The 119,671-nt window shown below is 37.8% G+C and overlaps 1 protein-coding gene and 1 non-coding gene across 4 annotated transcripts; one reads left to right on the top strand and one right to left on the bottom strand.

Annotated features, from left to right (window-relative positions):
• Positions 1–8,746: 8,746 nt before the first annotated feature.
• TBC1D12 (TBC1 domain family member 12) lies at positions 8,747–103,937 on the bottom strand. 3 transcript variants are annotated; one of them, XM_027112098.1, is made up of 13 exons: positions 102,823–103,921; positions 55,491–55,614; positions 34,200–34,315; positions 28,979–29,061; positions 28,515–28,632; positions 27,194–27,300; positions 20,997–21,077; positions 18,291–18,379; positions 17,321–17,392; positions 14,150–14,278; positions 13,781–13,890; positions 11,401–11,659; positions 8,747–10,637 (listed from the first exon to the last, which is right to left on the bottom strand). In XM_027112098.1, exons 1-13 carry the CDS (start codon positions 103,761–103,763, stop codon positions 10,569–10,571), a joined length of 2,298 nt encoding a protein of 765 aa, XP_026967899.1. In that variant the 5' UTR covers positions 103,764–103,921; the 3' UTR covers positions 8,747–10,568. The 3 variants fall into 3 exon arrangements, with proteins under 3 accessions (XP_026967899.1, XP_026967901.1, XP_026967900.1); XM_027112100.1 differs by lacking the exons at positions 55,491–55,614; positions 102,823–103,921 and adding an exon at positions 49,565–49,616; XM_027112099.1 differs by lacking the exons at positions 8,747–10,637; positions 13,781–13,890 and having other exon boundaries at positions 11,525–11,659; positions 102,823–103,937.
• An 8,102-nt stretch (positions 103,938–112,039) lies between these two features.
• Positions 112,040–112,146, top strand: LOC113623713 (U6 spliceosomal RNA). Its single transcript, XR_003434029.1, has one exon. It is a non-coding gene; the product is annotated as a U6 spliceosomal RNA (small nuclear RNA).
• Positions 112,147–119,671: the final 7,525 nt, after the last annotated feature.

The raw sequence follows: 119,671 nt of genomic DNA, 5'->3' as shown, positions 1-119,671 counted from the left end.
AATTCAATAGACCAGTTATTAGAGAAGGCACCTGAAGGGAGGAGCTGGGCTTTTCTTGTCCCTTGGTTTTCACTTCAGCCTGCAGTCCCTCCCTTTCTTACCTGCAATCCCTTTTAACAAGTTCTTTTGCCACCCCTCGCCCCAACCTCAGAATTTATGGTATACCTGCCATGTAACCACCTGTTTCCTCCATTTCTGACTCCAACAACTTTAATTATTTGTAATTGTACAAAATTTAAGGGTTTACAATGCACGTCACGTCCCTCATAACCATCTTCAGCAACCTTCATAACACTGAGATTAGCAGATTGTTTTTATCCCTACGTTATAGGTGAGAAAACTGATGCTCACAGAGGATAAATTAACTTTCCCAGAAGCCTACAGTCACTTTGTGATACAACAGTAGCCAAACCCAGGTCTTTGGAAAACTAGTTCAGTATTAAGATAAATTATAACCTCCATTAGTAATTATTCTTAAATCATACCTCTTTCTTATCAAAGACAATAGCTATCAGTCAGTCTCACACTACTAAGATTTCTGACCTTCACCAAACTAACTCCGAAATTTCTTGCCCCGACTTCTGAAATACTGCTTTTTACAGGGGTTTCCCCTAAGGTACTGAAAATCTTTTCTTGTTCCCTCTTTTGAACTCAATTGTGGCCCACCTCCCCAGTCTTTCCTCTGTCTGTTTTTTCTCTGTTGTTCCTTGCAGTATCTGCTCTACAGACTTCGATGATCAACTCAAGGCCAACAACTTCCCTTCTGATTCCTCAGAGATCAAATGGGGAAGATTTATCCAAACACACGTGGGATGGAATTCAAGGCAATTTCATCTCATTCTCAAAGGACAGGAATCTCATCTAATATCTTAGCCCCACACTTGACACGAGTTGCACTGGGTGTTTCCGGACATGTTTGCCACTGTGCAGACCTCAAGAGTGGCTATGAAAAGTTTTGTTCATTCACTTTAAGGGTATACATTTAAATGTCATCTGGGTACCTGTAACTTTTCTAGGTGCTGTACAGCAGTGAACCAGGCAAACAGGATTCCTGTTGATATGGAACTCACCTTCCAGGAGTTGAGACAACTACGTATATGTGAGAAATTCTCTGCAAAATATTAGAATAGAGTGGTGTGAGAGTAACTGGGTAGTTAGTTTAGACTGGGTAATCAGGTATCTGAGGAAGTGACAGACTTTTAAGCTGAGAACCAAATGTCAAGCAGCCAGCTAGTCCAGGGGAAGAATGGGCCAAGCAGAAGCTACAGCTAGGGCAAAGAGAATAAGGCAGGAATAAGCTTGGGTATGTTTTGAGTATCAGAAGAAGACCAGTATGATTGAAGCAGAGTTGACAAGAGGGTGTGGCACAAAAAATCAGAGGTAGACTGTCCAGATGAGCCACAAAATGCCTCTTCTTCTAGATTTCTTAATGGCTTCACCATCCACCCAATCAAAGAAGTGAAACAAAACAGTCAGAAAACAAAACCACTGCTCCCTCTTGCTTATATGGCCCCACTTCCTGCCTACCTCACAAAGTAAACAATGGCTACGAGACAGAACTCCCCTTCCAGATTCCCAACACCAAACTTACAAACCTACCTGCATCTGACACCTTTTCCACTTTCTCTCATGATATGATCTGGATCCATCTCCCTGCAGCCTATTCAGGAACCTTAGATTATACATTACCCCATTCACTCTTTATTTCTTAAACCTCTACTGAATATTTTCCATTAGTAACTTAAATACTTGAACACACACCAAAGTAACAAAGGAAATCAATGACTATGCATGGTCAAATTTAATGGACATCTCTCAGTCCTCATCTCAACCTCATTGACACCTGACACTATTGATCACTTCTTTATGGAAACACATTTGGCCCTTGTTTTTTCTGACCCCCACACTCTCCTGATATTCCTATTTCTGACGTCTACTAGTTCATTCTCCTCTAGCCAATCTCTAAGTGTTGAACTTCTGAGTGAACCAGAAATGATCTGAGTTTCTAACTAATTGTATAAGCTAATGAAAATATTTTAAATGAAAGGTAAGTTCACTAGGAATGGTCCAAAATAAAAACAATCTGTTCATCCATATCTATCATGTGTAGTGCCAAGCGCTATTTTGGGCACTAGCAATTCGGAGGTAATAAAAGACAAGACATCTCTCTGAACTCAGAGTTTACATTGTAGTGGAAACAATAGACAACTATATAAAATAATGTTAGCTAGTGGTAAGTAATAGATAACTATAAAGAAATATGAAGTACGGTAAGGTCATGATACTGACAGAGGATGGGTAGAGAACAGTCTGACTCTGAGTAAACAGACATTAAGTAGAGACCTAAATGAGAAGATAATATAAACCATACGAAGACTTAGGCAAAGAATATTTCCAAAGGAAAAGTAAGAGTAAAAGCCCTTAGTTAGATACGAAATTGGGAGATTGAGAAATCAGATCCACAGTGAAGTTAATAAGGTTGAGTGGCAGTTGAAATTGTAGAGATAGAGACTAGAATAAATAGGAACTTGTAATAAAAATTTGGATTTTTATTATGAGGAATGTCACTAGAGGGTCCTGACTAAGGAATAATAGGATTTGATTCACATGTTTAAAAGATCATAAAACATGCAGTCTAATTAAAAGTGTGATGAGAATTGTTTACTTTTTCAACGGCTCACGTAAGTGGCTTTAAAAATCAACTCAGAACTATTACCACTAAGTTATGACAAATTTACTGCATACACAATTTATTTAAAATCACTTGGTATAAATTAAGAATAAAACAAACCCTATCACTCAAACACTTTCCAATTTATTTTCACACTTTAAAGCCCAAACACAGGCATTCAAAGCATTTTACAATCTACAAAAGTTTTAATCAAGTTAATACTTCCCTTTCAAAGTTTTTTAAGAATATAGAAGCTAAAATTAAAAGCCTTGGGATTTATTTGATAATCAGAATACATCATGTACTTACAATATTGATTATCAATACTGCTTAGACCAAAGACATTTGAGGCTTCACTTTCTGCTTTTATACCATTTTGTATAGTGTTGTACATGAAGATGAAAAATGAGAACAAACGTATATACCCCATTGTTATCAATTTTATATACCCCTTCACGTCTATATTAATCATTTACACTTTTATTACAAAAATGATTTTTTCAAATATATTGCAATAGTACATGTCATTTTTACCTTAAATAAAATAATGGCAGTACTGTTTACTTAAACGTTCAAAAAATGAAGCACTTTAAAAATTTATTTATTTATTAATTTTGGCTGCGTTGGGTCTTCGTTGAGCACATGGGCTTTCTCTAGTTGCGGCGAGCGGGGGCTACTCTTCGTTGTGGTGTGCGGGCTTCTCTTGTTGCGGAGCACAGGCTCTAGGCGCGCAGGCTTCGGTAGTTGTGGCACATGGGCTCAGTAGTTGTGGCTCGCAGGCTCTAGAGCACAGGCTCAGTAGTTGTGGCACACGGGCTTAGTTGCTCCGTGGCATGTGGGATCTTCCCAGACCAGGGCTCGAACCTGTGTCCCCTGCATTAGCAGGCGGATTCCTAACCACTGTGCCACCAGGGAAGCCCGCAATGCAATTTTCGTAAAGTCAAATTTCCTTCTTGGAGTATTTTAGAAAATAAACCCAACTCACATAATAAAATGTACAAAATAAAACCTCAATTGGAACCAAGAGAAGATCAATATGAATGGTAGAATGTTTATAAAGAAATGCAGTTTTGCTAACTTCCCAAGCCTTGTAACTTTATGTAGCCTATCAAAATATTGAGGCAGTGCTTGGCACATAATCAGGGCTTACCGAGTGTTCCTGCATTCATTCAAAGTACGAAGTAGCTCACTTCTGCAATTACACTCTTAGTAAATAAGCAATATGTTTTTTATTGAAGCATAGTTGATTTACAGTGTTGTGTTAGTTTCAGATGTACAACAAAATGATTCAGTTATACATATATATGTATATATATATATTCTTTTTCAGATTCTTTTCCATTATAGATTATTATAAGATATTCACTATAGTTCCCCATGCTATACAGTAGGTCCTTGTTGTTTATCCATTTTACATATAGTAGTGTATATCTGTTAATCCCAAACTCCTAATTTATCCTCCTCCCTTCCCCCTTTGGTAACCATAAGTTTGTTTTCTATGTCTGTGAGTCTATTTCTGTTTTGTAAATAAGTTAATTTGTATCACTTTTTTTAGATTCCACATATAAGTGATATTATATGTTTTTGTCTTTCTCCTTCTGATTTATTTCACTTAGTATGACAATCTCTAGGTCCATCCATGTTGCTACAAATGGCATTATTTCATTCTTTTTTATGGCTGAGTAATATTCCATTGTATACATATTCCACATCTTCTTTATCCATTCATCTGTCGATGGACATTTAGGTTGCTTCCATGTCTTGGCCATTGTAAATAGTGCTGCTATGAACATTGGAGTGCATGTATCTTTTCAAATTGAAGTTTTCATCTTTTCTGAATATATGCCCAGGAGTGGGATTGCTGGATCACATGGTAATTCTATTTTTAGTTTTTTAAGGAACCTCCATACTGTTCTCCATAGCAGTTATATCAATTTACATTCCCACCAACAGTGTAGGAGGGTTCCCTCTTCTCCACACCTTCTCCAGTATTTATTATTTGTAGACTTTTTGATGATGGCCATTCACACCTCATTGTAGTTTTGATTTGCATTTCTAGCAAACAATATTTTTAAAGGGCAAGGCTATCTTCTCTCTCTGAAGTAGCTAATTTCCCCGAAATAAAAAAAAAAAATTATTTTTAAATCTTTTAAAAAATTATTTAATTTTCATTTTTACATGTTGTAAAACAGTGAAGTCCAAATTAATGGTCTTACCACTGTAGGGAAGTAGAATTTGTCACCCCAAAATGTATCTCTTTGGCATGAGGATTAATTTAGCCTGATTATTTTTAAGAAACAGAAGACTCAGGAAGCTTTTCTTGTTACTGACCCCTTTACTGCCAAAAAGAATTTTGACATAGGGCCTGTTCTGGAATAGAGCTAAGAATGAGGCTAGATGAGGTGGGGAACACTCGGCAGGGCCTAGAGATCAGAGTCCACTCAGTGTACTGCAAGGCCCAGCAAACATCTGTGTACCAAACATTTGCTTTTCATCTCCACATGCATTGCCTCCCCCTTTGAAGTCTCAAACCACTACCCCCCACATCCCCTTTTGTTTTCAAATGAAGACAGTATTTAAGGTGAGGGTTTCAGTCATTTTGGTGAGTTACTCAGTTTTCCTGGTTCTCTCCCACAATACATGTTATTAAACTCTTGTCTTCTCCTGTTAATCTGTTAATGTGTCTCACATCAATTTAATTCTTAAACCTGCCAGAAAAACTTAGAAGGGTAGAGGAAAATTTCTTCCTCCCTGACACTACATTTGGAAATTCGTATTTCGGACACTGCTTCGACAAAATCAAAATAATATGAATTCAATACAAAAATCACTTCCCCCCCCAGAGGTAAGACTTTGTTTTCTGACACTATATTATGTCAGATAAACTATAAAACAATCGTGGCAAATTAAAATCTGATTTTCCATTGCTACCTCACATGATTTTTGCCTTTTATACCAATCTCTGCTGTCTGAATATGCTCATGAAATACAAAATAATTTTACCTTATCCAAACAAAAATAGGAAATGAAAAATCATAATAAACCATATGGCATTTTAAGACAAATTATTCCATGATTATATGCTTTAGTATTATACCCTCCAACAATGTATACTCTAAAAAGTTGACTGTTCTAGATAAAAATAGCCTTAGTTCCTAAGCTACAATGAAAGCTGTTATCCTAAAGTCAGAGGCTTTGAAAATCTCAATGCCCTTTGCCAATGCTACCTAACTTTTGTAGAGTCAAAAAATATACTAAAACCAAATCTGTTGCCTTTCTTTACAATAACAATGAAATATCAGAAAGAGAAAAGTAAACAAAAAATCCCTTTTAAAATCTCATCAAATAAATAAAATAAAATACTTAGGAATAAACCTGACCAAGGAGGTAAAAGACATATGCTGAGAACTATAAAACATTGATAAAGGAAACTGAAGATGATCAAAGAAATGGAAAGATATCCCATGCTCTTGGATTGGAAGAATTCATATGGTTAAAATGGCCATACTACCCAAAGCAATCTACAGTTTTAATGAGATCCCTATCAAATTACCCATGACATTTTTCACAGACCAAGAACAAATAATCCTAAAATTTATATGGAACCATAAAAGACACAGAATTGCCAAAGCAATCCTGAGGAAAAAGAACAAAGCTGCAGGCAAAGTCCCAGACTTCAGACAATACTACTAAGCTACAGTAATCAAAACAGCATGGTATTGGCACAAAAACATACACATGGATCAGTGGAACAGAATAGAGAGCCCAGAAATAAACCCATACAACTATGGTCAATTAATCTTTGACAAAGGAAGCAAGAATATACGATGGAGAAAAGACAGTCTCTTCTTCAACAAGTGGCATTGGGAAAATTGGACAGCTGCATGCAAATCAATGAAGTTAGAACACACCCTCACACCATACACAAAAATAAACTCAAAATAGCTTGAATACTTAAATATAAGACATGATACCATAAAACTCCTAGAAGAGAACATAGGCAAAACATTCTCTGACATAAATGGTACCAATGTTTTCTTAGGTCTCCCAAGGCACTAGAAATAAAAGCAAAAATAAACAAGTGGGACCTAATCAAAACTTATAAGCTTTAGCACAGCAAAGGAAACCATTACCAAAAGAAAAAGACAACCTACAGACTGGGAGAAGATATTTGCAAATGATTCGACCTACAAGGGCTTAATTTCCAAAATATACAAACATCTCATACAACTCAATAACAAAAAAACAAGCAACCAAACCAAAAAATGGGAAGAAGATCTAAAGAGACATTTCTCCAAAGAAGACATACAGATGGCCAAAAGGCACATGAAAAGATGCTCAACATCACTAATCATTAGAGAAATGCAAATCAAAACTACAATGAGGTATCACGTCACACCAGTCAGAATGGCCATCATCATCAAAAAGTCTACAAATAGGGGACTTCCCTGGCAGTCCAGTGGTTAAGAATCTGCACTTCCACTGCAGGGGAAACAGGTTTGATCCCTGGTTGGGGAACTAAGATCCCACATGCCACACGGTGTGGCCAAAAAAAAAAAAAAAGTCTACAAATTATAAAGGCTGGAGAGGGTGTGGAGAAAAGGGAACCCTCCTACACTGTTGGTGGGAATGTAAATTGGTACAGCCACTATGGAGAACAGTATGGAGGTTCCTTAAAAAACTAAAAAGAGTTACCACATGATCCAGCAATCCCACTCCTGGACACAGATCTGGAGAAAACTCTAATTTGAAAAGATACATGCACCTCGATGTTCATAGCAGCACTATTCACAATAGCCAAGACATGGAAGCAACCTAAATGTCCATCAACATGTGAGTGGATAAAGATGTGGTATATATACACAGTGGCATAGTACTCAGACATAAAAAAGAATGAAATAATGCCATGTGCAGCAACATGGATGGACCTAGAAATTATACTAAGTGAAGTAAGTCAGAAGAAGAAAGACAAATACTATATGATACCACTTATATGTGGAATCTAAAATATGACACAAATGAACTTATTTACAAAATAGAAACAGACTCACAGACATAGAGAACAGACTTGTGGTTACCAAAGAGGAAAAGCCAGGGGGTGGTGGGTGGGAATAAATTAGGAGTTTGGGATTAGCAGATATAAACTATATATAAAACAGATAAACAACAAGGACCTGCTGTATAGCACAGGGAACTATATTCAGTATCTTGTAACAAGCCATAATGGAAAAGAATATGAAAAAAAAATATATATGTGTATGTATGTATAGCTGAATTGAATCACCTTGTTGTACACCAGAAACTAACAAACATTGTAAATCAACTATACTTCAATTAAAAAAATATATATGGAGCTTCCCTGGTGGCACAGTGGTTGAGAGTCTGCCTGCCAATGCAGGGGACGTGGGTGCGTGCCCCAGTCCGGGAAGATCCCACATGCCGCGGAGCGACTGGGCCCGTGAGCCATGGCCGCTGAGCCTGCGCGTCCGGAGCCCGTGCTCCGCAACGGGAGAGGCCACAACAGTGAGAGGCCTGCGTACCGCAAAAAAAAATAAAAATAAAAAAATAAAAAATATATATATGTATATACTCAAACCAACAACATTATATGAAGGTCATCACTGCAAAAGAAATCAACAAAAACTATGACTATGTTCTCTGACTTTAGAAAACTATGCTAGTTGCTGAAGTCTTCCAGTAGCATTTAAATAATACGATGTAGACCTGTGCTAAAAGGACAATGAAGTGAGAAATACTGATTAAATAGACAAACAAATACAACACCATATTAAATTTCACATTATCTTGAGGCTTTTAGGAAAGTTATTTTTTAATTGAAAATATACTTTAACCAAAAAAACTGTCATACAACTGACCATGTGAATAATGAGTAACTCCATACTGCATGTATAAGAGGTTCAAGGGAAAAGACAGTAAAAATATTTTAGCTGCCAGTACTGTCAGTCTCAAGAGGCTAAAGGCCCAGTGCATCCCAGGAAGAGAAATTTGGCAAAAAAGTTTATCCCCTTTTTATCTCCACATGTAGTTAAATATCCCCAAAATAATGAAGACTCATTTCAAGTAATTACTCTGCTTACGAGTTTTATTTACACAGTAACTGTTAATAGTGGTTTTTAATAAATTCCTTGTATTTACATTTTATATACACATTTATATTTGAAAGGTAAAGAAACTGTACAATAATAAAAATGAGAAAAAGAAATACAGTAACTTAGGTCCAACTCTGAAAACAAATACACAAAAGTAAGATTAAGTTTAGGCAGGGAGTATAACCTCAATGAGATTACTGCCAGGGGTTACATTCCCTCTATCAGGGCCACCAATACCAAGGAAGTAGTTACCAGAGTTAAAATGTCATTCTAAAACCTATTAAGACCCTGGGTACTCCCTCAATATTTTACTACACTACTCGTTTCCACTAAGCAAGCTCCTAGGAGAGGAGTTAACTTCTGAGAGTTCCATTAGTGGTCCCTAGGCTAGAATGACCCATGGGGTAAAAATACATAGGTACCGTCTGGTCCCATACTCCTAAAGAGGCAGGTGCTACACTAACAAGGTTCTCAGGCTTGTTAGTTTGAAGACTATATACCACTAACAGAAATAGTGTGCTTAAGTGTTGTTTCAAACAAAATTGCAACATAACAGCACACTATAAATCTAATTATTAACCAAATACCATTTTATATAGATATCACTCATGATATTCAAGTGATTTATTTTAAGTTTAAGAATTAAACATATTATAATAAATTTAATGTCAATTTACCGATAGTTAATCATTCCTTTATCCTAATATCATCAAAGTTACTCATTAGAAAAAAATTAATTTTACCTTTTACTCTTATTTCCTTTGATTAGAAAATTATACACAGTGTTTTACAAGTCACGGACTTGGCTACATATTAAGATTTCCAATTTCAAACTGGAATTAACAGATTTTGTTTCTACAGTGAAAGAATCTTAACTAACAAATTTAAAGTCTTGCCAAGTAGCATTCTAATTAAGAACTCTCAAAATTCATGACTTTTTACTCTTACCAGTGAAAAACCTCATTTATATTTATGGACTTACTCCCCCCAAAAAGCCTTCAGTCCATTAAAGTGCAAAGAAATTTCTTCTACCAGTTAGCTTTCTTAAATTACTAGATGAACAATTTCTTAGACTAGAAACAGAGAGGCTAAAATGCTCTGAGTGATAGGAATTCCTTGAGGAAATGAAACAATTTCCTTTCAAAAACAAATAGACATGGTACTGTGGAAAAACACCTACACAAATGCTAAACAATCTCCTACCAATATTTCTAGTTCCCAGATAACCTAAATTTGCCCCAACCTGTGAGTGAAGATAAACAACTTCAGTGACGTAAATAATTTACAATCAACGTTGCTTATTCTTGGTCTATAATATCTTCAAATGTGTGGAACTGGAGATAATATCTGTACTAAGGTGTTTATTTCAAATAGTATTTTGGAAGTTAAAGTAGTATTTAACAATCCTGTTCTGACCTCCAAAGTGCTAATTGTTATGCTCCTCCTTTATGCTAATTGTTAAAAAAGAAAAGATGTAAAAATTTGAACTATCTCCAAAGCTGTTAAAAAAATTTATTGCATTAAACTGTTCACTCCAAATTACGGAGTATGAACTAGCCATTTAAACTTTTTTCTTTGTAAAATGGCTCTCCCTATAAAATACTTTTTTATTAATACTGTCAATAGGTACTCATTTACTTCAGCCATGGAATTCAAAATCAGCGGTTTTCCAAGTCTTGATTCTTAGCTTTCTTCAACATTTTCTTCCATGCTGTTTACATAGGAAACAAAATACTTTTATCAAAAACATTTTTTTAATATTGCAATTAGTCTGTTAATTTTGAAGATTAGCTTTTCAGAGCTGGACTATTATTCTTGTCTCCTTCTTTAATATCCTTCATCACAGATGCAAAGACCTGGAAATTATACAAAGTAAACATTAATCCTCAAAAAAACTACCATGCAGATTAAAGAGATTTTAAAAACTATAGTTTATTAACATGAAACAGCTTTAGTATACATAACTCTGTCCCCTGAAAGACTGCCATTCTCAAATCCTCTTGTTTGTTTCAACCCAATTTTATGATATATAGTTAGATTCCAGTTTTCATCACTTGCCAAATATTATAAAATTACTGTTAGGTAACAAAACATCCTCTGGACCAATATTCTTATATTTTCATTTTCATAAGCAATAAAACTTGAGAGCTTATAATGCCTACTGGCTATCATTCCTGGAGCAAGTGTTAACACTATTTTTTATGTCATTTAACTTTCGACTGCCAATATATTTGGTTCCCTCCAATATATTTGCTTCCCTAACAAGATTAAGCATCTAAAAAGTCAGGATTATACATTACATTCTTTTTATTGCAAACCCTTAGTACACATCAGGTATTTAAAACAACTGTTGTCTATCTGAAATACCAAGGTAATTATACAATTGCCCTGGCAAATACATGACTATTGTAGGCTGTACTTCACTAAACTCATAAAATATTACTGGATTTACATAAAAATAAAGCCGTAAGTCTGGAGAGGTGAAAGCAGAGCAATTCGTTTTTTTTTTTCAAAGTCAAAAATTTAAGCACTAATATTTGAGAAATACATGACTTTTTGTTTTTACAAGAAATAGACTGTTTTTATACATCTATTACAAGTAGGAAAATGCCACTCTACCTGAGTCCATTTTTTGGTACTATTCTGCATCTGGATGGCTGCAATACAGGTGAACAGCTTTTCTGATGTGATATCTTCTGGCAATTTAGTTAGAAACTGTGCTATATGAATAAAGTCCATCTGTAGGAGAATATCTTCATATAGTCGGAGGATTCCTAATCCAGTCCTAAATAAAAATTCCTCCCCATCTCTGCAAAATACATCCCAGACTCGACAGGCCAGATCAAGTGGTAGTGATTTGCTATATAGTGTGAAGATCCTAAAATTAGGGGGAAAAAGTCATTGGAATTTTTCATTCATTTATTCATTCACTCATTAAGTATCTCTATATAAAAAGAACAGTGCTTAATTAGGGTGAAAAAGGCAAATAAGATATGGCTCCTTCGCTCAAAGAACATGAGTAGTTGGAAATGAAGTATGTGAATTTACAACCTTACGTCGAGATATGGCCTAATACAAACTAGAGTGGCAGAATAACCTCATGGTTAAGGGTATGGGCTCTGAAATCAGAATACCTGAGTTTGAATCTTAGATTTGCAACTTATTGGTTGTGTTACCTTGAGTAAGATACTCATCCTTGCTGTGCCTCAGTTTCCTCATTAGTAAACAAAATAAAATTACCTACTCTCAGAATTGTTTTGAAAATTAAAGGAGTTAATAAATGTAAAGTATTTAGAATAGTGCCAGGCACATAAGAAATGCTCAATACAAGTTACTTCTTACTACTGTATGAGGAAACCAAGTACCATCTTTTAGTAACCTAATACAAAACCATAAAGTCTGACTTTCCTCTTTTCTCTTTCCACAAACATCCACTGTTTTGTTTTCCCTTCACCAAACTTTACTTACTACTTCTTTTGGAGCATGTATACCCTCCAATAGAATCACCAAAATGGTTTTTCACATCCTTTCTGATAATGTTTGATCATGTAAGTCTTTATCCAGTGGTACTCTGGGGTAGCACTCTGGTTGAGGAAGTAGGGAGAGTAGGTGCTAGAGAACTTCTCTTGATGTTGCCTTGGCAAAGAAGGTACACATTTTTACACAGACTGTGTTTATCTGAGGTACTGCTGATGAAACGTGCGTGAACAAGGAAACTAAAGGCTCTCCCACTAAAAAATGAAAAAAAATCCTTTTAGCACTGCCACTCATTTATTCCTCTTTTTTCTTGCACCACTGATCCTGGGATTCATATGTTATAAGCTCAACAGAGGCAGTGAAACAAAAATCCGTGTCTACTTCTTAAGTTATAAACACATTTAATTGCATAACAAAAAAGATACTCTTGGTAGTACAGAGAATACTAATTCACTGTTCAAAATAAGAAAGGGTACCAGTACTGCCTAGGGAGTTTCTAGTATACAGTACTCACTCAGTATTAATTCCATCCTGCTCCCTTTTATCAATTGTGATCCTGCTTTGCCTCATGTTCACAGTCCTTAAGAGGGACAGTTGAGGAGTTTTTTCCCCCCTTCTTTTACAGATTTACATATATTTGATCTTGGTCCCTTGGGTCCCATATTATAAAACCCTCTCCCCATGATCTTGGGTCCTATTCAACAGAATTCTAATGTTCCTAATGGGAATGGAAGAGAATACACTGAAAAATAACTTAGTTTTTTTTTAAAGCCTAAATAAAAGAAACCTCAAACAACTGGAAAGATACTTGATCAATGCCATTATTAATTTATTTTTCCATGCTAAAACAATATCATTTATATGAAACCCACTGACGTTTAATGATTAGGATTTAAGGTTTAAATATTTCACATGTACTCCTAACAGTCTATCTTACGATCAACTGCTCCATCTCTTGGGCAAAGTTCACCCGCCCTCTCTATAATCGATTTTACTGCTCACCAGAGTCCTAAGCAAAATTTCCAAGTTAAAACAGAAGAGCTAGAATTGTAAAGTTGAAAAAAGACATTAGCACCTAAATAAGGCATCATTACTTGGTCAGAAAGCTGGATAAGGCCTTGGAAAAAAACAAAGCCCTCGATAAAGAAACACTATCATAACTATCATAAGCCCTTGGTGTTAAGAATATTAAAGGAACAGCAAGTAACTCTTTCTGAGAGCTTACTATGTACCAGGCATTGAATGAGATAATCCATGCAAAACACTCTCACTACAACTCAAGATATAGATATTATTATTCCCATTTTATAGTTAGGAAACTGAAACACAAACTGAGGGATTCTGATTTCAACCCAGAGTCCATGCTCTTAATCACATGCCTCTCCACAAAAATATGAGAGTTTCTCTACATGTAAGCGAAGAGCTTTTTATATGTATGGTACTGTGCATGAAATTTACTCTAGGCAAAAAGTTACACTTTGTTTCCTTTTAATAGTTATATTTTACATATGTTATGACTTACCAGTCTATCAAGTATATGTCTGGTGTAAGACTGTAAGATTTGAAATGAAGAAACAGTTTGGAGAGATTTTCTTCAAAAAATACTTCAAACGTTGCAAAATATCTCAACATCTAAAGATAGAAATTTCAACAAAATTATTTAAGCGTACACTCTAGAAATAGAGAAAATAAATCCTTAATAGTAATAGAAAATCTTGCTTAACATCTCTGAGTCTTTTCATCAAGCATTCATAAAACTATAATAATTCAATGAAAAGCTTATTTTAGATCAGATTATCTTAGTCTTCTAATTACTGTTTTTCACTCTAAAAGGGCATTCAGACTATAGAAACTGTCAAAGAAAAACACAATTCATTCCAAATGTCCATACCATGCTGTGATCCACACGAAAAAAGGCTAACTGGCATGGCTTATTCAGGAGATTTGCAAATGCAATGAAGGCATCTGCCTCTTCCAAGTTGAGAATGAGAACTGCTGCTATGAAGGACATCCCTTGGACCTTCAAAGGGAAAAGAAATTAATCAAAATGTGCTTACAATAATAATTCTATACAGTTTATTTTATTGTATTCCTGAAAAATTACGAAGTGACATTACAAAGTAGAATTAACCAAGTTTTTAAATTTCTTTTTATTTTCCAACAAAGGTAAATATAGAGAACCATTAAAAATTATGAAATCTCCCTGAATTTTACTTTTCTTTCTTGCTCATGTGGTTTAAAAAGTATTAGGGAAAATTTTGGAAAAAAGAAAAAAGTATCAGCTTTTACTTGCTACAAAAGTCTATCTCAGTATTCTACCTAGTTTTCATTTTCTCTCAGTTTGAAGTATTTCAGAGTATAAACTCACAAAATTTAATGAAAATTAGGTGACTGTCTCCATTGTTATAACACATCTGTCTGAGGTAGAAAGTGAAGAACTAGGAACAAAAGAGATCTATGAGGGGCTTCCCTGGTGGCGCAGTGGTTGAGAGTCCGCCTGCCGATGCAGGGTTCGTGCCCCGGTCCAGGAAGATCCCACATGCCGCGGAGCGGCTGGGCCTGTGAGCCATGGCCGCTGGGCCTGTGTGTCCGTAGCCTGTGCTCCACAACGGGAGAGGCCACAACAGTGAGAGGCCCGCGTACCGCAAAAAAAAAAAAAAAAGATCTATGAGAAGTGCCGCTGAAATTCCGAGAAAGAAGAGGCTGTGGGGGTTAGGATAGTGAGGCTGGATTCCCGGAAGAGCAGCTGGAAAAATGAGGAAAAAACATTCTAAGATGGAAAAGACACGTCAGCAGAGACATACAGGGCCAGCACAGTTGGAACAAACGATTTATAATGGGATTAATGGGAAAAATTAGAAAAAGTAGGATGCATTTACAAATTATGAAAGGTCTTCAGTAAAAGGCTAAGCTATACAGATGTTTGCTTGTGAGTTACGAGCAGCTATTGCACATTTTTTAGCAGATAAGTAATTGGGAACTGCTGTTGTAAAAATATTCATTCTTTCATTAAAAAAACAGTTTACAGAGCACTTCTGGTAGAGATTTGTATAACAGACTTACACAGAGAGACCAGGAGAACAAATAAAAGAGCAATACAGATTGGTGTCCTTGGTTATTTTAAATATAACTGGAATGTGAACCATTACCAAATTTTTACAAGATATACTGAAGAAATTCCACAGATAAAACTTCTGTGTGATTTACTTATAGATTAAGTATGTATTATTCATTAATGCAGTTAAAAACCTATTTTATCAAACCACATCATGAAATATGTATTCCAGTATAGTTTATACTACTCTTATCATATATTATAAAACAAGTCTGATTTGACTGACTGGCTTGCCAGTGAGGCTTGCCATCACCAATTAGGTTCTAAGGTGGTCATTTTACATAAATCCAATGAGCCAATAAATCTGTGTATTCTGTAGAGTATTAATGAAGAACTCGTTCATATATTTTTCTTTAAATGGATGATGACATATATAAACTCATTATAGTGTTAAAATTCTACTGGCTACACTTTTTAAAAGAAGTATGAGTTTTATTTTAGAATATCAATATTTAACAAGTGCTAAAAATTAAATCCTTTACAATTAAACTTATAATGAAAAAATTTAAATGAATGTCAACTTTAAAATGTGAAGGGGTTACATAATGTCTTTACAGTTCTATTACAGAACACATGAGCAAGAGGGATTCTTTGTTCAAATTTTACTTCCTTCATAAGGACATATCCTTTAATACTACAAGCTGTTCCATACCCAAACCTTCACTTCCCCTCAACCCGTGCCATACTTTTTCCATAGCACTTATCACCTTTTAATATAACACACGATTTACTTATTTGTTGTTATTTATTGTCTGTCTCCTCCTTCTAAATTATAAGCATCAAAAAGGGGGCTTCCCTGGTGGCGTGGTGGTTGAGAGTCCGCCTGCCGATGCAGGGGACACGGGTTCGTGCCCCGGTCCGGGAAGATCCCACATGCCGCGGAACGGCTGGGCCCGTGAGCCATGGCCACTGAGCCTGCGCATCCAGAGCCTGTGCTCCGCAACGGGAGAGGCCACAACAATGAGAGGCCCGCGTACCGCAAAAAAAAAAAAAAAAAAAAAAAAAGGGGAAGAATCTTTCTTTTGTTCACTAAGGTGAACAAAATGCCTAGAACAAAGCCTGGCATATAGCAATAAGCACACAATAAATATTTGTTAAGTGGATCAATAAACAAATATACAAATGAACATGCAACAAAATAGGATAAATTGTACCACACAGCCACCCTATTGTGAGATCTCTAAAATTCTTCTATTTTAAGACAAAGGCAAGAAGATGAAGGTTTAATGATTTCTAGTTAAACATGACAAATTGAACATACAGTTTTCTTTGTTCCCTCCCAAATCCAACTAAAATAACAGTAAATAAAAAGATAAGTATTAACTTAGGATGAAAAGAATGGAAAATAATATAAACAGTAGATAAAAGATGTCAACAGCATTTTAGAAATTTTAATTTAACTAAATGGAGAATGTTGAAACTAAAATATGTGCAGAGGAGGAAGCCAATAAGCAGCAAGCCAATTCAGCCACAAAATCTGGAAAGCTCAGGAAGTGAAGTTATCAGGTTCCTCTAAAATTGAAAGGTAGGGCTAAAACTAGGATTGGTTGAAAATCTGTGAAAGGAGCAAATCCCCTCCTCTATCCTGTATGGACAGGTATCCATCTACCTTTTCCTCAACCCAGCAGAACATAAGAGGTTTATCTCTGAAGGGACAGTCAGGAAAAGGAGAGTTAGGGAGAAGGAGAGAAGGCACCACACCAGGAACAATAAATAAAAGTTTACAAATTGAATGGTAAAATCCCCAGCTGCTCTCCGAGAAAGCTGGCTATCAGTCTCATAAGCCTCTGGTAGGAGATGGGAAGATTCCTCTCCGGGTAAGTTAATATGACCAAGAAAAAAAAACATAAAGATACAGACATTTGGGAGCTAATACAACATAAGATATTATGAGATAAGAGAGATAAAATGTTTATATTCAAAAAGCAGACTAAAACAAATACTTACATAACCAACATCAGGTCTGTAACATGTATATGCCCCTAATATACTATGTAAGACATCATGATATGGGCCACCCTTAGAGGAGAGAAAAATGAAATGTCAAGCTATACAAATAACTGTCTCTAAGTTAATTCTCAAAAAACATGTTAATAAACTTTACATTTCCTAAATGACTAGTTTTAGTCAGTATACTTTATCACGCTGCAAAGATGTTTTCTAAAGTATGAATAAAAAATATTTAATTATGGAAAACCAAAAAAGCCAAATAAACTCACTTGATGGATGGATACAAGTTACGTAGTTTGTGTGCTATTTTAAAGATGTCTAAATTTGGTACAATAAAATTATAATGGAAATAGATTCTTTCATTTGCTATAATACAGTTTCAGCAAGAGAAAACCATCAAGCTACACAAAATTAAGTTTATTAATAATTTTAATCTTAATGGTAAAATTTTTAATCTCATTTTATCAATATAAAGATAGAAGAATTCCATGAATAAAGACTTGAGTCATATAGACATATAAAATGTAATCATTTCTCTCCTCATAAAATATAAACAACTTCATAACAGCCTCTGCACAAAAAATAAACTGTTTCTTCCTATTTCAATAGTGTTATAATTATGAAAAATTTTAAAGTTTTGGAACAAACTTCTTTATATTTTAACAATATACTAGGCAAAAATGTTAAAATTTAAATATTTTACAGAATAGAAAGTGAAACAAAGAAATTCACTTCAGTGAAAACTCATCAAGTACCTTTATGTGCTATGTTAACTGCAATGCATTCAAACAGTGGAATAAAATAACAGAAATGCCTTTACTCTTTTCCTACTAGTTTTACATTTTTTATATAAAGGTCTACAATTTTTACAGTTTTGCCTTTTAAAAAATAAGAGCTATGCATTTAGAGAATTTGTTCCCTTGGATTAAAAAAAAAATTAGTTGTTACAAGCTGGTTAGCTTCTTACCTTCTGAAAGATGTAGAGAGATGGGAATGTACGGGATATGTCCAACTTAATTAATTCCAGACTGGCCTCCCGATCAGCAACAGATACACCTGCATTTGCCAGTTAGATAAAATTGAAATGATTACTTGACTATACCAAGTTCAATCTTACCAACACAGAATGATCACACAGCATATATGTTACTTAAGGAAAGTTAAAAGCTGAATAATTAAGAAATTTAAAGAAATGCCATACAGCTTTTACTGGAACTTAGAGCCTCTAATATGAAGAAAGTATCTATACATTTATCAGAAAGTTTTATGGTGCAAGATTTCTGCTTCTGGGTTTCATAGAAGGTAGGGGAAGGCTACTGCTGCCACAATAACAACTAGGAAAAAGAATGAATTTCAAATACCACTTGTTTTAAAAAAGGCATAAGAGGGAATTCCCGGGCGGTCCAGTGGTTAGGACTCCATGTTCTCACTGCTGAGGGCCAGAAAAACGGTCTAAAGGATATAAATCCCAGAAAGAGAAGAGCCTTCCCTTTCCTAGGTGAGTGGATACCAGTGGCCACTTTTCTTTCTAGGGGCATCTGCCAAGTCTCAGAATGGGCTCAGGATTGAGCCTCCATAGACAAAGGTACTCTGCTTAGGGAAAGAGAAACCAGAAGAGCTTTTCATGGCCACAAGACTGATGTGACAGGAAGGATCTGGAGGAGCCTGAATGTATATCTGGTTTTACCCTGTGGGACTTTTGCTGAGTGCTAGTGTAGTGCAGAAGGCCAAACTGGAAAGACATAATGAAATAACTCATAAGCACATGGCCCTTGGGAGAATGTCTCATTGAAGAGGGGAGCCTGTAGTCAAAATAGGACAGTTCGTCCTATCAACAAATTTGAAACCCAAGATTAACTAAGTCTATCTAAAGCTGTAATCTTGCCCAACCTAGCTCAGTTACTGACTGAATTGAGGTGATAACCCAATGGCCTAACAGAAAAGAGCATAATTCCTCTGAGGGGAAACACCAGCTTCAATTTATACCTTTTTTATTTATAATAACTAACATACAATTTAAACTTTTAAGATATGCAAAGAATCAGGAAAATATGACGTATAATCAAGGGAAAAACCAGTCAATAGAAGCAGACCTGCAGATGATCCAGGAATGGAATTAAACAAGGATATTAACTGCTATAAATATGTTAAAGAAAATAGAGAAAATGAGTGAGGAAATATGTGGGATGTAAAGATAATTTCCACAGAAAAATAGAATCTATAAAAAGAACCAGGTAGACATTATAGAATTATAAAGTATAATTTCTGAAATTAAAGATATATATTGGATAAATAGGACATATTTAATAGACTGGATATAAAAGAAGAGAGGATTCATGAACCTGATTACAAAAATCATCTAAACTGAAGCACAGAAAGAAAAAGAATTTTAATAAATAGTATAAGAGACTTATGGGACACTGTTAAATGGTCTAACATACATGTAATTGAAGTCCTAGAAGGAGAGGAAAGATGAGGCAGAAGTAATATTTGAAAAGATAATGGCTAAAAAAGTTTAATGACAACTACAAATTATAAACACCCAGGAAATAAGAAATCAGTAATTTAAACAGAACAGTTTTTCTGATTGAAACAATTCTTCATTTACATTTAATTTCTACTAAAATATAACTTTTACCATTTATTAATCATGACAAAATGTCTCTGAAGTAAATGCTCATAATTTTAATTCTTACGCTTCCAATATTTCATAAAAGTGAGTTTAAAACTCAGGCTGAGGCCCTGCCAATTAAAACTTCTTACATCTTCTTCCTTGAACTTTTAGTTTCCCACAAATAGCTGACATAGCTAACAGGTCTTGGGATGATACTTACATGAACCTTTCTGCCAATCAAATCTTCTTTCTAACCTTGTTTAGTCAATTTTCCCCACCATACTGTTCACTTTTCTAAATTAGAAAAAAGAGTATTCAAGGAATTTAACAGAGTTGTTTACATACTCATAGAAAACCACTATGAGATATGCACCATTTCTCTACCCTAAACCATGCTCATTTTTAGAGTTTTACTTATAGGGAAGAGAAAAATTTGCCTTCTATGAAGTAGAAAGAAAAGTGACTGGCAGATAAACAGCTCCCCATTATTCAAGGACAAGAAATATTTAAATAAATTTACCTAAATTTAATAAATGATGATGACAGGAAAAAAGAGTGTTCCTGTTTTCGCCAAAATGATTAGGAAAAAAAATCTGATGACAGTGGAGGGAAAGATGAAGTCTATGCGTGAATTAAATGAACAAAGGTTAAGGCACAATAAGAATTATAAATAATACATTAGGGAGTGAATGAAAGTCAGTGAGAGTCAGGGGAGACAACAGGTCACAAGTGAGGTGTGCAGATCATTTATCTTTAAGTTAAGAGTTGGCCTAAAAATACTGTATCCCATTAGTCTTACTGTTGTGATTAAAACCTGGACTCTGGGGTTCAACAACCTGGGTTTACATTACAGCTTCACTGTTCCCAAGTTAAATACTCTGATCCTCAGTTTCCTCTTATATCATTCAGTATAATACCATCTACTTAAAGGGTTATAACATTAAAGGAGATAATGTATGTGAAGAATTACTAGTTCCTGATACACTGTAAAAATCACACTAGTATCTCAGCAACTGGATTTTGAGAAATTTTTATTAACCACAACAAAAAAAATCACACCTTCTACATCATTCTCTGAATTTGTTTCACTGAAGCTTTTCCACCGTTCCTTTGCTCTTGAGAGGAAGATTTCATAAAGTTCTGGGGGAAAAAAAGAACAAAAATTCATAAATAATAGGAAAGAAATTTATTCTCATATTTTCTATTTTTACTTACTTAAAAATAAAGAGAAAAAATCCTATTATAAGGTCAGATTTTTCTTATGTAGCCGGCATCAAAAATGTGGCAAATTGAAGTACTTGATTCTACCAAAACTATTCATTACTCAACCAGAAAGATAGCAAAGAAAATACTGCAGAGTGGTCATCCAAATAGCTACAATATAGAATGAATGTTAAGAGGCAGGAAGAGATGCTTCTGCAGAAGAAGTATCACTGTAGAATAGCAGAGACATGATTTTCTTGGAGTCAGTCAGATCTAGATTCAAATTCCAGCTCTGCCACTTACTACCTGTGGGACTTCAAGAAAGGTACTTGATCACTCTGGAACTTGGCTTTCTTCATCTGTAAACCGGAGAAAAACACCACCTACTCATGGGGTTACTGATGCTTAAATAAGATAATTTACATATACCTCCTGACACCTTATAGACCCTCAATAAATGCAAATGCTACTTCTTGCTTTCCTTCTCTCTTGAAACTGGTTTCTCCATTATGATATTGCTATCTAAGGCTACCTAAGCTATCCAAAGCTACTAAACTTCACAAATTTCTCCAGAAGGCCTACATACAAAAATCTCAAGCCCTATCTTTTTACTTTAATTGCCAAATCACTTTTTGAGACTACCACTCTGTGCTTCCATATACAGCATCTCATTAAAACTTCAAGAATAAAAGAAATTGAAAAATTTTCTCAATTCTCAAATTTTAATTGTTTCTACTTTCTATTATAGATATTTAAAAATACATAAAAATTGTAAATTTCCATGACAAAACAGCAAAAAGTACTTCTTGCCCAAATACCAACGTTTATATATTGCCCAAAATACCAAGAACATTTTTTACTTTAATTAATCTTTTTTTAAAAATGTATTTAGGGAATTCCCTGGTGGTCCATTGGTTAGAACTTGGCACTTTCACTGCTGAGGGTGTGGGTTCGATCCCTTGTTGGGGAACTAAGATACCACAAGCTGCAGAGCACGGCCAAAATTTTTTTTTAAATTAAAATATAAAACTAAAAAATGTATTTGTTTTTAAAGGTAATATATGAATGTGATTTTCTAAAATATTCAAACAGTACAAAACAGTATAGAGTGAGAAATAAATTTCCTTCCCTCCAATGCACTTTCTGCTTACCAATTCTCTAAAGATAAAAATATGCAAACACATGCATATACATATATATTTTCCTTTGAAATAAAGTGGCAACATATTACATGCATTGATTTGCATCTTGCTTTATCACACTGGAAGTTGGTCCACATTAGTAGAATAAATCTACTTTAGGTTTGTGGGTTTTTTTTTAACAACTGCACAGTATCCCAATGTATGACTGTACCATATTAAGTATACATAATACTGGGTTGGCCAAAAAGTGCCTTTGGTTTTTAAGTAAAAATAAAAGACACAGTTTTCATTTTCATCAAGAACTCTATTGAACAATGTATTCACCCTTTTGTTCCATTACCTTTTGCCATTTTTCAGGCAACTTCATAATTCCATCTTCCCAAAACTTTTTATCTTTTTGAGCAAAGAACTGTTCCAGGTGCCTTTAACAGTCTTCCAGGGAATTGAAATTTTTTCCATTAAGAGAATTTTGTAAAGACCTAAATGGAAATCCGAAGGTACAATGTCTGGTGAATATGGAAGATGAATCAGAACTTCCCAGCCAAGCTGTAACAGTTTTTGCCTGGTCATCAAAGAAACATGCGGTCTTGCGTTAGCCTGATGGAAGACTATGCGTTTTCTGTTGACTAATTCTGGACGCTTTTTGTTGAGTACCACTTTCACTTGGTCTAATTGGGAGCAGTACTTGTTGGAGTTAATCATTTCGTTTTCCAGAAGAAGCACATGATGGAGGACTCCCTTCCAATCCCACCATATACACAACATCACCTTCTTTGGATGAAGACCGGCCTTTGGTGTGGTTGGTGATAGTTCATTTCACTTGCCCCATGATCTCTTCTGTTCTACATTATTGTATGGTATCCACTTTTCATCGCCTGTCCCAATTTGTTTTAAAGGGAACTTTATTATGTATGTATGTATGTATGTATGTATGGCTGGGTCTTCGTTGCTGTGTGGGCTTTCTTTAGTTGTGGAGAGTGGGGGCTACTCTTCGTCGCGGTGCACGGGCTTCTCATTGCGGTGGCTTCTCTTGTTGCAGAGCATGGGCTTTAGTAGTTGTAGCTCTCAGGCTCTAGGGCCCAGGCTCAGTAGTTGTGGTGTACGGGCTTAGTTGCTCTGCAGCCTGTGGGATCTACCCGGACCAGGGCACAAACTTGTGTCCCATGCATTGGCAGGTGGATTCTTAACCACTGCGCCACCAGGGAAGCCCCACAATTTGTTTTAAAAACATAACATTTTCATTACGTTTCAGTAGAGAATCGCATGTGGAAATATGGTCAAGGTTTTTTTTTTTAGCTTAACGTATGTGGAAACCAAACATCAAAGTGATTCACATAACCAAACTGGTGCAAATGATTTTCAACGCTTGATTTGGATTTTTTGAGTATGTTGGCTATCTTCCTTGTGGTATAACATTCAATTGTTCTCAATTAATGTCTCAATTTGATCGCTATCAACTTCAACTGGTCTACCTGACCGTGGAGCATCATCCAGCGAGAAATCTCCAGCACGAAACTTCACAAACCACTTTTGACACGTTCGATCAATCAAAGCACCTTCTCCATACACTGCACACATCTTTTTTTGCCATTTCAGCTGCATTTTTACCTTTCTTGAAATAATAAAGCATAATATGCCGAAAATGTTGGGATTTTTCTTCCATCTTCAATATTAAAATGGCTGCACAAAAATTCACCAATTTTGATGTCTTTTTAAAATTCACGCTGATATGACAGCTGTCACATACAATCTAACAAAAGTGTTTTGAATGAAGTTAAAGACAACTAAGTGCTACGAGCCATCTTACAGATAAAAACAAAATAATCTTTTGGCCAACCCAATATATATACTAACAAGAACCAGATCATTATAAAATTGCTGACTTTTACATTTCAAATAGACTATTACTATTCTGACCCTTTCTCCCTTCTGTTCACTTCTTGTTACTACTCATGGTTTGGAAAGAAGAACTTTAAAAAGAACAAAAAACTTAAAAATTCTATTATTTGTGCCCATCTCCATCAATGTTTTGATATAAGATGTAGATATAATCTTAAAATTTAGATATATAATTTTTTTGCAGTTCTTAGACTGAGGTTTGCACTTTTTCATTTCAAACTGATTCCAAGCTAGGAATTCCAGTTTCACTGTTCTACTCAAACTTCAAAACTGTCTTGGAAAAAAAAGGCTCATGAAATAAATACATCACTTTTGGAAGTCACAAAATTGATCCAATAATAAAAATGTAGCAATGCATTTCCAAACATCAAAGGATATCTCTTCACGGAAGAGTTACAGTGCTCATCTATTATAAGATGACCTGCATCTCAGTTCAATTTCATGCTTGACTGGGCATGTCACACATTTTATTCTGTATGTACAAATGTAGAGCTTGAAGCAGACTAAAGAAGTATCTTGGATTTGAGCAGAGAATATTTTGAGATCAGTGTATGTTTCACTTTCTTGTTTTCTGACAGTAATTATACTGTATGCATTCTCAGTAAACTTCACTTTCACTATAATTTGATATTCATCATCACAAATCACTGTTAGAACACTCCTTTGAGATAGCTAATTATCTTATCCCCATTTACAGATGAAGAAAACTAAGACCTCTAGATGTTAAGTAATTTGCCCAAGGTCACAAACCTAATACAGAGTGGAACCAAGATTTGAACCACATTTGACTGACTTTAGAACCCCTATTCTTAGTTACTATTCTCTAATGGTTATAAATTTCATGATTAAGACAAATACAACAGGAAAAGAGTCAAACTATTAGAGCCCCTAAAATAAACAAAGTTATCAAAACTAAATTTACTTCCACTGAAATTTAGCTTTCTTCCCACCACTAATGAAGAAGAGAATGAGTACCCATTTCACTCCTGAACACATAACTGTTTAGTAGAGAGAAGCTAAAATGACTGAAAATAAATGACCCAGTTATTTTACAAACCTTGCAAATTTCAAGCTTAAAAAATAACTTTCTGATTAGAGAATCACAAAAGATTAATACCAACTTAACCAATGTTTTAATGCCTAAGTTGTCAGGATACCTAAAAGTGTAAAGCCAAAGTTCTCAAAAAAAAAACAAAACTGCAAACAAAACTTCAAATAGCCACCCATACTTCTTCATCTCACCTATATGCAAAACTGATTCCTAAAACTTTAACCAATACAATACCTTTTCTAGGCTTAATTTAAAACTCAATTCTTGCCCTAAATTCTAATTTTTTTTTTAAATTCTAATTTTTTAATTAAAGAAAATGTCAAGTTAAAATGACATGTTCATTATAGGATTTTTGTGAAAATCAATTTTATAAACTATACATGATCATGCTATTCAAAGTTGGCATCACTTTTAAGACTAAAGATAAACATTTAGATTTTTGTTATAAATTCTGTACAACTATATATAATGCTGATTGCTGTAATGAATATCCTTGTAGAAAAGCTTTTGAAACCAGTCCTGATTATTTATTTACTTAAAGTGTTAGAACTGGAATAAATCCATCAAAGGTTATATTTTTTGATGCTTTTGGTAAATATTTCTAAATTATTTTCAGTCATCCTCCATGTGGGTAATTTTCATTAATTTTAATCACTTTTGAGGAGTAAAAAAAGACAGGTACCTTGATGTTGTTTTTTTTTGTTTTTATTTTTTGGCTGCACTGCATGCATGTGGGATTTTAGTTCCCTGACCAGGGATTGAACCTGCACCCCATACACTGGAACCTTGGAGCCTTAACCACTGGACCGAAGTCCTGATGTTGTTTTAACATATATGTCTTTGATTTAGCAATCACTAGGAAAATGGTTAAATAAATTATACTATAGCCAAACCGTGGAATACAGTTCAGCTACAGTACATATAAGTGCCCCTTTTATGCACTGATATCGAGGGATGTTCAGATGGTTTGTGGGAAAAAATAAAAGGAAGAAAAAGAGAAGGCTTAAAAATTATCATATGTAGATGTACACTTTTTTATGTGCATAGAAAAAAGATCTGGAAGAACATACACCAAATTGCTAAATGGTACCTAGAGTAGGATCAAGAGCAGAATTTTGGGTGGAAGAGGGGGACGAAACATGCAGTTTGTACTTTACTATTGCTTGACTGTTTTTCAATAAATATGTAAATAAAAAATTTTAAGTAACAATGTATTATTTAATTATATTAGAGTCCCTAAGTCTTTCTGTGGTACCTTTATCTGGCATTATCATTATCACTCAGACCATTAGTATCTTTTATTACTAATTATTTTACCCTACTGATAATATCCTTATTGTATGTAATTTTTTTTAGTTCATCAAAACTACACTACATTTTACTCCTATCTACATTTTACTCCTATGCGTAAAGGTTTTAAGAAACTTAAGAAAATAAAAACAATGAGAATCTTACTTCTTTTTGTTTTTTAAACTTTAAAATTTTTAAATAAAAAAATTCAAAATGACTGGTTTGGGTAGAAAGATAGGAAAAGAAATTCCTAGCTTTCCCTCAATATTTATGGTTTTGAAAAAAGAGGAAACTTTTCCACAACTATTTTATTTTTCCTTGTATATGTTTATTCACCTATTGTTACCTAGACCCAGAAGTTTGTCTTTTATTGACCCAGAAGTTTTTGAAGTTACCCACAGTTAAGATATTTAGATGTCAAGATTATTATTGATGGCTGTAAACTAAAGGAAAACCCACAAACCTTATTTATATAATATGAAATATAGTAACTTACTTATTAAATCTTACCAGGTTTTAGAAGGGGGTAGGGAATGAAGCATGTTCTTAAAATGACACGTATGGTATATGGCCATATATGGCCTTTTCAAATGACCAATCTACTAATCTGCTTTGGAACGCTGAAGATGGCTGTTTGCATGTGTGGGAGTAACTGAATATAGAATACAAACCAGGAGTGATATTTAGTTCATTTCCTACAGCTAGACTCCAAACTTTCCCACGGACACTAGGGGGCAATCCCTGCCACCACAATTCTCGAACTCTTCTTGTACTACGCCTAGAATTAAAGGGGGAGAAAAAAGGAGAAAGTTACTTTTTATACCAAAAACACTAGTTGCATGATGGTTTATCTAGTCTATGACCAAGTGACTACAGAACACAGAGAGTTAAGTATGTGATGCACTCTTTTCTTGGGCTCATGTATGTAGGCAAAAAAAGCCAAAAAATATATAGTAATTTAAAGGGAACTGCCTTCTACAACTGCCACTTATACTAAGGATACAATGAGAGAATCAGAAATATGGGGACAATTATGAAAAAAGAAGATAAAAGGAACATAAAAACGCATTGCCAATTCAGTACCAAAAACAAAATCACAACATATTTACTATGGGTAAAGCCCTAGTCTTTGAGAGGCAGCACAGTCTACTGAAAGAAGTATGCGCTTTAAAATCAGATAGACTTGAGTTCAAATCTGGTTAACCATTAATTGTACAACCCTGGGCAAATCACTTAACCTCTCTGACTTTGAGCTTCCCTATAAGATAAATGGGAGTAAAGGTTATAAGAATCAAATGTGATTACTTGTATAAAGAGCCTAATATAGTATCTGTCACACTGTGACAATATTCAACAAATTCCCAATGCACATCCTATACTAGGCATTGCAGAAGACATCTCCTACCATCCAGTCTAGAGGAAAAATAAGGTATGTGTAAAAATACTGTCAAAAAATAAAAGGCAAAGTAAGGCAAGAAGTGTATTAGTCTCCAAGTATAATGAGACATCACAGAAGGGAAAGATCATCTATATCTTACTATCTTGATTATGAGAGAAGCATGTTAGAAGCTACTTTAATAGTTAACATTTAATAAATGCATATTACAATGAAGGTACACATTTAACATTTTCTTTGCCAAAAAACCTGCTATTACATCAATAGTGCATCTTGCAATAGACGGTATGTTAGAATTAAGAAAATACGGTAACTGAGGAAATTAGAAGTTTCATGGATCAACTAACATTTCAGATGGGACTCAAATGATAGGTAAAATTCTGACAGGCACAGAGGGTGGTCAGTAAGGGAAGTAGGCATTAGAGACAGGGATATACGAAAGCAAAGCACAGAGATAACCATGAAAGTTTTCAAACATTGGTTAATAGTATAATTTAGCTAAAACATAAGATACATGCTGGAAGTCATAAAAATACAAAATTGGAAATGAGACCTTTGGAGACAGACTGAAATTCAGGAAAAGTCTGCTTACTTACATTACTTCCCAATTGGGTAGTATTTCATTGATCCAAATTACCATTGCACTTGCAATGTTTTCTTCCTGTTTAAATCGTTCTTTCATTATTTTTTTTCTTTTATGTGCTTCTTTAATTTCTGTTTTAAACAAGTAAAAATTATTTCAGGAATAGATTCATGAATAATATCTTCATTTATAAATTAAGATACTAGTAGTCCCAGGTTTATGACACAATTACAGAGTCTCTCATAGATAGTCTGCTGCCTTTCTCCTCATAATAGTTTTGTAAAAGTACTTACAGAAAAACTGTGATTCTAGAATGACATTTTATTTCTCTTTAAGAACAAATTTAGTTAGAAAAATAAGAAATCAGCATCATCTTAAAGACAGGCTTGGTCAATTTCACCATGTTCCATCCTACTGAAATTCATTTCCTTTTGATACCAATAAATTAAATATACCAATTGGAGTTAAATTTTATACCTCGTTTTTTAGCCTCAGCCACCATCTCATCATATTCTTGTCGGTGACGTAAAGCTTCTTCCACAGATTTGGCAGGAAGATTTCTGAGGAAAAACAAATTTTACGTCAACTTTTAAAAGACTAACTTAAGTTTATTGACTTCTTTTCTTTTTATAGCTGGATACAAAGAATTTCTAACCCAACCTTCACATTTCATACATTAAGAAAGTATAAAGGGCTTCCCTGGTGGCGCAGTGCTTGAGAGTCCGCCTGCCGATGCAGGGGACACGGGTTCGTGCCCCGGTCCGGGAAGATCCCACATGCCGCGGAGAGGCTGGGCCCGTGAGCCATGGCCGCTGAGCCTGCGCGTCCGGAGCCTGTGCTCCGCAACGGGAGAGGCCACAACAGTGAGAGGCCCAAGTACCGCAAAAAAAAAAAAAAGAAAGAAAGTATAAGGTTGAAAAGAACTCTGCATCTTAGAAAAGAATCAGAATACAGGTTGCTAATATTTGTTATACATTTGTGTGTATATAAATTTATATATCATATATATTTGTTTATATATCATTTAAACATGTCCAATTTTAGCCAATAATCCTAGGTTATTTGTTAAACCCACTTACTATAGTTTTTTTTTTTTAGTCAACTTTTTTTTTTTTTAAATATTTATTTATTTATTTGGCTGGGTCAGGTCTTAGTTGCAGCCTGAGGGATCTATTTCCCTGACCAGGGATCGAACCCAGGCCCCCTGCATTGGGAGTGTGGAGTCTTAACCACTGGACCACCAGGGAAATCCCTAGTCAACTTTTTTGAGGTATAATTTCACACAACAAAACGGACAAACATGTTTTAAGAGTACTGTTTGTTGAGTTTTGACAAATTTATATACCTGTGCAAACAACAGACCAATCAAGATATAGAATGTTCCTATCATTCCAGAAAGTTTCTTTTTGACCCCTTTACACTTAATACTTACCTACCTCCTACCTTAAGCAATCACATATCTGATTTCTATCAATACAGATTAGTCACTTGCCTTTAAAGAATTTTGTATAGATTCTTTTGTGCCTGGCTTCTTTTGCTCAGCATACACACACACACACACACATATATATATATAGTTTTATGTTTTTATTGGAGTATAATTGCTTTACAATGGTATGTTAGTTTCTGCTTTATAACAAAGCGAATCAGTTATACATATACATATATCCCCATATCTCTTCCCTCTTGCGTCTCCCTCCCTCCCACCCTCCTTATCCCACCCTTCTAGCTGGTCACAAAGCACCGAGTTGATCTCCCTGTGCTATGCAACTGCTTCCCACTAGCTATCTATTTTACATTTGGTAGTGTATATATGTCCATATATACACTCTACCACTCTCTCACTTTGTCCCAGCTTACCCTTCCCCCTCCCCGTGTCCTTAAGTCCATTCTCTAGTAGGTCTGCATCTTTATTCCTTTCTTGCCCCTAGGTTCTTCATGACTTTTTTTTTTTTTTTCAGATTCCATATATACGTGTTAGCATATGGTATTTGTTTTTCTCTTTCTAACTTACTTCACTCTGTATGACAGAGTCTAGGTCCATCCACCTCACTACAAATAACTCAATTTCGTTTCTTTTTATGGCTCAGCATATTTTTGATATTCATCCACGCTGTTCTGTGTATTAGTACTGTATTCCTTTTAATTGGTGAATAATGTTCCATTTATCTATGTGGATGGACATTTAGATTGTTTCCAGTTAGGTGCTACTATGAATAAAAACTACTATAAATATTCATTTCAAGTGTGGCTATCTGCATTCATTTCTCTTGGTAAATACCTAAGAGCAGAATTCCTAGATCATAATGTAAGTGCAGGTATATTTTTATAACAAAATGCTTTCCACTTTACTAGAGATTTAAGATACCATTCTGAATAAAAATTTGATAATCAGTTACTTGCATATACCATATTTTGGTTTATAAACTAAATCACAGAGGCAGTGATTTAGATACATGACTATGCAAGAAGAAACACATTTGAATATTACCATATCCAAATATGTCATAATAAGGTCCAGTTTTTGGAATTAGATTTTTTAATTATTTTCAACAGGCTAGGTGGAAAAGGTATGTGACAAACTTTCAAATTATACATTCTACTTCTTCTCTTCTGGAGTTAGATTCCTCAGGTATGTTGTAGCAGGGAGGAATAAAGGTTAAGATGTCTGTTTCAGGCCATAATGGAATAAGAGAGATCAGGTTTATCCTCTTGTCTTAATTAATTAGAAAAATTAGTTAAATATATTAAACAACAGTTTTAAAGATAATTGGACAACAGGCAGCACAAGACAGTGGTCCTTATGAGAAAGGAAATAAACAAGGAAACCCTGCAAATGCCTGACCTAACAGCCTGTTTCCAGGTCTCAGTGGTAGGAGAGAGTGCCAAAACAGAGCCCACCAGTCTTGCTGAGTTGAGGAAATAGAGTTTGAAGTTGGGGAGCCCAGGACAGCCAGAATTTGCATAACAGAGTACCAGAGAGAAGGGAGCTGCAGAGGCTTTGCCTGAACCCTGACCTATGCACGTGTGTAATTAAACTATGGTGGCCAGGGAAAGAAACACAAGAAATAGGCAGAACAATCTCAAAATCACACTGGACTGACCCGTCAAAGTAGAAAGACCTCCTAATAGACAGGGTATCAGATAGAGTCCTTAGGGTATTGCCTCAGTAGTAAGGATAAATTAGTCCTAAACTAAAGGCTGTTCTGGAAGCACCCTAACAATGCTTATATCAAAAGGATCAAACCAATTCCAAATAACTTAATTGCATACCAAACCAAAAAAATATTTAAAGGAATAAAAGAAAGTCCAATATCCAACCATGTAAAAATACAATAGCTGGTATCCAATAAAAATTACAAGGGATGCAAAGAAACAGGAAAATACAAACCATAATGAGAAAAAAAATCAATCAGCAGAAATGTCAGACAACAGGATTATAAATCAAGGACGATAAAACTGCTGCTATAAATATACTCAAGAAGGTAGAAGAAAGCAGGAGCATGATAAGAGAAACTCAAGATCCAAATCAAATGTCTACAGATGAAAATTTCTAAAATGATAAATTCCAAAGATGGGACTGACAGCAAACTACATACTGCAGAAGAAAAAAATATAAGTGAACTTTAAGATATAATATAAAACTATACAAAATGAAATAGAGAGAAAGAATTCCCCCCCAAAAAACACAAATGAGCTATGGGACATGGAAAAATATCAAGTAACACGTTTAATGGACATCTCAGAAGAAAGGAGGGAGGGCAGAACAAAAAACTGTTGAAGAAACGAAGGCTAAAATTTTTCCAAAATCGAAGCAAAACTATAAATGCACAGACACATTAAGCTCAATGACCCCAAACAGATGGAACATGAGAAAACCATACCAAAGCAACCATAATCTAATTTATGAAAATCACATAAAGGAAAGTCTTAAAAGCATTCAGAAAGTAAAAGAATTCACTGAAGGCTGAAGAAGTCAACAAAGACATGAAAGAAAGGAAAAAGCCTTACTCTTAAAGGATTATGTAGGTGAGGGACGTCCCTGGTGGTCCAGTGGTAAAGAATCCGCCTTCCAGGAACTTCCCTGGTGGCGCAGTGGTTAAGAATCTGCCTGCCAACGCAGGGGACACGGGTTCGATCCCTGGTCTGGGAAGATCCCACAGACTGCGGAGCAACTAAGCCTGTGTGCCACAACTATTCAAGCTCCCGTGCCTAGAGCCCATACTCCGCAACAAGAGAAGCCACTGCAATGAGAAACCCGCACACCACAATGAAGAGCAGCCCCGGCTCGCCTCAACTAGAGAAAGCTGGCACGCAGCAACAAAGACCCGATGCAGCCAATAAATATATATATATATATATATATATATATATATATATAAAAAAGAATCCACCTTCCAATGCAGGGGATACAGGTTCGATCCCTGGTCAGGGAATTAAGATTCCACATGCCACAGGGCAAGTAAGCCCGTGCACCACAACTAGAGAGCCCGCGTACTGCAACTACCAAGCCCGTGCTCTCTGGAGCTTGCATGCCACAATGAAGAACCTGCGTACTGCGACAAAAGATCACACGTGCCGCAACTAAGGCCCGACGTAGCTAAATAAATAAATATTTTTAAAAAGAATATATTCTTAATAACAGTAAACCAACTGGTTGACAGTCAGTAGTTGCATGGCATAAAAGGCAAAAATGACAGGGCTTCCCTGGTGGCGCAGTGGTTGAGAGTCCGCTGCCGATGCAGGGGACACGGGTTCCTGCCCCGGTCCCGGAAGATCCCACATGCCGCGGAGTAGCTGGGCCCGTGAGCCATGGTCGCTGAGCCTGTGCATCTGGAGCCTGTACTCCGCAACGGGAGAGGCCACAGCAGTGACAGGCCCGCGTACCGCAAAAAAAAAAAAAAAAAAGAAAAAAGAAAAAGGCAAAAAGGACAAATACATCATAAGTGCATATTAAATGTCAAGAAAAGAAAAATAACTGCTCTATCACGTGACGATAAGGCGGGGGAGTGTATTGGCAAAATAAGTGAAAAGGATTAAGCAGTACAAACCTTCAGTTATATAATAAATAAGCCACAACGATGTAATAAACAGCATAAGGAATATGGTCAATAATATTGCAATAACTTTATATTGGGAGGGTTGGTTACTAGATTTATTGTGATCATTTCACAATGTATGTAAATGTCAAATAATTATGTAGTAGTATAAGTAGACAAAAATATACTTATGCAGCGACTTTTCCAATTTTCAGTTTGTATTATTAAATCTGTATCGTTAAAGATATTATGCTATAATACAGAATATATACAATTCATACATTAATTTGGTAAAAAGATGAGGTAGACAAAAAAGTCACTTTTTTTTCCCCTGAAACATAATACTGTACATCAACTATGTTTCAATTAAAAAAAAAAAGATAAGGCAGAGGAAGGTTGAAATAGGAACAGATATAAAAAGCCAAGATTTTATGTTTCATACACTGGGTCATAGAGATTTCTAGAAAATATGCATAAAGCTTGGAGATCAACAATTTTTCCCTATTAGTGTTAGGATTCATCTCTGGGATTAAAAATAATTTTCCCTAACAAACCCATTTCTTTATCTAATTTCTTGGTATCTTTTAAATGAAATAATAATAAGAAAAATTAAAGTTTAAAATTCAAACAGTGTGCCTGATGATCACTAAAATACTTACGACGGTCGATCCTCAAGAATCAGGGCAGTGGTAGAGAGTGGCTCAAATTCAAAATTCTTTCGTCTTGAAGACTGAGGTGGTGGTTTACAGGTTCTCCCTGTTCGTGCTTCATATTCCTAGAGTAGACAAAAATATACATATGCAGCAACTAACTTTTCCAATTTGCAGTTTGCATTATTAAATCTGTATCATTAAAGATATTATGCTATAATAAGGTATACAATTCATACATTAATTTGGTAAAAAGATCAGGTAGACAAAAAAAGTCACTTTTCTCCCCCTGAAGCAATATAAACTATGAATTTATATTATATGTAAAGTATGAAAGTATGTTCAAAGAGGAGAAGATATAAATGTACTAGATTAATTAGGTAAGGTTTTAGAAAGATATTCCTGCTTACTTTCTATGATATCAGTTATCCAAGTCCAGCTTTTAATAATCTACAGCAGATAAGCCTACTTTCTAAACGTTCAGCCAAGATCAATGATGGAAATGTTGACACAAGAAATAGGTAATCCTGCTGTAATGCTCTGAAGATCTCTCTCAAGGGTGACACTGAACCTCTAATCAAACACCGGTTTTTGATTTCAACCTACTCTGAATCTAACTACTATAAATCTACCTACTTACTCTAAATTGAAACAATAATTCACCAACATATCTTATCCAAAAATATAGCCAAAGACTGTCAAATACTTCACTAAAATTAAAAGATTATTACTACAGTATTTTTCTCATTCAATTGAATTGATAATTCTCTTAAAAGAAGTGACGTTAATTTAACATGATATGTTTTTGGTGAACACATTTAAATTTCCACATTTGAGCATATTTTTCATAAATGTTCATAAGCTTCTGCTGAAATTTATTTCTAGAAATTTGCAAAAGATCAGTAACAAGATTATCGCTTGTAATTTCCAGAACCCACATTTTCCCTTTTCTAAAAAAAAAAAAAAGTCAAGCTAGTGTGTGATCATCTCCAGATAACAAATATATTTGCCATGACATTCTCAAAGATTACTCAGTGATTTCATGAGTAGATATGCGAGCCCACTGGCTTCTAGAGAAGACATTAATTTAAATGAAGAAAATTAAATGCACTTAAAGTGGTCAAATGTTTCACTTACTAACTAGCAGCTTTCCTACCATGGCCTATAATTCTTTTATTATTATTATCTCTTCTAACTCAAAGACTGTTTCTCCCTACCGAATCTGACAGTTAAAAATATGAACTGATGATTCCATCCCTCTTAAAAATCTGATAATCTTGTTGAAGATTCATCTTATTGATATCACATTTAAAAAGTTTATGTTGTCTTAGTCATTTTCTATAAACTTCAAGCTTACTTTATGGTTCCTGCCACTGTTTATAATGGTTTGTACTATTGTTTTATAACTGTCTTTAGTTTTACATCTCCCTTTCCATCTAATAAATCTATGCTGTTAATCTGAGAGTTCCTTTGCATGACTGCATTGGATTTTTAGAGACTTCTTTCTCAAATTATTTAGAACTGTGTATGTTCATTTTTATTAATTCCCATTTCAAAGAACTGCATAGCCTTTCAGTGTCAAAAGCCATGGGGTCACTCATTCCTTTTTCTCTTTCGAAATTTTCTTTCCTAATATCTAGGATATACATGTAATTATGATCAATGTTTCTTTTCTTCATTACAAACTCAAGTATAACAAATCCCCGTTCCCGCTAATGTTTTTCTTATTAAAAACCATAGAAGCTAAATACATATGAGGTTTGTTATCACTTAAACAGCACTTTGTTTTCCTACAATGTGACCAGGTCTCACTGCCAGACAGAATGCGATGAATACTATCCAATAAAGCATGTTCCATGCAAACAAATGCCAGCACATAGACAGCAAAATAAAACTTCTTTTTCTTTTTGAATTTTATTTATTTTTTTATACAACAGGTTCTTATTAGTTATCTATTTTATACATATTAGTGTATATATGTCAATCCCAATCTCCCAATTCATCCCACCCCCCAAAAAACTTCTAAATCAATATATTAATAATAGCTAGCATTTACTGTCACAATGTACCATGCACTGTTTTAAACACTTAACACATTTAATCCTTGAAACAACCTTGTGAGGCACCTAACTCACAGTAGAGGAAACTGAGGCACAAAGATGTGCAGTCACTTGCCAAAGGTCATAAATTGCAGGCAGGGTAGGCTCCAGAGCTTGGCCTTTTAATGATCTATTATCTTACTATGTATTAGCAGACAGTCAAGTAACCATCTATGACAATTTAAAATAATGAGATAGATGAAATCATTCAGTGAGAGGCTGATAGGGATCTTTAAAATGGGAAGATCGAGCTAACAATACCTCAATCACTGATCCATCTAAACATTATTTTAAAAGACCAGCACATAGTATGTGTTTCCTGATGCAATATGAAGTACATAGCATCATTCTTGAAGCATTCTTGCCAAAAGAAGAATCAAACAAATATGATTAAGCCTATAGAACTGTACTTGGGCTTCCCTGGTGGCACAGTGGTTGAGAGTCCGCCTGCCGATGCAGGGGATGCAGGTTTGTGCCCCGGTCCGGGAGGATCCCACATTGCTGCAGAGCGGCTGGGCCCGTGAGCCATGGCCGCTGGGCCTGCGCGTCTGGAGCCTGTGCTCCACAGCGGGAGAGGCCACAGCAGTGGGAGGCCCGCGTACCGCAAAAAAAAAAAAAAAAGAAGTGATAACCAAATAAGTCATATATGCTCAAGTTTACATAGAAAAATATTAAGGAATTTGAACTATAAGGGGTTTTCCTCTGGAGGCTTAGACTAGAAATGAAGTGCATTTGTCTTACTTTAAATTATTCAGTACTGTTTGACTTTTCTTGCAAGAAATAAAATAGCTTGTTTGTAAGAGAGATCATTTTATAGTCACGGTGGATAACTCACAAAGATTTTACTGAGGAGTTGGGATCAGAACTGGGGCAAAAATGATAGGTATTAATTACACAGACAGAAAGGATTGGAAAGAACATGCCAGGGGGAGCAAGTGAAGGCATGGATTAGGGAAACACATTAATCTCACTGAATATGAAAAAAGGATGAGAAATAAAGTACAGGCTAAATTATGGGGCCTTTCACTGGCAAAAATATTTGGAATTCATGATGAACAAAATGGAGAGCCACTGAAAGTCTGAACAAAAAATGAAAAGTCTTCTATTAAAAATTAACTAAATAAGTACACGTTTAATAAGAAAGGCAAGACAAAAGTACAAAAATATCATTTATTTATGTATCTACCTTACAAATGAGCTTTATACAGAATTGTCACTCAAATATTCTTCACATGAGAGAGGAAAGAAGCTGTATTCTAGTATTTTCTATCACAGATGCTTAGCATAAAAATGCTTTAAATTTCTAGAGAATAATTATTTTAAAAGCTTAAAACATGATATCAATCCATACTTATCTGAAAGTAGGATAGATTCATACATCTTTAATGACTTAAATATTTGCCAAATAACTTAAGGTGCTCTTCTAACATGATTAAAATTACAAATTATATTAGAAGTAGTAAAATATTAAATATCAGTATTTTCAAAATTTATCACAAAGTGATATCAAATACATTTAGGCAAATGTATCAGACTACAGGACTAATATTCCATATATTTAGCTAACTGTGGTCTCTGTTTGACCAAGAGGCTCACAGCACCAATCAGAGACTCCACTTCTCTACTACTCTCTCAGCTATGCCCTCCTCCATGTGTGGGCTTCATCTGGAGGTTGGCTTGCTGCTCAGAGAAATGACTGTAGCAAAGCCAGTTGTCACATCCTCATAGCATAACTTTCAAAGATCCTCTAGTTGCTCTTCCAATAATAACTCTCACAAAATACAAAGAAAGCATCCTTCCTGGAAGGTCCCAGGAAACACCCCATTCAACACGCAATCACAATGACCTGAAAAATAAGCTTTATCAATGAGTTAAAGTTAATTAGGGCCTATCCCTATAGGTGAGGAAAATCACATAATTCTTAGATGAGTCGAAGGCAATAGAGAGAGAAAATAGTGTTCAAGTTATTGATAAGTAGTTGATATATATAATAAGACTTCATTTAAAAATACAACCAAATAATATCTCATGGGAGAAATTCCTGAAGTCATTTTCACTTTAAATCCGTGTGGGTCATGTCATAAAAATCCCCTGTATATTCCTTCCATAGAAGTTTAATAAGGAACAAAAAATTGATAATTTTATAAGTTATAAAGAAACTTTACAATATTAAAAAGCAATTGGAAATATCATAGTCCAAGAAAATCAGTAAATAATGCTAGCTATAGCAAATCACTGTTTGAAAATATCACATCGATCTACCTCATTTCCTGCCAACAAAGGTCAGTTGTTGTTGTTTGGTTGGTTTATTTTTTGGCCATGTCGCGCGGCACGTGTGGTCTTAGTTTCCCAACCAGAGATTGAACCCAGGCCCTCGGCAGTGAAAGCGCATAGTACTAACCTCTGGACCGCCAGGGAATTCCAAAGGTCAGTTTTAACTGACTTATTTTCATGAGTTGTTGGGAGCTACCTACCAAAGGTTAAGAGGCATTTAGTTTTTCTTTTAACTTAGGGAACGTATTTTTATGGGGTATTGTAATGAAGCCTGTTTCTTTTTTTAATTTAACTTATTCTTCATCTTCCACTCAAAATATTGTTCTATGGAATGTTTACTTTAACTGGGGTAACTAGAACAGAAGGTGAAACCAGCGCTAGGGGCAGGCTGGCAAATATCTGTAGGATAATTTATTCTAGCTACTGTAAGAAAATTTGAGTCAAACAGGCAATTAACTCTAAGTCTGATCAAAAAGATGGTTGGCAATTGCTGTCATCTCCACAAGCATAAAGTAGAAAAAATTACTTGCAATTCCAAGGCAAAGAAATACTGGATTCACATAAACGAAAAAGATGTTTTTCCTGAAAATAATATCTTAGAAAAGAGAAAGCACATTTGCTTAACAACATCTCATTTTATGGGTGCTTTTTCTCTATTAATTTGAACAGCAAAGCACTATTTGGAGAAGGTGCATTACCCTGAAACTATCTCAGTCAACACTAGTTTGGAAGGTGACTTTTTTAAAAATAATTTTTAAAAATAAATTTATTTTATTTATTTATTTTTGGCTGCATTGGGTCTTCGTTGCTGCGCACAGGCTTTCTCTAGTTGCAGCAAGTGGGGGCTACTCTTCGTTGTGCTGCGCGGGCTTCTCACTGCTATGACTTCTTGTTGCAGAGCATGGGCTCTAGGCGCATCAGCTTCAGTAGTTGTGGCACGCGGGCTCACTAGTTGTGGCTTGCGGGCTCTAGAGCACAGGCTCAGTAGTGTGGTGCACGGGCTTGGTTGCTCCGTGGCATGTGGGATCTTCCTGGACCAGGGCTCGAACCCATGTCTCCTGTATTGGCAGGCAGATTCTTAACCACTGCGCCACCAGGGAAGCCCCTGGAAGGTGATTTTTTTTTTTTAATAGGTTTTTTTGTTGTGGCTTTGTTAAATTGGAGAAGGAAAGGAAGAAAATGGACATAAAGTAATGAAGGATTCCCGGAGGTATAACCATTCAGTTGCAAACTATCATAAAGAGCCTTTTAAACATTACCTTAAAGAACAATACAGGAAGAGATTAGGTTGTAGAGATCATAATTTTATACTTATAGAGCAAATAAAAGAAAAAATGTAATGCATCTGGAAACCTGTGGCTTGAGACAAAATTTTAGTAACAAGATAATACACTTAAAAAGCACTGTATCTCCTACAACTTTGACGAAAGTGAAGATGATGTGCTCTGGGGTTAAAGACCACAAAAGTGGTCTGAACATACCACTGAACATACTGACATCAAAGATGTATGCAAACAGATTCAAATAAAAAGGCACTATTTCTTAATATATTATTATATATGTGAATTGAATATGTAATTAGAAACAAGTAAGTATTTGGTTTTCATCTACATTCCTAAAACTAATACATACGTGTTGGACAAAAAAATTCTTCAGAAAGATAGGTAGATTCCCACTTCGTGGACTGGGTAATTCATACCAACTTCCTTGCTGAAAACAACCTCTGGGATCCCAAAGGGGTAACAAACAAGGTGAGCCTACCGATCATTCCATTATTATGCATGGGGGCAGTTCTGGACATCCAGTGCAGGAAGGGAAAACTTGAAGAAAGCCTGGCTGTTAGTTGGAATGGTCAATGGGGGCCAGAATTTGTGGGCCAGAGTAGCAGAAAAGCACTCCATTGAGAAAGAGCTCCAGAAATCTGCACAGGAGTCCTCTTGAGTCTTTAGCTGAATACCAAACTGCACATGTGTAAGGCGAAACACTACAAGGCTGGGCAAAAAACAACTTCTGGGGAAAGAACAATTACTGTGGATGGTAAGCAAAACATTTTCCAGAGCTCACCCATGGCTGAGAAGTATTCATATTCCCACCAACCAGAATGGAAAGTCTTCACTGAATACATAGGATATTCAGGAGAGACCTGAATGCTCAGACTCAACCGAAACTATGCAAGTCAGAAGACAATGGAAAAACCTTTAAATTGCTGGAAGAAAAAAAATAATAAAATAATGGGGGAAAAAGCCTGTTGATTTAGGATCCTATACCAAAAAAATATATCTATCTTTGAAAAATAAAAGCACAATAAAAATGTTTTCAGACAAACAAAACCTGAGAGAATCTGTTGTCCGTGGACCTGCTCTATATCTTAAAGGAAATCTTTCAGGCAGAAAGAATACATCATATGAAAACATGAATCTACACAAAGAAATAAAAAGCACCAAATATAGTAAATATGGGAAACATTTTAGAAAAGACATAAATAAGAGACAAAAATATAAAAGTCATTTTTAAAAGGATATCTGACTACTTAAAGCAAAAATAATACCAGTGTATTGAGGGGCTTACAGCACAAAATCAGAAGGGAGAGAAAGGCAGTATACTGTTGTAATGTTATTACATTATGCTCAAAGTGGTATAACATTATTTGAGCATAGATTGTGATAAAGATGAATATCATAAGCCCTACTGCAGCAGTTCTCAACAGTGTCCCAGAGATGGTTTCATGAGGTTTGCGAAGTCAAAACTATAGTCCTAATAGTGCTAATAGTTTGTCAATGTGTTGACATTAGCACTAATTTTGCTAAAGCAATATATATATTTTTTTGCGGTACGCGGGCCTCTCACTGTTGTGGCCTCTCCCGCTGCGGAGCACAGGCTCCGGACGCGCAGGCTCAGCGGCCATGGCTCATGGGCCCAGCCGCTCTGCGGCATGTGGGATCTTCCCGAACCGGGGCACGAACCTGTGTCCCCTGCATCGGCAGGCGGACTCTCAACCACTGCACCACCAGGGAAGCCCCTAAAGCAATATTGAATAAAACTGTTGATGCCCTAGCACAAATCAAGGCAGAGACACCAAACTGTACTACTAATCACTGTGTTCTTCATGACATGCACTCACAGTTTAAAAAAAAAAGGGGGGGGGAGGGGGGAAGGGATGGCCAATTTCACTTTTTAAGTGAATTAATAAATACTTCATCCTTTCAGTTTTAATTCTGGGTACAGTAGTAATTGACAAACAATCCCCATAAACAAGAACTCTTTGAGATCCTTCATACCCAGAATCCAAAGCAGTTGTAAAAATAAAACGTTTGAGAACTGTTGGCCAAGAGCAACCACTGAAAAACTAAAACAAAGGTATACTGAATAAGCTAACAGTGGAGATAAAATGGAGTACTAAAAAACTCATTTAATCCAAAAGAGGGCAGGAAATGAGATAAAAAGAAACAAAGACCAGATGGGACAATTTGAAAAGAAGTAGCAAGATAGTAAATTTAAAACAAGTCATACCAATAAATGACACTCCATTTAAAAAGAAGAGAGTATTAGACTGCCTACATAGACCCAAATATAAGCTACATACAAAAAAAACCACTTTAAATATGAAGATGGATAAAAAGTAAATGGATAGAAGAATAAATACCATGTAAACACTAAGTGAAAGCAAGCTTCAGTGGCTAAATTAAAGTTAGACAAAAACTTCATAATAAGAACCATTACCAGGGCAAAAAAGACATTACATTAATGGTAAAAAAGTCAATTCATTTAGAAGACATAAATACGAAGCTTCAAAACAAAAAGAGAAAAAAAAAAGCAAAAGGAGAAATAGCCAAGTAGATTATGGTGGACACTTTATTACTCCTCTCTCAGTAATTCACAGAACAAATAGAAAATCAGCAAAAGTATACAAGACTTGAACAACACTATCATCTAACATGACCTAATTGACATTTACACAACACTAACCCAACATCAGCAGAATATACACATTCTTTTCAAGGACACAAGGAACATTCCCTAAGACAAGCTATATCTAGGACATAAAATAAGTCTCAATATATTGAAAAAGACTAAAATTTCATAATGTATACTGTATGAGCATAATGGACTTAAATTAGAAATTATTTACAGAAACATCTAGGAAAATTCTAAAATATTTGAAAATTAAAACAACACACTTCCAAAGAATCATGACAAAAGAAATAAGAGAGAAAATATTTTGAATCAAATGAAAATGAAAATTCTGAAACTTGTAAAATGCAGCTAAAGCATAGAGGGAAATGTATAGCTTAATCCACATATTAAGAAGATAAAAGGTCTAAAATCAATGATCCACCTTAAAAAACTAGAAAAAACAAATTTGAACCAAGAGGAAAGTAAATAATAAAGACCAAAAATAAATGAGATAGAAACAGAGAAAGAGGTAAAAATCAGTGAAACAAAAGAGGTATACGGTTTTTTTTTTTTGTTTTTTTTTTTGTGGTATGCAGGCCTCTCACTGTTGTGGCCTCTCCCGTTGCGGAGCACAGGCTCCGGACGCGCAGGCTCAGTGGCCATGGCTCACGGGCCCAGCCGCTCCACAGCATGTGGGATCTTCCCGGACCGGGGCACAAACCCATGTCCCCTGCATCAGCAGGCGGACTCTCAACTACTGCGCCACCAGGGAAGCCCCCCGAGGTATACGTTTTTAAAGATCAGTAAAACTGATAACTTCTGGCAAAACTGATCAAGAAAAAAGAAGATACCATTTCTAAAATCAGGAATGTATTGAGAGACAATCTGTATCCATATCACATCACCAGTAGACATTAAAAGGATAAAAACAGAATATTAACAATTTTTTCCCAATAAATCCAACAACAGAGGTGAAATGTAAAAATCTCTTAAAAGATGTAAGTTAACCAAGTCTGACTCAAGAAAAAATAGAAAAAAAATAAACTCAAAATGGGTTAAAGACCTAAATGTAAGGCCAGACACTATAAAACTCTTGGAGGAAAACATAGGCAGAACACTCTATGACATAAATCACAGCAAGATCCTTTTTGACCCACCTCCTAGAGATATGGAAATAAAAACAAAAATAAACAAATGGGACCTAATGAAACTTAAAAGCTTTTGCACAGGAAGGAAAAGGAAACCATAAACAAGACAAAAAGACTAACCTCAGAATGGGAGAAAATATTTGCAAACGAAGCAACTGACAAAGGATTAATCTCCAAAATATACAAGCAGCCCATGCAGTTCAATATCAAAAAAACAAACAACCCAATCCAAAAATGGGCAGAAGCCCTAAATAGACATTTCTCCAAAGACATACAGATGGTCAACAAACACATGAAAAGATGCTCAACATCACTAAACATTAGAGAAATGCAAATCAAAACCACAATGAGGTATCACCTCACACGGGTCAGAATGGCCATCATCAACAAATCTAGAAACAATAAATGCTGGAGAGGGTGTAGAGAAAAGGGAACCCTCCTGCACTGTTGGTGGGAATGTAAATTGACAGCCACTATGGAGGTTCCTTAAAAAACTAAAAATAGAACTACCATATGACCAAGCAATCGCACTCCTGGGCATATACCCTAAGAAAACCATAATTCAAAAAGATACATGTACCACAATGTTCATTGTAGCACAGTTTACAATAGCCAGGATATGGAAACAACCTAAATGTCCATCGACAGATGAATGGATAAAGAAGATGTGGCACATATACAATGGAATATTACTCAGCCATAAAAAGGAACGAAATTGAGTTACTTGTAGTGAGGTGGATGGACCTAGAGTCTGTCATACAGAGTGAAGTAAATCAGAAAGAGAAAAACAAATACCGTATGCTAACGCAGATATATGGAATCTTAAAAAAACAGTACGGATGAACCTAGTGGCAGGGCAGGAATAAAGACGCAGATGTAGAGAACAGACTTGAGGATGCAGGGGGGGAATGGGAAGCTGGGACGAAGTGAGAGAGCAGCACTGACATATATACACTACCAAATGTGAAATGGATGGCTAGTGGGCAGATCAACTCGACACTTTGTGATGACCTAGAGGGCTGGGATAGGGAGGGTGGGAAGGAGGCTCAAGAGGGAGGGGATATGGGGATATATGTATACATACAGCTGATTCACTTTGTTCTATAGCAGAAACTAACACAACATTGTAAAGTAATTATACTCCAATCAAGATGTGGGGAAAAAAAGAAAAAATAGAAAATGTCATACCCCTATATCAATTAAATTTATAACTAAAAAGCTATTCAACAATAACAACGAAAGCCCCTGCATACTCGGTTTTTTAGGTGCAGCACGCGGGATCTTCAGGATTTTCATTGCAGCATGCGGGATCTACTTCCCTGATCAGGGATCGAAATTGGGCCCCCTGCATTAGGAGCGTGGAGTCTTAACCACTGGACCACCAGGGAAGTCTCCCCTGCATACCTGGTTTATGTCAGTAATTCTCAATTGGCGTAGACTTTGGCCCCAGGGAATATGTGGCAACATCTAGAGACATTTTTGGTTGCCACAACTGTGAGGGGATGCTACTGGCATCTACTGGGCAGAGGCCAGGGATGCTGCTAAATCCTTCACTGCACAGGAAAGGCCCCCAAGAACAAAAATTACAAGACCTAAAATATCAATAGCACTGAGGTTGAGAAATCTTGGCTTAGATAATTTCACTGTCAAGTTTCATCAAACATTTAAGGAAGAAAAAATACTAACTCTACACAAATTCTTTTAGAATGGAGACGAAGAAAAAAACTCTCAATTCATTCAATGATTTCAGCATTATCCCAATACCAAAATCAGACAAAGATATTAAAAGAAAATTACAGACCATTATCTCAAATGAAAATGGAAGCAAAAATCCTTAACAAAGTATTAGCATTTCAACTTCTGTTTTCTGCTCCAGCACGTAAGAAGCTTAAAAGCTGCCAACCCACTCCAATAAGTAAAAAGCTGAACAAACTAAAAAAATCAACAACTCTTCTTAGATTCCTCAGAGAAATGAGGTCACAGGGCAAACTGCTGCCCCAAAATTAGAGAAATAGGTGGATGTAGAGAATCACAACTTACCAGAGCAGAAACCTATGAAGAAACCTCTGTGGGAATCAATGCCAGGGTAGGAAAACCTGAACTGTAACTGACAAATTGCTAGAGGCTCAATGTCGACAGCTCTGAGCGCTAAGACTCCAAGAGATCCCAGACCCACATACTTTTTGCAAGTTTTACCTCCAGGAACTCTATCAGGTACTCACAGTGTATGTCAGAGAAAAATCTCCTTGTGCTTCCAGCAGTAGGAGGGGAAAAGGAACTTTTTTAAAAAAAGATTTAATTTTATTTATTTTTGGCTGTGTTGGGTCTTCATTGCTGCGTGTGGGCTTTCTCTAGTTGCAGCAAGCAACTAGAGAGAAAATGGAGTAGAAACATATTTGAAGGAATGATAACCAGGAATTTCTATACATTAATGTCAACACCAAACCACAGATCATGAAGTTCAGAACACAAAATTTGGCAGGAAACATGCCCAAATAACTATATGTAGGCATAACATATTTAAACTGCAGAAAATCAAAGATTGAAAAAAAAATCTTGAAAGAAGCCAGAGGTGAAAAAAATTCCTTCCCTATACAAAAGCAAAGATAACAATTACATTCAACTTCTCAGAAACCATACAAGCAAGGAGAGAGTACAGAGAAATATTTAAAGTGTTGAAAGAAAAAATGCAAAACCCTCAAATTCTGTACCCTATGAAATTATCCTTCAAAAAAAAAGAAGAAAAAAAGACTTTTCTAAACAAACAAAATATTGAGAGAATTTGTTGCCAACAGATCTGCCTTGCAAGATCTATTAAAAGAAGCTCTTCAGAGAGAGGGAAAATGACACGTCAGAAACTTTTACCTACATCTAGAAAGAAAGAGCATCAGAAAGAAATACATGAAGGTAAAATAAAAATTTTATTTTTATTATTCTTAACTGATCCAACAGATAACAGTTTGTTCAAAATAATAATGATATATTCAGTTACATATGTGTGTGTGTGTGTGTGTGTGTGTGTGTGTGTGAGAGCATGCTCATGTATAAGTGAAATGAATGACAGCAAAGACACAAGGGATGGAAGGAAGGAATTAGGAATATTTTGTTATTATAAAGTACTTACATTACACATGAAGTGGTAAATGTTATTTTAAAGTGGGCTTAGATTAGCTGTAAATGCATATTACAAACTCTAGGATGGAGGGAGGAAGGGAAAGGAGAGAGGGAGAGGGAAAGCAGACACAAACTACAAATATCATAAATGAAAGAGGGGACCTCACTACAGATCTGATGTACGTTAAAGTAATATTATGAACAATCAGATGCCCATAAATTTGATAACTTAGAGGAAATGGATAAATTCCTTAAAGACACAATCTGTTAAAACTCAGAGAAGAAAGAGACAATCTGAACAGTCCTGTTATCTATTTAAAAAATTGAATCAACAATTATACCCCCAATAAAGCTGGAAAAAATGAAAGGAAGAAGGGAGAAAGGAGGGAGAGAAGGAGGGAAGGAAGAAGGGAAAGAAGGAAGGAGGAAAGGAATTGTGTTGATGATTAATTACCTTCCAAAAGAGAAAGCAGTTTGGCTCAGATGGCTTCACCAGCAAATTTTAAGAAACATTTAAGGAAGAAATTATACCAATTCCCTATGATCTCTTCCAGAAGACAGAAGCAGAGGAATACTTCCTAATTCAATCAATGAAGCCAGCATTACCCTAATATTAAAACAGGCAAAGACATTAAAAGAAAACTACAGAACAAAACCTCTCAGAAACATAGCTGCTAACATCCTCAATGAAATATTTGCAAATCGAATGGATTATAAACCATGAACAAGTGGGATTTATCCCATGTCTGCAAGGCTGGCTCAACATCTGACAATTAATTAATGTAATCCATCACATCAATAAGCTAAGAAAGAAAAATCACAAGACCATATCAATACAGAAAAAGCATTTGACAAAATTCAACTCATTCATGACAAAAACCCTCATTAAAGAAGGAATATAGGGGTACTTCTCAACTTGATAAAGAACATCTACAAAAAACCTATAGCTAATATTATATCTAATGGTGAGAAACTCTAAGTTTTCTAAGATCAGGAACAAGGCAAGGATGTCCCCTCCCACCACTGCTTGTCAACATTGTATGGGAAGTCCTAGCTAATGCAACAAGACAAGGAAACACAAGGTATACTGATTGGAAAAGAAAACAATAAAACTGTTTTTGTTTTCAGATGCCATGGCTTGTCTGTGTAGAAAATCTGAAAGAACAGTCAAAAAAACTCCTGTAACTAATAAGCAATTACAGCAACGTTGCAGGATATTAGGAAAGTCAATTGCTTTCCTATATACCAGCTATAAAAAATGGAATTTGAAATTTAAAACACATTAATATTTCCATTAGCATCCCCCAAAATGAAATACTTAGATACAAATCTGACAAAATATATACAATATCTACATGAGGAAAATTACAAAACTCAGATAAAAGATACCAAAGAAGAACTAACTAAAGGAAGAGACAGTCCATGTTCATGGATAGGAAGAGTCAGTATTACCAAGATGTCAGTTCTTCCAAACTTGATCTACAAATTTAACACAATCCCAATCAAAATCCCAGCAAGTAACTTTGTGGATATTGACAAAGTGATCCTAAAGTTTATATGTAGAGGCAAAAGACCCAGAATAGCAAACTCAGTATTGAAGAAGAAGAATAAAGTTGGAGGACTGACACTACCCGACTTCAAGACTTACTGTAAAGCTACAGTAATCAATACAGGGCAGTGTTGACAAAATACTAGACAAAGAAGTCAGTGGAACAGAACAGACAGCCCAGAAACAGTTCCACATAAACACAGTTAACTGATCTTTGACAAAGGAGCAGAGGCAATAAAATGGAGCAAAGGTAGTCATTTCAACAAATGGCGTGGAGCAAGTGGACATCCACATGCAAAAAAATGGATCGAGACATAGAACTTACACTCTTCACAGATATTAACTCAAAATGGATTATAGACCTAAATGTAAAACAAAAAAAGTATAAAACTATAGAAGACAGGAGAAAACCTAGATTACTTTTGGTATGGTGATGACTTTATTTAGATACAACACCAAAGGCACAATCCATGAAAGAAATAATTGAGAAGCAGGGCTTGATAAAAATTAAAAACCTCTACTCTGTGAAAGACACTGTCAAGAGAATGAGAAGACCAGATATGGACTGGGAGGAAATACTTGCAAAAGATACATCTGATAAAGGACTGTTATACTAAATATACAAAGAACTCTTAAAACTCTATTGAGTTCTGTTTTTATTATTATAAGAAAATGAACGATCCAATTAAAAATGGCAAAAGGTCAGAAAAGACACCTCAGTAAATAACATACACAGATGACAAGTAAACATATGAAAATATGTTCTAATTCATGTTCATTCAGAATTGCAAATTAAAACAATCAGATATGACTACACACCTATTAAAATGGTCAAAATTCAAAACACTGACAGCACCAAATACTGGTGAAGATATGGAACAACAGGAATGCTCATTCATCGCTGGTGGGAATGCAAAATGGTACAGTCACTTTGGAAGACAGTTTGGCTGTTTCTTACAAAATTAAAATACCATATGATTCAGCAACCAGCCTCCTTGGTATTTACCCAAAAGAAATGAAAACTTACACCCACAAAAATACTTACACACAGATGTTTATAGGAGCTTTATTCACTGTTGATAAAACTTGGAAGTAACCAAGATGTACTTCAAATTGTTTTCTACATATGATGTTTCAAATATACATCCAGCACCCAAGCAAAGGTAACCAGGCACACACAGAGATAAAATAGCATCTGCTAACAAAAACTAGCAGAATCAATATTCAATATAAACAGACCTATAGAATTTCCAGACATTGGAATTATCAGACACAGGCTATAAAAACTATACTTACTATGTTTAAGGAGATAAAGGCCAAGCTTGAAATTTCAGCAGGGAACTGTAAACTGCAAAAAGTGATATAGCAGATTTGAAAAAGAAACAACCAGAAACACAAGAATTGAAAAACACAAAACTGACATTAAGAACTCAAGGTAAAGAGCTGAGGGATCTGTATTTTTAACACATTCCCTACATAATCCACTATGTTTGAGAACCAGAATCATAGACTACTACAATAAATCTTAATGTCCTTGTTTGCAAACCCACTCTTTTCTAATTTAACTTCTACAATGCCTCCAGAATTTTTCCAGTATATGAATTTGATGCCTCAGTGCCTTATTTAAAAGTATTTTGGTTAAAACCCAACTTTCTAACCTTGTGGCTAAGGACCTTCACCATCTACCCTACTTCCCTGAAATACTGACCTAAAATTGAGCTAAACAAGTCTGGTGCATTCCTGCTTGTTCATTCAATTTTCTCTATCTGGAATGTCTTTCCCCATCTTGTCTACCTGGTGAACTCCTACTAGTATACTTCATAACACAGAAACTGCATGTCATCCTGAGCAGAATTAATCACTCTTTCATCTCTACTCTCATACTTTGGTTCACAACTGTATTACAGCACTCACTACACTATATTAAAACCATATATGAACCTTCCCCCTCCTTCCTACAGTTATGCTAGAATAACTGAAAGGCTAGGACTTATATTTATCTATTTCCCAAGAACCTGAACCATGCTTATGGTATTATACACAGTCAATGTATGTTGCATAAATTACACATTCATTGAAATGAAAGCCAGACAATCTTCGAGAAGAATCTAGGATCAATTAAAGAATTTTGTCCTTCAAGTTCTACTAGAGAAAAGGTTTAGAGCTTGCTAACACGAGGTCACAGAGTAAGTTGGTCACAGAATGGTATCCTACCACATTCTGATGGCTTGGGCTCTGTATCTAAAGGGATTCACCAGAAAGAAGGTGTACTAGGAGGGAATATGAGAAAAGATCAGTCTATCGGTTCAAACGGAGGGTGGCAGGAGTCTTTGAACAGCTTCTTGAAGTAAAATATGGAGTCTTGGGAGAAGAAAGAATAGAATAGGAGCTTCTCTTTTAAAGACAATGTAAAAGCCAAAATAGCCTGATGTGTATACAGAGTGACTCAACTTTTGAGTTTCGGTGGACAGTGAGAACACTCTTCCTAAAGGGGTTAGTGCTTTATTCTTTTTGTTTTCTTTACCTAATTTAACCTTCTTTCTTAAGGCTCACACTTCTCCCCTCTCCCCGAAGCACAGGCCCAGAGCTGTTATAAAGTCCTCTCTCAATCTCCAGACCACACAAATTAACATTTATGAAATAAATTTATTCATACATAGGAAAGACATAATTTATCATTAACTATAAATAAGGAACACACATGCGGCTAGAAAGGTAATTATTCACTACCTTTTCAAGGTGACAATACCTTAGGTAAATAAAGGTGAAAAAACATGCAAGTGTGTTAACAGTTTTAAGGACTTATCAAAAACAAATTCTGAACATAGTCCAGCCCCTCCACAATTTAACAATGAAGGAAGTAGCTCATTTATTGCAGTGCTCACTCAAATTTTACACCAAAGGTATCCATATTTAAGCATAACTAAAACCAACAAACTGTTTTCAAGTATCCTAATGCTACATACACCAATAAAGTTAGTAACCAGAAAATTAAGCTCTACACTTGCAAAGTGTTATATATTTACTGCTCACAAAGCACGTGTATTCTAGTCCTTTCCACAGCGCTATTGTTCCTGAAGTTAACAATTCAAAATCAAAGGCTTAATTGAGCAGTGTGACCTATCCTACTTCTGGACAATTTGAAATACTCAGATTAAGAAATCAGTTAGTGCCTTAAAACTTTTTTCCTTGCCTGCCAAAAGATATCTGAAAGTGATTCAACCACGCAACTAAAACATCACTCAGAAAGACGAGTGATGAAAAACATGAAATATCATCTAAGTACTCCAATCTAATTTCCTCATAATGAAAAAGATGCCAATATAAAAACAGTGCCAAACAAAAAAATCACTTTCTACTGAAAGACTGTCAGTTTGACATAAATAGAGTATACTCAATCTAGTATGCAATCATGTTACAATTATACATAACATGGTGCATTTGAAATAATTCTCACTTGCAGTTTGGAGGTCATAAGACAAACTATGTAGCTGTATTCCAACTTCAGCCTATTAATTTAGAAAAACCAAAAACTTAGGTCAATTGAACTACCATATAACTGAAATACTATTTATAATTAATAGATGCAATTTTTAACATGGCTCACCAACTGGTTCAAATGGCCACAAGCAGGAATTTCACACCTGCAAGAGAACACATGTGATAATCCTCATAAAATAATATTATGAATATTCATGTGATTTGGGAATTTACTGTCAAGTTAAATGCCAAACTTGAGTCGGTCTGACTTTGTTATTACCCTAAAATGATGTTTATGTTTCTTTACTGTTAACATGGAAAGCACTAAAACTGATCAGACCTTTAATAAAATTTACAAGAATAAAACTTTAAAAAATATTTAACCTACAAGTATCTTTCACTTTTGGACTTCATATATCTCTGAAAAATCTATAGGTACAAAACACATAAAGTAAGGCAAAAAAAATTTATATATAGTAATATTTTGTTCGTGAAAAAAAAAACACCATATATGTAAAAATATAATACACACGTGAAAATAATTGTGTTTTCCATACAAAAATTGAATTTTAAAAGGCCTAAAAATATGAAGGCAAAGTAAAATGAGACATATCGCCCTATAATGTTTTATATTTTATAGAGAACATAATCGTGTTATTTGTGCAATTAACAATAGAGGAAAAAGATGGTAAGTCAAACACTACTTTACTCTATAGTTTGGTTTATAATCTTATAGGTGTCTCTCTACTAGAAAAAAATTCTGGCTCCCAAACATATACTCATCCTTAAGAATATGGCAACTGCTTTCTGAATATTTGCTTAATAAAATAATTATCCTATAAAATACTACTACTACTCTAATATTCTAACAAATTTTACTGTTTTGTTATTCAATAAGCAAGTGAGGCATCTTTAGGAAGGTCAAAGGAATCTATTTTTTCCTTAGTACTTCTAGCACTGCCTTACTGTTTCAGGCAGTTTTACACTGGAATACTAGCTATCTTCATTTTCTATAGGCTTAACAGCTTAAGACCTTATCCTAAAACATGACAGATGTGTCTTAACACTCTTCACGGCTTTACTCTTAACATCATTTTAAATTTCTCATTCCAAACATATAACACACATTTGAAAGGGGTAGATAGATGGTCAAGGATCTCAAATGTAGTTTTATATTGATAATATTTTACAGAGTTTAGAAATCAGGGCTGTAAAAAAATGTTTTCAAGTGGGAACAGAGACAGAAAGTTATAACTTTACCATTACCAATAAAAGAAAATCATGCCCACTTTTTTTTTTTTGCGGTACGTGGGCCTCTCACTGTTGTAGCCTCTCCCTTTGCGGAGCTCAGGCTCCAGACGCGCAGGCTCAGTGGCCATGGCTCACAGACCCAGCCGCTCCGCGGCATGTGGGATCTTCCCAGACTGGGGCACGAACCTGTGTCCCCTGCATCGGCAGGCGGACTCTCAACCACTGCACCACCAGGGAAGCCCAATCATGCCCACTTTTAAAATGACAATTGCAGTGAAGAGAACAGCAAAGTGAGACAAATGTGGAGTAGAGGACACAAACAGTAGGGAAAGAGAAAGCAGAAAAGGAGAGGCAGAAACATATTCCATCACATGGTGAAAGAGATACATATTTTTGAACGTGGAAAACGGTCAGAGGAACAAGGACTTCGCTATCCATCACAGCCCCCCCAAAACAAACAGAACCATGAAAAAGGCACCAAAATACACATTAGCACCTACACACAAATGGAAAACTCAAAAATTAAAAGCAGCAGCTGGGAGAAATCATCATGTGTAAAAGGCCAGAAAAGGGACAGAGGATAGAAACTGCATTTCAATTCACTCCTTCTTCCCATATGAAAATAAGAGTTGTTTTTTCCTGACCACTAATCAAATTTTCAAACAACATATATATAAAAAGGAGAGAGGAGGTGAGGCCTTGGCTTTCCAAAATGAAAACAGCACATTAAAGGCACAGACATATTGGTAAACAGATAATTATCCACTAGTAACTTATTTAGAGATCTATGGTAAGAAAATATCACAGAATATTAGTTTACATAAAGATATTAAAGTATATGCACAAGCATATTTCAGGTAAACTATCATAAAGTCAAGAATACAAACCTTCAATAGCAAGACCACTGTTTTTGCCTCTAGAGGGCAAACTTGGTCTTCTGAAAGACTTCACGAAAAAAGAGTTAATGTCCAGATAGCAAAGATTCCCAAACTTTCTTGGATTAACAGTAACCTTAGTGTCTCAGTAATTTTTTCTTGGTGCCCCCTAAACCAACAGAAATCCTTAAACATTCTGTTTAATAAGTATTTATGTCCAACAATTAAGTAAAGATTTATGTCCTAGCACTTAGTAACCACTTGAAAAAATAGTACACATAAATTAAAAGAAAAACATTTTATTGCATTCTTAAATAACCACAATTAATTACTAATTGGGCATGTGTGCCTTTTGTGCACTGTACAATTTCACAAACCTTGAAATCAGATTGGACACCATCACCTTCATTTCCTGTTCCACACTGATTTTTGCACAGTATCTGATTTTTATCATAGCAAACTAGGAAAAACCAGATTCACAAGAATACGATGCCACAGAAAATAATACATTGCCATTTAATGTTGAAATTGTGTACTACCTCAAGCTATCAGTCTGCACCATATCCAGCAGATGTGTAGCATCACTGAGTCTGCCATGGTTCCCCCCTGCGTTAGCTGCAGCACATGGGGTGCCCTAGGCACACAGCTTGGGAATCACAGCACTACAGTTTTAAGTCTCAGCAACATATAAACTGGTCACTATTTTAATTACTTGTAAATAAAATTAACTATAACAAATGCTTTTAAAGATCTAAAAATTATGTTCTCATTTACTTGGGAAACCTGTTTTTCTTTTGAGCAATAAAAAGAACACTAGTAAATACTTAAAGGAAGGTATTTTTTCTAGTTTGAATGATGATTATTGCTTTAATGTGATTATTTTTATAAATGCTGGATGTGCTAAATTTGATAAATTACAACTGGAAGGAGAGAAATAGGAAATTTATTATAATATCTCCTGAGAAACAGCTTCTCTAAAATTAAAAATGCTACAAATTGATACAGTCTCACTGCATTCCAGTCTCACTTATCTCCTAGTACTGAGAAGCACAAGCTCAGGAGTCAAACAAGATCTGAAATTCTTAAGAACTCAAGAATATGGATATTAAAACAGATAACAGAAGAAATGGCTCCTAAATTACTAGAAACAGACTATACACCCGCCCTCTCACAAAGTCCTTGATTAAGACAGAAAACCAGAAAAGTGACCAAGGAAAGAGTTCGACCTCAAAATCTACTCGGTTTTCACTTTATGCTGCTTTATCAGTTCACAACTACCCATTATCCATAAAATCTGTGCCGCTGGCAAATGCTACCATGTTCGGCTAGAAGTCAAAGTCTGTGGTGACAATGGTTTGCTAAGGAAAAAAAAAAGCCATCCAAGGAATAACTAGGAAACAAAATCAATGTTCTATGACTGTAAAGAATTTTCACAACCATAAAAGATAACTGAAAATATGTCATGCTTTAAAAAAAAGTTAAAGTTACTACAAATATCTATAATCCCAAAATTTTACATGTTAAAAAGAAAAAGGAATGAAAATAGAATATGGTTAATTATCTAGAAAAGAATATCTGAAAAGCAAGACAAACCACATGGCTACATTAGTACTTACCTGCTGAATGATTTTGGAAGTTTTCTGAAGATTCTCTCTGGGAGGGACTTTACCAAATAATTTCCAACCAGGAGCACTATGTACAACTGACTTGAGTTCCTTTGTCCTTTTCGGAAAAAGGTTTCTGAAACACAGAAAAGTTACATGAATTGTGTTTCTGGTAACCAGGGAACTACTTAATAATAATTTTTAAAGTACGCTTATCCTCAAGACAAATACAAAATACTTTTAAATAAAATTATTTCTACTACTTATACTACTGACTATTAGACTAACAAGACTCACTTAAGACTACCTGGCTTATAAAGAAATATTAGAAGAATCATCAACAGAGATATTAGAGAGATAAACAAATTGGGAGAAAAATGACAGCTGTAAATAAAATGTAAATATTTGCTTTGAGTTAGCTACAAAGTGTACTAGAATTGACTATATGTATACTTGACAATAAAAGCCAAGAATCTGAGAACAAAAAAGTTAAAGAGAACTTATATAAAACAGGTAAAGGATTAAGTAATACCATCTTTGGGGAAAATACTATTTAATTATTCTCAGCAATAATTTGTTATTGCTTGAAATAAAAGGGTATCTACTGAGCCTCTATTCCTATAATATATGTATATGCAAGTTGTTTTTCCTAGGACAGGTATGCACAAGAAAAGCTTACTGCAAAAGCGTCAATATGTAACCTAGTAAGAAACTATCTCTCACTGAAAATCTAAAAAAAGAATCTGCACAAGGATCAAGGATTTTACCTATTATCTCCATTCCCTTACCAACCAAATTAAGTATCTATTGCACATGTAAGCAGGAATGATATTCAAAATATGTATACATCAATACAGCATGCCAGGGCACCATGAACCAATCAGAAAGGTACAATGAATCCAACTGAATATAAAGCCTTCATATAAGGTGTGATATAAATATTCATTAAGAAAATTTAAAATTTTCACATACAGTTACAAACAGTCACAAAGTATTTGAAAGCCCAAATAACTCAGGCTTTCAAAATATCATATAAATATATCTGTTCTTAAAAGTACATTATTGTGATAAGAAGGGGGTAAGTTTTTAATGCATAACGTTAAGGCTGTTCTTCAAGTTTAGAAAGGTATCAACAGACTCCTACAAAAGAATATGGGTTAATCAATAATAAGTTAAAGAAACACTCTCACTTCCTTGGGTGTGCAATGGAAGTGAACTGATGACAATTCAGAGTAATTTCTGCTTAGGATACTCTAGAGGTTTCATCTCTGAGACCACATATAGCGACTCAATTCTCTATTTTATAAGATCTCTAAGTTGGAGGTTTTCAATAATGATTATACTGAGGACTGGTATATTTATAGTAAAATTTCAAGCCTCAAATGATGGCCTATTAATTTAAACACTATTTGATATCTTATGTGCTGCTCATCAATTTATTGCCTTATAGCTCTATATTCACCTTGCAATATATGCTCTGTGACAACATGGAATTCCTTTGAGCACTTCTCCTTTCAAAATAAACATGAGGCTGTTAAGCTTACTCGATAGAGGGCACTGAAGGGACACCACAGAAGAAAGGGGCTCTGCTCTCCTGTGGCTTCCAGCTGATGCAGAGTGGGTCAGTGGTTTGGGTATGAGGATATCCAGTAGAACTCTGCTCAGTCACATGCCCAGAACATTAAGTGCCTGAGCAAACTTACAGCCTCAGCAACTCAACCTGCAGATGGCTTTCCTGAAGTCTTATTAACATGTAAACTGGCACCCAAAGGCTTCCTGCCAGCACTGATGCACCAATTCCCTCTGTAGGCCCCACACAGCTCACTTGTACTCCCCAGACAGTTCTCATCAAGCCATGCTTCCTCCACAAGCCTCTATATGGCCTGCCTACACACCAAAGCTTTGCCATCCAACCATGCTAAACACAGGAGAAAAACTTTGTCACCATGGTTTATGCAAAGGATTCTTGAATGTGACATTGAGCTTAAATCTAAACATCTGCACTTCAAAAGACATCACTGATGCAAAATAAAGCAGTAGAAAGATCTAGAATTCAATCCCTCCACCAAAGTAAAAACTGAGACAGAAAGAGCAATTGGAATCAACCATTTTAGAGCTACAGAACCTTATCAGACACTTAAAACAACCAAGAGAGTGTGTGAAAGGAGAGGCTGTTGATCTTTCTTAAGTTAACAGCATGTGTGAACCAACTACCATCCCCCATTCCTCAGCTCCTCCCTCCTGTAGTTGTGGGGATAGCAGCCCACTGGCTCCAGGAGCAATAGTTTCTGGAACAGGCAGCAGCAGCTTCCATTGGTGGTATCTATCAGAATATTAAAAGAGAACTCTTTTTGTCCCTTTTTTTGATCCAGACATTTAAGGAAATCTTTGTCAGGTCACCAGCTAACTGCAGCAATAAGAGAACAGAAACTTGCAACCACACACAAAAAGGATTACACACTTTGCAAAAACAGTTTGGAAATAACACAAACAGATGACTCCAGCCCTTAATGAGCAAAAATCAGCAATCACTAAGAAGTGAGAGAACAGATTTACATAGTTACCACATTATAATACTTAGAATGTCTAGGTCTCAACAAAAAAATTACAATACATAGTAAGAAAGAGCAAAGTATGGACAATTCACAGGAAGAAGAATTTGGCAAAAACCATTCCTGAGGAAGCTGAGACAATGAGATTACTAGTCTAAGATGTTAAATCAACTGTCATAAATATTCTTGATGAGCTGAAGGAAACCATGGACAAAGAACTAAAGGAAATCAAGGGGGGAAATGTAGAACAAAATGAGAATATCATTAAAGAGACAGAATTATAGAAAGGAACCAAACAGAAATTCTGGAGCTGAAAAGTAGAATAAAATTAAAAATTCACTATAGCAAACATGAAGGTAAGACAACTGAACTTACTGAACTTATCAATTATTCCTAATTGAATTCAGGAGCACAAAGAAAAAAGAATGAATAAAAATGAGCAGAGTCATGTACTATAAGAGTGCCAGAAGCAGAAGAGAAAAACAAAGGGGCAGAAAACATTTTGAAGAAATAATGGCTAAAAACTTCTCAAATATGATGAAAGATACAAATCTACACAACCAAGAAGCTCAACAAACTCCAAGCAGAATAAACTCAAGGAGCTATACTCTGAGACACATTATGGTCAAACTGTCAAAAGACAAAGGGAGAATTCTGAAAGCATCAAGAGAGAAGCGACTATCAAAAACAAGGTATCCTCAATAAGATTAACACCCGATTTCTTATCAGACACCATGGGAGTCAGAAGGTGTCAGGCTGACATAATTTAAAGTTCTGAAAGGAAAGAAAACTATCAACTGAGAATTCTATATGCAGCAAATCTATCCTTCAAGAATGAAGGAGAGGGTTTCCCTGGTGGCGCAGTGGTTGAGAGTCCGCCTGCTGATGCGGGGGACGCGGGTTCGTGCCCCAGTCTGGGAGGATCCCACATGCCGCGGAGCAGCTGGGCCCGTGGGCCATGGCCACTGAGCCTGCGTGTCTGGAGCCTGTGCTCCGCAACGGGAGAGGCCACAGCAGTGAGAAGCCCGCGCACCACAAAAAAAAAAAAAAAAAAAAGAATGAAGGAGAATAAAGATATTTCTAGATAAACAAAAGTTAAGGGAGTTCATTCTTAACAGATCTGCCCTACAAGAAATGTTAGGAGTTCTTCAGAGTGAAATGAAAAGTCAAAGCCATAAGAAGAAATAACATTGGTAAAATTAACTACATAGGTAAATGTCAAAGCCAGTATTATTGTACTTTTTTGTCTGTAACTCCACATTTTTCCTATGTGATTTAAGAGGTAAATGAATAAAATAACCTTTACAAATTTATGTTGTTGGGCACACAATGTATAAACATGTAATCTCTGACAATAACAATATAAAGGAGAAGGAACAGAGATGTACAGTAGCATAGTGTTTGTACACTAATGAAACTAGCTTATATGCTAATGAAATGAATTTGGTATCATTCAAACTAGGTTGTCTTAAGTTTAAGATGCTAATTGTAATCCCTAAAGTTACCACTAATAACTTCAAAATATACATAAAAGAAGGGAATCAAAATGGTATACTAAAAAGACTCAACTAGGGCTTCCCTGGTGGGCGCAGTGGTTAAGAATCTGCCTGCCAATGCAGGGGACATGGGTTTGAGCTCTGGTCCGGGAAGATCCCACATGCTGTGGAGCAACTAAGCCCCTGTGCCACAACTACTGAGCCTGTGTTCTAGAGCCCGTGATTCACAACTACTGAAGCCCACATGCCTAGAGCCTGTGCTCTGCAACAAGAGAAGCTACTGCAATGAGAAGCCTGTGCACCACAACAAAAAGTAGTCCCCAATCACTGCAACTAGAGAAAGCCTGAGCGCAGCAATGAAGACCCAACACAGCCAAAAATAAATAAATAAATTTATTAAAAAAATTAAAAAGTCAACTAAATACAAAAAGTGATAATGGAGAAACTGAGGAACATAAAACCATATAAGACATACAGAAAATAAAAAGCTAAATGGCAGAAGTAAATCCTTTCTCATCAACAATGAATTTAAATATAAATTGATTATACTCTCCTATTAAAAGGAGAGTGACTGGCAGACTGGATTAAAAACACTATATGGTGTCTACAAGAGATTCATTTTAGATAAAAAAATACAAAGAGGTTGAAAGTAAAAGGATGGAAAATTATATTGAAAGCAAACAGTAACCAAAAGAGAGCTGGAGTGGCTATATTATTGTCATACAAAATAGATGTTAAGTCAAAAAGGCTACAAGAGGCAAAAGAGAACATTATATGTTGGAGGAAGAAAAGTTTAATCCAGTAAGAAGATGCAGCTATTATAAATATATGCACACCTAACAACAGAGCTCCAAAATATATGAAGAAAAATTGATATTGAAGGAAGAAACAGACAGTTCTACAATAATAACTGGAGACTTCAGCACCCTACTTTTTTTTTTTTTTTTTTTTTTGCAGTACGCAGGCCTCTCACTGTTGTGGCCTTTCCCGTTGCGGAGCACAGGCTCCGGACGTGCAGGCCCAGCGGCCATGGCTCACGGGCCCAACCGCTCCGCGGCATGTGGGATCTTCCCGGACCAGGGCATGAACCTACATCCCCTGCATCAGCAGGCCACTGCGCCACCAGGGAAGCCCTATAGTACCCTACTTTTAATAATAAAACAACCAGATAGATCAAAAAGGAAATAGAAGACTTAAACATTATAAGTCAATTAGGCCTAACAGGCATACACAGGGCATCCCACTCAACAACAATAAAATACAAATTCTCAAGGACACATGGAATATTTTCCACGATGAACTATATGTTAATGCAGAAATATTATAGTAAGTTTTAAAAAATTAAAATCACACAAAGTATCTTTTCCAACCAGAATAAAATGAAACTATAAATCAATAACAGGAAGAAAACTGGAAAATTCACAAATATGTGGAAATTAAACAACACAGTCTTTTTTTTTTTTTTTCAGATTTTGGCCACACCCTGCAGCATGTGGGATCTTAGCTCCCTGACCAGGGATCAAACCCACACCTCCTGCATTGGAAGGCAGAGTCTTAACCAGTGGACTGCCGGGGAAGTCCCTAAACAACACAGTCTTAAATAACCAATAGGTCAATGAAGAAATCATAAATTAGAAAACACCTGGGATGAACTGAAATGGAAATACAACATAGCAAAACTTGCGAGATACAGCAAAGGCAATGTTAAGAGGAAATTTTATAGTTGTGAACACCTACATTTAAAAAGAGCCATACCTCATATCAATAATCTAACTGCAGCCCTGAAAAAAACTAGAAAAAGAAAAACAAACTAAACTTAAAGCTAGCAGAAGGAAGGAAATAATAAGGATCAGAGTGGACAAAATGAAACAGAGAATTGAAAAACAATAGGAAAAAATTTTAAGCAAGTTCTTCGCAAAGATCAACAAAGTTGACAAACTTAGCTAAACTGACTAAGAAAAAAAGGGAAGATTCAAATTGCTAAAAGCGGAAATGAAAGTGGGAGATTACTACGAGTAAGAAGTATATGGGGGCTTCCCTGGTGGCACAGTGGTTGAGAGTCTGCCTGCCGATGTAGGGAACACGGGTTCGTGCCCCGGTCTGGGAAGATCCCACATACCGCAGAGCGGCTGGGCCCGTGAGCCATGGCCACTGAGCCTGCGTGTCTGGAGCCTGTGCTCTGCAACGGGATAGGCCACAACAGTGAGAGGCCCACATACCACAAAAAAAAAAGAAAAAAAAAGAAAAAAAGAAGTATATGAATACTATGAACAACTGTTCACAAACAAATCAAATAACTTAGTTGAAATGGAAAAATTCCTAGATATATACACATAATACCAAAACTGACTCAAGAAACAGAAAATCTAAACAGACTTATAAGTAAGGATATTGACTCAACATCAAAAACCTCCTAACCAAGAAAAGCTGAGGACCAGATGGCTTCACTGGTGAAATCTAACAAACACTGAAAGAAGAATACCAATTTTTCTCAAACTCTTCTGAAAAACTGAAGAGGAGAGGAGTTACATAGTTTTCCTGGGTCTCTCCCATGTATACATGTTATTAAATTTTTGTTTGATTTTCTGTTAATCTCTCATGTCAATTTAATTCTTAGATCAGCCAGAGAAACTCAGAAAGGTAGAGGAAAATTTATTCTTCCCCCACAGCTCCTTCAAGATTGTTTTAATGTTTTTCCCACTCATCTTTTGTATATTCATTTTTTAAAAAATTTATTTAATTTATTTATTTTGGCTGCATTGGATCTTCGTTGCTGCCCACGGGCTTTCTATAGCTGCGGGAGCAGGGGCTACTCTTCATTGTGATGTGCAGGCTTCTCAATGCGGTGGCTTCTCTTGTTGTGGAGCACGGGCTCTAGGCACAAGGGCTCAGTAGTTGTGGCTTGCGGGTTCTAGAGCACAGGCTCAGTAGTTGTGGCTCACGGGCTTAGTTGCTCTGTGGCATGTGGGATCTTCCCGGATCAGGGCTTGAACCCATGTCCCCTGCATTGGCAGGCAGATTCTTAACCACTGCGCCACCAGGGAAGCCCTGTATATTCTTGCTATGTTTATTTCTAGTATTTTATTTCTATTGATATTGAAAAATAGTACTTTCTCTTCCATATATCTACTAATGGTTTTTGTACATATAATAGCTATTAACTTTTGTATTTTAGCTTTATATCCTATTACTTTATTGAATTATCTTACTTTCCATTTATTCTCATGGATTATATGGGAACATATTCATATTACCTGAAAATAAAAGGTTTTACTCTTTACAAGTCTTTCAATCTAATGTTGTCATTGTGCTAGCTAATACCTTCAATACAATCTGAAAACAGTATGGTGAAAGTGGATTCATTTTCTTGTTAACTTTAAGGGATCCCTCCAAAAAAAACAAAAACAGAAACAAAAAACCCCCAAAAACAAAAAACTAAAGAGCAGAGAACACTTCCTAACTCATTCTATGAGGTCAGCATCACCCTGATACAAAGCCATACAAAGACTCTAGGAAAAAGAAAACTACAGACCAAATTCCTCAAAAATCCTCACCAAATACCAACATACGGAACTCAGCAGCTATTATAAGGATTATACACCATGACCAAGTGGCACTTATCCCCAGAATGCAAGGGTAGCTCAACATATTAAAATTAATCAAGGTAATTCATCATAGTAATAGAATAATGGGTAAAACCATATGATCATCTCCATTGACGTAGAAAAAACATTTGACAAAATCTGACACTCTTTCATGACAAAAACACTCAATAAACCAGGAATAGAAGGGAACTTCCTCAACATGCCAAAGACCATATATGAAAAATCCACAGTTATCATCATACACAGTGATGAAGGACTGAAAGCTTTTCCCCTAAGATCAAGAACAAGGCAGGGATGTCCACTTTTGCCAATTCTACTCAACATAGTAATAGAGCAATCAGGCAAAAAAAGAATAAAAGGCAACCGAATTGGAAAGGAAGATGTAAAGTTATCTCTTTTCACAGATGACATGATCTTATATGTAGAAAATCTTAAAGAATTCACATCAAAAAACTGTTAAGAGCTAATTTGTGAATTCAGCAAAGTTACAGAAACACACAAAATAGGGTTGTGTTTCTATACACTAGCATGAACAACCCAAAAAAGAAATTAAGAAAACAATTCCTTTTACAATAGCATCAAAAAGAATAAAATACTTAGTATTAAATTTAACCAAGGAAGTGAAAGATTTCTACACTAGAAACTATAAAACCCTGCAAAAATAAATTGAACAAGACCTAAAAAAAATGGAAAGCATCCCATGTTCATAGACTGGAAGACTTTATATTGTTAAGCTGACACTACCACTCAAAGCAATATACAGATTCAGTAAAATACCAATCAAAATCCCAATAGCATTTTTTGCAAACACAGAAAAACCCATCCTAAAATTTATAAAGAATATCAACGTATCTCAAATAGTCAAAACAATCTTTAAAAGGAACACAAATTTGGAGTACTCACATTTCTTGGTTTCAAAACTTACTACAAAGCTACAGTAATCAAAACCTTGTGGTACTGGCAAAAGGACAGACATACAGACTAACAGAATAAAATAGCACAGAAATAAACTCTCACAAATGTGGTCAACTGATTGTCAACAAGTGTGCCAAGGCAATTTAATGGGGAAAGGACAGTCTTCAAAGAAATGGTGCTGAGAAAACTGAATATCCACATGCAAAAGAATGAAGTTGGATCCTTACCTTATAAACAAAAATTATCTCGAAATGTATCAAAGAACTAAATTTAAGTGCCAAAACTGTACAATTCTTAGAAGAAAATGTATAGGCAACTCCTCATTATCTTGGATTCAGCAATGATTTCTTATTTAAGCATGGTACCAAAAGCACAGGCAACAAAAGAAAAAAATAAATTGGACTTCATTAAAAATTTTGTGCATCAGAGGACACCGTAAGAGAGTGAAAAGACAACTCACAGGAGAAAATAATTGCAAATCATATACTGGATAAGGGTCTAGTATCCAGAATATCCAAAGAGCTCTTACAACTTAAAAAAAGAAAATCCAATTAAAAAATGGGCAAAGGACTTGAATAGACGTTTCTCCAAAGAAAATCTATAAATGGCCATTAAACACACTTGAAAAAATACTCTATTGAGTGTATTCATCAGTCATTAGGAAAATGCAAATCAAAACCACAATTAGGGACTTCCCTGACGGTCCAGTGGTTAAGACTCCACTGGAGGGGGCATGGGTTCAATCCCTGATTGGGGAACTAAGATCCCCCATGCCGCGTGGAGCAGCCAAAAAAAAAAAAAAGGTGCTGCAAGGATTCAGGAAAACAGAACCCCTGGTGCGCACATGAAATGGTGCAACCACTATGGAAAACATTTCCGCAGTTGCTCAAAATGTTAAACACAGAATTTCTATGTGACCCAGCATTTCTACTACTAGGTATAGACCCAAAAGAACTGAAAACAGGTGTTCAAACAAAAATATGTACACCCATGTCCATTGCTGCATTATTCACAGTAGACAAAAGGTGAAAATAACCCAAGTGTCCATCAACAGATAACTGAATAAACAAAATGTGGCATATACTTATGTTATGGACTGAATTCTGTCTCCTCCAAATTCGTATGTTGAAACTCTTAACTCTCAGTCCCTCAGAAGGTGACTGCATTTTGAGATAGGGCCTTTAAAGAAGTAATTAAGTTTTATTTTATTATTATTTTTAAAATTATTTTATTTATTTTTGGCTGCATTGGGTCTTCGTTGCTGTGCGTCGGTTTTCTCTAGTTGCGGCGAGCGGGGGCGACTCTTTGTTGCGGTGCATGGGCTTCTCATTGCAGTGGCTTCTCTTCTTGCAGAGCACGGGCTCTAGGCGCACGTGCTTCAGTAAGTTGTGGCTCGTGAGTTCTAGAGCACAGGCTCAGTAGTTGTGGCCCACGGGCTTAGCTGCTCTGCTGCATGTGGGATCTTCCTGGACCAGTGCTTGAACCCGTGTCTCCTGCATTGGCAGGTGGATTCTTAACCATTGCCACCACCAGGGGAGCCCAGTAATTAAGTTTTAATGAGATCATATGGGTAGGCTCTTCCAATCTGATTGGTGTATTTAAAAAAGAGGAAGAAACACCAGGGAGGTACAGCAAACAAAACAAGGTCATGTGAGGACACAGAGAGAAGGCAGCCATTCACAACCTAGTGGAAAGGCCTCAGAGAAAACTAAACCTTCAAACAATTTGATCTTAGACTTTCAGCCTCCAGAACTATAAGAAATAAAATTTCTGTTGTTTAAACCACCCAATCTCTGTATGTTTTTATGGCAGTCCCAGCAAAATAATACAGCATACAACAGAATATTATTCAGCCATAAAAAGAAATGAAGTTCTGATACATGTATGAATGAACCTTGAAAACATTGCACTAAATGAAATAAGCCAGATAAAAAGGAACTAATATAATTCCACTTATGTAGTATATCTAGAATAGGCAAATTCAGAGAAAAAGAAAGTAGAATAGAAGTTACCAGGGGCTGGGACAAAAGGGAGAATGAGGAGTTCTTGCTTAATGGGTATCTGTGTAGGATGATGAATAGTTCTGGAAATGGATAATGGTCATAGATGTACACACTCTGAGTGTACTCAATGCCACTGAACTGCACAGTTGTACATTAAAATATGGTTAAAATGATAAGTTGTATATTTTACAATTAAAAAAGACATCGTTAAGAAAGTAACAACATAAGCCAAAGATTGAGAGAAAATATTTGCACCACATACATCTGAGAAAAAACTTCTGTCCAGACAGTATAAAGAACTCTTACAGCTCCATAAGACAAACACCTCAGTTAAAAAATGGAAAGAGATCTGAATAGACAGTTTACCAAAGAAGATAAATTAAAAACTAGTAAGTCACATGAAAAGTTGTTCAACATCATTAGTCATCAGGGAAATGCAAATCAAAACCACGAGATACCACCTCACACCTCAAAAATAGCTATAATAAAAAAACACAGACAATATGAAGTATGAAGAAAAACAACCTTATACTCTGCTGGTGAGAATGTTAAATGGTGCAGCCATTTTGGAAAACAATTTGGCAGGGTTTTTTTTTTTTAAGTTAAACATAAATTTACCATACAACCAAACAATTCCACTCCTAGGTATCTACCTAAGAGAAATGAAAACATAAACCTGCGCAAAGGCTTGCACAGGAATGTTAACTGCAGCATTATTCATAATAGCCAAAATGTAAACACAAGCTAATATCCATTAACTACTGAATGTATAAACAAAATGTGGTATATCCATGTAATGAAACACTATTAGGCAATAAAAAGGAATGGGACCACTGGTACATGCTACAACGTGGATGAACTCAAAAATATTGTGCTCAATGAAAGAAGTTAGATGTATAAGACTGTATGCTGTATAATTCTATTTATATAAACTGTGGAAATGGCTAATCTATAGAGACAGAAAGTAGATCAGTGGGGATGAGAATGGGAATTGACTGCAAATGGACACAAAGGATCTCTTTGGTGTGATGGAAATGTTCTACAACTACACTGTTGTACGGTGGTGATAGTTGCATGACTGTATAAATTCAATGATAAATATTGAATCCTACACTTAATGGGTGAATTTTATGGTGTATAAACTATACCCCTACAAAGCTACTAATTAAAAAACTATTAGACTAATAATCAAACCGAGTATTAACACTGCCAAAAGTTGGTCTTCTGCCAAGTTTAGTAAAAAAGACAAAATTTCCAGGAGATTTAGCCCAAAAAAGACAACAGAAATAAATTAGGAACAAAGAAAAAGGTATAAAATCAGATACAGTAAAAAAAAAAAAAAAAAAAATTTTTTTTTTTTTGGCTGTGTTGGGTCTTCACTGCTGTGCACGGGATTTCTCTAGTTGTGGTGAGCGGGGGCTACTCTTCGTTGCGGTGCATAGGCTTCTCATTGTGGTGGCTTCTCTTGTTGCAGAGCACGGGTTCTAGGCGCGCGGGCTTCAGCAGCTGCAGCATGCAGGCTCATTAGTTGTGGCTCACAGGCTCTAGAGTGCAGGCTCAGTAGTTGTGGTGCACGGGCTTAGTTGCTCTGCAGCATGTGGGATCTTCCCGGACCAGGGCTTGAACCCGTGTTCCCTGCATTGGCAGGCGGATTCCCAACCCCTGCGCCACAAGGGAAGCCCTACAGTAAAAATTTTAAAGGCAAGAGAATACTGTGAACAACTCTTTGACAATAATTTAGAACATTCTGACAAAATGGGCAGGTTTATGGAAAAATATGACTTACCAAAACAGACTCAGAAGAAATAGAAAATATCAGTAGTCCCAAACTATTTGAAAAACTGAAACAATAGTTAAAACCACCCACCTCCCCCCAAAAAAATCAGGCATGGGCTTCCCTGGTGGCGCAGTGGTTGAGAGTCCGCCTGCCGATGCAGGGGACACGGGTTCGTGCCCTGGTCTGGGAGGATCCCACATGCCGCGGAGCGGCTGGGCCCGTGAGCCATGGCTGCTGAGCCTGCGCGTCCGGAGCCTGTGCTCCGCAACGGGAGAGGCCACAACAGTGAGAGGCCTGCGTAACGCAAAAAAAAAAAAAAACAAAAAAAAAAAAAAAAATCAGGCATGAAAAGCTTTACATGAAAGTTCTACCAAATTTTTAAGATAGATATTGCACCAATATTGTATAAAATATTTTAGTGAATAAAAGAGAGAACAATCCTTAATTAAGTTTGTAAAGCCAATGGCAAACACAGACAAGAACAGCTTAGGAGAGTAAAATTACAGAATAATCTAACTCATGAACATAGAAACAAAATATTGGCAAACTAAATATAATCTTGAATAACATAGATAAATACATCATGACTAGGTTGGATTTACCTCAGGAATGCAAAGGTAGTCAAACATTACAAGGTCTTAAATGTTCTTCAATACATGAACAGAAAAAAAGGGAAAAATTGTATGGTAACTTCAATAAATGCAGCTGAAAAAAGATGGTAAAATTAAATATTTCATTTACGATAGAAACTTTTGTAAAAGACCTAGAACTCCTTAACTTAATAAATGACACCTACTAAAAATCTACAGTAAATGTCATTCTTAATAAAATTCCAGGAACATATTCTTTTGAAATCAGGAATAAGACAAGGATGCCACTATCCCCACTTCTACTCAACACTGTCCTGAAAATCTTAGTGCAATAAGCAAGAAAGAGAAATAAAAGGTATAAGGATTGGAAAAGAAGAGCAAAACTCATCATTCACGAAAACATGAAAGTTTGTATTAAAGACTCAAGAATCTACCATCAAATTAGTTTAGCAAATGGTTAGCTGTAAGATCAAAAAACAAAACCCAATGGACACAACTAGAGATTATCATACTGAATGAAGTCAGTCAGAAAGAGAAAGACAAATACTATATGATGTTACTTAAGTGTGGAATCTAAAATATGGCACAAATGAACCTATCTATGAAACAGACTCACAGACACGGAGAACTGACTTGCGGTTGCCAAAGGGGAGGAGGGGAGGGAGAGGGATGGACTGGGAATTTGGTGTTGGTAGATGCAAACTATTACATTTAGAATGGATAAACAACAAGGTCCTACTGTATAGCACAGGGAACTATATCTAATCTCCTGGGATAAACCATAATGGAAAAGAATGTTAAAAATAAGAATGTCTCTATGTGTACAACTGAGTTACTGTGCTGTACAGCAGAGATTGGCACAGCACTGTAAATCAACCAAACTTCAATTTAAAAAAAAAAAACAATTTTGACTTTGTATCCATCAACAATAGCTAGGAATGAAAAAGTCCAAGGAGATATAATAGCAACAAAATATAAAGTATCTGGGAATAAGTCTAACTGAAGTTTTCTAAGACCTTTACGGAGAAAAGATACAATCATCCTGAAACACATTTTTAAAAGACCTAATCAAATAGACAGCTTATATTTATAGAAAGGAAGATGCTATCATAAAACTATCAATTCTCCCCAAATTTATCTATAGATTCCATGCAATCTCCATCATAAGTCCAACAAGGTATTTGAAGAACTTGAAAAAACAACTTTAAAATTTATATTAAAGACTAAAAGGCCAAAAATAGCCAAGACACTTTGAAGAAGAAAAGGGTAAGGCTGACTTACCCTACCAGATATTCAAATTTATTAAGACTATCATTTTTAAGATAGCATGGTATTGGCCCAGGGATAAAGAAACTGATCAATGGAATAAAGAATACACAACTCAGAAACACACCCAAGCATAAATGGAAACAGGCAGTAATGCAGATCAGTAAGCAAAGGATAGATCATCTAATAAGTGGTGCTGGGACCTTTGGCTATCAATGTGGGGAAAAGGAAATTGGATCCCTACCACCTACCACACATAAGAGTCAGTTTTCAATAGATTAAATAGTTATAGCAAACTTCTAAAAGTTTTAGAAATACAGGAGGATATTTTTATAATCTTACAGTAGAGAAGAATCTAAAAGCAAGACCCAAAAGCACTAATCATTTTAAAAAACTGGATAAAAATTACCAACATTAAAATTAAGAACTTCTGTTCAAAGGCACTATAGAGAAAGTATACAAATTTGGAGGAGAAACTCCAAAACACATAATGACAAACAACTGGTATACAGAAAATATAAAGAACTCCAACTAATCATTTTCATAAAAGACAAACTAATAGAAAAACAGATAAAAGCTATTGCACAAAGAGGGAAAACAAACAACAAATAAAGAAACCTATCGAAAGATATTTAGCCTCATTGGTAATAAATGAGCTCACAAACTAAAACCAGAATAACATTTTATGTACACTGGACTGGCAAAAACTAAGAAATCTGATACCAAATTTAGATGGAAAGGAACACTGAGAGGAATTTACGTTGATGTAATCACACTTGTCCCAGTTGCATACACTACACTACCATCTAGGATTATACTTCTAGCTACAGACTCTAGAGAAAGTTCTGGACATGTGCACTAGAAGACATATAAAAGAACAGTCAAGGCAACACTGTTCAAAAGAGCAAAAACCTTTTAACAATTCTAAGACCCACTGACAGAAGAATAGAAAACTTAAATTGTGCTGTATTAGTAAATGTAATATTATTCCACAGTGAAAATGAACCAAAGCTAAATCCATCAACATAGACAAAGCTTAAAAACAATGCTGAGTTTAAAAACAAGGGCTGGGCGGCGGGGGGCGGGGGGGGGGGAAGGGGGATGGGACAAGATGCAGAGTTCACACAGTATATCATTTTTATAAAGCTCAAAAACAATACAATAATAACAAAAATAATGTGGCAAAAATTATTCCTTAAAACATCAAGGGAATTCAGGACAGTTGCTACATAGTAGCAGTGAGCAGGATAGTAAGACACTCACAGGTAGTATATTTTCAACAGTAGTGTTGATAATGTTCTATTTCTGAGATTGGGCAAAGGGTTCACTAATGCATACTGTGTATCACAATTCACATGTCTGTTTCATATTTTCTTTTGTATGTGTCAAAAAAAAAACCCCACCAGTTTTTATTAAGTTATATAAACCTAATGTCCCAAGTGGAACTCCCTTGTAACTGAAGAGCACTAACTAAAACAATTAAAAGATCTCATATTCTTAACCTTCCACTGAGGAGCTATAAAGTTAGCCTTTTCCTACAGTGTGAGGCATCCACTTTTGCCACAAGCTTAGGTATACTTATTTGGGCCAAAGTTAATAAACGTTTCAGATTTTAACCACTCCTCTTAGAGTCAATTCACATTTATATATAAATTTGTCTTCATCATATTGAGGTATTTAGTCAGAAGCCTCACACTAACAATTTAGCTCTTGGAGGCTGGGTGGGGGGAGTCTACAATGAACAACCAGTTTTGTTTGTTTTTCACAGCTACCACCAACTCCAATCATTGATGAGAATCAGATCTCTAATTACAATTTTAACTGTTTCAGATATAAAGACCTATAAATTAGTCTACAGCCATACCACCATGAACGCACCCGATCTCGTCTAAAAACCTATAAATTGCTTGTCTCCTCACAACAATGCATGAACAAGGTAGTGCTTGTCAGGTGAAAAAAACAGCATTTCATTCTCTAGAATTGAGGGGGTACATGTATAATTAATTAAAGCAGGGTAACCATAAAGTAAAAGAACATAAGCATTTTTTTTCAAATCCAGGGAAGCACAACTTCAAAGAATGTGACCTGGCTGGGAACACAGACAAAGCAACAGAATGAGGAGACCACAAATGTAAGATGCAATTATACCAAAGGACAGTGATAACCACAGATCAGAAAACTCATGTGCAGAGTTTTACAAGGAGGCTTTGGGGGTGGTTATGTCTATACCTTTACTTACATTTAGATACTGTAATCACTACCAAACATATTCTCATTTGAAAAACTAGAAGCTATACATATCAATACTGTACATTATACCTCTATGAGTTACAAAACAGAACTCTTTAAAAATCACAGCCAAGGGGCTTCCGTGGTTAAGAATCTGCCTGGCAATGCAGGGGACACGGGTTCGAGCCCTGGTCCGGGAAGATCCCACATGCCGCGGAGCAACTAAGCCCGTGCGCCACAACTACTGAGCCTGTGCTCTAGAGCCTGCAAGCCACAACTACTGAGCCCACACGCCACAATTACTGAAGCCCAAGCGCCTAGAGCCCGTGCTCCACAACAAGAGAAGCCACCGCAAAGAGTAGCCCCCGCTCACTGCAACTAGAGAAAGACCGCACACAGCAACGAAGACCCAATGCAGCCATAAATAAATAAAGTCACAGCCAAAATGCCAAATATACACCAATTTTTGAGTAAAGACTCTTAGAAATTATTCTGCATCATTAAAAAAAAGTTATGCATGTATGTGTTTATGTGCAATATTAATTTACAAGAATATTTTGGACTTCCAAAGTTAAAATCAAGGAATACTAACTACTTAAATCAAACAACAGTAGGTCTTTCAATGGATGTAGTTTCCGAAGAATTTTGCTATGACTGGCAGAGATACAAAGGAAAAAAGCAAAAAACAAATAGATGGCCTCCACAATAAAAAGTGTGGCTCCAATATGTATTATAGCACAATATTACAACGATGAGAAGTTCAGAATGAAGTTTAAATTCTCATTAAGTCATAAAAGCAAACCAAAGCTAAATACCTTATATTTACATGTCCAGTAACCTTGGTTATTATAAGAGATTTCCTTAAAGGAAATACGAACCCACAGGTATCCAATTGCAAAGAAAGGCCACCAGATAATGTTTCACATTAATTTCTTATGCCACTAAGAAATTTTGGATTGGGTTTTCAGGTTACCCCTTGCCACAAAAACTATTTATAATGTAGCTAAATGGCATATACATCTGCAATGAAAATTTTTAAATATTGTTGCAAATACACAGAATTATATTAAAACAGCATTACAGATCAAATGGGCTTCTACTCGTTAGCCTACAAAGAGAATCACCACTTTATTAAATCTTAAGGGGAAAACACAATGAAAAGGTACATAAATAGGCTAAAAGTGTGCCATACTCTGTCCTTCCTCTTATGCCCAATCCTTTGTCCCTCCTAATCCGCCATCCGGGGACTGGTCAAGTTGAGGTCTCAATACAAATAAATGTGTAAGACTAGATTCCTCCTCATCACCTTTTCAAACCAAAGAGCCTCCCTCTCTCTCTCTCCCCCCCCTACACACACCCCTTTTTCCCATCCCCCACCCCCCAAGGCAGTCAAAGTTCTTAAATTTAAATCAACACTAAAGGTTTCTTTGCAAAACAAACTAAATGTGTTCAAGCACCCACACCTGAAAGAGGACAATTCTTTCTCTCTGAATTCTGGAGGTACTGTATGAATGAGACTTACACGGCAGTGTTGGGAGAGGGGGTCATTCATTCTGTCCGTTTCACGTTTCAGGGGAAAGGCAGGGCAGAGGGCCACTCCTAGCTTCTCTTTTCCCCCTTATCCATCCCCAGTTGAGGGGATAAAATTCTGGTGACAGACATTGCTGCCAAACAGCAGAGAAGATACAGTCTGCTCTACTTTTCTAATACGCAGGTCATTTCCTCTGCACCCCTCTGCCCCCCACCTCCACAGGAAAGGCCTGCTGTGCTAGTGACTAGCTGGATACATTTAATTCAGTTGAAGAATTAGGAGGCACACTGCACCCAAAGGCATGTCTTTCAACACAGATTTCATGAGTATGATGTTTTGAGGTCCTATTTGTCTGTGTCCATATCTTTTTCTCAACTGATTCCAAACCCAGATGGGCTGATAAACAGGTGTTCTCCCCAAACCCCCAAAAGTCAAGTTTTTATAAGTTGAAAGGTGTCTTATTGCTTCAGATATACTGGAAATATTAAAAACTATGTTTTCTAGTTCAGGTTTTTTTTTTTTTCATTCTGTGACACATTTTGTCAGTATATATAAGGAATAGGGAATGGTAGTGATAATCCATCTTTCCCCCATTAAAGTCACTCTCCACTCCAAATCAACACTATGTTCACATACACAACCATCTAAACACACAGAGATACAAACACACTATCTTCCATTCTCTCCACTAACTTGTGTCCACTCTTCATAACAAAAAGAAATTGAGAAAATCTCTTGCACCAGTTAAGAAACAGCACTAGCTGAGAAACAGCAGTTCAATGTTTCTATATTGCTGAAAACATAAAGAAAAAAGAGACACACCAAGAAAAAACTGATGCGGGGATTAGAAGAGAAAGAGGAAGGAAGAAAAAAGGCCAAGCCTTCTCTTTAGTGGTTTTTATAATAAAGGTTGATGAATGGCTCTTGATTGTTAATACCTGTTAATACTTGCTTCACTTATCTGTGTCTGTTTCATTTTTCTAAGATTTCTTCATTTCTTTTACCGCACTGAAAGAGTTACAGATGATATAAAAGAGTCAGACCTCTTGCATACTACACCATATTAAAGGATAAAGCTAACCAAAAAGGGGCAAAACTTACTCACACCATATAAGTTCTCTGCTCCTCATTTCTAAAGTAGAATCTCCAGTACTTGGGTCTTTAAGAATTGGCAAACCTACTTATATATCTGAGTAAAAGACATTTAAACTCCATATTTTCTCGGATTGTGGAACCTGACACAGCTACAGAAAACTCTGACTACCTAATCCTGAACCTTCTTACTGCCAACAATACTGTCACCTCTAACAAAACAAAAAACACTGTTTTTGCCTAACATTTACATATATATGACTATTTTAACGTTTTAGATTCATCAGATAAATTCTAATCATCACTTAAATGTAGTTGTACATTAAAAAGAGGTTAGAATACTTTTCCAAACAGGAAAAAATTCAACTTTAATCAAGAGAGTAAAATCAGCTTGAAAAACTAGAAATCATAATCTGATCTTCAAACTCTGTCTCAGCAGAAGTTGGACCTCTGAAAACACAGCAGCTTCCTGGACTTTGTACTTAAGTTTCCCCAAAGTATAACAGAAGGCCAAAAATAAAACATTATCTAGTGAACATGGAATGCCACAGTTGACTACATAATTAATTCAAAGAAGTATAAGTACTGTCTCTTTAAAACGCGGTACTTCGGCTACCCTTGAGTATTTTGGATTAAAGATCTGGCATGAAGATTACTTACATTCTTTCCAAACCTCAATCATTTTTCACTTGAAAAAGACTTTCAGCTGACTATATGCAAAAAAAAAAAAAAGTGGTTTTTTTGCTTTGTTTTTTTTTTTTGCCAGATAGGTTTTTTTTTTTAATTCCAAGAATTTTCTTTTTCAGGTCATTTCTGGATTTTGTCTTTGTCATTATTACAAATCCTAAAAATCAAAAAATAATAGAGAATTTTATTTAATACACACTGCTTAATTAACCTAAGTATTGCCATAGATCAGGACTATCAGAAAAGGACAGAATTCAGTATCATTTATTCCTTGTCAAAAAACCCCAGAATTTCAATGCTGAAAGTAAGGTTATAATTGTTTTTAAGTACTTCAGAGCTGCCAGGGGCCTCAGACAGTAACCAAGTCAAAGGTTCGTCATCAAGAATCAGTGAACTTGGGACTTCCCTGGTGATGCAGTGGTTAAGAATTCAGCTGACAGTGCAGGGGACACGGGTTCGAGCCCTGGTCCGGGAAGATTCCACATGCCGCAGAGCAACTAAGCCCGTGTGCCACAACTAACTGAGCCTGCGCTCTAGAGCCCATGCGCCACAACTACTGAGCCCACGTACCACAACTACTGAAGCCCATGCACCTAGAGTCCGTGCTCTTCAACGAGAAGCCACTGCAATGAAAAGCCCACGCACCACAACAAAGCGTAGCCCCTGCTCGCCGCAACTAGAGAAAAAGCCTGTGCGCAGCAAGGAAAACCCAACGCAGCCAAAAAAAAAAAAGAACATGAACAGGCTAGAGGAGGTCCATGAGCCTCCTCAAACTGTATGCACAATTTGAAGTAAATGATGTACTCATGAACATTTTTCTTGGACAACTGTCTATAGCTTTCATCAAATGCTCCAACTATTCAATGTGCCACCCCACCACCCCCAAGAAAGGTTCACGAGCCACTTCCCAAGGTCACATCAATAGTAAGTGTTGGAGCCAGATCTCTTCACACAGTTCCTCTTCTTTTTAATCACACTTATCTTGTTCATGTCCTCCACAGAACAATCAAGACACAAGAGCTTCACAACTATGCCTATTCTCTTTCATCCTACACATTGCCAAAATGTTTCTTGATACTCATTTAAACAGTTCAAATACATAAATTATTTTCTTCTTTCTCCTGTGTTCATGTCAGCAAGTTACCTTATGGTATGTCTTATTTCTTTTAGTAAATAAGTTTCAGGCAATCTTACTGATAGAGATCTTTTTATTCTTTTGTTGCATGGGAAAACACAATTGAATACAATTAAGGGAGGGAAAGGTAATTATAAAAATATTCTTGCTTTTCTGCTACATACTAATTACATCATGTATCAAAGGCCTCAGAAAGAGGAACTCCGTTGCTTTAAGCCTAGTGTAGTACCTAAGACATTCAGAGGAAAGCCAGAAACCACTAGAACAAAAGAGGAAGGATACAGTTAAGAACTTTTAGGAACATGAGCAGTAACAAGGAACAACATCAGCAAAATATGAGCAACATATTCCAGTCACCAGGAGGTAAGACATCTTTTAACCTCTAAGAGAAAGTTTGGGTGACTTCCCTGGTAATTCAGTGGTTAGGAATCGGCGCTCTCACTGCCATAGCCCTGGGTTCAATCCCTGGTCAGGGAATTAAGATCCTGCAAGCTGCGCAGCGTGACCAAAAAATTAAAAAAGAGAGAAAGTTGGGAAAGAAAACCAAGCTAACAGATAATGATGAATAAAATTAACCACGTGTGAATACTTATCCATTAATGCCTCTTATATAAATAAAACTATGTTAGTGTTTTTGTTTACAATAAAAGATATCTTTTCATGTATTTAATCTTCATATACACGGTTCTGGGGGGGTGATAAAAATGTTCTAAAATTGTGGTGATGGTTGCGCAACTGTGAATTGAGTAAAAATCACTGAACTGTACACTTTAAATGGACGAGTTGTATGGTATGTGAATTATATCTCAAAAAAGCTATTATTTTTTTAAGTGAAAAAAAATCAAAAGTGACAATATGTACAAAGACAAGTAAGACCAAGTGGGATGTATTTCAAGAACACAAGGCTCATTCAATACTCAAAAGTCAATCAATGGAATAATAGCATCAATAGTGAGTCATCTGGACAGAGAGGTGGAAGATGATGGAAGAGTAAGATGCGGAGCTCACCTTCCTCCCCACAGATACATCAGAAATACATCTACACGTGGAACAACTCCTACAGAACACCTACTGAACGCTGGCAGAAGACCTCAGACCTCCCAAAAGGCAAGAAAACTCCCCACGTACCTGCGTAGGGCAAAAGAAAAAAGAATAAACAGAGACAAAAGAATAGGGATAGGACCTGCACCAGTGGGAGGGAGCCGTGAAGGAGGAAAGGTTTCCACACACAAGAAGCCCCTTTGCGGGCGGAGACTGCAGGTGGCGGAGCTGGGGAGCTTCGGAGCCGCAGAGGAGAGCACAGCAACAGGGGTGCGGAGGGCAAAGCGGAGAGATTCCCGCACAGAGGATCAGTGCCGACCGGCACTCACCAGCCCGAGAAGGTGGTCTGCTCACCTGCCGGGGTGGGCGGGGCTGGGAGCTGAGGCTGGGCTTCGGTAGGAGCGCAGGGAGAGGACTGGCGGCGTGAACACAGCCTCATGGGGTTAGTGCACCACGGCTAGCCGGAAGGGAGTCCGGGAAAAAGTCTGGACCTGCCGAAAGGCAAGAGACTTTTTCTTCCCTCTTTGTTTCCTGGTGTGCGAGGAGAGGGGATTAAGTGCGCTGCTTAAAGGAGCTCCAGAGACGGGCGCGAGCCACGGCTAACAGTGCGGACCACAGAGACGGGCATGAGATGCTAAGGCTGCTGCTGCCGCTACCAAGAAGCCTGTGTGCGAGCACAGGTCACTCTCCACACCTCCCTTCCGGGGAGCCTGTGCAGCCCGCCACTGCCAGGGTCCCGGGATCCAAGGACAACTTCCCCGGGAGAACGCACGGCGCACCTCAGGCTGGTGCAACGTCATGCCGCCCTCTGCCGCCGCAGGCTCGTCCCGCACTCCGTACCCCTCCCTCCCCCGGGCCTGAGTGAACCAGAGCCCCTGAATCAGCAGCTCCTTTAACCCTGTCCTGTCTGAGCGAAGAACAGACGCCCTCTGGCGACCTACACGCAGAGGCGGGGCCAAATCCAAAGCTGAATGCTGGGAGCTGTGAGAACAAAGAAAAGAAAGGGAAATCTCTCCCAGCAGCCTCAGGAGCAGCGGATTAAATCTCCACAATCAACTTGATGTACCCTGCATCTGTTGAATACCTGAATAGACAAAGAATCATCCCAAATTGAGGAGGTGGACTCTGAGAGCAAGATTTATTATTTTTTCCCCTTTTCCTCTTTTTGTGAGTGTGTATGTGTATGCTTCTGTGTAAGATTTTGTCTGTATAGCTTTGCTTTCACCATTTGCCCTAGGGTTCTATCCGTCCGTTTTTTTTTTACTTAAAAAAATTTTTTTTCTTAATAATTATTTTTTTATTTTAATAACTTTATTTTATTTTACCTTACTTTATTTTATTTGCTTTTATCCTCTCTCTCTCTTTCTTTCTTTCTTCTCCCTTCCTTCCTTCCCTCCTTCCTTCCTTCCTTCCTTTCCTTCCTTCCTTCCTTCCTTCTCTCCCTTTTATTCTGAGCCATGTGGATGAAAGGCTCTTGGTGCTCCAGCCAGGAGTCAGTGCTGTGCCTCTGAGGTGGGAGAGCCAACTTCAGGACACTGGTCCACAAGAGACCTCCCAGCTCCACATAATATCAAATGGCAAAAATCTCCCAGAGATCTCCATCTCAACACCAAGACCCAGCTTCACTCAACGACCAGCAAGCTACAGTGCTGGACACCCTATGCCAAACAACTAGCAAGACCAGAACACAACCCCACCCATTATCAGAGAGGCTGCCTAAAATCATAAGTCCACAGACACCCCAAAACACACCAACAGACGTGGACCTGCCCACCAGAAAGACAAGATCCAGCCCCATCCACCAGAACACAGGCACTAGTCCCCTCCACCAGGAAGCCTACACAACCCACTGAACCAACCTTAGCCACTGGGGACAGACACCAAAAACAACGGGAACTACGAACCTGCAGCCTGCAAAAAGGAGACCCCAAACACAGTAAGATAAGCAAAATGAGAAGATAGAAAAACACACAGCAGATGAAGGAGCAAGATAAAAATCCACCAGCCCTAACAAATGAAGAGGAAATAGGCAGTCTACCTGAAAAAGAATTCAGAATAATAATAGTGAAGATGATCCAAAATCTTGGAAATAGAATAGAGAAAATGCAAGAAACATTTAACAAGGACCTAGAAGAACTAAAGATGAAACAAGCAATGATGAACAACACAATAAATGAAATTAAAAATACTCTAGAAGGGATCAATAGCAGAAAAACTGAGGCAGAAGAATGGATAAGTGACCAGGAAGATAGAATAGTGGAAATAACTACTGCAGAGCAGAATAAAGAAAAAAGAATGAAAAGAACTGAGGACAGTCTCAGAGACCTCTGGGACATTAAACGCACCAACATTCGAATTATAGGGGTTCCAGAAGAAGAAGAGAGAAAGAAAGGGACTGAGAAAATATTTGAAGAGATTATAGTTGAAAACTTCCCTAATATGGGAAAGGAAATAGTTAATCAAGTCCAGGAAGCACAGAGAGTCCCATACAGGATAAATTCAAGGAGAAATACGCCAAAACACATATTAATCAAACTGTCAAAAATTAAATACAAAGAAAAAGTATTAAAAGCAGCAAGAGAAAAACAACAAATAACACACAAGGGAATCCCCATAAGGTTAACAGCTGATCTTTCAGCAGAAATCTGCAAGCCAGAAGGGACTGGCAGGACATGTTTAAAATGATGAAGAAGAAAAACCTACAACCAAGATTACTCTACCCAGAAAGGATCTCATTCAGATTTGATGGTGAAATTAAAACCTTTACAGACAAGCAAAAGCTGAGAGAGTTCAGCACCACCAAACCAGCTTTACAACAAATGCTAAAGGATCTTCTCTAGGCAAGAAACACAAGAGAAGGAAAAGACCTATAATAACAAACCCAAAACAATTAAGAAAATGGGAATAGGAACATACATATCGATAATTACCTTAAATGTAAATGGATTAAATGCTCCCACCAAAAGACACAGACTGGCTGAATGGATACAAAAACAAGATGCATATATATGCTGTCTACAAGAGACCCACTTCAGACCTAGAGACACATACAGACTGAAAGTGAGGGGATGGAAAAAGATATTCCATGCAAATGGAAACCAAAAGAAAGCTAGAGTAGCAATTCTCATATCAGACAAAATAGACTTTAAAATAAAGACTATTAGAAGAGACAAAGAAGGACACTACATAATGATCAAGGGATCAATCCAAGGAGAAGATATAACAATTGTAAATATTTATGCACCCAACATAGGAGCACCTCAATACATAAGGCAAATACTAACAGCCATAAAAGGGGAAATCGACAGTAACACATTCATAGTAGGGGACTTTAACACCCCACTTTCACCAATGGACAGATCATCCAAAATGAAAAGGAATAAGGAAACACAAGCTTTAAATGATACATTAAACAAGATGGACTTAATTGATATTTATAGGACATTCCATCCAAAAACAACAGAATACACATTCTTCTCAAGTGCTCATGGAACATTCTCCAGGACAGATCATATCTTGGGTCACAAATCAAGCCTTGGTAAATTTAAGAAAATTGAAATTGTATCAAGTAACTTTTCCGACCACAACGCTATGAGACTAGATATCAATTACAGGAAAAGATCTGTAAAAAATACAAACACATGGAGGCTAAACAACACGCTACTTAATAACAAAGTGATCACTGAAGAAATCAAAGAGGAAATCAAAAAATATCTAGAAACAAATGACAATGGAGACACGACGACCCAAAACCTATGGGATGCAACTAAAGCAGTTCTAAGAGGGAAGTTTATAGCAATACAATCCTACCTTAAGAAACAGGAAACATCTCGAATAAACAACCTAACCTTGCACCTAAAGCAATTAGAGAAAGAAGAACAAAAAAACCCCAAAGTTAGCAGAAGGAACGAAATCATAAAGATCAGATCAGAAAAAAATGAAAAAGAAATGATAGCAAAGATCAATAAAACTAAAAGCTGGTTATTTGGAAGATAAACAAAATTGATAAACCATTACCCAGACTCATCAAGAAAAAAAGGGAGAAGACTCAAATCAATAGAATTAGAAATGAAAAAGGAGAAGTAACAACTGACACGGCAGAAATACAAAAGATCATGAGAGCTTACTACAAGCAACTCTATGCCAATAAAATGGACAACCTGGAAGAAATGGACAAATTCTTAGAAATGCACAACCTGCCAAGACTGAATCAGGAAGAAACAGAAAATATGAACAGACCATACATAGGCACTGAATTTGAAACTGTGATTAAAAATCTTCCAACAGGGGCTTCCCTGGTGGCGCAGTGGTTGAGAGTCCGCCTGCCGATGCAGGGGACACGGGTTCGTGCCCCGGTCTGGGAAGATCCCACATGCCGCGGAGTGGCTGGGCCCGTGAGCCATGGCTGCTGAGCCTGTGCGTCCGGAGCCTGTGCTCCGCAACGGGAGAGGCCACAGCAGTGAGAGGCCTGCGTACCACAAAAAAAAAAAAAAATCTTCCAACAAACAAAAGCCCAGGACCAGATGGCTTCACAGGTGAATTCTATCAAACATTTAGAGAAGAGCTAATACCTATCCTTCTCAAACTTCCAAAATATAGCAGAGGGAGGACCATTCCCAAACTCATTTTATGAGGCCATCATCACCCTGATACCAAAACCAGACAAGGATGTCACAAAGAAAGAAAACTACAGGCCAATATCGCTGATGAACATAGATGCAAAAATCCTCAACAAAATACTAGCAAACAGAATCCAACAACACATTAAAAGGATCATACACCATGATCAAGTGGGGTTTATTCCAGGAATGCAAGGATTCTTCAATATACACAAATCAAACAATGTGATACACCATATTAACAAACTGAAGGAGAAAAACCATATGGTCATCTCAATAGATGCAGAGAAAGCTTTCGACAAAATTCAACACCCATTTATGATAAAAATGTTCCAGAAAGTAGGCACAGAAGGAACTTTCCTCAACATAATAAAGGCCATATATGACAAATCCACAGCCAACATCATCCTCAATGGTGAAAAACTGAAACCATTTCCACTAAGATCAGGAACAAGACAAGGTTGCCCACTCTCACCACTCTTATTCAACATAGTTTTGGAAGTTTTAGCCACAGCAATCAGAGAAGAAAGTAAAATAAAAGGAATCCAACTTGGAAAAGAAGAAGTAAAGCTGTCACTGTTTGCAGATGACATGATACTTTACATAGAGAATCCTAAAGATGCTACCAGAAAACTACTAGAGCTAATCAATGAATTTGGTAAAGTAGCAGGATACAAAATTAATGCACAGAAATCTCTGGCATTCCTATACACTAATGATGAAAAATATGAAAGTGAAATAAAGAAAACACTCCCATTTACCACTGCAACAAAAAGAATAAAATATCTAGGAATAAACCTACCTAAGGAGACAAAAGACCTGTATGCAGAAAATTATAAGACACTGATGAAAGAAATTAAAGATGATACAAAGAGATGGAGAGATATACCATGTTCTTGGATTGGAAGAATCAACATAGTGAAAATGACTATACTACCCAAAGCAATCTACAGATTCAATGCAATCCCTATCAAACTACCACTGGCATTTTTCACAGAATTAGAACAAAAAATTTCACAATTTGTATAGAAACACCAAAGACCCCGAATAGCCAAAGCAATCTTGAGAATGAAACACAGAGCTGGAGGTATCAGGCTCCCTGACTTCAGACTATACTACAAAGCTACAGTAATCAAGACAGTATGGTACTGGCACAAAAACAGAAATATAGATCAATGGAACAGGATAGAAAGCCCAGAGATAAACCCATGCACATATGGTCACCTTATCTTTGATAAAGGAGGCAGGAATGTACAGTGTTGAAAGGACAGCCTCTTCAATAAGTGGTGCTGGGAAAACTGGACAGGTACATGTAAAAGTATGAGATTGGATCACTCTCTAACACCATACACAAAAATAAGCTCAAAATGGATTAAAGGCCTAAATGTAAGGCCAGAAACTATCAAATTCTTAGAGGAAAACATAGGCAGAACACTCTATGACATAAATCACAGCAAGATCCTTTTGACCCACCTCCTAGAGAAATGGAAATAAAAATAAACAAATGGGACCTAATGAAACTGCAAAGCTTTTGCACAGGAAGGAAAAGGAAACCATAAACAAGACCAAAAGACAGCCCTCAGAATGGGAGAAAATACTTGCAAATGAAGCAACTGACAAAGGATTAATCTCCAAAATTTACAAGCAGCTCATGCAGCTCAATAACAAAAAAACAAACAACCCAATCCAAAAATGGGCAGAAGATCTAAATAGACATTTCTCCAAAGAAGATATACAGACTGCCAACAAACACATGAAAGAATGCTCAACATCATTAATCATTAGGGAAATGCAAATCAAAACTACAATGAGATATCATCTCACACCAGTCAGAATGGCCATCATCCAAAAACTCTAGAAACAATAAATGCTGGAGAGGGTGTGGAGAAAAGGGAACACTCTTGCACTGCTGGTGGGAATGTGAATTGGTACAGCCACTATGGAGAACAGTATGGAGGTTCCTTAAAAAACTACAAATAGAACTACCATATGACACAGCAATCCCACTACTGGGCATATACCCTGAGAAAACCATAATTCAAAAAGAGTCATGTATCAAAATGTTCATTGCAGCTCTATTTACAATAGCCAAGAGATGGAAACAACCTAAGTGTCCATCATCGGATGAATGGATAAAGAAGATGTGGCACATATATACAATGGAATATTAGCCATAAAAAGAAACGAAATTGAGCTATTTGTAATGAGGTGGATGGACCTAGAGTCTGTCATACAGAGTGAAGTAAGTCAGAAAAAGAAAGACAAATACTGTATGCTAACAGATATATATGGAATTAAAAAAAAAAATGTCATGAAGAACCTAGGGGTAAGACAGGAATAAAGACACAGACCTACTAGAAAATGGACTTGAGGATATGGGGAGGGGGAAGGGTAAGCTGTGACAAAGTGAGAGAGTGGCATGGACATACATACACTACCAAACATAAAATAGATAAGTAGTGGGAAGCAGCCGCATAGCACAGGGAGATCAGCTCGGTGCTTTGTGACCACCTAGAGGGGTGGGATAGGGAGGGTGGGAGGGAGGGAGACACAAGAGGGAAGAGATATATGGGAACATATGTATGTGTATAACTGATTCACTTTGTTATAAAGTAGAAACTAACACACCATTGTAAAGCAATTATACTCCAATAAAGATGTTAAAAAAATTACAAAAAAAGTCAATCAATGAACACACCACTGTAAAACAATTATACTCCAATAAAGATGTTTAAAAAAAAAGTCAATCAATGTAATTCACCATCTTAACAGTCTAAAGAAGAAACAACACATGATCCTATCAACTTATGCATTTAATAATACCCTAAATCCATTCTTGATTAAAATAAATAAACAGAAAACTAGGAATAGAAGTTCTCTGGCCCAGTTAAGGGCATCTACAAAAATAACCTACAGCCAACATCATACTTAAATGTGAAAGACCAAATGTGTTGAAGATTGGAAACAAGGTAAGAATATCTGCTCTCATCACTCCCCTCAAAATCATAATGAAAATCCTAGCCAGTACAGTAAGGGAAGAAAAGTAAGTGTTTCAGATTGGAAAGGGAAAAATTAAAATTTTGCTATTTGCAGATAACACTATTGTCTACATAATCAATCCCATGGAATCCACAGAAAAGCTCCCAGAGCTAGAACTAAGTTTACCAGGGTTACAGGGTATAAGGAAAACAAAAATCAGTCGTATTTCTATATAGTACTAGCAGTGAATAATTAGAAACTGAAATTTAAAAAAATGTATTATTTACAATAGCTCCAAAAAATATTAAATATTTAGATATGAATCTAAGAAAACATGAACAGGATGTGTATGCTGAAAGCTACAAAACTCTGATAAAGGAAATTAAAAAAGACCAAAATTATAAACAGAGAAATATACTGTGTTCCAGGTATGGAAGATTCAACACAGTAAAGATGTTAATTCTCCCCAAGTTAATTAACAAAGATTATCTGTAAATACAGATAAGCTGATTCTAAAATTGATGTAGCAAGGCAAAGGAAGTAGAATAGCCAAAACGATTTTGAAAATTTATCTAGTTGTCATTTTCTGCATTAGAATGTGAGCTCTATGATGTTGCCACTGCATTAGACTGTGAGCTCTGTGTTCACCATTGTATCCTAGTGCTGTGCTTGCACACATTAATGAAAGTCTGCTAATTTGGGGGCTACAGAGAAAAAAAGAACTGCTGTCCTCAAATTAGATGTCTTATCCCTTTATGGCTGCTATAACAACAACAACAAAACATAGATTTGGTGGTTTATAAACAAAAGAAACTTCTTTCTCACAGTTATAGAGGCTTGGGAAGTTTAAGATCAAGGCACTGGCAGATTCAGTGTCTGCTGAGAGGTGGCTTCCTGGTTCACAGACTGTAGTTTTTTCACTGTGTCCTCACATGGCAGAAGGCACAAGAGAGCTCTCTGGGCCTCTTTTATAAGGGCACTAATCCCATTCATGAGGTCTCCACACTCATGACCTAAGCACCTGCCAAAGCCTCCACCTCCAAATAGTATCACACTGGGGATCAGGTTTCAACATATGAATTTTAGGGGGGACACAAACATTCAGTCTATAACACTAGTCTAATGGAAGAGTGCAGTCTGGGGAGCTATTATTTCTATGAACCTTTCTCCCCATAAGCCATTTCTTCTATAAATCATTCTCTCCTTATACTTTTCACTTTCTACCTTAAATAGTGATCTGAATGCTACTTTTAAACTATAAGTGCATTGAGAAGAGGATTTGTATATCTTTCACAGTACCCCGCATATAAGGTATTTAAACACTCAGTAAATTTTTAATTTTTAAACTAACACAATAAAAATTGGCTGTCTTTATTTTGGCATACAGTCCTACAAGTTTTACCACATGTATAGATTTGTGTAACTACCACCACAGTCGAGTTAATGAACACTTGGATCACCCCGAAAAAACTCCATCATGTTACCTCTTTGTCGTTACCCCTCCCTCCACTGGTAACCTCTGTAAAGCACTGAAATGAGCCTGAAGATGGACTTACAAGCCAGATTCAGTGCCAGAGGAATAAATACTGCTTCCGTCATCTCATGCTCCCTGCTAGTATCAACATCGTAAGCATTTATGTTTGCAATGTGATCATCACTGGCTTTACCAGAAAGGCTTTATTCTAGCTCCTTCTTTTCCTGCTATACAGTCTGTGCTCAAATATGCTTGTTGAATGAACAAGGGAGGATTCAGACAAAGAGAAAATTAGAGGAGGAGAATGACATATATCTCATTCTGGCTAGAATAAACTTCAAAGCACAAGCAGAAAAGAATAGAGCATTTCATTTCTTGCCCCCAAATCCTTAAACCTCTCTAATATCTATGGAAAAGTTTTAATTTTTTATCCTAGCATTAAAGACTCTTTACAATTTGGACCCAAATTATTTTCCCAACATTATTTCCTACTACCCTTTTTACAACTAGGAGAAATACATGTGGCTTTAGCATACCTGCAACCCACTCCCCACTTCGACAGTGCCTTTGCCCCAATCCTGACTGAAGCAGTAGCCCAAAGTGGCCATATTTGCATCTCATGGTCTTGACCCTCAGTCAGTACTGATTAAATTGGACTGCTGATAAAACATGGACAAATTCGTATGTAGGCTGAGACAATCAGATTCCCAGGATTTTTAAACAGAAGACTTAGAGATCAAGTCAAATGACGGTAAATGCTTGAACTGATAAATCATGTACAGTTGGGACAGCTGTATAGGGCTTTTGCAGGTAGAAACCATGCACTAAACAGCTAAGAGGCAGAATAGAGATGAGAAAAACCAAGCATCCCCCGAAAGGCAGAGAAACCATTATTCCAGGTACTCTGTAGCCCGGGTATACTTTATTTTCTATCTTCAGAATGTGCACAAGATGCCTACTACATGCCTACAATAAACCCTTCTTCACTTAAGGTAGCTTAAGTTGGCTTCTGTTCCTTAAAACTAATTAACTCTAACGTATTAGCCAAACTGTACTCTTTTTCACACATTCCCTACTTTCTTGCCTCTATGCTCTGGATAGACACATATATATCTTACCTTTTACAGTAAAAACTAAGTTGGTAACACATACTTAGAACTGTAATATACCAAATTTAAAACATTTCTAATATGGGGATATATGGGGATATACATATAGCTGACTCACTTTGTTATACAGCAGCAACTAACACAACAATGTAAAGCAATTATACCCCAATAAAGATGTTAAAAAAAACCCAAAACATTTCTACTTTTGTGCATCAAATGACACTATTAAGAAAGTATAAAGACAAGCCATAGAATAGGAGAAAATACATAATTTGTTTCATTAATTAGAAAAGCAAAAGAAAATATTTTACTTCACAAGTGGAAAAAGTATACTTCAAAACTGTCAATGGCATTAAGGCAATACTTACAAAGTTCAACATTTCTTTTACATTATAACATTGTCGGTTACAGATGCTGTATTATGGATTTTACCACAACCTATATAAGTCAGTCCTTTAAATATGGACTGTTTTGCAAACACCCTGTTAAAAAGAGTTGTAGGCTTCACCAAAATTGATACAGCTGTGCCTACTCAAAGATGACCAAATTCAAGGGTGACAGACCGCCAAGTCACTGACTTTATATAATCCTTCAGAAGAGTACCAGAGGTGAAATCATTTATGCTTGTTTACACTAACCTCAACTATTTACACATTATGTGTGTCTAAATAATTTGCCTGGGCATGAATCTATTACATCTAGAATATTAGAGTACTTACTGTAGTTAACATACAAGTGAACTTGCTTAGTTGGCTTCCTAATGTATTTCAGCTATGACTCCCCTCCAACGTTCAATTCTTCAGTCCTATCTTACGTTGGCCCAACTGATTTCTCTCCTACAGAAACATCCCTCAGAGAAAGGTACCAAAAATACTTTGAGAAATGATACTATTACTCCCAGAGTGATCACTCCAAAGGTTCCAATCATTTGACTATGTAAGTTCTCGCACTTTTTAAAAAGTTTTTAATCCAATAAATCTTTGTGTTCCTATATATCGCTCCATATATATGGTTCATATATATGGCTCTATGTCTCTTTGCAAAGATAAAAGAGCAAAAAAGACATTTCATATCTGCAGAGAGTTTGCATCTTAGTAGAAAAGACACATACATACAAGTAATTATGAAAGTCTCAATACTTTGTCTTTACCTCACTCAATCCTCAAAAATGGGTGATGGGTATACTTCCTCCACCCACTTTTATGAAGCAATGTATAGAACTTGTGCATTGGACATACAGACTTGATTTTACCACTTTATTCTCTCAGGGTTTTCCCTGAAATCGTTTCCCTTCTGCTCCACAACAACTACAAACTACTAGGTATAAAATAAATAAGATACAAGTATGTAGTGTACAGTACAGGGAATATAGCCAATATTAATAACTTTATTTATTTTTTATAAATTTATTTATTTATCTATCTATTTTTGGCTGCGTTGGGTCCTGGTTGCTGCGTGTGGGCTTTCTTTAGTTGTGGCGAGAGGGGGCTGCTCTTCCTTGCAGTGTGCGGGCTTCTCATTGCGGTGGCTTCTCTTGTTGCGAAGCACGGGCTCTAGGCGCACGGGCTTCAGTAGTTGTCGCACACGGGCTCAGTAGTTGTGGCTCGCGGGCTCTAGAGCTCAGGCTCAGTAGTTGTGGTGCATGGGCTTAGTTACTCCGTGGCATGTGGGATCTTCCCGGACCAGGGCTCGAACCCGTGTCTCCTGCATTGGCAGGTGGATTCTTAACCACTGCACCACCAGCGAAGCCCTATAGTAACTGTAAGTGGAGTACAATCTATGTTGTACACCTGAAATTAGTATAATACTGTAAATCAACTATACTTGAATTTAGGGGGGGAAAAACTGGCCTAAGAACTATTCTGGCTCTTTTCTCCCCTCATCAAATTCCTTACAAACCATGGTAGACATAATTTTTCACATCACTCTCCATTTTCGTATCATCCCACTTCCCTCAGAAACAAAAATCAGATTCAAAGTTTACCTTCATTAAAGCTTCACAAAAAAGCTACTGGTATAAGCATATGTCACTGAATCTGTTAGCTACCCCTTCTGACAGGGACTGAATTTAATGTAGTTTACATGAATAATCTGGATATCACACTTTAATAAAGAGCCTGACAAGTACAGGTAAACTACCACAAATGTATCCAAGCCCCAGTTTCTCAAGTCCCAAAACATCTGCTACACTGCTACAAGAGTCACTGTTCTAAAATGCAATCCTAAGCATGTTGCCCTTGTTTTAAAAACCCATCAAAGGTCCTATGGACTGCCAACTCTCACAGAATCTATTCAAAATGCTTAGTTCTGTCACATAAACTCCCTCATAATTTAGACCCAACCTTTGTGCCTCGGTTTTTGACACTCTACCTCACCTGCCCTAAGGTGAGGTCATACTAATAAGTCTCTACAGTTCCAAAAGTGCTGTGCTATTTCATGTATAATTCTGCCTATGCTGTCGTATACCTGTACTGGCTTCACCCTCATTCCGATCCAAACCCTCCTCATTGGTATTAAAAAAACAACAACAAAAAACCAAGCATTCATGTCTCATCTACTGTGCAGAGTTCCCTAACATCTCATCCCAAAGTTAATCACTCCTTCTTCAGTGCTGCTAATGTACCTTTGCATTTTCTTTTATAACACTAATCAGGTAATATGGTAAGTACTGATTTATATGACTCTCCCATCTTAAGTTTGTTAATAAAATATTTTTAATCTAATTTCCTTAATGTCTCATATATATATATATATACACACACACACATATATATATGTATTAAAAAATGGGGCTCAATAGCATCTGTTGAAAGAATAAATGGTAAGAAAATCGTAAACTAACTCATAAGAATTGTATATGCTTAGCTGGGAGGATCCAAAAACAAAAAACAGATTCAGTAGCAATCTTATGAATTGTAATTATGTAAAAGAACTGACTTGTTCTTTGTGGCTTTAAAGGGCAAATTAGGACCAGGAACATTACAAAGAGATACACTGTGCTTTGACATAAAGAACCTTCTAACAATTAATACCCTCAATAGGCTGCATTGAGGAAACTGAGCTCCTTGTTAGTGAAAAAATTGAAGCAGAGGCTAAACCACATCTATTAGGTGCCTAAACTCTCTAACAATAAAGAGGCAGACACTTAGCGCTAGGGTTGTTGTTATTTTTGTTTTGTTGACATTTTGCTCCTCTGACCACCTAGAAGTACTTCCTGAATTGAAGGTATACATGATAGAACCTATCTTCAGCAGCATAGTTGAAATACCTCTCCTGATCAAGGTAACTGTCTTTTTTTCCACTGGGTGTTATGACGTTTCCATCAAATGGACAACTAAATCAAAAGATTTTGGTGGCCTCATACAAGAGCAAAACAATCTTGCCTCCTCATTACAATGTATAGCTAGTTATTATTTTAATCAAGAACATTTTATAGTGGTTACCTTCTAAAATTTTTTCTTCATGCAGTATAATTCTCAGTTATTTTGTTAGTATAACCAATTTTGAAAGTTAATCCCTGTCCTAGTACTGTATTCTCGACAGCATTAATGTGCTTCTGGAAGTATATCACAAAGATGGACATCACCCTCTAGTTATATGTGCAGTTATTGTGCTGGTTACCCTATATAATAATTGTCTATCAAAAGCTTTATTTTTTAAAAAATTAATTATTTATTTATTTATTGCGGTATGCGGGCCTCTCACTGTTGTGGCCTCTCCCATTGCGGAGCACAGACTCCGGACGCGCAGGCTCCGCGGCATGTGGGATCTTCCCGGACCGGGGCACGAACCCGTGTCCCCTGCCTCGGCAGGAGGACTCTCAACCACTGCACCACCAGGGAAGCCCCAAAAGCTTTATTTTATTAGTCTTTAGATAACAAATTTTGGTGCTCAACACCCAATTAAGAATCACAACAAACCTTTTGTTTTCCAAACAACACCCAACCCCCATTGGTACTAATTTTAGTACCAATGAAGTTAAAAAGTCAATTCAGCAGGGGTGGGGTGAGGAGTGTCAAGGACCATGTAAGCAAAAAAGCAACTTAAATTTTATCACTTTTCAAAAACACAGAAACTACTTATTCAATTGAGACCTTTTACCGATTTAAAACTTTAATAACTTACTTCAAAACTTAAATTTCTACACAGTATATCTTCCTGATAATGAACAATTTTCTTATCATGGGTGAGAGATTTAAATTGTTTACTAGATTTACCATGGTGCTTGTAGGAGAAGTTTGCCTTTTAGCACTTGAACTCAAGTAAGAATACATTCTGTAAAATTGTATATTGCATTTATCTTACACTTTGATACATGCACTTTTTAATACATGAATCTATCATACTAACAACCTAAACTTTTAAAGTCTAAATTAAACCTGATATACACAACCTGTCATTAAAAAATATTTCTGCTGCAGGATATAACCTGTTAAGAAGCCATGAGGGGATGGGGATATTAGGGAAGTTAAGAAGAAGAGGCACAGCAGCTATCTTTAAGAAGTTGCCAGAAACATCCACAAAGGCATTGAAGTAAGCAGAATAGAAAAATAAATATGTAAATAATCTGTGCCAATACTCTGAAGCCCACAGGCCAAAGTACAGAGCTAACTTCCAGCTAACATTTATTCTCTCCAGCAATTTTTCTCTATACAAACCTCTTCAAACTCATTCTCTAACAGTCTCTCTCTAACAGAACCTCCACACCCTCCCAATTTTATCTTCTTTCTTACCACCTTAACTGGAATAGTATAGAAACAAAGTATTTATCTTTAGTTTTATTTTATATTCCCTGTCCTGCTTTTAGAAAGCAGGTAATATGAGCATTTTATGTTTTTCTAATAATGACAACAAAACCCAATAAACTGTTATAGTCTTTGAATAACTTTTCCCTGGGACAGCACAGAAAAGTATTTCCCGTCCTTGACTAGAAAATGACTACAAACAGTCTAGATGAAAACCAGATTTGGAAATTCTAAATAATGCCCAGTGTATGACGGGTAGTTGTATATTACAGTATTGGGGAAAATATGAGAACACAGCACAGAATTTGATTTCAAAACTATCATGTTCAGTTCCAAACTTAAAATGTTTTAATCTGTGAGGTTAGAGACGGGCAGAAGGAAATATTTTTTAACCAAGAAATGTATCCCAAAGTAAAATTCATATTAAAAAGAAACTAAAAAGCAAAATTCAAAGGTAAATTAAACGCATTACCAAGTTTACTCTCAAACTAGCTCTAAGTAGGAACGTAACTTATAGCTTGGTTTCCTAGGTAAACTTCTCTTAATTGCAGGAAAGAGCCTGCTGAAAACCCAGACAGTCACATGGTTTTTCATCTTTCTTGTTTTGGCCACAGAAATAAGAAGTGCAAGAAAGGCTGAAGCAGCAAATTCTGGAGGGGAATAAGCCATGTACAACGTGCAGGAGTTTTTCTTAAAGGCATGGAGAAGAATTACAACTACCCAGCAGGAAGACAGGAAATTAATACCCTTTTTGATAAACTATAAATAAGGAGAAGTAAAGTTATGACTCCATGTTGAAGAGACCTGAGTAAGGTTTTGTGAGTTAAAGTTTTTCACAGAACATATAAGCATGGCTATCTAAACTACATAAAATGAAAGCAAAAGACCTTTCCCACTAATAAAGAGGAAAATAAGATTTAATTAGGTAGAGACAGTTTCTTAACCTAGTGAAAGTTAGCAAAATACTTGTATATTTGTTTTTTTTAAATTATTAATTAATTTTTTGGCTGTGTTGGGTCTTCGTTTCTGTGCAAGGGCTTTCTCTAGTTGCGGCAAGCGGGGGCCACTCTTCATCGCGTTGCGCGGGCCTTTCACTGTCACGGCCTCTCTTGTTGCAGGGCACAGGCTCCAGACGCGCAGGCTCAGTAGTTGTGGCTCACGGGCCTAGTTGCTCTGCGGCGTGTGGGATCCTCCCAGACCAGGACTCGAACCCATGTCCCCTGCACTGGCAGGCAGATTCTCAACCACTGCGCCACCAAGGAAGCCCCTACATTTGTTTTTATACCTGTTCTCTACTATATCTCTACTTATACTCATCAATTACATAGTACCTAAACATGACCCAATTTTAAATCAATACAGCAATCTAAACTATAAATGTTATGTTGTACCTTCTTTCAGTTATTACCTGAGGAGACCTGCCTATCGATAATTTCAGCTGACACTTGAACAACGCAGGGACTATGGGGACCTACCTTCCACACAGACAAAAATCCCAGTATAATTTTACAGTTTGCCCTCCTTACCTGTGGTTCTGCATCCAGGGGTTCAATTAACAGAAGACAGTGTAAGACTGTAGTATTTACTATTGAAAAAAATCCACATATAAGTGGACCCACGCAGTTCAAACCCCTGTTTTTCCAGGGTCAAATGTATTTCATTAATTCTAGTGTGGGAACCACCTGCATCAGAATCACTTGAGAATCTCTGTTAAATACCTGGATTCGTACCAGGCCCCACCCAAGACCTACTAAATCAAAAAGGGGGCTCAAGGAATGTGCATTCTTAACTCCCCACAGCCCCACACCACAGGTGATTTTAAGCACTAACGTTTAATGATTACCGTCCTAGGGTCTAAGCAACTAGCAACCACCACACCCTGGGGACAACGTTTAGTGTAGCTAACAGGGTTCCTAGGAATAAATAAGCCACCTCAGAAAGGATTGGCTTTCCCTTTCTGAATAATACATTCATTGATGGGTAACAGCTGTATCACCTCAAAATCTCCAAATGTCTTCACTTTTCCTCAAAGCTTTCCTACCACAAAATACTAAGTATGAAATGTATGAGTAAGCCAAATTAAACATTTCATGAATTTAAACTTACAAAGTTGTTTCTGCCTGTCGTAAAAGTTCCTTAAAACAATAAAAGATGCAAACATTTTAATCTTTCTCAACATTCCCTCCTATCAGTTTCTTCTCAGATCTGCTTTTTAGGCAAAGCTTCACTACTTCTGGAAATTTTATATCACTACACCAGAGTCCATTTTGACACCCATCCAATCCCAATACAAATTATTTAAAAATCTGCTACAGCAACTGTGCAATGTTTCTTCTGGGAGTACAGAAAAAATTCATTCCAGTCTCTCCCTTTCTTTCAACCAGTTGATTTCAGTGATGAAGTTGGGGAAGGGACTGTGGAGGTCTTCTGTGGTATGAATAACATTTGAATCCTCACTATATACCAAATAATAAATACAAGGCGCTTAGTATATTATCTCATTTAACCCTCATGACAATCCCATGAGATAGGTATCACTATTACCCCCATTTTATGGATGAGTTGCCTAAGGTCCAGAGAGGTCAAGTAACTTGTCCATAATTACACAGCTAGTAAGCTTATTCAAAGCCAGGCAGTCCAACTCCACAACCAGCATCTTCTTTTTTTTTTCGCGGTACGCGGGCCTCTCACAGTTGTGGCCTCTCCCGTTGCGGAGCACAGGCTCCGGACGCGCAGGCTCAGCGGCCGTGGCTCATGGGCCCAGCCGCTCCGCAGCATGTGGGATCCTCCTGGACCAGGGCACGAACCCGCGTCCCCTGCATCAGCAGGCGGACTCTCAACCACTGTGCCACCAGGGAAGCCCACACAACCCGCATCTTTAACCACTACATTATATCCTACAGTTTGAAGATGCCACCTGCCAAAAGCAAGTCCCCTGAGTCCAACTAAGTAGGGGTTGTGGATTCTGGAGAATCCAATTTTTTTTTAATGTGCTTTTAGGTGATTCTGAAGTACAACAAAGGCTAGGAACAGTTCTCCCAAGTGGAACACCGGCAAACTTTGAGAAATAACTCATGGTCTGGAAGTTAAAAGTCTCAAATTCCAGTTCATTGATTAACTAGAATTTACTTATTACCCTATTCCTACTCCAAAGAAATTTTAAAGAAAAAAAAATCTAGAATTTTCTAAAGAAAAAAAATGAGAGCTGCTGGTCTGTCCTCTCTGCATATGGGAAACTAAACAAAGATCACTGATGTTTAGCATGATTACTCTGAGGCAGTTAGACCGTTACCGAAGAAAATGTTCAAGGTAGAATTTAGAGTTGAAGGGGATATTTCTATCTCTGGCAACCTTCTCATTTTACAGATGAAAAAACAAGCTGTTTTTTTAAGCATCCTCTTTAACTTGGTTCACATTTGTAGTATTTAGCCAACAAATATTTGAGGTCTACAACAGTGAGTACAAGAGAACTGTGCAATATCACAGCGTATTGGAGCTGAAAGGGACTCTGAATCTCCTAATTTCACAGATGGGTAAACTGAAGTCTAGAAATTTAATGATTTGCCCAAGATCACACAATTATTTAATGGTAGAAGAAAAGACACTACCTAGGACAAAAGCCAAGTTTCTTATTTCTCAAGACAATAGTATTTTCACTACACCAAAAGCTATGTTTTTGTTCATAAACTTTTTTTTTTTTTTGCTGTACGCGGGCCTCTCACTGTTGTGGCCTCTCCCGTTGCGGAGCACAGGTTCCGGACGCGCAGGCTCAGCGGTCATGGCTCACGGGCCCAGCCGCTCTGCGGCATGTGGGATCCTCCCAGACCGGGGCACGAACCCGTGTCCCCTGCATCGGCAGGCGAACTCCCAACCACTGCGCCACCAGGGAAGTCCCATAAACTTCTTATAATTCACAGAAATCAATGTTTTAGCTCCAAACCCTAGCAATCATATCTATGTCTAGTTACTGATTTTTTTTAATTCATTAACTATCTGACTCTGGGTAAATGAGTATAAAATAAAAAAATAAACCTTACCCGTTAGGTCACAGGAATATTTCAAGAATCTAAAAAAAACCTTATAGGGTTTCCCTGGTGGCGCAGTGGTTGAGAGTCCGCCTGCCGATGCTAGGGGACACGGGTTTGTGCCCCGATCCGGGAAGATCCCACATGCCGCGGAGAGGCTGGGCCCGTGAGCCATGGCCGCTGAGCCTGCGCATCCGGAGCCTGTGCTCCGCAACGGGAGAGGCCACAACAGTGAGAGGCCCGCGTACAGCAAAAAAAAAAAAAAAAAACAAACAACAAAAAAACTTATAACAAATAGGTACTGGTTGTTAAATCTAGTAAATGTTGCTCCAAAGAGTCTGAACTGAAAAGCTTTAAAAAACATTGCTCTAGATCACCTGAAGAACTCATTACCATGTCTAACTCATTTCCAATACTAAATTAATACCACCTTACTAGGTGATGGCTAGCAAATAAAAGTTGTGACAAATGTACCATAGTTATGTGATGCTGCCAACATAGGGAACTGGGTGAGGGGTATGCCAGAACTCTCTGTAGTACTGTTGCAACTTTTCCATAAACATAAAACTATTCTTAAACAAAAAATATTTAAAAAAATGAAAAGTAAATCTCTATGCCCATTTTGAACAGTTCAGAAAATTTCTACCAAACAAGTTAACTCCAAGTTAACATTCAAACAATAGCCTGCTTTGCTTATTGGGGCTTAGTGTTAAAATGTTAATTTAGTTTAGCACTTCAAAATAATATGTTTGGGGACTTCCCTGGTGGCGCAGTGGTTAAGAATCCGCCTGCCAATGCATGGGACACGGGTTTGAGCCCTGGTCTGGGAAGATCTCACGTGCCGCAAAGCAGCTAAGCCCGTGCGCCACAACTACTGAGCCTGCGCGCCTAGAGCCCGTGCTCCGCAACAAGAAGCCACCGCAATGAGAAGCCCGCACACCGCAACGAAGAGTAGCCCCCACTCGCCACAACTAGAGAAAGCCTGCACGCAGCAATGAAGACCCAAAACAGTCAAAAATAAATAAATAAATTAAAAACAAAAACAAAAAGCAAAATAATATGTTTGGGCGATTAAAACTACCTTAGTCCCCCAAAATTGGAGTTTCCTAGTACTTTCTAGCTAATTTATATTCAGATGATCACATCTCTAACCATGAAGTCCTTGAACCAATGCTGGATTTCCAATTGTTTAGTATAGATATCTAGGGTTTTGCGGTTGGTTGGTTTCTTTAAGAAAATACTGGATCTGAGAGGGGAAAAAGGGTCAGAAACAGGGGAAAGATACAAAAGACTCTTCAGCCATTAGCTCCTCAATCTAATAATATTATAATGGGTAGCTTCACAACACTAAAGGACCCTTATTTTTATTCTAGAGCAAATGATTACACATTCTTTCCAGCTTTTCTAAAATTTTAAACACTGTAATTATATTAATATACAGATATTAATATATAAGTAATGTCCAAGAGAGTTTCATTAGTGAGACAAATACTTTAGCCTTTATTTTTACAATCTCTTGTAGTAACAAAAATTTAATGTTTACAGCAAGATATTTCTTCATTCTCCTTATAATCATACCACACCTGTTTTAAAGAACTGCTTGTTTTGGGGAGCTATAGAAATCTCTTAAAACTTATCAGAAGTTTGATATTTTGCCTTTTCTTTATTGAGATGTTAAAGAAGGGAGTTTTTGAGAAACTGGTCTTAAAACTGTAGTTAAACAAATAAAGGAGCCCTATCTGACGGAGGTCAATGATGGCTCAGTCAGGTGAATAATGATTTCATCAACTAGTGTTCACCAACTAAATTCTGAGTAGGAGAGAAAATTTCATAGTTTCTGAGAAGCTTAAATTAAGAAAAATTATAACTGTTAGAAAGTTTTTATTCTCAATATCATAACAAAAAGTATATTCTCAACAATTTTCATATTGGGGAGATTGGGACTGCCTACATATGAAAAGAAATCACTAAATGAGCCTTTCTAGTCTTCCCTGTTCAGCTACTCATAAGAAAAAGAGCTCCGTGAAAATAATTTTGTGCAACAATGTTTAGGAAGTTTCAGAGTCGATAATTACCGGGAAAGCTACATGAATCTCTATGTCCCAGAATCTATAAAATCAATCTATAAAGGTCTATATAGATTCCACAATCTATAAAGTCTATCTTTTCAGATAAAAGAAAAAAAACCTTCGGTATTTTTTTCCCCTACCTTAGCTATGCCCTTTTAAGTCACTGAATTCTTATGATTCATCTTGAAAATTTTGTAAAAAACTATCAACACTACCAGGAGACACAGATAGATACTTGCGTGTTTCTAAACAACAGTAACTGCCAGTGCAATCCAAACAAGCCTCAAAAGTATTAAACAGCCTTTAAAAAATTTTTATTTTATATTAGAATATAGTTGATTAACAATGTTGTGTTAGTTTCAGGTACAGCAAAGTGATTTAGTTATACACATACATGTAGCTACCCTTTTTCAAATTCTTTTCCCATTTAGGTTACTACAGAATATTGAGCATATTTCCCTATGCTATACAGTAGGTCCTTCGTTATCTATTTTAAATATAGCAGTGTGTACTTATCAATCCCAAACTCCCAATCTATTTATTTAAAAGGTTTTTAAAAATACACCTATTAAGAGTGTATCGACTTAAAGAATAAACCACTCTAGTCTGAAAACAATTAAGACATGAATTTGCTTAAAGGACACATAAAAATGGTTTAAAGCTACTTCACTTTCAAAACAGAGTAATAAACAGATCCTTGAGAAACGAAGGCTAGCCTGAAAACACAAGAGATTTGCTTTTAAGCTTTCATCTTCTTCTCACTGCTAAGTTGGTGATAGTGGCAGTAGTGGTACTCACCTAGCATTTCAAAACTTTTATAGACAGGAAAGGGCTAAGGATCTAAAGGAATGTTACTTCTAGGCCTCCCGTAATCAAGTCACCATAAACACAGAGAGATGCCCGTGTGAAGCTAGGGCAAGCCCCCAACAGGGACTGAAATAGAACTCACCTCATCTAGAAGGGAGGGCAAGCAGGAGATGATGAGAGCTGTCCCATCCTGGACCAAATGCCTTTTTCTCCTACATGATTTCTACCCTACTCAATGAAGCCCCTGTCAATGATGTGTCTTGATTGAACATATTTTTGTAGTAATAGATATGCTGCTATAAAATGGTCCCCTCTCTTTACTTGTAAAAGGTTAAAACAAACATGAAACTATTCTTTCAAACTATTTCTGTTATAAATTTTTTGCCCAGTTAAGAGAAAGAGAGGAAGTGGAAAGGAGAAGGGAATGATGGAGATAATCAGGCGGGAAGGAAAAGAGTCACAGGTAAACAGAAGTTATAATCAAATTCCTGGACTGAAAATCAGAAATCCTGGTTCCCAATCCCAGCTCTGCTATTAGCTAACTAAACTCCTCTCTTTAGACAGTGAGATTCCTCACCAAAAAATGAAGTGAGGGAAGGGGCCGCACCAAGAACAGGAATACATCCTAGAACAAGATATCCCCAAAGGAAGGCCTCATCTGGGTTTCAGAATTGAGAATCACAACTGTGCACAGGAAGAAAAACCACTCTTAGGTTGTAGGGATAAGGGAAATTTCTGATTATTCTCTTCGGGGATGGATGATTTGTTCAAAATTACACTACCTAGAGAGGAGTAAAAACAGAGAGTCTGTGCAAGTTGTCACTTCAACACAATCTGAATGGGATTCTTCATACTAGCGCTAGGTACTGTAGATTCAAAAATAAACATCACAGTCTCTGCCTTTAAGGTGTTCAGAATCCAGTTAAGGCTTTGACTAAATGCTAAGAGAAAAATTATGCCTCTGTCTGATTCTGCTCTTTCCCAAGAATGTTAAATGAAGCAAGCAATGATGCTTAGAATCTTTTTTTTTTTTTTTTTTTTTTTGCGGTACACGGGCCTCTCACCAATGTGGCCTCTCCCGTCGCGGAGCACAGGCTCCGGATGTGCAGGCTCAGCAGCCATGGCTCACAGGTCCCACCGCTCCGCGGCATATGGGATCTTCCCGGACCGGGGCACGAACCCGCAACCCCTTCATCAGCAGGCGGACTCTCAACCACTGCGCCACCCGGGAAGCCCCATGCTTAGAATCTTGACATTCAGATCTCAAAAATGAAGCTTACAGAAATTAACTTCAGGGGACCTAAATTTACTGATTTCCTACCCAGTGCTCTGCTACACGTGAAAAGTATATCATATGAATGTCAACTACCATGCTAATTAAAGTCCTATTAGTCTACAGGTTAAAGAAATGTTCTAAATTATATAAAAATTCCTGCCTACTGTCAATAATATGAAAGCCTCTTATAACAGATTTGCCTTGTTATTATTTGAATATTGCAATACATATATAATGTATCTGTCTTCACACTTAATCCCCACTAGCCTGCACTCCACCTCCAAGTCAGGGACCAAGCAAGTACTCTGGGTATACTGGTTGAATTAGTGCTCTCCACAGCCCCTTTCAGGTGTAAAACTGCCTGACAGGGCTTCCCTGGTGGCACAGTGGCTAAGAACCCGCCTGCCATTGCAGGGGACAAGGGTTCGAGCCCTGGTCTGGGAAGATCCCACATGCCGCGGAGCAACTAAGTCCGTGCGCCACAACTACTTAGCCTGCGCTCTACAGCCCGTGAGCCACAACTACTGAAGCCTGTGCGCCTAGAGCCCGTGCTCCACAGCCAGAGAAGCCACCGCAATGAGAAGCCCATGCACCTCAACAAAGAGCAGTCCCTGCTCACGGCAACTAGAGAAAGCCCCCGCACAGTAACAAAGACCCAACGCAGCCAAAAATAAATAAATAAATAAATTAATTAAAAAGCACTTAAGGTGTGTTAAGTTTTTTTACTTGTAACCTTGTGGAACTTTTGGGTGCTTATTGGTCATGTTTTTATGTCAGCTGTCAGGCAGTTTTATTTATTTATTTATTATTTTTGGCTGCGTTTGGTCTTCATTATGGTGTGCGGGCTTCTCATTGTGGTGGCTTCTCTTGTTGCAGAACACGGGCTCTAGGCATGCGGGCTTCAGTAGTTGTGGCACACAGGCTCAGTAGTTGTGGCTGGCGGGCTCTAGAGCGCAGACTTGGTAGTTGTGGCGCATCGGCTTCACTGCTCCGCGTCATGTGGGATTCTCCCCCGGCCAGGGCTCGAACCTGTGTCCCCCACATTGGCAGGCGGATTCCTAACCACTGCACCACCAGGAAAGCCCCCTTAAGTGCATTTAAAATATTGCCACTACAAGCTTTAAGTATATCTTTGCAATTGTAGACACAAATACAGATCTCACTACTATATATGTTGTCCTACGAGTAACACATAATTAGGATTTCCCAATCTTGACTTAAACAACTTCATAATTTATTCGTAAATTTATACAAGCAGGAAAAATAAGTTAATAACGTAGAAAAAGGAGTAAGAAATATTAATCAGAAAACTGTGCCTGTGTGTCTACAAATATGCACACTAACTGTATAATCCTCTAAAACTTGAGTCGCATTCCTTATTTCGTTTACTTCTGGTTTTGTCAAGATCCCTAAAAAGGGAACAAAAACACAAGAGAAAGGAGAAAGAACTTTGAAAGGGAGAGTTTTACAAGTTGGGAATACTTTCCTGTTTTCCTAGAGACTTAAAAAAAAATAAGCGTGTCAAAATGTGACCCAAAAGAAATTGCTTTTTCATTAATGTACATTAAAATGAGTATTTTCTAACGACATATTTATCCCTATCAAAGTCCCACTCTGAACCCTGCAGTGTCCAGCACCGTAATTTAATTTCAAGAATAGCAGGTCAAATCACATATACAACACCATAAAAAATTAAAAAGAAGATGCTTTAAAAAGGTAGAGGCCAATCTGATAAAAGGAAAGAGGGATTTTCTACATAAAGCGCCATAGTAATTTGGCTTAAAGGCCAGGATCAAATTCTAAACACCAAACTGACGGCATTTTAATACAGGCCACTGAAACAAGCTGTTAAAGGCTATGAAACACAACCACCTCTACTTTCAAGAATTCCCAAACTACTTGCATGGGTTTAGACTCCACGCAAATAGCTCTCCAAAATGACTTCCCTTTCTCTTTCACAACCGCACCCGTACACACGCACCGCACCGCCCCGCCACCCGCCCCTAATTCTTTGTAGTACATGGGGACGAGGAAGGTGGTCTGCTTTTCCGGAAGGCGGAAAACTGTAGGTAAGGCACTAGCACGCCGGCCTGAAAACACAGAAACCAGGTGTGAATGGCAGGTAGACCGTCCAGCGGACAAGGGAACAGAAAGCCTGGCTCCCCGCGCTCACAACTTCTCCGATACACAACGCAGACCTAGTTCCTCTTCCCCCGGTGAAAAATCAAAGCTCAATCCGGACGCCAGAGAGAGCCTCCACGCCGCTCTCCGCCAGCTCCCGGCCCGAGCCCTCCCCGAACCCCGGCGCAGTCTGCGCTGTACCTGGCGAAGAAGTCGGCGAAGCCGCCGCTCCGTCGAGCCCGGGCCGAGGTCCCCGCGGGGCCCTGCTCCGCGGCAGGCGAGGGCACCGGCGGCGCCGACGGCGGCAGGTGGTCGCGGGCGCTCTGGTGGCGGCTCACCTCGAATGTGTTCCGAGAGTTCAAGTGAACGTCGGAGAAAACGAGGCGCGACTCGGCGCCGGCGCCTCCGCTAGTCCTCTCGGCCGAGGTGACCGGCGACGCGCCCTCCTCGGGACCCCCGGGGCCGGCTCCCGGCTGCTCCAAGTCCTCGCTGCCACTGCCGCTGCTGGCCGGACTGCCCCCCGAGCCGCTGCCCGCATCCTCGGGCCTTTTGGCGTCCGCCGCCGCCAGGCAGCAGCTCCGCAGCGGGTCCTCGAGCGGCGCGGCCCAGTCGGACGGGCTGCCCGCGCCGTCCGCGCCCTCGTCGCCAGGCCCCTCCGGGCGGAGGCGGCGGTGGCGCGGCTCCCGGCCGCCGGCGTGGGCCAGGTCGCGATAGTCTGGGCCCGGCAGAAAGCCCGAGTCCCCGTTGGTCATGCCTCCGTGCCGCGCCGCGCGGACATCCGCCGCTTCCGCGCCGCGGTGCTTGGAGCCCGCGTCCGGCGGGCAGGCGTCCGAGTGCGGGGCTGCGGAGCGCGGCAGAACGCGGGGCTGGCCGGCGGGGAGCGGACAGTAGCACAGCCCGGGCTCCAGCTGCCCCCCGGTCTCCGCGAGATAACGCCTAAGGAGCTGCTGAGGCGGCGGCGTCTCCTCCTCCTCTTCTTCCTCCTCCTGCTCCTCCGGAGTCTCCACAGCGCCGGCGCCTCCGCCAAAGCCGTCCGTGGCCCGAATCATCTTCCCGTCCAGGCCTGCGGGCTCGGGCGCCGGCACAGGGAGCAACTTGGGGTTTCTTCCCGAGCAGGTTCCGGCATCCTCCGGACCCACCATCTGGGGCCGGGTGAGCGCCACCCGAGGAGGCACGGGCTCGGTCCGGGAAGAGCCCTGAGTGCTGGGGCAGCAGCGGCTGCCGCCGCACCGTTCCCAGACCCGCCCCTCCCTCCCGGGAATTCGGGCTGTTGCGGGAGGGCGGGCACCCGCCTGGGCTAGCGCACGCGCAAAAGCCAGACCGGTCAAGCCCCGACCTGGAGATTCCACGAACCATAGAGACGGTAGCTAGAGAGACCCGCTCCGTGACACTCCAACTGCCAATCTGGGATCCGGCGTCTGGATGACGGAGGCTGGTTGGCCCACGCGGAACGTGACTGTCCTTACAGAAGCACGGGTATGGCTCGCTTAGCAAAAATGCACTTGACGTACTTAATTTATGGGAGTAGAATACAGTATGTTAGATGTTAAGTCCTTCCAGCTCTAATTGGTCGCTAGTCGACTTTACACTTTTATATCCACCAATCCATTGCCACAATTTAGGGTTTCTTCGCCTCAGGTCAAAACTCTTCCTTCTCCACTTCATCTTCCCCAATACTACCAAAGTTATCTTTTTTATCTAAGACCACGTTTCATCACATCACCCTCTCAAAGATTTCCATTATCACTTAAGGAGAAAGAGGAAGTAGAGTCAGGCAGAGAGGGCTATTGAAATAATTCCAGCACCCCATGAAAATGGATTAAAATGGGGTGATAAGCAATGAATGGAAATGAAGTGTAGAAATCACCAGATGTGATAATTGATCAGATATAAGGAGTGACTGAAGAGGGAGGAACCAGCCAAATTACTACAAAACTCTTGAGACTGAAACTGATGTGGTTTGAAGAAATAGGGACTTGGATTGTTAATAACTTGATTAATAGGAGAAATATATTTGGTAAAGTAAGAATATCCAGCATATAGAGTTCTAAATCTTGGGTTAGGGCTTCGGTTTAGAGACGCAGATTGAAGAGTCATCTGCATAATGCAACTAGGTGAGTCATGAGTAACATCATCTAGGAAGAAAGACTAAAGATGGAGGTGGGACAGAGACTCAAAGGTGTCGCTATATCAGGATGGACAAATAAGCTGTATTGCGAGGGATTAAAGAGGCACTAGTTGTGGATAAAATGAACTGGCAAATATAGACAGCTCATTCTAGAAGTATGTCAATGAAAGGACAGTAGTAGGAGAATGGAGAATTAGAGGAAGCAGCATTGTCAAGCCTTTAAAATATATATACGCACACACAAGAGTGAATGTAACCTATATATGGGTACTAAAATGTGTAAATAAAATGGTCATCCATGTACCTAGCACCCAGTTTAAGAAACGTCAAGTGTCTTTTATAATGAGCATTTTTCAAGGCCCTAAGTAAAAACTAAGTGGCTAGGGCACAGTTAGCAATACATTTAGTATCAAGATCTTTCAGAAGAAATGACCTCCAAGACACAGGTGGAAAAGCTAATATAGGAAAAGAGAAAATATTTGCAATTCATATACATAAGGGTCTACTATCCAGAATATATAAAGAACTCAACTACAAGAAGACAAACAACCCAATTTAAAAATGAGTAAAGGGGCTTCCCCGGTGGTGCAGTGGTTAAGAATCCACCTGCCAAAGCAGGAGACACGGGATCCAGCCCTGGTCCAGGAAGATCCCACATGCCGCGGAGCAACTAAGCCCATGCACCACAACTACTGAGCCTGTGCTCTAGAGCCCACAAGCCACAACTACTGAGCCCACGTGCCACACCTACTGAAGCCCGCGAGCCTAGAGCCCGTGCTCTGCAACAAGAGAAGCCGCCGCAATGAGAAGCCCGTGCACCGTAACGAAGAGTAGCCCCCGCTCACCGCAACTAGAGAAAAGCCCGCGCGCAGCAACGGAGACCCAACGCAGCCAAAAATAAATAAATAAATAAACAAATACGAGTAAAGGACTTGACCAGACATTTCTCTGAAGAAGATATGCTAATAGCTGTTAATAAGCATATGAAATGATGCTCAACATAATTAATCACCAGGGAAATGCAAATCAAAACCTCAGTGAGATAGCACTCACACCCACCAGGAGGACTATAATCAAAAAAGTCGAAAATAACAGGTGTTGTAGAGGATGTGGAGAAAGTGGAACCCTCACACATTGCTGGTAGAAATGTAAAATGGTATAGCTGCTGTGAAAATGTTTGGTTTTTCCTCAGTAACATAGAATTACCATATGACCCAGCAATTCTACTCCTAGGTATATACCCAAAAGAATTGAAAACAGATGTTCAAACAAAAACTTGTACATGAATGTTCACAGCTGCACTATTCATAAAAAACAAATGATGGAAGCAACCGAAATGTCCATCAATAGAGGAGTGGATAAACAGAATGTGATATATACACACAACAGACTATTAGCCATAAAAAGGAATTAAGTACCAATACATGATACAAAGTGGATGAATCTCAAAAACATTATGCTAAGTAAAAGGAGCCTGACACAAAAGGTCACATATTATATAATTCCATTTATATGAACTGTCCAGAATAGGTAAATCCATAGAGAAAGAAAGCAGATGGGAGATTGTCAATGGCTGGGGAAACGGGAAAAATAGGACAGGAATGCCTCATGGATATGGGATTTTCTTTTGTGTGATGAACATGTTTTAGAACAAGATACAGGTGGTGGTTGCATGACACTGTGAATGTACTAAATGCCATTGAATTGCACTTTTTTTTTTTTTTTTTAGTTTAGTTTTGGCTGCGTTGGGTCTTCATTGCTGCGCATGGGCGTTCTCTAGTTGCTGCGAGCGGGGGCTACTCTTCGATGCGGTTCGCGGGCTTCTCATTGCGATGGCTTCTCTTGTGGCAGAGCACAGGCTCTAGGCGCATGGGCTTCAGTAGTTGCAGCACGCAGGCTCAGAAGTTGTGGCCCGTGGGCTCTAGAGTGCAGGCTCAGTAGTTGTGGCGCACGAGTTTAGTTGCTCTGCGGCATGTGGGATCTTCCCGGACCAGGGCTCGAACCCATGTCCCCTGCATTGGCAGGCGGATTCTTAACCACTGTGCCACCAGGGAAGTCCCAGATTGCACGGGTTTTTGTTTTGTTGTTTATTTAAGACCCATTTATTCTCTAGTTCTGCCCACACGGAGACACCCTCCTTGAAAAGGCGTTAAATCCTTCCCTTCACTGCAACACCTTGTGCTGAAAACACGTGTTCCAAGGTTTCAACTACGAGATCCACATTCTTAAAGCACTGATTCTTAAACCTCATCTAGATTTCTCCCCTTGGATGGGGGGAGATGACCCAAACACAGCGAAGAACAGCTCAGGACTGTGGGCTCTGCTCGCCCAGAAGACTTTGCAGCTCCCCTGACCACTCGGCTGGAGCCAGGATTAAGGCCCTGAGACGAGGGGCACCTGCTGGGCTGCTGCCACCACCACCGGCCCCCAACTCCTGTCCTCTTCACTAGGCTGGCTGTTACCTCTAGTTTCCCTGGAGTTTGGGGATTCCAGATGGTCTCTGCTCACACTTCTGTATCACGCCTGCTGCCTCAGCACTGCTGATCCACACAAAAGTTATTTGATAAGCCTGCAGGTTCTTTTTCATCAGAGGACATTCTCAAGGCCATGACTTCCCCCGGCTCCCCACTGCCCTTGCCGGCAGACTGGACGTGCGTGGCCGCCGTGCTGAGTCGCTGAGTCGGGCACAACACCCTGGCTCCACTCCGGCGCACTCTCCTGGAGAACTGAGGACCGTGCCCTGGGTTCATCAGCAGGATCTGTCTTGAAGCCAGTCCTAGAGTGACAAGAGCCACACCTGCAGGTCTATTCCACTGACCAGCCGCACAGGACCGAGCTGGGCCCACGGACCTTGGTCTGGATTGTGTTGGCTGGTCATTCTTGCCTGGGTTCACAGGCCAACAGCCGCCGTCCTTCCTCTCCTGCTCATCACTGCACCAGCGGCTCACTCCTACCTGCTGCTGTCACACGCCCGGCAACCTCGTGTTCCGGGGCCAGCCAAGAACTGAGACCCCAGCAGGCCCCTAGTTCCCAGCAGGCAAAGTCCCCATTAAATTACTGCTGCTTAGCCGTGTTCTCGAGGCTTCCGAGCCGGGAAAGTGCGGAGAGCATGGCAAGCCGCGGCGCCCCCAGCCCTGGACCCGCGATGCTCCGCCGAGGCGCCGGAACCTCGCCGTACCACGCCCCCCCAACACAAGCGACCTCTGCGCCCGCCTGTCCCGCGGACCCGGGTGCGCCTCCGGCCACCGCGACCCAGGACGGAAGCGCGGGGCGCGGGGCTCGGCCGGCGGCGGGCGCTGGGGCGGGCGGGGACCCGGGCTCTGGCCCCGAGGCTGCGCGGACCCGCCAGCCCCACCTCCGTCCCCGCCGCCTGGAAAAAGCTAAAATTGCACGTTTTTAAATGGCTTTATTTTATGTGAATTTCACCCCAATAAAAAAATTTAAGTTAATGTAGGAGATATCTAGACATAAGTATAGCTGTACGATGGTAAAGATGAGGGTAGCTAAGAGAATCTAATCTCAATCGTCTGTCTTTTCAACCTTTTTCCTCTATGCCTAGAGAATTTAACCTTGCAATTTTCTTCCTGCTGTCAAACCTTCCCTAACTTATTAACTTATTTTTTTCAAGCAACCACTCTATTTCTTCCTCTGTGAAATCATACTCTTTTAAAAATACAGTTTCTTCAAATTGTTTATTTTGTTCAACTCCTTTCTCTCCCACGGTCAATAGAAGAAGGTTTTATGAACCATAATAGCCCATACAACCCTTCTATTTTATCAGTGCAGACTTCAAAATTGACACATTTATATTTTGTAACTTTGTCTACAGTAATATGTATTGCATAATAAACAATGATAGTGGTTCTTCTTAGTGATTAGTGGTTATATGTCCCACTTTCAACAATAAAACTTTCCGACTTCTCTGATAAGTAGTATCATATCCTATCTTACAAAGAAAAAAAAACTTCTTTCAAGGTGTAGCATATCCTTTCTGTGGTCCTTAAGGGTCTGACATCAAAAACTTTTGATACCATATTACATTACTACAACTCAGGCATAAATAATATATCCTGGTACAGTCCTATAAATCAGATGAAATCATTATGATGAGAAGGCATATTCTTAATCTCTGCTGTAAAATATTAATTAGTATTAATATTAAAATATGAAAAACTATTGGTATACTTGGATTCTTACATTTCTGAGAAATCTGACTTTCACAGAAATTCTCAAAACACATGTAATTAGGGTTTCCCTGGTGGCACAGTGGTTAAGAATCTGCCTGCTACTGCAGGGACACAGGTTTGAGCCTGGTCTGGGAAGATCCCACATGCTGCGGAGCAACTAAGCCCATGCGCCACAACTACTGAGCCTGCACTCTAGAGCCCACGAGCCACAACTACTGAGCCCACGTGCCACAATTACTGAAGCCTGCGCACCTAGAGCCCGTGCTCTGCAATATGAGAAGCCACTGCAATGAGAAGCCTGCGCACTGCAACGAAGAGTAGCCCCCGCTTGCCGCAGCTAGAGAAAAGCTCGTGCGCAGCAACGAAGACACAACGCAGCCAAACATAAAATAATTATTTTTAAAAAGAATTTCCTTCCTTAAAACAAAAAACACGTAATTAGTCATATTCTATGTGTATGACCCAATTCTCGTTATTGAAGAGTGAAGAATGGTACCATTATCCCATACTATTATTTTGCTACAATTGTACTCAAGGAGAGTACAAAGGCCTCCAAAAAAGACCTCAAAGCTCCTCTTTCTTTAATCAACTTTTTTCTTGTTACACTGGATTTCCAAATAGCATTCAAAAGCTTAACCTTCTATCATGTTAAATCACCATCATCAACACCCGCATACACTTTTTCTCACTTAGCTGCACATTAGCAGCAACATTTAGGGAGGTTTTTTTAAAAATGCTGATGTCTGGGCCATACCCAAGACAAATTCAGTCAATATCTCTGGAGGAGGAGCCTTTACACTGGTATTAAAAGCCACTCAAGTCATTCTAATTTATAGCCAAGGTTGGAAAATGCTGCCTTATACCTATAACCTATCTCTCTCCTCCCCTGAACAAGTGAGCTGCTTTAAAAAGATGTTTACACATTGTGCACCTCCAGATGTGATACCCAGAGAAGGATACAGTGCGGCCGAGGATGTACAACCTCAGTCTAATCACACAAAATCATCAGATGAACTTGAAATGAGGAAAATTCTATTTTAAAAAATGAAATGGGGGGTACTCTATTCTTCAAAAAAAGGCAGTATCATAGAAGGCAAATAAAAGCTGTGGACAGACTTGAGATTAAATAAAATTAAAACAATATGACAAGTACATGCAATACCTGCCCCTAAACTGGGTTTTGTATTAGGTAGAGAAAAGGAAAACATTCTATGAAGGACTTTATTAGATCATCTGACACAATTGTCATAAGCACAGTGGATATTTTTTTTCCATAAATTTATTTATTTATTTACTTTATTTTTGGCTGCGTTGGGTCTTTGTTGTTGCCCGTGGGCTTTCTCTAGTTGCAGCAAGCAGGGGCTGCTCTTTGTTGTGGTGCACAGGTTCTAGGCGCACGGGCTCAGTAGTTGTGGCTTGCAGGCTCTAGAGCGCAGGCTTAGGCTCAGTAGTTGTGGTGCATGGACTTAGTTGCTCCGCGGCATGTGGGATCTTCCCAGACCAGGGATTGAACCCGTGTCCCTTGTATTGGCAGGCGGATTCTTAACCACTTCGCCACCAGGGAAGTCGCAGCACAGTGTATTAAGTAAAGGTGTCAATGTAAAAATTGATATTTATAATTAACAATTGCTATATTCTGTAAGAAAATATTTCTGCTCTTAGGAAATGTACACTAGAGTATTTGGGATAAAAGGCCATGATATACGTAATTTATCCTCAAATGATTTAGAAAAAAAAATTATGCATGCACACACATACACACAGAACAAGGGATAAAGTAAATGGGATAAAATGTTAACAGTGGATAAACAACAAGGTCCTATTGCATAGCACAGGGAACATATTCAATATCCTGTGATAAACCATAATGGAAAAGAATGTGAAAAAGAATAAATATATGGACAACCAAGTCACTTTGCTTAACACAACATTGTAAACTATACTTCAATAAAATTTTCTAAAATGTTAACAGTAGGCAAATCTGGGAAAGATGTATGTGTTCTTTGTACTATTTTATGTTTATAGCTTTTTGTAAGTTTATTTCCAAAAAATACCATTTTAAAGATTTCTCTATTTTCTCACTTGTCACCTGCCCCCCCCCGCCCCAATTTACTCCATTCTAGCTTCTGTCCACAATTCTTTACCCTCATCAATGACTTCCCTGTCCCTAATTTAAGGAAAAAATGTCAGTCTCTATCTTGCTTGATCTTTCAACAGCATTCATTCTGTTAATCACTCCCTCCATTTTGAAACACTCTTTCACCTGGCTTTCAACCTTTTAAAAGAAACACTCCTTTTCCTCAGTTTTTATTATTCTATTGTTGCCATACTCTCTTAGTTTTCCTCCTACCTCTTTGGCCACTACTTCTCAGTCTCCTCAAGGGAAGAGAGAATTCTTCCTTTGTAGCTGAAATTTCCTAATGGAATAGTTCTGAACCCTCTTTTCTTCTTATTCAACCCCCTTTACCCTCGGCAATCTCATGATTTAGATGATCATCTATAAAATGGACTCTTGAATTTGTTATCTACAGCTCCAACATTATAATCCAAATGCCTTCTTGATACTTACATGTAGATATTTTTAGACATCATAAACATAACATGACTGAGTCTTTCCTAGTTTTCTTCCATCATTCTCCATCTTAATACATACCACCACCCTCCACTCAGTTTCTCCAGGTCCTATATGCCAACTGTGTACCCAATATATCTGCTTGGCAGTCTCAAAGTCACCTTGATCCCAATATGTCCAAGTCTAAACTCATAATTGCCTTCTCCAAATCTGCTCCTATTATAATATTCCATATCTCACCAAATGACAGTACTTTAGTTCACACACCTAAAACCCAAGAGTCATCCTTGATACCTCCCTCTTTCTTACTCCTTATCCAGGTGTAGTGGGTTGAATTGTGTCCCCCCAAAAGATATATCCAAGTCCTAACCGCAAGTACCTGTGAATGTGACTTTATTTAGAAAAGGGTCTTTGTAGATATAATTAAGATAAGGCTCCCAAAATGAGATAATCCTGGATTAGACATACCCCCTCTCCTAACAGACCTAATAAATAGGTGTGATGGATGTTATTATAAAAGAAAAAAGAGGAGTGCTCACTTTGGCAGCACATATACTAAAACTGGAATGATACAGAGCAGATCAGCATGGCCCCTGTGCAAGGATGACATGCAAATTCACAAAGTGTTCCATATTTTGGGGAGGGATAAATTAGGAGTTTGGGTTTAACATATACAAACTACTATATACAAAATAGATAATCAACAAGGACCTACTGTATAGCGCAAGGAACTCTACTTAATATTCTGTAATAACCTACATGGGAAAAGAATCTGAAAAAGAATGAATATATGTATATGTATAACTGAATCACTTAGCTGTACACCTGAAACTAATACAACATTGTAAATCAACTATACTCCAATATAAAATAAAAATTAAATTAAAAAAAATCAAATAGTGGGGGAAAAAAAGAAAGAAGAAGAGAAGACATGGAGTGTCTCCATGTCTCCACATGGAGACACTGGGAAGAAGGCCATGTGAAGATGGAGGAGGAGATTGGAGTGAGGCATCTATAAGCCAAAGGAACCCAAAGGATTGCTGATGGTGCCATCAATTAGGAGAGGGGCATGAAGTGAATTCTCTTGCAGAGCCTTCAGAAGAAACCAACTCCGCCAACATCTTGATTTCAGACTTCTGGTCTTCAGAAGAAACCAACTCTGCCAACATCTTGATTTCAGACTTCTGGTCTCCAGAATTGTGAGAGAATAAATTTATGTTGTTTTAAACCACCAAATCTGTGGCAGTTTGTTATCACAGCCTTAGAAGGCTAATGTACCAACTAGTCACTAAAGTCTGTTTGTTTTACCCTCCTAAATATCTTTTTTAAATTATATAATACAATGTTATCCACTGTAGCTCACCATGTTTTACATCAGATCTTCTGAAATTAGACAGCTGAGAGACGCTTACAAACTTTCAGCTATAAGATGGATAAGGTCTAAGGATATAATGTAAATATCCTCTAAATGTACTCACTTTACACTCTGTCTACCCACCCAGACTAAGTTACTATCATCTCTTTCCTGGGTGACAGAATTACCCTCCAACTGGTCTCTCCACATTCACTTGGGGCCACATTCAAACATTTTCCCATGCTGCAACCAAAGTACTTTTTTTTTTAAGATTTTTTTTAAATGTGGACCATTTTTAAAGTTTTTATTGAATTTGTTACAATATTGCTTCCGTTTTATGTTTTGGTTTTTTGGCTGTGAGGCATGTGGGTTCTTAGCTCACCAACCAGGGATCGAACCCGCACCCCCTGCATTGGAAGGCGAAGTCTTAACCCCTGGACCCGCAGGGAAGTCCTGCCGGAGTACTTTTTCCTAGGAATTTTTTTTTTTTTTTTTTTTTTGCTGTACGCGGGCCTCTCACTGTCGCAGCCTCTCCCGTTGCGGAGCACAGGCTCCGGACGCGCAGGCTCAGCGGCCATGGCTCACGGGCCCAGCCGCTCCGCAGCATGTGGGATCTTCCCAGACCGGGGCACGAACCCGTGTCCCCTGCATCGGCAGGCGGACTCTCAACCACTGCGCCACCAGGGAAGCCCCTGGAGTACTTTTTAATAAACACATATCTGATCATGTCACTGCCCTGCTTTTTTAGTCACCTTTATATTAACCTTTCAACTTTTTAAAAGAAACACTTTTTCCTTAGGTTTCATTTCTCTATTGTCTCTATTTTTTTCTCCTACATTTTGGCTGTTTCTTCTAAGTACTCTTTGGGAGGGTTCCTCTTCCTTAATCCAAATGTAAGTGGCTTCCTATTCTCTTAAGGCCAGAGACAAAATCTTTTTCATGACCTACAAAGCTCTTCATGGTCTGTCTACCTATCTAGTCTCCCCTCCCACTTCTCTCCTAAACTCCCTGAACTTCTGTTGTGTTGGTCTTCTTTTTGTCATAGTTACTACAAAGCTCCTTGTGCAAGCTTCTATATCTAGGTTGTTCTCCATGATGACCTGGGTCTGTGTTATGCTGATTTTTATCTGCCTCTCCAATCTCATCTCTCATTTCCTTTCTCCTCACTCAGCATTTTTCACATCAACTTTTCCCTGTTTCTGAAATTATGTGCTCAGCCCCTTCTCCTTAAGGGTCTTTGTGCATGTTGGTCCCCCTGCCTAGAAGACTCTTCCCCACCTTGTTAACCTGATTAACTCCTACGCTTTTTCAGGACTCAGTTTTAATGTCACCTCCTCAGAGAAGCCTTCTCTGATCTCCACTCCAATTGCTTAGACTCCAGTTATATGCTTTCATAGCACCTTTTTTCTTTGTAGTCAGTATCACAGCTATAATTTTATATGTATATATATAAATATATTTGGTTGGCATTTGTACACACACACACACACACACACACACACATACACACACACTACACTACAAGCTCTATGAGGGGAGGGAGTATGGCTGTTTTGTTCACCTTCTTAGCAATAGTATCAACCACAGTGCCAAGAACATAGTAGCAATAAACATTTATTAAAAGAATACATGAATAAATGGGTGAATAAAACTACTATCAAATATGTGTCTAGTTTCCAGGAAATTCCCAACTCAACAGATTAAGCATATCTATGATCCTCAAGACCATAATCCAAAAACTGCCTGATGCTGATTCCTATTTACACTCTTAAACACATGCAATTTCATTGTCCATGGATGAACGTTTAACCTAAAGATGGTTCGTTTTGTATGAGTATGCACTAGTGAAACCTAAAATAACTATAGGTTGTCCTCACTATATACAGATCTGAAAGCTGAGTCTTTGATGACAAACTGACTAAACAAAATTGTGGTCAGTATGTCCATTTGAAAATTGGCTGACAAGATGTGGAATAAATTTGGTATCAAAATCCAAATAAAGTTCTGTGAAACAATCTTCTGTGTGCCTATGTGACTTGGATTGCTGCTGAAATCATCCTCAACTTCCACAAATGATTTAAATTCCATGCATGCCTGGTAAAGCCTCAGCCAGTAAGAGAAGGTGACTAGGACTAAGGTTGTGGGTTATAGTTAGATAACAAGTATTGAGAATATGTGTATTGCAGATTAACCAGAAGGGTGAGACACATGTGGGAAATGAATGATAGTAAGATCACAAAGCAGCTGCTGTTTGGTAAACAACAGCGGGCCAGCCACAAACCAAGAGACTGATGAGATGCTCTAGAAATGCATACTGATCCTTTGGGGAAGCAAACTGATACCACATATCAAGAGGCACTGCAATCCTACTCCTGGGAATCTGTCATAAGGAAATAATTCAAGAGACTAAAATAAAAGCTATAAAAAGATGCTTGTAACAAAATGCTTAATAGTTAAAAATTAGAAATTACTTAAATTGTCAATAATATGGGAAGTGTAGGAAAAACTAGGTATATCAGTGAAATATTATGAAGATAATTAAAATGATAAAAATACAGAAATATGGGGAAATTTTACAAAATAATATTAAATAAAAGGTAGAGATACACAATTGCGTATCATGATTATAATGACATATAAAATCTGCATCTCTAGCTTGATAATGGTCAAAAAGCATAGATATGAAGAGAATGATGGAGTTTTTTGGATTTTTATACTTCCTTTTATGATATTTTAAAATTGATTAAATGGCAATTCTTTAAAAGAATAGTCTGAAAAGCACTTCCAACTACATGTCATAGCTATGAATTGTGAAGAAGCAAGAGTTGCAAGTATTTTTTACGCTGCAAGAGGGCATTCAGCTACAGTTGGAGAAAAACGCATCTACAAGCCTACATTTAAAGACTATGCACAGACTTACAAAAACAATGACCTGTTCTGCAAATAGTTGGTACTGCTATAATCAAATGAGAGTTTTTACATAAATTCACTATAAGGAGGACTAACATTTGTTAAGTGTTAGTATTTTCAGAAACGTTTGGGGCCAGACCTGAAGTAGGTTAAATATTTCTCATTTTTTCAGTGATGTCTGTATTTTGATAACAAAAGTATAACAGGAAGCCATTTTGCAATAAAACATAAACAGAAAAATCTTTAAAAAGCCACAATCCCTCTACCCAGCACTAATCAAATTCAATACTAATTGAATACTCTTTTATAGATAATTTAATTTGCTGTGTTGTTTCCTAATCTGTGGATGAAAATAAGCTTATTTAACCAACCCCATTATTGGACATTTTGATGTCTCCCAATTGTTTACTGTTATAAACACTGCTGCAGTTTGATTCATTGTATATAAATATCTGTACATATCTTTGGCTATTTTCTCAGGAAAATTTATCAGAAATGGAATAATAGGGGAAATCATATAAATATACATTTTTTTTATTAGACTTGAAAGCCAAAGATTTTGCTTTCCTTTACATGTTTTTTTCCTATGTCCAATTAAATCTCCTTTCTATCCATTAAATTCTCATCCATTATCCAAAACCCAGTTTTGTGACTTCCGTGGTGGCACAGTGGTTAGGAATCTGCCTGCCAATGCAGGGGATACGGGTTTGAGCCCTGGTCCAGGAAGATCCCACATGCCGTGGAGCAACGAAGCCTGTGCACCACAACTACTGAAGTCCGTGCGCCAAAACTACTGAAGCCCACACGCCACAACTACTGAAGGCCACGCACCACAACTACTGAAGCCCACGCACCTAGAGCCCGCGCTCTGCAACAAGAGAAGCCACCGCAATGAGAAGCCTGCGCACCGCAACGAAGAGTAGCCCCCGTTGGCTGCAGCTAGAGAAAGCTCGCTGCAGCAACGAAGACCCAATGCACCCAAGATTAAATAAATAAATAAATAAATGTATACAAAACCCAGTTTTAAGCTCTATTTTCCAAGACAATTTCAGTGAGTACTCCAATGCCCACTGATCTCCCACATCTTGTACTTTTACTTATTTTGAAATAATTTGAGACTTATAAAAATTTGCAAAAACAGCACAAGGTATTTCCATATGCTCTTCATTTAGATTCCCCAAATATTAATATCTAACGTAACCACAATACAATTATCAAAATAATGGGGCTTCCCTGGTGGCGCGGTGGTTGAGAGTCCGCCTGCCGATGCAGGGGACGCGGGTTTGTGCCCCGGTCCGGGAGGATCCCACATGCCGCGGAGCGGCTGGGCCCGTGAGCCATGGCCGCTAAGCCTGTGCGCCCGGAGCCTGTGCTCCGCAGCGGGAGGGGCCCCAACAGTGAGAGGCCCGCGTACCGCAAAAAAAAAAAAAAAAAAAAAGGAAAAAGAAACATTGCTATCATACTATTACCTAATCTATAGACCTTACTTAAATATTTCATTTTGTCCCACTAATGTTCTTGATCTGGTGCAGGATCAAGCATTCCTTTTAGTTTTCATGTCTCCTTCTACCCCTCCAATGCAGGAGTTTCTCAGTCTTTCATGACCTCAGGGCTAACTCAGGGCACAGGGCCCTGCCCTGCACATTTGATTTAATACTGTTATTGTTGTCTTGAAATTCTTTATTATTTTTAAAGAAATTTTGAAAATTTCACATTTGAATTTTACCAGGGCTCTGTAAATTATGTAGCTGATTCTGAATGACCTGGACACTTTTGAAGAAGATTGGCCAGTTGTTTTATAAGATCCCTCAGTTTAGGTTTGGTTTCATTGTTTCCTCATAATTCAATTCAGGTTATACATGTTTAGTAAGAATACTACCGAAGTGATGTTGTGTTCTCATCCATTGCAGCAGGAGGCGCATAATACTGGTTTATCCCAATACTTGTGATATTAACTTTAATAATTTAGTCAAGATGATGCCTTCCAGTTTTCTGCACTGTGAAGTCACTATTTGGTCCTTTGATACACATTTTCAAATTGCTTTGTGAAAAGGTTGTACAGTTTTACATTCCCTACCAGCATTGTGTGTAAGCACCCATCTTCCTGAAACCTCACCAAAGATAGATTGTATCTCTTTAAAAAACTCCCCAACTTTATATCAGTAAAAGGACTTCTCTTAATTATTTGTAACTACTTTTCTTTGAAAAGTACTACCGGACTTCCCTGGTGGCACAGTGGTTAAGAATCTGCCTGCCAATGCAGGGGACACGGGTTCGAGCCCTGGTCCGGGAAGATCCCACATGCTGCGGAGCAGCTAAGCCTGTGGGCCACAACTACTGAGCCTGTGCTCTAGAGCCCGTGAGCGACAACTACTGAGCCCACGTGCCACAACTACTGAAGTCCACATGCCTAGAGCCCGTGCTCTGCAACAAGAGAAGCCACCGCAATGAGAAGCCCGTGCACCACAATGAAGAGTAGCCCCCACTTGCCACAACTAGAGAAAGCCCAAGCGCAGCAATGAAGACCCAATGCAGCCATAAATAAATAAATAAATAAATTCATTTAAAATAAAACAAAGAAAAGTACTACTAATGAAGCTGGACCTCCCTCCCCCACCCCACCCCACTCCCATATTAGCCATTTACATTTCTTCTTTTGAGACTAAGTAAAAAATTTCTTTGTCCAACCTTCTTGTAGTCCACCTTAGTGATTAGATAATCCTAAGAAATATTTGTGAGTTGAAAGGGGATCATGGAGAAGTATACAGATTATGGGCACAGGGTTTTAAATGTTTAGGAAAAGTAAACAGAAACCTCCTTTAGAAGATGACAATTATCTTTAGTATACAACTGTGTGTTGTAAATTCCTGAAGGGGAATGTGATAAACTGGATCTGGATCTAGGCTACTGGGGGAAAGGAGAACCCCAGTGGCTTACTCACAATGGATGTGTGAAGGATAAAAGGGATACAGGAGAAAATAGAATTGAATAGAAGATTCTAGGATGCTCTGTTGGAGAGCAGTGGGGATGAGGTAATCATAAAACAGAAAACCCCTGATAATTGAGTTATTCTGATGATCCAGCTGGCATGACTTAGTCAAATCAAGTATGTGCATAACCTATGACCCAGCAATTCCACTCCTGGTTATACCCTTCAAAGGAATTTCTCACTCGTCCCTAAGAGGATATGTTAGAGGATGCTCATTAAAGTGTGCCAGTGTTGTTGTTGCTGTTCTTGTGTGAGGTGGAAAAGAATTGGAGATAATTCTGAATTGGAGTAAATGTATAATAATCAAGATGAAGAACTATGTAACAAATAGTAACAACAGATTAGATATACACAGAGCATGATTAGTATACACAGATATACACAGAACAACTATGTTAAAAACAGTGCCAAGTGAAAAAGAAATGAGAATAATAATACAATATCATTTACATAAGTTAATAACACATACATAGAAAACAAATATACCTTTTTTCAAGAACATGAATTTAAAAAATCTGTATTAAAATGGTTGCATATGGAAGAGAGAAAGGAATTGCTAAAAGGGGATAAAACTGAGTATACTGATAAATAAAAAATGTAACAGGGGACTTCCCTGGTGGTGCAGTGGTTAAAAACTGACCTGCCAATGCAGGGGACATGGGTTCGAGCCCTGGTCCGGGAAGATCCCACATGCCACGGAGAAACTAAGCCCGCACACGCCAGAACTACTGAGCCTGTGCTCTAGAGCCCGTGAGGCACAACTACTGAGCCCACATGCCACAACTACTGAAGCCTGCGTGCCTAGAGCCCATGTTCCACAGCAAGAGAAGCCACCGCAACGAGAAGCCCACACACTGCAACGAAGAGTAGCCCCCGCTCACTGTAACTAGAGAAAGCCTGGGTGCAGCAA

The sequence above is a fragment of the Aethalodelphis obliquidens genome, unplaced genomic scaffold (genome assembly GCF_003676395.1).
Source record: "Aethalodelphis obliquidens isolate GAN/ISIS:26980383/991018 unplaced genomic scaffold, ASM367639v1 scaffold11, whole genome shotgun sequence".
Taxonomy (NCBI): domain Eukaryota; kingdom Metazoa; phylum Chordata; class Mammalia; order Artiodactyla; family Delphinidae; genus Aethalodelphis; species Aethalodelphis obliquidens.
Note: the sequence above shows the minus strand (reverse complement) of the source record. Positions and strands in the feature narration are given on the sequence as shown.

Bases quoted from the DNA above. Each gene is read 5' to 3' on its own strand.
- TBC1D12 (XM_027112098.1), bottom strand. From the start codon at position 103,763: ATGGTGGGTCCGGAGGATGCCGGAACCTGCTCGGGAAGAAACCCCAAG. The intron at 29,062-34,199 runs GTAAGTATTTTA...GTTTTTCCTCAG, and splicing joins ATTCTTGAGGATCGACCGTC to AAATCTTCCTGCCAAATCTG. The intron at 21,078-27,193 runs GTTTGTATTCTA...TTTTTCCCCCAG, and splicing joins TGAACTAAATATCACTCCTG to AACTTTATGAAATCTTCCTC.